Source organism: Cricetulus griseus, chromosome X (assembly GCF_003668045.3).
Source record: "Cricetulus griseus strain 17A/GY chromosome X, alternate assembly CriGri-PICRH-1.0, whole genome shotgun sequence".
Taxonomy (NCBI): Eukaryota; Metazoa; Chordata; class Mammalia; order Rodentia; family Cricetidae; genus Cricetulus; species Cricetulus griseus.
The window spans coordinates 11,475,248-11,619,426 of NC_048604.1; positions in this window are offsets into that span (position 1 = coordinate 11,475,248).

A 144,179-nucleotide genomic window follows, 5' to 3' on the forward strand; every position below is an offset into this window, starting at 1 on the left:
TACCTAGAGAACTTCTATCAGCACAATAATAGACTAACGTCCTGAAATGGGTAAGTTCTTATTGAGAAAAGAACTTTAGGATCTAGACCTAATATGGTATATAAGTCTACTCCCCTTTGGAATAAACAGCATTCTCCTTGCAAAAAAAGAAAAAAGAAAAGAAAAGTAACTATCTGGAAATTTGCAAAACATTACCTAATGATCCTCAGGATTTCAGTGTATTTTCTTCTAAAACTCCCCTTTTTATCTCCAACTTTACTAACGAGCTTTTCTATCCTCCTTTTGGTGAGTTTGTCTATACAGTTTGTCAATCTTTATCTTTAAAGAAAACAATAATTTTGTTTGATTGATTTTTCTATACTGGTCTTTTATTTTCTTTTAGTTAATTTCTACTGATATATTTTTGTCTCTTGCCATATACAAATTCATATTGATTTAGTTCTTGTTTTCTTGGAAGACTTATATTTATTCCTTTTTAATTATGTGTGCATGTGTGTGTGGGCATGTGAATGCAACTGCAGGTGAAAGAAAAGTGGCTGGTCCAGTCTGTACCATAACGAGAGCAGTATCTTCTTTTGATTTCTAGGAAACTAATACAAACAGCCTTATAAGCTGCCTTATGAGTCACTCGGGCTTTTCAATCATTTTTCCATTTGAGAAAATGAAGATAATAATGTTATTTGCGACCACTTCAAATTTTAAATCAATTTTCCAAATTAGCAACCCATCTGTTATGATGAATTGCATCCACTATTCATTAGTAAAGGTTCACATAACCTATTTTTTCTAACATCTTATTTGTTCAAAATATCGAATTTCTATGATTGCATGTTCACAGTTGATGCTTCTATCCTGAAAAATATCTTATTTTGCAAATTAATTCAAATTCAGATTTGCAACAAAGTTCGCAGTTCAATTTATTAAAAATTATTCAGTCAATAAGATGCTTGTTAATTTTCTTTGTTTTTCCTTTGTATTAATCTATTCTTTCCCAGTTTCATGCATGTACATAATACATACTGGTTCCAAACATCCTCTACTTGCTCTTACGCCCTCCTGCCTTCATCACCTCCACCGCAACACCCTTTTTCCTCACAAGTCCCCATCTCACTATCATGTCTTTCTGTTTATTTGTGTGTGTATATGCCCCACTGAAGTTAACCAAGGTTGCCCACCTGAGCATAACAGAGGAATTATCCACTAGAGAATGAGGAATTCACCACCAACTATCCTACTGAAGACAGTGACTCTTCCCTAACAGCTTTCAACTGAGCAGGAGTGTGCCCATCTGAGCTTCTCCTCCACAAACAAGATATTTGTATTCTAATCTACTGACAGTGGTGTCAAGAACAACTGACTAAAATAGTAACTTGGGAACCACTGGAGGAAATTGAAATGTATGTGAAATGGATGGCAGAAGGTACTTGACTTACTACTATATCTACCTTCTACCCGAAACAGAAGAGGGGTCTTAAACAACTACTGCTCATACAAGTTAAAGCAAAGTCAGGAGAAAACCTCAGGATTGGCAGACGTGGAAGATGGGAGGATGGGATGATGGGAGCAGGTCAATGAAATGGAAAGGTGACTGTCACCTAATCCCATCTACTGACACATTTACTTACTAATCACATGACCCTGATATTCAGCTATACAAAAATATCTCCTTTAATTTAAAGATCTAGAGCCTATCAAATCCTGAAAGAAGCCCAGATCTAAGCTTAATCTTTCCAATGATGTTTATCATATCTTATTCTGAAACAGGACTAGACAAAGTGAAGCAGAATAATTTGGAAAACATCATCATTGTTCTAAGCAAAGGATACAGATGCACAAAGTGAAGGTAAGAGCAGATGAGCCAGAAACAACCCTAATAATTACTTTCCAAACAAGGGAACCCTTCTTGGAAGTGAGACCTTATACATAGCAGCATGCTGCAGATAGGCCAGAGAAGGTCCAAATGAAGTCTGGAACTTACAAAGAAGTAAGACAAATGGAAGACGAGTATTTTAGTAAAGTACATGAGGACACCACCAATCATTCCTGAACATTTTCTGGGTCTTGTCAATATTTTCCTTGGCTGCTGTACTGACTGGTTTTGTGTGTCAACTTGACACAAATTAGAGAAATCATAGAAAGGAGCCTCAGTTGAGGCCATGCCTCTATGAGATTGTTTAGTGATCAATGAGGGTGGGCAGGCCACGATGCGTGGTGCTATACCTTGGCTGGTGGTCCTGAGTTCTATAGAAAAGCAGGTTGGATCAGGGTTAGGGTTAGGGATAGGTAAGGTATTAGTTGAGGGGGGCAGGGAAGGAGGGGAGGGAGAGGGAACTGGGATTGACATGTAAAATAATCTTGTTTCTAATTTAAATAAAAATGGAGAGAAAGAAAAAAAGCAGGTTGAGCAAGCCAGGGAAAGTAAGCCAGTAATAAGCTCCCCTCCATGGCCTAGCATCAGCTCCTGCCACCTCATTCCTGCCATGTTTTCAGTGATGAACAGAAATGTGGAGGTATAAGCCAAATAAACCCTTTCCTCCCAACTTGCTTTTACTTATGGTGTTTCATCACAGCAATGGGAATCCTAACTAAAACAGTTGCCTTTCAGAATAATCTCTCCTCTCTTAGACAAAGAATTCCCATAACAAGCCAGTTACAACACCATACTCCGTGTCTCAGCTTGCCTTACAGCTGGTGTGATTAACTTTTACACCATACCATGCAAGGGAACACTGTAAAAATATACTTGATGTTTCCTTGAAGGCAGTTAGTCAATAGGCTGCAACAAAATAGAAATATTGCTATAGCATCTTGGGTCATAAGATTGAACATGGAAGCCTTGAACATGGAAACATAATGTAAGAGAATCACAGCTTGTTAATAGAATCAACCCTTCCATTTTTAACACATACACACCATATACAGGAAAAATGAATTTTATCTGCCTGTAGTAAAGCAGGCCTATAATCTCAGTTAATATGGAAAACGAAATAAAAGCGTAAGTTCAAGGCCTGCCTCAACTCTAAAATGAGTTCACAGCCAGCCTATCAAGATCCTGTCTCAAAATAAATACATTTTAATGTCTAAGGATCTATCATAATGGTAGAGCACTTAATTAGTGTGTGGAGGCACTGGGTTCAATTACTAACACAGTAAACATCAAAGCTATTGAAAGACTACTTATCCCAAACAACAAATATAATAATAGAAGCAAATAAAGACAAATGACAAGGGTTTCTACTGTAGCAGCAATATAAAGGACAGATTTCAGTTTGATCTAACATGGCTGCTGGTTCACTATAGGGAGAAGAAAAGGAGGAACCAAGGATGTGCGTGAGATTCAGCTTAAAGGAGTAAGACCAGTAGGTAAGAGTAGCCCTATACAAACTTTCCAAAAGATATGGTTTGTGCTGTGTAGGAGGGAATGAATTTAATGTAGAACAGGCTTGGTTTCAGTTACTTGTATGATACCCATGTAGGCAGACTTTTCTGTACCACCAGCTACCTCCCAAATAACTACACAGAGACTTACTATTAATTGCAAATTCTCGGTCAATAGCTTGGGCTTGTTCCTTGTTCTTTGTGCTGATGATACGAATATATAAAATCTGCCCTGCTCTTTGCTTGGGGGATAAATGAACTTGGGTAGCCTCCATATGGTAGTTGCTCAGTAAATTGGCTCCTCCTTCCTCTGATGAGAAGAAAACTGTTGAGCTGTTACCTATATTTAATTAAGATTAGGGAACAACGGCAAAGTGCTGAGTCTTGAAGTTTTTCATGTAACACAAATTGGCTTCCTCTCCAAGTAATGAAATGTTGCCTCTTAAACCTTTCTATAAACAAGTGTGCATCGTCTCCTTCATGTTTATTGCACACAATGTACATCCTTACTTTCAAGGGCCTTTTAAATTCCTGTGGCACCTTACCCTTCCCAGTATTTCTACTGGCATTAGGTGAAGGGCAACATGAGGGAGAGCCTAGGGAAGGATCCCATTTACTCTGCCCTCTAAGTCCTGCCATATGGACAACCCTAAGAGATGAATTTAAACAACATGATGAAAGTGTGAGGAGGCTTACTTTCTACTGATCTATTATCTCAGCAACTTTCTTTTTCCCTTGAGTTCATCAGAGGTCATGTTGAGGGTAGCAGTGAAAAAATAGGTATCTTTACTGTCATCTGTTTTTTATAACATCTTTATAATTGTCTATTACCTTCCCTTCTTACTAGGTACTCAGAAGGAAAACACAAAGGTAATAGATTAGCATAGCAACCTCTATGCCAAGCATAGAAAATAATAATGGTTCTAGGAAGGTAATAATTAATAATAATAACAATAATAATAATAATAATAATAATAGTGCAGTAGTAACAATGGTTGACAGTCTTTGAGCTTTTCCACTGTGTCAGGCAGTGTTCTAAGGTCATTACATATGTTAATACAGTGAGCCCTCGGGCTCACACTATTGAATAGTCATTAATATTTTTCACATTTTGCAAAAAAAGAAAAATGTCTCTTATTGACACAGAACCCCCATGAAGTAGCTCTAGAGTACCTACTAGTTTTTAGCCTCATATATTTTGATGTTCCATTGGTAATTACGTACAACCTAAAGATAATGTCTCAGTCTGTTCAGGCTGCTATAAATAAAATCCCCAAAAATGGGTTATTCAGAAACAGCAATTTATTTTTCCTAGCTATAAAAAGAGGCTGAAAATGGCAAATCTATTGTTTCCTAAGTACCTTGCATCCTTATTAGCTAATTTCTGTCTTTCAACTATGTCCTCACATGGTGGGAAGAGAAAGAGTCTTGGTTATAAGGACACAGATCCCATTCATGCAGGCGTAGCCCTCTTGATCAGGCCACCACTTTATAGAATCATACCATTTGTTATTATATAATATCCTCATTTATCCTTAAAATGTTCCTTTGTTTAGAAAGTCAGTTCTATGTAAAATTAGGAGTGATGCTCCCACTACCTTGTGATGCTTGGTATTAGAAAACCTTATTTGTAACATATAAGTCAAAAATTTTCAAGTCACTTCCCACATCAGCTGCATCATGATCTACATTTTAATGAGATTCCCAGGGGATTAATTGGCACATTATAATTTGAAAAGCTCTAATACAGCAAAAGTTTTAGGAAACAGAATTTTTATTCAAACTCCCATTTGTCTGAAGCAAAATTCTGTTAATTACAAATTCTGTGATCTTTGGGCAGATTCCTCAATTGACTGACACTCCTTCCTCAGCTATAAAATACAACAATAACAACACCTCTCTTAAAGGGCTGTTGAAAACACTGACTGACACTCAGGAGGCTTTTGATAAATAAATGATAACTGCTAAACTGTTACCATTCTCCTCCGAGTTTCCTGCAAGGCTGAGCCAGACAAAGTCGATGTTGAACCACCAAGTCAGCATAGAAGAATGAATTGAGTCTGGATGCTCTCAGCCTAGGCAAGTTATTCAACAACACAAGGAAAGCTCAGATCACAAAGCAAACCCAACAGGGCAGAATTGAAGAGCACAGCAAAGATAGGATGACAAGAATGAAATGAAAGAAGGAGGCCGGAAAAAGGAATTCAGTTGAGAGGAGCATGTGATTCCCTGTGCAACGGGGTTCTCAGGTCCAGCCCAGAGTCGGAGTGACGGAAGGACGGCATATGCTACAGTAGTATTGCCATGCCATTCTCACAGGGCCAGCTCAGGGGCTGCCCCTTAAAGGCAGAATGTATGATTGAACCACACCACTCGCAAATGGCCCCCACTTTCAGAGACATAGAACTATCTCATCTATTGCATACCTTTTCAGTACCGATCCTGTTTACAAAAAATATAGTAGTGTGGTGGGTGCAAACGGAAGAGTTTTTCGCCAGTTAAGGCACATTGACTCTTTTATTTCTACTTACAATGCACCAGGCTTGGGCATCATTAAACAGAAATCCTTTCCTGGGTGCTCAGTCCAAGATGATAGTGGCCCCCAGCCTGGTGGCCTCCAAAGGATTTATCCTTCCTAAAGGATGGGAGGGTCGCCTCATTGGCTTGTCTTTTTGCAGTAACATTATTCCCTGTGGGTTACTATGTGCTATCAATATGACAAAAAGAAAGAAAAGCCTTTAAATAGAAGCTTGTGCTTCTTTTTGATTTGTCTCCTGCAGAAGCTGATTTACTGTGTGTTTCTTCCATCTGGCAGGAAGCTAATCTGAATATGAATCAACCCTTGCAAAAATAACCCCAGGAAATCTTAGACATTCATAACTTCCCAGAGTTTCTTTTTTCCTTCTTCTTCAACAATAGCATTTTTGTCATTCTTTCAAATGTGCAAAGTTTTTCCATTGAAATGAAGTTTGACTATGTAAGGGGCGGTGCCACCTCATCCTGAATGCTTCCTTCACAGTTACGGTTTCACAGGGCTTATCTTCTACATAGTTGCACCTTAATGAGTAAATGTTGTTATCCCCAAAAACTTTAATCAGATTAATGTGATGTTCACAACTTGATAAGCAAAGTGACAAAAAGATCATTCTCAAAGATGTGAATCTTCTTTCCTTGAGCATATTTTATGTTTTATAATAATTCCATTTTCCTCTTACACTAGCTGTACCAACTAATGTTTCTGGTGGTGTGGAAGAAAATGCGAAAGAAAATAGCTCTATGTTATAAATCATGATTGGAATTTTTAACGAGAAGCCCCTGGGTAATTTCAAACTTGTCCAATGTGTTTCTTGTAACATGACACACCTAAAAAGATGATATTTGTTCAGTATATGAGGATAATTGGACAAGGTCACTCGAACTGCAGGTTGTAGTCTCAGGGACTTCAGCTTGCTCAGACCCCATCAATCCACACAAAGATAGAGGGAATAAATATAGTTATATCTATGACCTCTGTTTAACATATACAAGATCTGGAAATTGGGAAATCAAGCATGCACAGTGGAAAAATAGAAGCTGTATCACTCAGGCTGATATATGAGTAATTTGGGGAAATTTATAGGTAAGAATTATGTAATCAAGTCACTCCATTTCATCTTTACCTAACAAGTATGACTGGCTAAGCCCATTTTTCCATACTATACTCCACATAAGACAATACCACCAGCCATATTAGCATATACTACAACAATTTTCTTCTATGGGATTAGCCATTTTTAAAATCTAAGGATTTTAAGTATATTAAGTTACTACACAAATCTCTGAAATCTAACACCTACTAATGTGACTTTTAAATATCAAATAAGAGCGAGAGCTAATTAGTAAGATAACATTGTGCAGACTGTCTACCATACAACTCTAGAGGTAACGATGCACATTCTATGCATCTAAATAACAATAACATTGAAGCAATTTAAAACCTATACATCATGTAATAGTATATACCAAAGGGTTTCTGCTATGCATTTGACCATGGTATCTTGTTTCTCCAAAATATTTGTTAAATATCTAGTGGAACTATTGTGTGATACTTTTATTACATTGTGACACTCCTGAAACTGACAATAAATTCTATTTTGATTCATTGGGCGGAGCTAGCTACTACCTGATCAAAATTAATCATAGAGCTTTTTAGAGGACTAAGCACAGAGCTGAGAGAGACTCGGCCCTTTTGGATGGAGTAATGAGAGAAATAGGAAATCACTGGTCTCTCCTCCCTGCTTCTCTGATCATTCAGGTTCTTACCCCAATATCTGACTCCTGAGTTTTTAATTGGTAAATAATAATTAGATAAACATATCACCTGGTTCCCCATGTTGGGTGCCATTTGTAGGTGGCCTTTTCTGTCCCACCTGCTAGCTCCCAAATATCCACACTGAGACATCTTATTAATTATGAAATCTCAGCTGATAGCTTATGCTTGTCCCTAACTAGTTCTTATAATTTAAATTATCACATATCTTTAAATCTACATTCTTTTTTTCCAACATTTTTTATTTGAATTAGGAACAGGATTGTTTTACATGACAATCCCATTTCCCTTCTCCCACCCGTCCTCCCCTACGACCCCCCCTAAATCTACATTCTTTTAAGTGACTTACTTATCTTTATTCTATACTCCCCATCCTGCTTCTTATCCATCTGGCTGGCAACTCTGCCTTTCGTCTTCCCAGCGTCCTCTATGTCTGGCTGTCTTGCCTATTCATCCTACCTAGCTAATGGCTGTTTAGCTTTTTATTAAACCAATCAGAAGGTGCCTTGGCAAAGACACGTCCTCACAGTGTACAAAAAGATTATTCCATATTATCTTTGGCTGGCTTATATACAACACACACCCTATTCTTGTGTTAATGCAGATATGTATGTTACCTTTAATGTTTGTGTGTTTTCAGAGCAATGGGACAGACACCAATGAAAATGGGTGGCCCAGATGATCCAGCCTCTCAGAATGCCTCTGTTACAGTTTCCTTAGAGTTCTGCATTCAGAACAACTTCATGGCTGCTGGCTGAGATGGCCCAGCCTTACGGACCACTCCATCCAGAACTTCAGATAAACCTTACATTTTCCTATTGCACAGAGAGTGGGAAATAAATGATACAGCTACCTCTCCTAGAACTTAACCATTTTCCCAGCATCTCCTAAGGATTCCAGCACCCACAGACAACAGGAAGTAGACTAAAGAACATTACACCCACATTCCTAAGAAGTGGGGTGGATGGCTTTTGGTCATTGGATGAGTTACAGATGTTTGTCATCATTGGGAGGGGTTGGTTACAATTGTTGTTCATGGTCAGGAAAAATCTAAAAAAAGGAGTTATATTCTATGATCTCTTTCTGAGGGAAAAGGGGGGATATAGTATAAAAATGAACTACAAGTATAGATTATTGAGTCTACTTTTAAACAACCGCTAGTCTCAAATATTTCACATTGGTATGGATTTTTGTATATTGATACAAATTTAAGGTTATTTTGTTAGAACATACTGTGCATACATTGCTACTCTTATTTAAGGTATTGTATCTACACAGTTTGCAATGCAATATAAATTTCTAGTCCTTGAAAGTTATTATTGCAAGCTATTTATGATAATAAACAAATGCAGGTTAGTAGTCACTTACAATAATCAAGCTTGTAGTCACATTAGGTATGTTTTCAAGATATATATTTTAGATAGACAGGTGGTCTTCAAATACTTCAGAGATCTACAGAATATGGCCTTTAAAATGTTTTAATAGTATAATGACTTTTATGACAATGAGACATGTCTGCTTCTGCCAGCAACAATCTACTTCAGAGAAGATGATAGTCATTGAAGAAACCCCATATGAAATTAGCTTTCTTTGGGCAAAAGTTGGCCACTGGGCAAGAAACTGTCCTTGCCTCAACTGCTGAGACTATGCTGTTCAAATTGGACTAGCAGGACACAAAAGAAAGAAAGGACTTTGCCAAGACAAAGTTGGATAGTCCTTCAAAATTCCTCCTTCACAGAAAAGTCATCAGATATTCTAGGCCTGTAGACCAAAGATGAATGTACCAACATTACAGAGAAATCTACAGTTTTGGAAGTTGTTTGCTCTGCACTTCCTATTCTCAGGTAGTATCACATCCTTCTCAGGTCTCAGATGGGGTTGAAGACTAGATGGTTATAGTTATAGTTTTCCTTGTCACCAAAATCAGAAAAGAAACAAGACATGTAAAGTGTATGAGGTTGGGAGACATAAAAGTTTATATTATTTATCTGAGAAAGTGTTTTGAGGTCTAAAAATATATAGTTTGGAGTTGATAATACAAGCTAGGGTAGAAAGTAAATTTTGTACAAAACTTTGGGCTCACAAAAATATGATAGATAATGGAGTATTTTGTCTGAATTTCCCAAATGCAAATGAACACTGGATTTTGTGAGTATAATTCTTACCTGATAATTGTTCTGATTATATATAGTTTTACTGTGTTAAAGTTAAATCTTTTCCCTTTTTAAGATAAAAATCAGGAAATGTTATGGAATAATCTTTTTGTACTCTGTGAAGATGTGTCTTTGCCAAGGCACCTTCTGGTTGGTTTAATAAAAAGCTAAACAACCATTAGCTAGGCAGAAAGTATAGGTGGAACAGCCAGGCACAGAGGATGCTGGGAAGAAGAAAGGTGGAATCACCAGCCAGATGGAGAAGAAGCAGGATGGGCAGTACAGAATAAAGTTAGCCAAGCCATGATAAAGAATATAGATGAAAAGATATGGGTGAATTTAAACTATAAGAACTAGATAGGAACAAGCCTAAGCTATCAGCTGAGATTTCATAATTAGTAAGAAGTCTCGGTGTGGTTATTTGGGAGCTAGCATGTGGGACAGAAAAATCCACCTGCATAGAATGCATTTGATTCTGTAAGATCTCCACTGGCCATTCTTTGTAACTGCATTTCCACTATCATATATCCTATAACTCCACTGCTTTTAAACAGACTGTTACTGCTTTTTCTTGACAGTGTGAGGAAAGCACACAGACTTTGCTGTCAGAACAATTTGGATTAAACACCACCTCATAATTATTACTCACTCTGGGCTTCATTGTTATCAGAAAATGGAAATAGTTCCACACACATTATAATTTGGTTATGAAGATTAAGTAAGCAAACAAATATAAAGTCCCAGTACAAAATATGAGGCATAATATTACACAACAAAACTTTACCTTCTTCCTAAATGCTTTGGCTGGCATCACCACTGATTCAAATATCCTCCTATACTTAGTCTCCCCTTAAGTGTACACTGTTTATAAAACCTTCTTAGATAGAAAAGTCTCCCCTCTTCAAACTGAAAACTCCCTCAAGGTCCAGAGCACTTTGTTTATACTTCTTTGAGAGGTACATTCTTGTATAATATGTCTGATGTTGAATAATTGTGACCAATTATCCTCCTTGCTTGCTTGTGGAAACTTGAAGGCAGGTAGCATTGTCATGCCTGACTTTGATCTTTCCCAGAATGAGAACTATTTTAGGAACTCAATAGATGTTTATAGATTCTAATGAAATCAAAATAGCAAAGCAGCCAGCAGATTGGCATCATGCACACACACCCCACAAGACGAAAAGCTCCTCAGAGCCGATTGGATGCTTATGGCAGTACATGCAGTAGCCTGTCTAGTGATATGCAAAGAAAGTCCTAGCAAGACCCATGGATATATTTTGCACAGCCCAAATAAAATATTGAGGTTTAAATTGTACAAATTGGTTAAGCAACAAATGTCTTTTATAAACTGAAGATCTTTAAAGACTAAGTTGGTGGTGGATAATATAATCAACTGTAAATTGTAATTTCAAACATAAAACAAATATCATAGAACAGTCTTAGACTCAAATATCAATATTCATAAAGTCCCCATTCCTTAACTTCCCATTGATTTCAAATCTATACTAAATGTTAAGCTAAGCTACTGAAAATGTTTATCATGATGATGTATTTGCTAAGCATGTTTATGTATACTTGGATATCCTGGGTTCTGTATTAATAAAATATGCATGATCCTATCCAGCAGTACATTTTATTTGGATTCTTACATTGAAATCTTATAAAATAAGATATGTATGAGTCAAATAAAATTATGACCTCTTTCAACTAAAAACTTTATTTTTAAAATTCAAGATATATGCAAGCAACCTTGTAAAATGACGTGTTATTCATCAATAGGAATGAGAAACTTTGAGAAGAAAACACACACACTAAAAAGAATCTTTTCAAATAATGTTGAGACAAAAGGAGATTTTTATACAGGCCCACTCTTTAGAGGGTTCTTTGGCCCTTATGCTATTATACAATTGATTTATCAATAGAAAGCACAAAATCACTATTGTTAAAAGGATGGGGAAAAGCCCATGGAGCCTCAACCCCACACAAAAACTATGGCAACAGAGAAAAGCAAGGAGTGGGAAAGGTGCTCTTCCTCAGGGAAGAGCTCACCAACTTGCTGTTCAGTGCCAAACAGTCAATGCTGAAAGCATACATACAATCAGTATTACATAGATTGAACAGGTTATACTTAGGGAATATACATATACGAACGCAACAACATTTAGTGAAAAAAGAGGCCACAAATTTGATGGAATACAGGGAGGGATAAATGAAAGTTTGGATGTAGGAAAGGAGGAAATTTTGTAATTGTTTTATAATCTCAAAAAAGTTAATCATATTGTTTCCCTACAGTGGGATACCTTGCTCAGCCTTGACACATGGAGAAAGGGCTTGGTCCAGCCTCAACTTTGTATGCCAGATTTTGTTGACTTCCCAAGGGAGGCCTTACCATTCTGAGGAGTGGATAGGGGGATGGGGTCAGGTGAGGGAACAGGAGAAGATGGAATGGGACTGGGATTGGTATGTAAAATGAAAAAAATTAAAAAGAAAAATAGTTTAACAAGACTTCATAACAATTGATTACTTTCTATACACAGACAAGTAGGAAATCAAAGAAAATGGAGTGAAATGATGTTTCAGATGATAGGTCAAAAAACAGAATCAGAGCCGGGTGTTGGTGGCCCACGACTTTAATCCCAGCACTCGGGAGGCAGAGGCAGGCGGATCTCTGTGAGTTCAAGGCCAGCCTGGTCTCCAGAGCGAGTGCCAGGATAGGCTCCAAAGCTACACAGAGAAACCCTGTCTTGAAAACAAAAAAAAAAAAAAAAAAAAAAAAAAAAAAAAAAACCCAGATAATACTCTAGCTAGTTAATGGGAGATGGTACTATGTTGTAGCCCTAGGTTGGACATACAACTTTGAAAGTCCAGAAACATTTCATTGTAGTAAGCAAACATTCTCTGCAGTAAAATCAATTCTAATCACAAAGCAATTAGAAACCAAACACAGCAAAACCAAACGTTTACAGAGGTGCTTCATTCAGGACAGAGAGAGACATTGAAAAGAGAATGCTTAAAGCCATCTGTGACATAATGAGTAGTATTTGCTTTAGGAATGAATGGACACTTCCCTCCACTCATTGAAATAGACTGAAAATGGAGAAAGGGCACAGAAATATATAAATATGCAAAAAACAAAAGCTTAGCACAGTGTCCACTAGCCCAACATAATTGACAAGCTTAGATTCCCCTTTCACTGCACAGTCGGAGGAGAATAGGGAATTTCAGGGAAACAGTAAATGAATTTTAGAGGAACTCAGTAGTTCCCACAGAACAGACAACTGAGTGTGAATGATTCTCTATGGGAATGAAAGGAAGGACAATGGAATGTGAGGAAAGTTGGTCTAGTTGATTTATCAGTCTCCAGTTTCATCCTGTGGTATATATGGGTATAGATGTATGTAGTTAGTAAAATTCAGAAAGACTGAAGGCAGCTGCGCCTCCTTTTGGTGAAACAAATTAGCATAAGAAAGGTTTTAAGGAAGTTCTGAATAGGGAGAAATAAAAGAAAGTCACAGGGACTGTGACCAAATTGCTCTGCACACCTCAAAAATGCTTTACTTGGAAGATAGTGTTCACTGATCTCCATCTATACAATGGCCAAAGAGGTTTGTTTTGTTTTGTCCATTTTATTTTTAATGCAGTGTGTTTTTGAACAGTAAGGACCTGAGACTGGCTAGTGCCAGGAAACTTTAGGCCTCCATATAACCAGACCTACAGCTACAGGATAAAAATGCAAGAAGCCTCACACCCAGTTGATGTTAATGACCAACTAGCGTTGTTGTTTTTTTTTTTTTCTTCAGTAAAACAAAGGGTGGATTCACCATGTTCTACTAGAAGCTGCTTGGAGGGAAGCAATAATGAATATGAGGAAATTAGGTAGCTATTATAAGTGTTTCAGGTAAAATGCTATACAGATATAAATGATATGATTCAGGACTAAGACCCTCCTTAGAACACTGTTTTTCTAAGAAAATATGTCCTGAATTGAAACTCACTAACTTGATTAAGTATAATTGGTATTTCTTGTCCACTATTCAATACCCTAGAAAGTTGACACTAGCACATATTTTTAAACAAATGTGGAACAATTATTACGACTATATTCAATCATGTTTAATGTAAGTCAAAATCAAGATGAAAATGAATTTTCCAATATAAATGACCAAAATGATTTTTATAAACTTGAATTTTAAAGCACAGGTCATATTCACTTGATAAAAATGTAAAAGTCTTATATTTTGAGAAATCAAGAATACATACTGGACTGCCCCTTGCATTCTCCAATTATCTCACTTCTCTAAGCACTTTAACCCCTATATTTTTAAAAATCAATTGAGGGGTCACTAATTCCCAATCATTTACAGAAGAAAAGTAGGTAAAAATAATTTCCCAATTTTACTAAAACTACTTGGCAAATAAATATAGAGCATGCATCATATTTATTAAAATTTAGAAACCAACATTATCAAATACTTTCTAACATAAAAATTAAAATTAATACCCAAAGTTTAAACCTTAGAATATTTTTATAATATTATAAACATAATTATTTTAAGTATGAAATAAAGGGTTAAACAGGATAAACAACTCAAGAGAGTAGAAAGAAAACATCCATTTTTTTTTTTGCTTAAGACACTGCCAACACACAAAACTAAAGTAAAAGTATACAAATTGGATTCCATACAAATAAAAAACCTTGATCAAACAAAACAAACTAATATAGAGTGGAGCACAAACAGCTATGAACAATTCCAAAATTCAATATCTATAGTACAAATAACCCAATTAAAGTATTCAATATATCCCAGCACTAGAGATAAAGAGGTGAGCAGATCTCTGTGAGTCCAAAGCCAACCTGGTCTACATAGTAATTTTGAAGCCAGCCAAAGATATAAAGGGAGATCCTGTCACAACGTGTCATGGGGTGTAATAGACCTAGGCATTTCTCAAAAGAAAGCATAAAAAGTACTGTGAAAAATGGTCTATAAACTTATCACCATAAAAATTAATGCTAAAGCACAGTAAGAACAGCCATTGCCAAAAGACTAATATCAATGATGCTGAAAGGAGGGAACTTTACTCACTAAGCTTGACTGTCTATGCAATTGCTTTGAGAAGCAAGTAGAACATCCAGAAGTGCAATATCAAATGTGCCTCTAAGAGCATTTCAAGACAAGATTATCCCATCATGAATGTAGACAGCATTATCCCTGTGTCCAGTAGGGTATTCATTCTGCCCTGTTTGCTATTTGACAGTGTATGAGTTCTTCCATTCTAGCTCCCTGCAATAGTGGACTGAAACCTCTGAAACTATGAGCAAAATAAATCTTTCTTCTCTTTACTCATTTTTGCCATGAATCTGGCCCAGAAAAAAGAAAAATAACTAATGCACAATGTAAATGAGCACCATTACTGTGAAAAAGTATAGAGATTCATCAAAAACTTAAAAACATAATTACCATACAACTGATCAGTCCCAACCCTGGAAGCATACCCAAAGGAAATGAAATCAGTGCATTGAAAAGACAATTTACCATTGTACTCTTTATAATAGCCACGAAATTGAAACAACCTTAGTGCCTATTAACTGACAAATGAAAAAAGAAATTATGGGGATATGAATACTATCCAGCCATAAAAAAGAACAAAATCTTGCCATTTGCAATAATGTGGATGGAACTGAAGATCACTGGACTATATAAATGAAGCCAGGTATAGAAATATAAGTACTACATAATCTCATTCCTATGGAGAATTTAAAATACTGATTCATATGAGTACAGACTGGAAGCTCATAGAGGCTGAGGAGAGCTGGAAGAAGTAAGAAGCAGAGAAACTGACAAATGAGTATGAAGTTATTGGTAGATGGGAATAGAGACAGTCTGCATGCTGTTACATAGTGGGCTACTTATAGACAAAAATAACAAATGACTTCAAGCATCCTAAAGAAATATTTTCAAATGCTCTCACCATAAAGAAATCATAAAAGTTTGATATTGGCAGCCCTGCCAATTCCTTATGGTTTGGGGATGCACTGTAGGCAAAATAAAAGTTGTTCTTGCCAATTTGTTCATTGGCCATATGTGAACTAAACCCAACAAAACAATTGCTTGATCCAGGTCACTAATGGGAAATCAGTAATGTGTACTTATAATGCATAAACAACCACAGAAGACCAGTAAAGGACAGTTTTAGAACCAAAATATGCATTGGCTTCGCTTCTAAAGATTTACAGACTTCCAAAAGACTGAGGCTTCCTGGAATTTTAAATATCATTCAGAATCACTTAGCAAAAATATCCATACCAAGCTGTTGCACATTCCCAGTTGAAAATGAGTAAATTGTAATATCTACCTCCTAGGATAAGACTGTAGTGTTTAAGCTACAGAAGGCCACTTTATAAGTGTATCTATTTGGATGTTCTGGCAGACCCCAGGGTAGAAATGCAAAACAATATTCACAGTGGCTTTATTTGCAGCTGGCAGATCCTCAAAGTTGCCCAGGGTTCATTAATAGTAGAATGGGTTTCTTCCCCTGCCCCCTTCAGTCATTCCTCATAGGCTATCTCCATTTCTTTGTGACTCCATGCCAACTCCATAAACCACCAGTGAACCCACAGCCTTCACACTTGGCTGAGTCCCAGGTCATCTGGCTGTGTGCTCCTTTCCCTCCTTTGTACTGAACTGTCCAGAGTACTGTTAGATTGCTGCCAGCCTGTGCTGTTGCTAGTAGCCCACCTCTATCCCTTTCAGACTTGCTGTCATTGTTGGCTAAATTCAGAGTGCCCATAGCTCTATCTGCTTTTGTCACACTTTGTAGTACAGACCCAAGGACTTGCTCAAGAGAAACTAAGAGTCAGCCCTCCATACCCTCCCAACTAGCCTATCAATCACCTAATCTGCTTAGGTCTGAACCCACTGTGTTAACCATAACTTCAGGTCTAGAATAAGTCAGAATTGCTACCATAAAATCCAGAGTGACATTAAGACTGGAAACCCAGTATCATTCTTCTGGTCTACAAAATCAGAAGAACACAAGGTTGTCCATAATCTCCATGCCTATTAAATGCAATACCTGAAGTCTTAGATAAAACAGCGAGACAACTGAAGAAGACCAGGGGGAAAATGCAAATAGGAAATCAGGAACTCAATGTATCTTTCTTTATAGATGATACAATTTTATATCCAAAATATCCTAAATACTCCACCAGGAAACTGCAGCTGATACCACTTTCAGCAAAGTAGCAGGATACAACATTAACATGAAAAAATTAGTAGCCTTACTATGTACAAGACAAACATATTCAAAAGAGAAATCAGGGAAACAATGCCTTTCACAATAGCTACAAAAAATAAAAAAGTAAAAGACTTGTATGATAAAAACTTTAAGACATTGAAGAAGGAAATTGAAGATTATTTTAAAAGATAGAAAGTGCTCCTATGCTCATGAATAGGTAGAATTAATATAGTGAAAATGCAATCATACCAAAAACAATCTACAGATTTGATGTAATCCCAATCAAAATTCCAACACCAACCTTCCCAAAAAATGAAAAAATAATCTTCAACTTCGTAGGGAAACACACACACAAACAGGATACTTAAAGCAATCTTGAACAACAACAACAACAAAACACTGCTGGAGATATACAGGCATTCCAGATTTTAAGTTGTACTATAGAGCTATAATAATAAAAATAGCAAGCTATTGGTATAAAAACAGATATGGTGATTGATGAACTAGAACTGAAGACCCATGTATAATTCCCAAGCCCTAAGAACACCTGGTTTTTGTAATTATAATATAATTACAACATGTCTCCTTTACCTTTACTCTCCCATAACCATCCATGTACCCCTATTTGCTCTCCTTCAAATTTATGACCTTTATTCACTAATTGTTATTTCATACATATATACATATGTTTTCCTATATATAACCTGATCGGCCCACATAATATTATTTGTATGTATGTTTTCAGGTTTCAATCTAGTGAACTTTTCCCCATTCGCTTTGGCATATCCATTTGTATCATCCTCGTTTAATTCATGTTTGGGCAGTCATGTCAGTGAGAATTAACAAAGAAGTTAAAAGTAGACACTGGGGAAAAGACAGAATCTTCAACAATTGATAGTTGACAAATTGGATAGCTGCATATAGAATGATGAAACAGATCCATCTTTCATGCTGCAAAAAAAAAAAAATCTAAATGGATCCAGGACTTCACCATAAGACCAGATAGATACCCTGAATCTTATAGAAGACCTCAATAAAGCAGGCATTAAGGTCATCAATTAATAAATGGGACCTCATGGTGCTAAAAGGATTCTGCATGGTAAAGAGCAAAGAGGAAGCCTACATAATGGGGAAAAGCCTTTGTCAATCCTAAACCTGACAGGATTATCATCTAGAATATAAAAAGAACTTAAAAGAACTGAGCATCAAGAAAACAAATAACCCAACTAACATGGGGCATAGAAGTAAAGAGAGGATTCTCAAAAGATGAAACACAAATGGTTGAGAATAAACTTTAAAATGTTCAACACCCCTAGTCATCATGTAATTTCAAATTGAAACTACTTTGAGATTTCATTATACCCCAGTCAGATTGTTCAAGATTAATAAAACAAATGAGAGCAGATGCTACCAAAGATCCAGGAAAAGGGGAACATTTATTCATTGCTGGTGGGACTGCAAACTAGTACATATTTTTTTTCTTCAAAAAACTAGAACATATCTATCACAAGATCTAGCTATGATACTCATGGCATATACCCAAAGGACCCTACATTTACTACAGAGATACCTGCTCATTTTCATTGTTTCTCCATTCATAAGAGCCAGAAACTGAAACCAGTCCAGATGCCCATCAACTGATGAAAGGATGGGGAAAATGTGGTACATTTCTATGATGGCATATTATTCTGTTGTTAAAAAAAATGAAATTTCCAGGTAAATGGATGACCTAGAAACAATTATCCTGAGGGAGGTAACCCAGCCCTAGAAAGATAGAAATTGCATGTTTTCTTTTACATGTAGACGTTAGTTTTTAATCTTTAGATAGATAAGTGCATGTTTCAAGCCAAGTAACAACAGAGATTAGATAGCCAGCATGGATCCAGGGCAAAATATGGGTTCTTCCAAGGAAGGGGAAATAGAATATATTGTTATCATGGGGTTATGGGGAAACAAGAATAAGAGGATTAAATGGGGAGGGCAATGATAAGGAATAGTAAAGGAGGAGGACCAAAACACTCTAAAAGCTGTTTAAAATCCGTGTGGAAAAATGCTACTGATGAAGGTTCCAAAATTATATACATTGCTAGTTAGAATTATGTTGACTTGACATAGGCTAGAGTCATTTAAGAAGAGGGAATCTCAATTGAGAAAATGCCCGCAACCAGATCAGCCTGTGAACAAACCTGTGGTTCGTTTTCTTCATTGATGTTTGGTGTGGGAAGGTTCATCCCATTGGAGGTGGGGCCACTCTTGGGCAGTTGGTCCTTAGATGCTATAAGAAAGCAGGCTGAACAAGACATGGAAAGGAAGCCAATAAGGAGCACTTCTCCATGTCCTCAGCATCAGTTCTTATTTCCAGGCTCCTGCCTTAAGTTCCCAGCATGACTTCTCTGGATAATAGACTATGAACTGTAAACTGAAGCACACCATTCCCAAGTTGCTTTTGCTCATGGTGTTTTATCACAGCTAAGACAACACATATGAAAAGAATTTAAAGGAGTCACTATATAAGCAAGGTGACAATACTCCAAACTAGACATCTTATGCTACCAAGTAAAACCCCCAATATCAGGAATAGGTTGTATTTCATTCAGTTGTTGATAAAAAGAGGTTCAATAGGCACCCCCCCAGAAAGTCTATTGCTAATGCTGTTGGTTACCCTCCACAACCTGACTCTATTACTGAAAAAGTACTTATTTATATCATCAAACCCACAGAAACTAGAAACCCAACTAGAAGCTTCATTTCTACTGACTATCTTACATAATGCTGTAAGGTACCCTGCAGGCTATCAGAGGAGGGAATTCATCATCAGTCTCATCCAGCTAGAATCCCTGTGACCCATAAGAGCCACTGCAAGATATACTGATGCAATAGTGCCACAAATGTTATCTGCTATTCTCTCTGTGGAGTTCCATTAAAGACAAAGCTAATTTGTAATAGATAGAAGACAGATAAATAGATAGATAGATAGATAGATAGATAGATAGATAGATAGATAGATAGATTCCAGAACAAGATGATCCTTGGAAGGTGAAAGGGGGGTATTAACGGGGGGGAAAGACATGAAGTAACCTTCTCAAGATACTGGATATTTTCTATTTACACCGAGGTATATCTTTTTGAAAATTCAATGAAATAGTAGATTTAGCTATGGACAAACGCTATACAGGAATGAAAAAATCCAATAGGAAATTCTTACCAATGTTATCTGTGTGTGCCAAGGTATCTTACATCATGAACAAAACAACTTGTGGAGGAAAGGCTTTATTTAAGCTTACAGTTCCACATCACAGTTCATCACTGAGGCAGGAATTCAAACGGGGCAAGAACCTAGAGGCAGGAGCTAATGCAAAGGCCATGGAGGAGTGCTTCTTACTGGCTTGCTCATTGTGTTTGCTGAGTCTGCTTTCTTATAGAACTCAGGATCGGCTACCCAGAGATGGTACTACCCACAGTGTGCTGGGCTATCTCAAATCAATCACAAATCCAGAAAACACCACAGGCTTGCCCACAGGACAATCTGGTGAGAGAATTTTTCTTAGGAAAGGTTCCTCTTCTAAAATGACTCTAGCTTGTGTCAAGTAGACACAGAACTTGACTAGCACAAGAGTTCTTTAGAGAAATGTTAGAGATACTGCAGTGTACTAGAGTTGATGCATGGATCCCAATATAGATGTTTAATAATACAAATAGAAGAAGATGGTCATGGTAGATCTAGAAAAAATGTGTCCCAGCAACATGTTGTATTGTTTCATAGCTCTAACCTTACGTACCTTGGCCTAGTTTTGTAGAGTAGTATGGTGAATACCATAATGGCAGATTATTCTTACCCACTAGCAATATTCTTCCTCTCCATTGTGACAGGCTAGCTTGTGGTCCTAGAGGATCTTCTTGACTCATAACAGCCAAAGCAAACCTTCTTTCACAGTTGCAATTCAAATTCAGTTCTAGTTCTTTATTGATTGTTGCTTCAGTTATTGGGTGGCAGCCTTATTCTAGAATTGCTACTCCTACAATACTTCACATATCATTTTACTCTTGTTAATCCATAAGATTTTACGTTCTAATTAATTAGGATATACTACAGTTTAGTCAAATAAAACAAGCTCATAAAAAACAGTATTAATTTCAGCTGTAGGGGTATAATTTCTGTAACTAAATGAAATGTACACTTGGCCAGTATCTCTCCCCTCAACAAATAAGAGACACATTATGATTAGTAACAATGCACATTGCCTCTTTCACAATCCTCCAGTGACCAGTCACTGTTCATACTACACTTCTCACAAAGCAATAATCAAAGAGTACTAAATATGAAATATGCTCTTTTCTTTCTCTTACCCATTTGTAACAGGTAGTAAATTTTAATATGTTGACATAAAGTTTACATGATAACAAAAATAATAACTCCCTCCATTTATTAAGACTGTTTTTGTCATACCTTCAATTTATTAGCATTTTATGTGCCCACATTAACATGAAAAGGGTTCATGGCAAACCATCTGCTATTTTATTAACAATCCTTTTGTTAAATTTCCTTGTTTCGGATTTCTTATATGCTTTCCTTGTACTTACTAGATAATTACAATCAAGAGTATATTAGAATACTCATTGTTAGGCTAGAGAAAGAGTTCATCTGGTACAGTGCTTGCCTGGCACACTCAAGGTTTACATTGCATCCATAGCACCACAAAAAGGGGCATGTTCATGGAAAATTCTTCCATCTTGGCTATAAATTTGAAAATTTTGAAAACAAATTATAGAAGAAACATGAAGGTCATTATTATGTTTAACTCCCATAAAAATTGGAAGAATAAAAATTGGTTTCTGCAGCAGACCTGAACAAAGGGAGCTCTTGGCCCGCAGACTGATAGCTGGGAAACCAGCATGGGACTGATCCAGACCCCCTGCATGAGGATGTCAGTTTGGAGGCCTCAGAAATCTATAGTGCCCCTTGTAGTAGATCAGTACTTACCCTAGCATAGGAATAGACTTTAGGAGCCCATTCCACATACAGGGATATTCCCTGAGCCTAGACACATGGGGGAGGGCATAGGCCCTATCCCAAAGGATATGACAGACTCTTAAGACGCCCCATGGAAGGCCTCACACTCCTTGGGAAGCACAAAGGGTAAGGGATAGATAGGTAGGGTGTTAGTGGGGGGGCAGCAGAGGAATGGAGGGAGAGGAAACTGGAATTGACATGTAAAACAATATTGTTTCTAGAGAATTCTCAACAGAGGAAGCTGAAATGGCTGAAAGACACTTAAGAAAGTGTTCAAAATCCTTGTCCATCAGAGAAATGCAACTCAAAACAACTCTTACACTGGCCAGAATGCCTAAAATTAAAAACACTAATGACAATCTATGCTGGAGAGGATGTGGAGAAAAAGGAACACTCCTCCATTGTTGGTGGGAATGCAAACTTGTAAGACCACTTGGGAAATCAGTATGGCTGTTGCTCAGACAAATGGGAATCAGTCTACCTCAAGATCCAGCAATTCCTCTCTTGGGATTTTAACCAAATAATGCACGTTCATACAAGGACATATGTTCAACCATGTTCATAGCAGCATTGTTTGTAATAGCCAGAACCTGGAAGCAACCTAGATGCCCCTCACCTGAAGAATGGATAGAGAAAATGTGGTACATTTATACAATGGAGTACTCCTCAGCAGAAAAAAGCAATGGAATCTTGAAATTCGAAGGCAAATGGATGGAACTAGAAGAAACCATTCTGAGTGAGGTAACCCAGTCACAAAAGGACAAACATGGTATGTACTCACTCATATATGAATTTTAGACACAGATCAAAGGATTACCACCCTACAATCCTCTTCACCAAAGAAACTAGGAAACAAGAAGGACTCTAAGAGAAAAATGCATGAACCCCAGAGAATGGGAAGGGCCAGGATCCCCTGACTTAATTGGAAGCATGAGGGTAGGGGAGAGGGAGCTGTCAGAATGAGAAGAGGAGAAGAGGAGGGGAGAGAAGGAAATGGAAGAGCAGAAATGTTGAGTGGGGGGGAGAATAGAGGAGAGCAGGATGAGAGATATCGTAACAGAGGGAACCATTATAGGTCCAAGGAGAGATCTGGCACTAGGGAGATTTCCAGAGATCTACAAGGATGACACGAACTGACAATCTAGGCAATGGTGGAGAGGATACCCTAAATGCCCTTCCCCTAAAATGAGACTGATGACTACTTTTTATGCCATCCTAGAGCCCTCATCCAGTGGCTGATGGAAGGAGAGGCAAACATCCACAGATATACACTGAACTGAACTCTGGAACCTAGATGCAGATAGGGAGGAATGAAGATCAAAGGGCTAGGTAGCATGCTGGTGAAACCCAAAGAAATAGCTGGCCTGAACAAGGGGAGCACATGGACCCCATATGCTGTCTGGGAGGCCAGCACAGAACTGACCCAGACCCCTGAACATGGATGTCAATGAGGAGGCCTCTGCACTCTAGGGGTCCCCTGGTAGTGGATCAGTATTTTTTTCTGGTGTAAGCAGGGACTTTGAGAGCCCATCCCACATGAAGGGATGCTCTCTCAGCCTGGACACATGGGGGAGGGCCCAGGCCAGGCACAGGATGATGTGGTAGACTTTGGGGAGCCCCCAGGGAGGGTCTACCCTCCCTGGGGAGTGGAGGAGGGTTGGGGCTGGGGGGAAGATGGGAGCTTGGGGGAAGGGAGAGGGGATTGACATGTGATGCAAGCTTGTTCTTAGTTTGAACTAATAAAAAAATTTAAAACAGTAATGAAATAAAAAGATTGGGTTCTGAAATTTAAAAAATTTTAAAATGATAAAAGAAAGAAGGCTAAAATGTTTTCCTTTTGAGACAGGATGTAGCTCTGTAACCCAAGCTGTCAGAACAATCTAGAGCTCAATTTATGGTCCAGAATGCCACCTATTCCATGGAAACACTCCCTCAACCTCCAAAATACTAGGATTACAGGTATAAGGCCCTAAACCCAGGTAAGGCTGACAATTTTGCCAACATTAAACTAAGAGAGGGATATAACCCCATGCCAACCAGCTCCAAAAATTATGGCCAATGGAACAAAAAAGGATCCTGATATTCTAGAGATGACTTAGAAAGGAATTTGAGCTTCTATAACACTACACAATTGGTACTAAGGGAAAGTGCATTATTAGAAGCCCAAACATTCTTTCCACTTCCCATTATCTGGTAATAAATAGCCCAGAGAGAAGTCAAGACAGATGTCTTGAGAGTGCAGCCATTAACTACTGCTTTCAAGAATTCTTCAGTCATCCAAATAATTAAGAAAAGACAATTACAAAGAAAGAAGTATATACATGCATACACACAAACATAAATACACACACACACACACAAACACACACACACACACACACACACACACACACACACACACACACACACACACACATATATATATATATATATATATATATATATATATATATAACTCACCTCGGATTTCTCCAAAAAAATCATTCAAAAATTGATCTTTATAATAGAAAACACATACATAAATGACTTGATGAAATCTAGCCAGACAAAAGATGGATAAAGAAGTCATGGTTTAAAAAAGTGTAACAATACAAGAAGACAGAACTATGTGTGCAGTCCCAGGGCATGGAGAGTAGAATCATGACATACAGTTTCATAGATATTACCCAAGTTGTTCTTTACGTGTAAAGGAAAACAAATTCATTATATATATATATATATTATATATATATATATATATATATATATATATATAAATGGCCACCATTCAGGGGATTCTGCAAGTATTTCTGAAAAAATTACTTAGCAATATCACTAGCTAACTAGGAGAATAATCAAAATATTGAACTTGGAGTTGAAGTTTTGACCAGGTAACTTGTGGCAAGTGTGGATGCTTTTAGAGAATTTAAACCAAGCAATTGTGAGGACCAGGACATGCAGAGTCAATTTAAATATTAATAGGTTTGACAAAATCAAAGTAATTAACAAGAACTATCTAAGGTTCCCTGTGGTGCTGAAAACAAAGAAAATGATAATTTCCCAAGAGAGGTATAGCTGGATCATCCGGTAGGTCTATTTATAGCTTTCTGAAGAACCTCCACACTGATTTCCATGTGACTGTACTAGTTTGCATTCCCACTGTCAACAAATAAGTGTTAACATTCCTCATATCAACAGGAGCATTTGTTGCCATTTCTTTTTAATCTTAGCCAATTTGACTGGAGTAAGATACTACAGAGACACATAATTGCTCATCCATGTGCACTGCTGCCTATTCACAATATTCTGGAAATGGAAACTTCTTGTTGTCCATCAGCATATGAAAGGATAAGATGTGTGATCTATTAACACAATGAAATATTATTCAACTATTATGAAAATTGAAGGTTCACAGGTAAATGGATGGATCTAGAAACATCTGAATGAGGTCACAGACCAAAGAAAAGGCAAATTTCATGTTTTCTCTCAGTTATAGATGCTAACTCTGACTCTTTAAATATGTGTATTTCGTTTAGAATATCCACAGAGCTGGGCACACACCTTTAATCCCAGCACTCGGGAGGCAGAGGCAGGCGGATCTCTGTGAGTTCGAGGCCAGCCTGGTCTCCAGAGCAAGTGCCATGATAGGCTCCAAAGCTACACAGAGAAACCCTGCTCTAAAAAACAAATAAAAAAGAATATCCACAGAGGTAAAGAAATTAATAAGAGACCTGTGATGGGGTGCTTTCTTTTTTTTAATTGTTTGAGTTTTTTCAGATTTTTTAATTTGAATTAGAAACAAGATTGAATTACATGACAATCCCAGTTCCCTTCTCCCTCCCTTCCTCCCCTACCACCCCCCAACTAAACCCTACCTATTCCATATCCTTTCTTCTATTCTTCACCTGACTCAACCTTTCTGTTCCCTCATGACCTCTGCATTCCTCCTCTTCTCCCCTTCTCATTCTTTCCCCTTCTCCAGGGGACCAAGTATGTCTCTCTAAGGGTCCTCCTTGTTTACTAGCTTCTGTGGCACTGTGGATTGTAGGCTGCTAATCCTTTATGTCTAAAATATTCATATGAGTGAGTACATATCATATTTGTCTTTTTGTGACTGGGTTACCTCACTCAGAATGGTTTTCTCTAGTTCCATCCATTTGCTTGCAAATTTCAAGATTCCATTGTTTTATCCCACTGAGTAGTATTCCACTGTGTAAATGTACCACATTTTCTCTATCGTGATGGGGTGCTTTCAAGGAAAGAAGGAATATAATAATATGATGGAAACAGAATAATAAAACAGCGGGAAGTGTTAAAAAGTGGGAGATGGGAGGGTAGGGTATAGGAGGAGATACAGGGAGAACAGCAAACACTAAGGGCCTTCTGAAAAAAATCCTAGAAAACTATTACTAAAGCATTTTCAAATATAAGAATATAATATATAAAGAGTTTAAATTGAGCTATAATATAATGGAGCAACCATTCCCCAACTAGATACCACAGGCAAACAAATAAAAAGCCCAGTCTAAGGAGGCCAAGGACATCACATAAACCACATGCAGAACACAGAAAACTCAGGCTGGCTCTGACCTACAAGCTTCATCCTTAGTGGCTAACTTTAATAATGCTGGATGGAGCAAAGAACACTACCAAAGGAGAAAAATCATTCATCAAACGTATTTACGAATCTTGTAAGGTACAATAACAACCAGCCTGGCAAGATATACCCACTGGAGCAAGCAATAGTATAGTACAAATATCACAAGAGTAACAGACAACTTTCTGATTGGATTTAAATTCACTCCACAAGATGGAACCTATACCCAGAATCATTGCTGGGGTCAAGAACTTGTGGCTAGACAGATCAATGTCCCAATAGCAGAACCTCATTCTATTATTCTGCTAAAGGGACATAGCATTGAGGCCACCCCAAATGGCTTGTTAAATCTAAAATGATGCATCAGTCAACCTCCATCAGAAAATTCTTTGTGCAGTAGATGGTGAATAACAAGAGGCCTACAACCAGACAAGAGGCAAAGAGTAAAAGACCATGGAGTGCTCAGCCCTAAAATAAGCATCATTGTCACAGGCTCTCCTCCCAAAATTCATGGATCATTGAGCGAGCAGTGCAAAGAAGGTAGATGAATATAAAGAGACAGATGCTGAGTGTTGTTAATTGATAGCTATCAGGAAAATGAGAGTTATTTTTCCTTAAGAAAGTAATCTCTAGTGGGAGGAAGACACTCCAGTGGATGTTCACACACCCATAGGATAGAGCTAGCACTAATTGGAGTGGAGAGGTTTTAAAGAAATGAGGACACAAACTTGAAAGGGTGAGTATGGAATGGTAGGTAAATCTCTGAGGATTTGGGAAAACAGGGTATGACTATGATCTAAATAAAATGTATAAAATTCTCAAATAATTAATAAAAGTAAGTGCAAAAGTAAATAATTGTGCAATCATTTTGCTGAACTATGATGTTTTCCTACTGAATCCAAGCCAATTTCTGTGCATCATTTTAAATTTATAATGGTGCAGTAAATCTCATTTCTGTCAAAATACATAGAGCCACTACCCAGCCATCCAGTTACTGGTATATTTTCAGAAAGGCATACATGAAAAAGTATTTACCAGAATTAATTGTTGTTTCTGGGTGAAGGGCATTGAAGTGACCTCCTTAACTTTGCTTCTGTATAGCTTGACACTTACTTTACAGTAACAAACTACCACTTAGTGCAAAAACTGAAGATATCTCATATAAAGAAGCATAAGACAAAGGAACAAAACTGCTAAAGCAATAACTTAATAAGATATAAATATGAAGAATTATGCTTGAATTTGCATGTCAGCTAAATGTCATTCTCAATAATCCATAGGAAATGATGGATTCTAGAACTAAGGCATTAGTTATTTGGCCTATCTAGCCACAATGCATGTAAGGAATAAAAGAAACTTGATTTCTTTAACATTCCTTTATAGAATGAACATCTAACAAATTTGGGACAGCTTTCCCCCATCCAAATTGGGGGAAATTGATTTTTTATTGTCATATATGTTAAGTAGATCAAGATAGTTGATCAGCATTTTAAATGTATATGTTTATTCATCTATAAGTCAAAATATCAAATGGATTGCAAAATCCAAGACACCTTCTTTCCCTTTAAAATAGTGTCCTGAATCCCAGTAAGCAAATGGACTTCAGTCTCCACACTACACGTTTCTGGAGACCAAGCAAAGATTTTTGCCTATGTATTTTTATTCATTCATCTGCTAAATAATTTCTGTGGAGTCATCTAACTATGAGCAAATCTCGAGAATTCAGCTCAAGGCACAATTATGCCCAATTTCATTAAATTACTTCTGGCAAATGGTGCTGGAGTTTTACAATAGTTTTCAAACATCTAATAAGTAATTGCGTGTAATTGTGCCATTGTCTGATAGTGAAATGAAAGAACAGGCTCTGTGGTGCAGTGAACCCTCCATTTATGTTGTACTGCAAAGCTTTCTGGCCAAGCAATCCTTCCCAACTGTCATGCTGAGGAAATTGCAGGGTTTACTGTGGTGTAGGCTTTTAACTTATGAAGATGGACCAAGAGGCAAAAAAAGAACAGAATTCTCCATGTAAGCCCTGGCAGCCAAATTCTATGTCTCTTTTTATGTGACAGAATAATGCCTGGCCAACAAGGAAAGATCTACCATCTTCTTTAGAACACTAATTACTTAGCATTCTTAATTTGAATTTCCTAAATTGGTACACTGTACAAAGACTTGCTCACTATTTGATGTGACTGGTAGACCTCAATATCACTTTGCCTTATTGCTGCTTCTGAGGAAATGGGAGTGAAAGAAACTGTAAGTCAACCTGCTACTTTAAGTTATGTACAAGCCCATTTGGTTTGTTTTCCTTTTCATTCATTGGCGGGTTCACCTTCTATGTGCCAGGCCATCGTCTCTGTGGAGATCACAACTGATAAGATAGACTGGTGATACAGTGATAGGACAAATAGGTTCCTGGAACACAACTCTTAGAATCTGTAAAATGATGAGCGTCTTCTGTATGGTAATGAGGTGTTTAGTGACCAGAGAGGTCTAGATAGCTTCAGGAACAAGAGAGACTACAGCACAGTTGGAAGTCTAGGACCTTCTGCTGTCCTTGCAGGCTCCAGGCCATGAAAGGTGGCTGAAGGTTTAGTTGATCATCAGTTAGCCTCATAAAACTCCAAAACATAGTTTGGGTAGATTCCAGATTGTCACATGCATACAGATCCCTCAAGGGTGGCACATTGGGAGAAGGCATAGAGGCTAAATGCTCTTCACTTATATCTTGTCTTATGCATCTCTTCAAGTGGCTGTTAATATATGTCCTTCATTAACATAATAAACTAGCAAATGTATTTTCCTGAGTTCAATAGCCCATCTGAACACATTAATCAAACACAATGAACAGGTAATAGGAACTGCCACCTTATAGATTTTGATCAGGCATACTGACAAAACAAATCTACTACCTGCAATTGGCCTCTGAAATAATGACAGAGTTATGGGACTGAGCCATTCACAATAACCATCTAGTGCTATCTCATGGTAGACTGCATCAAAATTGAATTACCTTATAGAAAACCCAGCCTGCTGTCCCATGGAGAACTGCCTGGTATACAAGGAAAATTTCCTTACATAAATCAAAGCTCAAAGATCAAATACTCTGTATTAAGTGTTAACTGGCTCTGTGGCAGAGAAGGGGAAAATGGTTTGCCCACAGAAAGCTACTTTCATACAGATTACACTTTATTAAAGGTAAATAAAAAATAATTTTTTCAGGAGGCAGAGGCGGGGGTTTTCTGTGAGTTCGAGGCCAGCCTGGTCTACAAAGCCAGTGCCAGGATAGGCTCCAAAGCTACACAGGCAAACCCTGATTCGAAAAAAAAACATAATAATAATAATAATAATAATAATAATAATAATAATTTTTGATATAATGGTGAGTTCTTTGTAGTAGCGTAAAAAACACGGCAGGGTAAGGTGGCTCTAGAAGGACTGCGCTTGAAATAGAAGTATTCAGAGTTATTAACCATGGAATAGACATAAAAGTAACCGATTTCAATCTCTTTTAAAACAAGCAAGCTTTATATTAAAATGCATCCTCTATGGTATACAACTGGAGCTTCCAAATATATGCCTTTCATATTCTGCTTATTCAAAGAGATCCTGTCTTCAAAACAGCATTGCATTTTTTTACTAAATAACTTTTCTGGTACTGCACAGAAAAAAGTTTTGTGACCAGTCAGTCTCTTAAGAATCAGTTTGACAATTACGATTATCTCTTCCTCAACTTGGTATGTGCTATAAATTGAACTGTATATTTCTCAGAAATATATGATCATTCAAACCCCTTGCTTGAGAATATGACTTTATTGGGAAACAGAGTCTTTATGGGTGTAATCAAGTTAAAATGGGGTCATTAAAAAGACCACATACCATTATGACTGGCATGAATATATGAAAGAAAGATTAGGATGCGAAGACCTGCACATGGGGAGAAGAACCTGTGAAAACAAGATTGGAGTGATCTGTCCATAGGCCGAGCAGTAAGCCACTCAGTCCGTGATACCTTGTCATGGCACTCCTGACACATTAATCTGCCATCATTGTAAGAGTTTAGCATGAACAGTGAGTATGTGCAGAATACATAAATGAAATGCCTTATAAATAAACTTGTCTCTTTTAAAAATAAAAACTCACTAATAAATATATTTGACTTCCATATGTAGCAAGCATTTGATTGGCCTTAAAGGCTTACATTATACTGCAATAAATACATAGTATGTACCCATTATACATCTCAACAACATCCCTTTATTTTAGCCCATCAGAAGATGTATATAAATCCTTTGACTTATTGGGAGAGAAGACCTGGAAATCAAGGAGAAATTAATTATTCTTCAATGATGTCACAAGTCAGACCAGAAAGGGAATAAAGTCTCTGATGCTGTGGTGATTTGAATGAAAATGGCCCCCAAAGGGAGTGGCACTATTAGGAGGTGTGTCCTTTTTTGGAGTAGGCGTGGCCTTATGGGAGGAAGCGTGTTACTGTGGGGCTGGGCATTGAGGTTTCCTATGCTCAAGATACTGCCTGGTCTCAGTTTACTTCCTGTTGCCTTTAAATCAAGATGTAGTACTTGCAGCTCCTTCCCCAGCACCATGTCTGCCTGCACACTGCCATGTGCCTCCAGGATGATAATGGACTACAAACCCTGAAACTGTAAGTTTGCTACCTCAATTAAGAGGTTTTCTTTATTAGAATTGTTCTGATCATAATGTCTCTTCACAGTACCTGAAACCCTAACTAAAACAGATGCCATTTGAAAATGAAATACAAATAAAGTTAGTTTTTAGCTAGGAATTGTTGGGTTGCCATCAGGACAAAATCCCTTTCCAGTCCAGCAACTTTAGCAATATATATGGATGGATATGGCTATATCTATGTATTGAGATTGACTGCTTCCTCATGAGTTAACTCTACCTTGAACATTAGCCAATAACAAATGTCTTAGGGAAAGCTCTATTCTTCAGTTGATCTTGTCAACTTCAAAAATGTCAAACAATTCATTTTGTCATAGGACCAATCAGATCTTTCTACGAATCAAAATTAGCAATCAAATATAAGTCCATCACACTCTTAGGAACCAGTGGGATACAATACAGAAATCATGGGTTTTGGAGACAAACAGAGGTGAATTTAAATCTAGCCTCTCTCTACAAATTACCAGTTGGATGACTTTAGGCAAGTAACTGAACTTTGCTATGCTTCTGTTTTATCTTGAATAGTGAAAAATATTACAAGGCGTAGCAAAGACTCAGTAATAGTCAGCAGTTGTGATAGCTACTATCTTGAGAAACTCTTTTTCTAGTTCATTATTAAAGATTTTTGAGACAGGGTCTCCCATAGCTCAGGTCCTTCTCAGAATCTCTGCATAGCCAAGGATGACATGGAACTCCTGACCTTCCTGCTGTTTCCATCAAGTTCTCAGATTGAAGGTGTGTGCCACCATGCACAGCTTAGAAAAGTCTTATACACAGCTTTGGCAGGGTGCACCTGAAGTACCTGTCTGGGAAAGGAAGTTTGATGATTTGACTGTGAGTCTTAGCCTTTAAGGGCTGAGCTATCTCTCCAGCCCTAAAATTTCTCTCTGAACCTTTGCTTTATATCCATCACGGTAATGATTGCCAGCCCTTCTGAAAACAAAACCATGAACTTTCATTAGCATAATGTAATCATTATTTCTTGTTCACTTCATGTCTGGATGTGGGTGAAAGGGTATCCAGGACTGCTCTCCTACAAATGATTACTCTTAATACCCTGTGATGCTATTTTAAATATTGGACTTTGAAATCCAGGGAAAGGGAAAGAAGCTATGATTTATTATAAAAGAATTTTATTACCACTTCTAGAATTAGTGTGCTGGCATTTTGTACACATTCCATTACCCAGATCCAGTTACATAATTCCAAGATTGGGACATGTAATTCTCTTAAATATAAGAGGAAATGCTATATATTGACATATAAACACTTTCTGCAAAAATATTCTTTCATGTGTGGGCATTAGGCAATTTTGTATGCTTAGATCCTATCCCTGTCAATTTTACTTGTAATTCACAAGTATATGTGGTTTCAGGAAAATATTTTTGATGTGTGTGCACACATACACATGTGTGCATATATGTGTATTTAAGAGGACATCTGTGCATAGTTTTGTAGAGTATGTTTTTGTGTCATTATATATGTACATATGCATGCAGGTATATGTTCATGTATGCACATGTGAATGGAGGCAAGAACTAGACACTGGGTGTTTGCTACTATGACTTTCCACCTTATCTTTTTCAGATAGGGTCTCTTACTGAACCCAACACACTTGAGTGGCTAGAGTGACTAGTAAGTGCGTTCAGGAGATCTGCCTGTATTTGCTCCCCTAGCACTAAACTTATGGACACACACACAATTACATCCAGATTTTCCATAGGTGCTGGGCTTCCAGACTCAGGTTTTCGTAATAGTGTGATGGACACTGCACACTGAGACACCTCTCCAGTCCCCAATATTTTTATACTTTTACATAACTCATTTCCCAGACAAACACTTCTTAAATAGTCATCAAGACCAGTGGTTCTCAACCCATAGGTCTCAACCCCATTGCTTTAAGACAATTATTTTGTTACCTCTATGTACTACTGGCTGGTTTTGTGTGTCAACTTGACACAGGCTAGAATCATCAGAGGAAGGAGCCTCAATTGAGGAAATGCCTCCATGAGATCAAGCTGTAATGTATGCTCTCATTTAGTGATCAATAATGGAAGGCCCAGACCATGGTGGGTGGTTCTATCCCTGGACTGGTGGACTTGGGTTCTATAAGAAAGCAGGCTGAGCAAACCAGTAAGCAGCAAACACCCATGGCCTCTGCATCAGCTCCTGCCTCCAGCTTCCTGCTCTGCTTGAGTTTCTGTGCTGACTTCCTTCAATAATGACCAGCAATATGGAAGTATAAGCCAAATCAACCCTTCCTCCCCAACTTACTTTATGGTCATAGTGTTTGTCATAGCAATATAAACCCTAACTAACACCTTAGGATTCTAATTTCAGAAAAGACTGGTCAAATATTCAGTGGCAACATAAACTGCCTTTAATGGGCCAAGTGCAGTGGAATAGAACTGAGCTAGACACAATTGAGGTTCATATCACTCCAGTCCAAGAAACAGAGTCTCCATACCCACAACTGTTCCGTAAGTGAGTACATAGCATCCAGGAATGTATTATATCAGTACATAGTGAATGCGATTTTTAAAAAGTCATAACACAGTTAAATAGGGAAGATCTTTAAAAATTGAAGATAAGATTTGATACAGCACATGCCTCACAGTATTTTTTAGGAAGTGCTACTATACACAGCTTTCTTCATTGCCAGCTTATAGCTTAATAAAGAAGAATGCTGCTTGTTGTTCAAATAATAGAAAAGTATTTCTTCCTTCACTTTAATGTGTCATACAATCTGAAGAGGCAGATTAGCATATGACAAGATTCGGGATGTAGAATGCTCAGTTTTCAATAAAAGGAACCTGAAAACGTATGAGCTACCATGAATACCAGAGATACAATTCTGTAGCAAGTAGCAATGCAGGCACTTTACATTTAGACAGCAGTGTTGTGATTAGACAAGAGAGTCCCCTTAACAATGCAGGGAAAGGCATTCTATATATAAAGGAAACCTTAATATTTCTTTGCATAATGTACTTCCCAAATGTACACATGCACAGAAATAATTTCAATAAATAAGTTTTAATGAATAAATGACTGAGGAAAAATCAGATGATTGAGGTGCCATCGACATGGGAGACAAAAAGAGCACAAACAAGAACAGTGAATGAGAAGAGATAAGTAGCATATATTTTTAAGTGTTGGAAAATGATTTTTTAATTTACACATACTGGCTGTGGAACTTGAAAACCTCTTAAAACTTGCTCAGTGTTCATATAGTAATGACAATCCACACACCTTTTTCACTCAAGTTCTCCATGAGTATTAAAGTCATGCTTTATCTCTAAGGTCAATTTTATTAGGCTAGATTAAAAGAAGTTTGAATAAACAAAGCCAGAGAGCAAACTTCCACACAACATCAGTCAAACCCTGCTGTCAAGAAAGACTGATTAACCTGTTTTCTCTGTTTTCAATATACCAAAATTGGAGCTATTCATCTATCCTAAGAAAGCCTATTTTCAGGATATGGTCAGCTACATAACAAATAGATTACAATTTACTGGATGTTCTTTTTTTAAAATCACATGTCCCAAATTGTACATTAAAGTACACTTAGAGCAAGAGATCATGCTTCTAGGAAAGCCACGTTGGCAAAAGAAGAAAGGCTATGTTCAAGGCTATTCACACAGCATTATTTATAAAAGAAGAAGATTGGTTGGTCACATTGAAAACATTCACAAGCAAGCTACTGCTTGAATTAATTAAAACATGTATATGAAATGAAGAAATGTGTATAGAATAATAGTGTCTATCTAATAAAAGAAACATTTTATTATACAAGAAGTCAAGGAAGATGTCTGGTGACAGAGGTTTATATCCAAGCACTCAGGCATTAACTTTAAGAAGCTTCTTTTGACCAAAGATAGAAAAATTAGCAGGTAAGTGAGAATTGGTTAAAATGCAAGAAATATGCTCAGACCTATGGATTCATAGTGGAAGTTTAAAAATAGTCACCCTTCATCATTGGAAAGCTGTAGGAAAGTAACATCAGCTAATTTATATATTTGAAGTTCAAGGAAAATTCAGAGACAAATATCAAACAAAGTCTAAGTCAATCTCAAGACTTTTCTATAGCTTCAACAAAACACCATGACCACAGCAAATTATAAAACAAAGCATTTAATTTGAGAGCTTATGGTTCTAGTGGGTTACGGTCCACAACCATCAATGGCAGCATGGTGAGCAGGGATGTTGCTGGAACAGAAACTTAGAGCTGACATCTTGAGACAATAACTACTAAGCAGAGAGAGAGCTAACTGGGAATGGCCTGGGCTTTTGAACCCTCAAAACCCACCTGCAGTGACATACCACATAATCCTTCCCAAACAAATGCTTCCACAAACTGAAGACCAAACAATCAAATTATATGAGCCTGTGGAGACCATTCTTACTCAAACTACCACAAAGGAAGCAAGCAATGAGAGGGATGAAACAGAAACAAAAAACTCTGTTTTAATAAAACTTGACTTACAGCTTTTACTTTGCATAATTAGTATACATAATTTTAAAAAGTTACATCCAAGTAAGCCAGTCTCTTACTTGTTGAAAGTTGAATGAAGCATTCACTATGGTTCTTATCATATTTAACATTTTTTTTTAGTTTAGGTTGACCTGGATAATTATATTTATGAAAACGGTATATTGTGACATTTCAACACATGCATAAAGTAATATTAATCAAATCAAAACAGTTATCTTCTAACTCCCTTAGTGTTTATGCTTAGAACCCTCAACCTTTCATTTCCTTATATACAGTGAGTTATTGTGAACTACAGCCATCCTACAGGATGATATTATTACTGAGGTTGTATTCTCAATTTCAATTGTCCAAAGATAGAAATATTGGGGCATCAATTATAATGATTTTAATGACTTAAAATACATGAAATATGTGAAAAATTCTCATAATAAAAGCTAGAAACATCCAAAAATTAACAAAAATGGGGAATATTGAGGTGCATAAAATATATATGGATTAATTATAGTCTTTTATCATTTATTACCATAAAACAAGTACAAATAAAGCACAAAATTTGAACATTATTAAAATGCATGCACACAAACAAACATAATCCATACATGTTGCTACATATAATTCAAATGAGTGTAAAAATGTATAAAGAGATAGATAGCATTAAATCACAATTTCATAAATTAACTATAGTATATAATATACTATTGCAATAGCTTCATACCCACTTCCTATTCATATTGAAGTGAACTGACATGTTTCTGTTCTCTGCTTAAAATGCTTTGTGTCATTGTTTCTGTGTGAGCAGTTCATCTTTCTATCACAGGAAAACAGAGATCTTGCATCATTCCCATAGTTTTTTTCCATAAATAATACATATAACATAGAAAGTTTTTAAAAAGTCTCTTAGTTGATCATGCTATTGACAAGGCTTCTGGGAAGCAGGAGGCTGTTTTTGTTAAACTGATAGTTATATGCAGAGATCAATCAGAAGATGCAAAGAATGCCCCCCAGAGAACTCTAAACAGCCTCACTGTGCTCATAGCTGAACTATTTGCCACTAGCCCTCCCCAGCCACCAGGAGCACAACCACAAGCGTCAAGTAGGACACCTAGCTGCTACAGTACCAACAGTGTTGAAGATGCCAAGTGCAGGCCTCACCTTTGTAGTACCTGTTGAGAAGGACATAGTTAACACCGAGAAACATACTAGGAAAAATAAATTGGTTCACTATAAGAAACAGACATACTTTTGTCAATAAACATGGAAGTATGTAAGATTTAGTTGTGCATTGCTTTTCCATAAAAGAAGAATGGCCATAAGAAATACTTTGCAGTGTGCGAGTGGACAGTATAGAGTTAAGTGCAGTTTCAGAGAAAAAGATACGGAGGTAGTAAATGTCATAGACCCTGGTGGATTTTCAATTCAAGACAGTAAAATTGCAACAGATAACAACCATTATAAATTCCATCCACCTCCTAGTTGTCCTCCAGGCAATTATCAGCAGAATTACCAGAACAGTGAGAGTGAAAAAGGAATGGGGGCTGCATAGCATACCAAAGGCCAGGCCCAAAAGTTCTGTGCCTCTCAAGGATGAAGGTCCCCTGCCTTGCTACATTAGAGGCCCTCTGGGCATCCATCACAGTATCCCAATGCTCCTCTTTAAGGAGAAGTGATGGAGAATACTGATATGTGGCATACAAAAATATGAGGCAGCTAAGTTAGACAGGATATGCATTTATATTACAGATGCCTGTTCTTTGGGAGCCCTTCTGGCACCTCATAGACAGCTGGAAAGTCAAGAAATGAAAAATATGAGGAAAATAAAAGATATGAGATCCAAGCTTTGCAGCGACCTTAAACACTGATACTATTGAAACTTCAATTACCAATACAGATACCTAGGAATCCTCAAACCATAAAATGGTCAAGGGACAAATGCAGCACAATCAACACACACACACACACACACACACACACACACACACACACACACACACACACACACACACAGAGAGAGAGAGAGAGAGACAGAGAGAGAGAGAGACAGAGACAGAGACAGAGACAGAGACAGAGACAGACAGAGACAGAGACAGACAGAGACAGAGAGAGAGAGAGAGAAAGAGACTGAGCAGGACAAAGTAAGCAAGCATCAGCCATCATCTAGTCAAAACAAGAAAAAGTTTCCATACATGGAAAGAAAAAAGAGACAGAAGGTATTATACATATTTACAAACTATCTGGAAAATAAAAGAAATAGATGGGTGGTGGTGTGGCACACACCTTTAATACCCAGAACTTGGGAGGCAGAGGCAGGCAGATCTCTGTGAATTTGAGGCCATCCTAGTCTACAGAGTGAGTTCCAGGACAGCCTCCAAAAATACAGAGAAACCCTATCTCAAAAAAGCAAAAGAAAAAAAAAGAAAGAAATATAGTAAAAAATTGAATAAGGAACACATAATTAAATGATTTATGAAGTTTCATAGAAAATAAATTTGTTCAATACTGAGGTATTCCCAAAGAGATGCATTAATACAACATCTGTGAAATTCCTTTGTAACCAGTACTGTGCTTCATGAGAGGAAAGTAAAAAACACAATCCCTGCCGTACAGTGTGAGAATCAAACAATGGTCAGGTAAATAGCACCCAAAACATGAAACTACTCACTGTGCAAATTCATGTATATACCAAACAATGACAACTCAAGGGGCTCTTGTCTTTCCCAGTCCCAGCAGGAATTATTGTCATGAGTAGACTCACCATCATACAGAACAATAATCTGAAACACATCTATGCTAGCAAGCAACGATCACTAGAATAACTCCTATGTGGATCAAAGAGCAATCAAATGCAGGCTGCTTGACTACAGATCCTACGATAGCTTGAGAAGGAAAACACGAAAATTATCAGGAGGATGGTGGAGATGTCAGCATTTCTGCTACGAATGGCATTTCTGAGCTCCTGACATGTATGCTTAGCAATATGGAATTAGAAAGAGCTAATTCCATTCGTGCTTGTAACAAGTGACCTTCCAGAGAGTAGATAAGGTTAGAAAGCATGTAGACAAAAGGAGAATAGTAAAGAGGAGTGTTACCTAAGCAATAGGCCAGATACCAAGAAGATGATTGAAATTCATTTCCAAAGTCGGTCCAGAAAATGCTCACTAATCAGTCTTCCAGGAGGACTGTGCCAATTGGCATGAATGTCAGAAAAGCCTGCCCACATCAATACAATCAGTGTTTGACAAGAGACATCAGATTTTGCCAGTGCCTAAGCAAACAAGCTGCAGAATTAACAAACATCATCTTAGGAAAATGCCAGCTGATTGTTTCAGTGATGATAATTTTTGAGATCACGGAGAATTTGCAAAGAATCAATAATGATCTGTTATTATTCTCATAAGAAAATAGATTTTTTTTAAAGTTACATTGACCTTAGAGGAAAATGTCCTTTTACTTTAAAAATCTCATTCAAAAGTAATATCATCAAGTGTTTTTGAAGTATGTTTTCCAAAGAATATAAATTCAGCAAGAGCTTTCTTCCTGATAAGACTCTAGACATAACCTGAAGAACTAGAGAGATAAGAAAATATATTTGATCAACCTGAGAGCAAACCCTAAACTATCTCTGTCAGTACAGAGCATACAGCTTTTAAAGAGAAACTCCTACACCTACAGGGGTAAGAATAAAAGCTGCCAAAGGAGGCTGGAGAGTGCATGTTAAGAAGAGCTTACAGCACCAACTTCCAACTCTCCCAGGAAACTGCAAGCTGAATTGAGAGCTAGGGTGTGGGGGACACACACTGAAATCTGCAAGCATCCTCCTTAAAATGCCTAGACTATTTTTCTGTGCTGCCGTTAAGTGAATGGGTCCTAAAAATGATGAAATACCTCTAATTAGCACTATCTACTTGACAACTCCTAGCATATATAGACATATAGATGTACATATATGTGTGTATATATAATTAAAATGCAGCATAGGCTGAAATTTTGTCGAGGGGCTATTCTTGACCAGATGCTACCCATTGCTCACACCTGAAAAGGACTTTAATGGCCTTTTCTTTTGCACTATTACTATTCTTAGCAGAATTCCCCTGGCCTTGCTGGGAAAGGAATAAAAAGGCTGGGACCTAGAAGCCAGTGATTTCTCACCAGGAATAGACGGTAGGGTTAGAGAGAACAGGGTAATTATCTTTAGCAATGAAATTCTGTTTTGATAAGGCCATGGGGGAGGAGGCACTGTGACAGGGTAAATGGGTCAATTCATTTATTTCAGTTTCCCTTATTCAGCAGCCTTTGGGCTCTTCTAACCCAGGAGAATAGAAGCCCTGACAACGCATGGGTCAGCAGAGCATATGCTGTTTAAACAGAACCTATCAATGCTTTGCAATATGGCCAGTCTTCAAAAACAGAACAACACACAAAGAAAGCACCTTGCCTACAAAGATAGCAACAGTTCAGTCCCCAGCCTCAGCTGCTCCAGGTGCTCTGTCTCAGCGTCTGCCTTTCACCAGCTAACCACTTCTATTTCAGAGCTGCTCTGCAGATCCTGTAATCCCTCAGAAAATTTCACATTTCCCTGAGCTCCAAACATTTTTCCTAGCACCTGACAAAGTTGGTGGATGAAGACTTTCAAAACTGCAAGTTTCCTGTTGAAGTAGAGCAATTGTCTGCACTGTTACAAAGTTCGATATACTCAGGAAGAGTTGAGTCCGTCTCCCACAAGCTAATTAATTAATGTGCCCAGGAAGGCAGACTGGCAGCTGTTCCCTGCTCACTAATTGACTTTCTACCTGTCTCAGATGACGACATTTCTGGTTACCTATCCCTAGTCTTATATCAAGAGGGAGGACTGGATTATCTGCAACCTGGAGTTCCCTATCAGGGAAACATTCACAGCCTATTCTCAAACTCCTCCTTTGCAAATCTACTCATAGTGTCTGAATCCTAAAACCAGAAGTAATAAAACCACAAGTTCTATTGTGTATCCGATCTACTACAGGGAGGAGCTATGCTTGTATTGCTCATCTATGAAAGTATAATGTAAGGGGTTAAGTACTAATAAAATAAAATGGCAGATGAGGAAGGAGATAAAATAAAAGTTAATGTTTCTGTAAGAGAGCTTTAGAAAGGAGAACATCCTTAAATTGTGTATCGGTTCATTTGGGCTGCTATAACAAAAATCCTTTAGACTATATTTTATATGCTGTGCAAACTTACTGCTAATAGTTCTGGACAGCCCAGATCAAGGTTCCAACACATTTGATATTTAGAGAAGGTCTGTTCCTCTTAAAGAGCCTATTTTCTCTGTCCTCATTGCAAAGTGGATTACTGGGCTTTCTCATTAGGGCACTAATCCCATTCACAAAGGTTCTACCATCATGATCTAAATATATCCCCAAGTCTCTACCTGTTCTGCATCTCCTTCTAGGTCACAATCCGTCAGTGAGGAGTGTCAGGGCAGGAGCTCAGGCAGGAAGTGAAGCAGAAACCATGGATAAATGCTGTTTACAGGCTGGCTCCCAGGCGCAAGTCCACCTACCTTTCTTATACAGCCCAGGACCACCAGCTCGGGGACAGCACCACTCACAGTGGGCTGGGCCCTCCTATATTAATTTGTAACCACACAAATGCTCCACATAATTCCCAAGGGCAATCTGATTTAAGCAACCCTTCAAATGAGACTCCCTCAGATAACCCTGGGCTGTGTCATGTTGACAGCTGAGGCTAAGTAGAACCCAGTCATACCATCATGTTGGAGGTTAGGTTTCAACATAATGAAATTTGGAGGGATACAATCTTTAAGTCACAGCACACTACCACTGCCTCTCCCACAGCCATGTTCTTCACTCCTGAGAAATATTTTACAGGAGTGCCATTGGCTTTAGCTATTTTCTATCCTGTGATGGATCCCCTGTCTCCAGATATTACATTGACATAGTGAGTAGCCTCTAGTGGCAGCTTGAGGGAAGATGGCCCATACCTTTTCGTTTGTTTTTAGGGTACCCACTTCCTGATTTCCAAAAAGTCTCAATGGGCTATGGACTGTTGCATGGAAAACTCCCAGGGTGTTCTGATTCCTGTTGAACTGTGTTATAAATAGCCTTCCACATCTCTTTTCCCTACAGTTGCTCAACAAGCACCTGCGACGTTTTTCTGTTGGATCATCTACAAAGTGAAGCCTCTGAATATGGGCCAAATGTCAGTACAGATTGTCACAGGCCAAGGTCATGCATTATTACTATCTATGCTGCCCTTCACGCAACCCAGTGGCTACTTTTTCCTTTTTCCTTCTCCAGTCACATGATGTCTTTGTTGGTTTGGATTGGTACAACTACCCACTCCTGTGTGATGCTCCTGTTCATACCATCTGTGTACCAGGTATCTATAGGGATGGGTTGTGTTCTTCGGAAAACTTTGTCTGTTTTAGTTGTTGGCACAATTATTGGAGTAATCTCATTGGCTTGAAAGAACCTTGGCCCCAGGACTGCTTGCATAGCATTGATGATGACAGGACTTGCTGACACCACTCCATGTTGCTGAAAATGCATGTCACCTTTGGAGGGTTTGATTCTGCACCGCCCCAGAAAAAGAACTTATTAAATGGCCTTTAATTCAATCCTTAATTGGATTAGCTGATTTTACTCTTACTGAGGTGGGGCAAATGACAACTTGTCATAATAATTTTTATACCACTGACAATTGTTATTCTAGGGCTAGGAACTGACTTTCTGGCCCTATCTATAATTGAAGCCTAAACCATAGGAAAAATTTACTTGGGCTGTTTTCCCCAGTCTCTAGCCTTTTAAACTTCTAGTAACTTCAGTTTCATTTCTCCACTGTCTTGGTGAATAATATTATGTTTGGGCCAGTCCACACTAATCTTACCTTGGTGTTTTCTATGGAATGGACTTTTTTATATTCTTTGCCACATTCTTAGGTTGGGAATTTTCCTGGTCTTCAAATTCTGAATCCCTTCTAGTCATAGATTCTGCTTTTAATTCATTTTTCCTTCTTGTAGGCAAAAAGAAGCCATGTCAAGACTTCACATTTTGCCTAGATATTTTTTGACCAAATATTCTATTACATCATTCACAATCTCTAAGCAATAGCACAATTTTTCGAAGTTCTGTGTGATGTTATACTATAGTTTTTATTCCTATTTCCAATAACATGGTCCTGATTTCACAAACGATATCACAACAGTGACTTTTACCATCCACATTTCTAATGATATGATGATCATGAACACTCATGTATTCTCTACAAAGACAGAGGCTTTCTTTACAACCGTCACCAGAACCACCTTGTCTAGTCTTATCATGACAATGTGGTTTAGTTCTTGCCTGCTTTTTTAGTCTCCTCTGACTATTATACCATTTCAAAGCAACATCTCAGTATCAGCTATTTGTTACAGTAGTACCCCAGTGTCCCGCGCGTGCTGTATTTTCTCGGCCGGCAAGAAATACACGCAGGACATTCGGATCCTTCTGCAGACAAGCTTTAATGCATAAGCTTACCAGAGCGGAGACACTGAACCAAGAAAACCATCCCTTATAAAGGCTGACCAGCCGCCTGGGACGTGTTACCCTATGAATGGCTTCAGCTCCTCAGGCCAAATGAGCCACGGGATAGGCAGAGATCAAAGGAATGGAGATTACCCAGCGCCTGTGAAGTAATTTACATCTTGGTGTCTTTAGGCACCATTATTGTAATGGAGCAATGCAGGAAACGGCCCCCTACACCCCAGTCCTTGGTAAGAGTGACTACCATTATCAGTTCAGATCTTAATAACAAGGTACCTTAAGTTCAGTTATTTATAAGTTACAGAAACTTATTTCATATAGTAGTATTAGAAGCTGGAAAATCCAAGATAAAGATGGCAGAATATTTGGTCATTTTTAGTGACTATATGATACAAAAGATGAGAAAAAGCAACCTTATATTACATAACATTGGAGGTTGTATTACAACTGATACAACTTAATAGTTGAGTACTTACTTATCAAGTCCTAGATTCAATCCCCACTAATGCCCGTAAACATCAGCATAGACAGTATAGAAATTTCTCTAACAACCTAAGTTCTGGTCATTGCTAATTGAATTTCTCAAATCAAAAATTCATTCTGAATGTTATTTTGGTTTGCATTTCAAGGATTCCATTTCAGAAGCCCTCATTTCAAAATGAGCTATACACCTCCAGATTAAGTGATCTAATTCTATTCGAGAGGGTTATCCAGATAGGGTCGTGATATATGTCTTAAATATTTCCCACAGGCTTGTAGCACTGGAGACTGTGGAGCCTTTAAGAAGTATATACTGGCTGGAAAGAGATCACTGTTTCTGTCTAGTTCTTTCTCCTGGTCTATACCATGGGAGTAAGTTACTACAATGTGTCCCCACAGGCACAGAACTCTTCTGCCATGCCTTCCCCACTACAATGAACTGGAATTCCTCCAAACTCATGAGTCAAAATGATCCTTTCTTACTGTAAATTGTTTTCATTGGTGATTTTGTCATGGTGCTGAGAAAAATGACAAACCTGTGTTGGTTACATTGCTCTCCTCCAACCGAATCCCCCAGAGGGACCTGGAGGCAGAACAAAGCATCCAGCCTTGCCACCATTCCTGTCTTGCTCCTCCACCCTCCTAGAGAGAGGTGAAGGCCAGGGGATCTTCCAGCCCACCATTTCCCCTTCCAGTCCCCTGACCTGCAGCCTGCCAGACACTTCCTGCCACAGAATCCCCCAGAGGGACCTGGAGGCAAAACAAAGCATCCAGCATCTTCAACATCCCTGTCTTGCCCCTCTACCCTCCAGGAAAGAGGAGAGAGAGAGACCCCGCCTGTTCCAACTGGAGGAAGAGATAGGAAGACGACAGTATAAGAACACATCTAACAACAGAAAGACTTATATGGCACCACCAGAGCCTAGGGATTCTACACCAGCAAGACCTGAACGTCCCAACAGAGATGAAGCAGAAGAGAATGACCTTAAAAACAACTTTATGAAAATGATAGAGGCCCTCAAAGAGTAAATGAGAAAATCCCTTAATGAAATGGAAGAAAAAAAACAAACAAAAAATTAGAAGTAGAGGAAAAGACAAACCAAAAAATGCAAGAAATCAACAAATCTCTTAAAGAAACCAAGGAAAACCAAGAATAAAACAAACAGATGAGGGAAACAATTCAAATATTTCAAGACCTGAAAACTGAAATAGAGAGAATAAAGAAAAAACAAACTGAGGGAATGCTAGAAATAGAAAATTTGGGTAAATGAACAGAAACTAAAGATGTAAGCATTACCAACAGAATAAAAGAGATGGAAGAGAGAATCGCAGGTTTTGAAGATAAACTAGAGGAAACAGATTCATCAACCAAAGAAAATCTTAAGTCTAACAAATCCTTAACACAAAATAACCAGGAAATATGGGACACCGTGAAAAGACCAAACCTATGAATAATAGTTATAGAAGAAGGTGAAGAAGCCCAGCTCAAATGTGCAGAAAACATATTCAACGAAATCATAGAAGAAAACTTTTCCAACCTGAAGAATGAAACTACAAGAAGCTTACCAAACACCAAATAGACTGGACCAAAAAAAAAAGTTCCCTTACCACATAATAATCTAAACAACAAACATACAGAATAAAGAAAGAATATTAAGAGCAGTGAAGGATAAAGGCCAAATAACATATAAAGGCAAACCTATAAGAATTACGCCCAACTTCTCAAAGGAAACTCTGAAACCCAGAAGGTCCTGGATAGATGTTCTACAAACAATAAGAGACCACGGATGCCAGCTCAGGCTACTATACCAAGCAAAACTCTCAATCACTATAGATAGACAAAACAAGATATTCCATGACAAAACCATATTTATACAACACATATCCACAAATCCAGCCCTACAGAAGTACTGAAAGGAAAACTCCAACTCAAGGAAGTTAACTACAATCACAAAAACATAGACAATAGATAATCCCACTTTACTAAAAGCCAGAAAAGGGGGGGAATTCACAGACAATTCCACCACCAAAAACAAATCCAAAACAAACAAGAATCAACAATCAGTGGTCATTAATATCCCTCAATATCAATGGTCTTAACTCACCTATAAAAAGACACAGGGAACAAAATGAATACAAAGACAGAATCCATCCTTCTGCTGTATACAAGAAACACACCTCAACTTCAAGGATAGACATTACCTCAGAGGAAAGGGTTGGGAAAGATTTTCCAATAAAATGGCCCTAAGAAGCAAGCTGATATAGGTATCCTAGTATCTAACAAATTAGACTTCAAACTAAAATTAATCAAATAGATGAAGAAGGTCATTTCATATTCATCACAGGAAAAAGGTATCAACATGAAGTCTCAATTCTGAACATCTAGGCCCCAAATACAAAGGCACCCTCATTCCTAGTAGAAAAAATGCTAAAACTCAAATCATACATTAAAGCCCACACACTTAAAATGGGAGACTAAAACACCCCACTCTCACCACTGGACATGACCACAGAAAGAAACTTAACAACAAAAAAAAATTAACAGAAGTTATGACAACATTGGTTTTAACAGATATTTATAGAACATTATAGCCAAACACAAAAGAATATGCCTTCTTCTCAGCACTGCATGGAAAATTCTCTAAAACTGACCACATACTCAGCAATAAAACAAACCTCAACAGATACAAAAAAAATTGGAATAACCCCCTGTCTCTTATTGGATCACCATGGCTAAAAATTAGAATTCAGCAACAACACAAATTGCAGAAACCCTACTAACTCATGAAAATGAAACAATGCTCAACTGCATCACTCCTGGGTAAAGGAAGAAATAAAGAAAGAAATCAAAGATTTCCTAGAATTCAATGAAAATGAAGACACAACATACCCAAACCTATGGGACACACTGAAAGCAGTGCTACGAGGAATATTCATAGCACTAAGTGCCCACATGAAGAAACTGGAGAACAGTCACACTAGAGAATTAACAGCACAACTGAATGCTCTAGAACAAAAGGAGCTAACTCACCCTGGAGGAGTAGATGCCAGGAAATAATCAAATTGAGGGTTGAAAGCAATAAAGTAGAAACAGAGAAAATAACACAAAGAATCAATGAAACAAAGAGTTGGTTCTCTGAGAACTTCAATAAGATAGACAAACCTTTATCCAAACTAACCAAAAGGCAGAGAGAGAGCATGCGAATTAACAAAATCAGAAATGAAAAGGGGGATATAACAACAGACACTGAGGAAATCCAGAGAATCATCAGGTCATACTTTGAAAACCTGTACAGCACAAATCTGGAAAATGTAAAAGAAATGGACAATTTTCTGGATAAATATCACTTACCATAATTAAACCAACAACAGATAAGCAATTTAAATCAACCTATAACCCCTACTAAGACTGAAGAAAACATCAAAAGTTCCCCAAGCAGAAAAAAGCTAAGGGCCAGATGGTTTCATTGCAGAATTCTACCAGAAATTCAAAGAAGAGCTAATACCAATACTCCTCAAATTGTTACACATAATAGAAGCAGAAGGATCATTGCCAAACTCTTTATACAGGCAACAATTACCTTGGTACCCAAACCACAAAAAGATACAAATAAGATAGGGAACTACAGACCAATCTCCCTCATGAACATTGATGCAAAAATACTCAACAAAATACAGGCAAATTGAATCCAAGAACACATCAGAAAATAATCATCCACCATGATCAAGTATGCTTCATCCCAGTGATGCAAGGATGGTTCAACATATGAAAATCCATCAAAGTAATCCACCATATAAACAGACTGAAAAAGAAGTACCACATGATCATCTCACTAGATGCTGAAAAAGCCTATGTCAAAATTCAACACCCCTTCATGATTAAGGTCTTGGAGAGAACAAGGACAAAAGGAACATAACTAAACATAATAAAGACAATATGCACTAAATCAACAGCCGACATCAAACTAAATGGAGAGAAACTCAATGTGATTGCTCTAAAATCAGAAACAAGACAAGGTTGTCCACTCTTTCCATATCTCTTCAATATTGTACTTGAAGTCCTTGCTAGAGCAATAAGACAACAAAAGGAGATCAAGGGGATACAAATTGGAAAGGAAAAAGTCAAATATTCACTATTTACAGATAATAAGTTAGTGTACATAAGTGACCCAAAAAACTCTACCAGGGAACTCCTATAGCTGATAAACACCTTCAGTGAAGTGGCAGGATACAAGACTAACTAAAAAAAATCAGAAGCCCTACTATATATAGACAAAAAAGGGGGGCTGAGAAAGAAATCAGAGAAACATCACCCTTTACAATAACCACAAACAACATAAAATATTTTGGGGTAACACCAACGAAACAAGTGAAAGACCTGTATGACAAGAACTTTGAGTCTTTAAAGAAAGAAATTAAAGAAGATACCAAAAAATGGAAAGATCTCCCATGCTCTTGGATAGGTAGGATCAACATAGTAAAAATGACAATCTTCCCAAAAGCAATCTACACATTCAATGAAATCCCCATCAAAAATCTAGGTACAATTCTTCACAGACCTTGAAAGAACAATACCCAACTTTATATAGATAAAACAAAAAGCCCAGGATAGCCAAAACAACCCTGTACAATAAAGGAACTTCCGGAGGCATCACCATCCCTGCCTTCAAGCTCTACTATAGAGCTATAGTCCTAAAAACAGCTTGGTATTGGCACAAAACCAGACAGGTAGACCAATGGAATTGAATCGAAGACCCTGATATTAACCCACACACCTATGAACACCTAATTTTTGACAAAGAAGCCAAAAACTATATAATGGAAAAAAGAAAATATCTTCAACAAATAGTGCTGGCATAACTGGATGTAGACATGTAGAAGATTGCAGATAGTTTCATATCTATCGCCATGCACAAAACTTAAGTCCAAATGGATGCAACACCTCAACATAAATCCAGCCACATTGAACGTCTTAGAAGAGAAAGTGGGAGGTACAGTTGAATGAATTGGCACAGGAGACCACTTCCTGAATTTAACACCAGTAGCAAACACACTGAGATCGACAATTAAGAAATGGGACCTCCTGAAACTGAGCAGCTTCTGGAAGCCAAAGGACACTGTCAACAAGACAAAATGGCAGCCTACAGCATGGGAAAAGATCTTCATCAACCCACATCTGACAGAGGGCTGATCTTCAAAATATACAAAGAACTCAAGAAGCTAGTCACCAAAACACCAAATAATTCAATTAAAAAGTGGGGTACAAAACTAAACAGAGAATTTTCAATAGAGGAATCTAAAATGGCTGACACTGAAGAAATTGTTCAACATCCTTAGCCATCAAGGAAATGCAAATCAAAACAACTCTGAAATACCATCTTATACCTGTCAGAATGGCTAAAATCAAAAACACCAAGGACAGTTTATACTGGAGAGGATGTTGGAGAAAGGGAAACACTCCTCCACTGATGATGGGAGTGCCAACTTGTACAGCCACTTTGGAAGTCAGTATGAATGTTTCTCCAGAAATTGGGAATCAGTCTACCTCAAGATCCAGCAATTCCACTCTTAGGCATATACCCAAAGGATGCACATTCATACAACAAGGCCATCTGTTCAACTATGTTCATGGCAGCATTATTTGTAATAGCCAGAACCTGGAAGCAACTTAGATGTCCCTCAACTGAAGAATGGATAAAGAAAATGTGGTACATTTACATAATGGAGTACTACTTAGCAGGGGAAAAAACAATGAAATCTTGAAATTTGCAGGCATATGGATGGAACTAGAAGAATCTATCCTAAGTGAGGTAACCCAGTGGCATTAGGGAATTGCACAGAGATCCACAAGGATGACCCCAAATAGGATTCTAAGCAATAGTGGAGAGGCTTCCTTAAATGTCCTTCCCCTATAATAAGAATGATGACTACCTTAAATGCCATCCTAGAGCCTTCATCCAGTAACTGATGGAAGCAGAAGCGGAGACCCACAGCTAAACACTGAGCTGAACTCCTGGAATCCAGGCATAGAGAGGGAGGAGTGAGGAACAAAGGAATCAAGACCACGCTGGGAAATCCAACAAAAATGGCTGATTTGAGCAAGTGGGAACTCATGGACCTCAGACTGAAAGCTGGAAAACCAACATAGGACCAAACCGGGCCCCCTGTATGTGGGTGTCAACTTGGAGAACTGGGCAGTCTATGAGGCCTCTGGCAGTGGAATCAGGATGTAACCCTAGTGCAGGAACAGACTTTGGGAGCCTATTCCCCATAGACGGATCCTTTCTTAGCCTAGATATATGGGGGAGGGCCTAGGCCCTGACCCAAATGACTTGACAGATTTTGGTTATCCCTCAATGAAGGTCTCAAACACCTTGGGGAGTGGATGAGGGATAGAATGGGGTGTTGGTGGGGAGCATTGCAGGAGGAGAGGGAGAGGGAACTGGAATTGACATGTAAAATAAGAATGTTTCTAGTTTAAAATAAATTTATTTAAAAATAATAATAATGCTCTCCTCCAGGCTTTCCTGAAGGGTATTGGACAATTTTGAAATATGAAAGGCTTTACACATGGCAAATAGTACCAAAATGTTTTTTTTAATTGCACTTCTGAATCCATATGCTATCTCTAAATGTAGAATTCTGTCACCTGAGCTTACAAACATGGTAACTATGCCCTCCCAGTCTTAAAGTTGTTGTCTCATAGAAATCCATTCAAGTGAAGTGCTTTGCCAAAGTGCATAGAGGCTCTAAAGAGATGGAAAGTAAGACCCACATAAACAAATAGGTTGCACAGTTATGTTTCAGCCTACTTGCTAATAGATGTTAGTGCATTGCCATGGTGTGACCGTAAAGCATAATCAGGGTTGTATGAGGAGACATAGTAGTGCTCTTATGCACCTGTAATATTTGGAAGCCACTGACAACTGCCCCTAAGCACCTGACAATTGCTTGGCCAATCAATTAATTCATATCAGGTTCATGGATACATTTATTTGTTCTTCCAGAGCATTTTATGCAAATTTTTGTATACAATGCCATTGTGGGTTCCAAAGACACAGAAGATATGGACTCATCCTCCAGGAAATTGCAGTTTGCTATCATATGAGAAAAGGAAATATAATGGCTGCATTTTAATATTTCCAAGGCTTGCTATTTTCAAATTGACTCTGCATTGGCTATTCACCTCTATTTATGAAGCAGCTATGAGCCACATTCATATACATGCATTTCATCAATCTCATTTTACAGCTGAAGAAACCAGAAAATGAAAAGTTATGAACACAGCTCAACAAAAATCTGATATTTCCCTAAAGCCTTCAGGTGTTTATCAGTTAAAAAAATGATTGAAAGGTAGGTGGGAGGGCACACCGAGGACTACAGGCAGCATACAGTAGTTGAATGGCAGAACAGAGAAGTAATTCAAAGAGCAACATTCTTACCCAAATCAAACTTCAAATCCCTACTACATAACCAATCACAAACAACAAAGCGACAACAAAAAACTTGTTCAAATGCACTGAGTCAATTCTCCGTAAAGGAAATCCACTCAAGTACAGAGTGCCAGGTGTAAACAGTTGAGCTGCCACAATAAATCAGTCTCCCAAGATCTTTGCGCGAGCATACACATCTGGCTTTCTTGTGGCTCATACTGAAACCAGAAATGGACGAATGAATAATTATGTTTGTAATTATGCTCATGAAATTGAATATTGTAATTCAAAGAGGTTTTATTTCTGAGGATAGCCATGCATTTTAATAGGATCTGATTAATATAAAAGGAATACAGTGGTCTTCAATGGTGAAGTCACAGGCAAAAATACTGTAGTTTACAAAAAAAAAGCAAACAATGATATCTGGTGTTTATATTTTTCTGTTATATTATCCATGATATTGAGCACATGCTCATTGGGAAGTATTCCTGAACCCTTTCTGCCACCATTTCAAATAACGATAGGAGAGACTGTGGTATCCATGATGCACGGACAGTGGTGCTGTAATTCTGCAGAGCTATTGGATTTGTGAGGCAGGAGCAGTTGCCTGCTTCTGACACAGCCCTTCCTATCTTAATGAAAATCAACACTAAGCAGCTCTGCCACAGTGGCCTCTGTGCTCAGAAAAGTCTCATGATAATTCACTCAAACTCTTGTCATGTCTCAAAAAAAAATGTTAGTTCCCCAACTACACACACACACACACACACACACACACACACACACACACACACACACACACACACACTTCAGTTTCTGACTCCTAATTTTCAGTTACATAACTTGTGATGCATGCAGTAAACAATTTCCCATAGTACTAGTTGCACAGAAGTTTTGTGGCTTGCAGGACAGTAGCACGTCTTAAAGGTTTTCACAGTATCCTAACTTCCAAGAATCCCTAGCACTTAGAGAGCAGCTATTGCCACATCCTTCCCTGACTCCACTCTGCAGAACTGAAAAGGAAGATGACCAAGTGTTGATAAAGAGTCAGACCCAAATGATAGCAGACACATTCAGCTTTACCCTGCATTCAGATATCCCTCCAGCATCTGTAGACCCAAGTAAAGAGTTCGTGATCTTTAGGAAACACAGCCATTAAGCCTCCATTATACACTGACATGTTCAATACATTTTAGAAGATAACTGCCTATTGAAAATCTTCAAATAACATAAAATTGAAGTTTTTGACATACGACTTTTATTAACAGTGAACAGCAAGGCTGGAGTCAGAGGTAAGGAAATTGGACTGGAACATTATAAATGGCACATTGACACTTTCTCAAAGAATCAAATAGACACCCTCTCCACTACTGCTAGGAATCTTAGCTGGATTCCTGAGAATTTCTCTACCACTAGATTTGTCCCTAAGCCCATAATGGCTCCCTCTATCAAGATAGGTCTTTCAATGCTCTCCCACTCCATCCCTTAATGGGCCTTCCCCTTTAATCAGACTAGTGACTACCCTAATTGTCATCACAGAACCTACATCCAGTAACTGATGGAAGCAGATGCACTGACCCACAGCCAAGCACTGGGCTGAGCTCCTGGACTTCAGCTGAAGGGAGGGGGGAGGGATCATAGGAACAAGGGGGTCAAGAGCATGATGGGGAAAACCAGAGACTGATGACCCAAGCTGGTGGGGGCTCATGGACTATGGACTGACAGTTGGGGAACCTGCATGGGAATAAACTAAACCCTCTGAATGTGACAGTTGTGTGACTTGATCTGTTGAGGGAAAGCCCTGATAGTGGCACCAGGACCTACCTATCCCTGGTGCAGGAACTAGATTTTTGGAGCCCATTCCCTATTTAGGGATACCTTGCTCAGTCTTGATACAGGGGAAGGGTCTTGATCCTCCCTCAACTTGGTATGCCAGGTTGGCCTTACCCCTCTGAAGAGTGGATACGAGATGGAAAAGGGGTTAGCAGGGGTGGGAGGGGGGACTTGGATTGGTATGTAAAATAAAAATATTTTTAATTAGATAAAAGAATCAGACTGAAGAAGCCAGAGACAGAGCTGCAAGACAAAGTCAGAAAAATGTGAGAATCAAAAGCAAGAAACAGCATGTATTGAACTGGTAGCCTAGTCAAGAAGCAGAGGGGAAGTTCCATTCTCAAATGATGCAATCAGAGATCCATATCAGGGAGCTAGCCTTCAAACTCATATTTCTGTCAACTGGAGGAAAAACCTCCATGTGGGACTTCTGTACTCACTGACTGGTGAACTGAATTAATATTTTTCATTCTGAGATTTTGTTTTACAGATAAGCAGCATGAAGTAGAATGAATATAGTCTCATAATGAAGTCCTGGTTCCCACGGAGAAGAAATTTTCAGCCTTATTGCACACTCTCGTCAACTAAGAGGTGTTAAAGACAGATGCCTAAGACTCACCACTAGCTATTCTGATTCACTGAGTGGTGCCTAGGCATTTAAGTACTTTCATAAACTGTCTGAGCTTGAGCCCTGAGATGCTGAACATGACTATAATAAGGGAAGCAGGATTATAAATCCCAGGCCAGCCTGGGCTACATAATGATCCCCCAAGAGATTCTAATGATAATTCATTTGAATAGTTCCGTCCTAGAATGATCTGAAAGTGTGATCCCTCTTCCAATTGTATCAGTACCACCAGGAAAATGATTAGAAATGAAAATGATCTAACACCACTCCAGATTTCTGATTAAGAAACTGACAACCAGCAAACTTGTTTCTTTGTTTGTTTGTTTGTTTGAATTAGAAACAAGATTGTTTTACATGTCAATACCAGTTCTCACTCCCTCCTCCCCTACCACCTGCCCCCAACTAATACCCTACTTATCACATATCCTTTCTTCTCCCCAGGGAGGGTGAGGACTTCCATAGTGAGTCATCAGAGTCTGTCATATCCTTTGGGATAGGGCCTAGGCCCACCCCCATGTGTCTTAGCTCAGGGAGTATCCCTGTATGTGGATTGGGTTCCCAAAGTCCACACCTATGCTAGGGATAAGTACTGAACTACTACAGGAGGTCCCGTAGATTTCTGAGGTCTCCTCACTGAAAGCCACATTCCTAGGGTCTGTATCAGTCCCATGCTGGTTTCCCAGCTATCAGTCTTGGGAACAAAAGTTCCCGGATGTTCAGGTCAGCTGTTTCTGTGGGTTTCACCAACCTGGTCTGGACCCCTTTGCCCATCACTCATTCTTCTCTACATCTGGATTCCAGTTCAGTTCAGTGATTAGCTGTGGGTGTCTGCTTCTACTTCCACCAGCTGCTGGATGAAGGCTATAGGATGGCATATAAGTCAGTCATCAATCTTATTTCAGGGGAGGACATTTAAGGTAGCCTCTCCTCTGTTGCTTAGATTGTTAGTTGATGTCATCTTTGTAGATCTTCAGACATTTCCCCAATGCCTGATTTTTCTGTAAACCTAAAATGTCTCCCTCTATTATGGTATCTCCTTTCTTGTTTTCTTCTATTCTTCACCTGACTCAATTTTCTGCTCCCTCATGTCCTCCTCACCCCTCCTTTTCTCCTCTTCTCATTCTCCTAGCTCCCCCTCCTCCACCCTTGCTCCCAATTTGTTCAGGAGATCTTGTCCCTTTCCCCTTCTCCAGGGTCTTCCTTGTTCACTAGCTTCTCTGGCAGTGTGGATTGTACTAGACGGTTCTGATGCACAGTAAAGCCACAATGATATAATAATGATTTTGAGGCTTCAGGTTGCACAAGAATAACCTTGAAATCTTATTAGCATGCAAATGTGATCTAGTAATTCTGAGGTGAAGCCTAGAGCAAATGCAGGTAAATTCTCTAGGCAAGATACCACTGGGAATCAAAGAAAAACAATGCTTGGGACTCAGCTACCACAACTGCACAGGGCAAGAAGGCTTATAGTACCCATTTCATCGTGAAATGGCCCTTAAAATGGAAGTACAGAACTTCCTTGAATTCCCTTCTGCAATAACCTATGCTTAGAGTCCATCATCTCATCCAGACCAAACATCTCAGGAAGGTGGGCCATCATAATTGCACAGATACAAGACTCCTGTTGAATGCATGAGCACATGCACATATATACACATGCACGCTCCAGTTTTCTGTGCTGGTTACTTTGAGGGTGTTTTATTGACACATACATGAGGGATACTTTCATAAGCTTACATTTTGCACAACATGATTAGACAGGCTTTAATCCCAGCAATGGAGAATCAGATCTCTATGTATTTGAGGTCAGCCTGGTCTATATAGCTAGTTCCAGGCTAGTCAGGGCTACATGCTAAGACCTTGTCTCAAAAAGAAAGGATTGAGGGGAGGAGAGGAAGGGATGGGAGGGAGGAGAAGGGAAAGGTGGGGAGGGGAGAGGAAGAAAGAAGAGGGGAGGGGAAAGAAAGGAGGGGGAGTGAAGGGAAGGAAAGAGGGGGAGGAATGGGAGGGGAGGAAGAAGAGGGGGAGGGAAGGAGGGAGAGAAAGAGGGAAGGAGGGAAGAAGGAAGGAAAGAAGGAAGGAAGGAAGGAAGGAAGGAAGGAAGGAAGGAAGGAAAGAAGAAAAACACTCAGCCATAATCACTATAAAATATTAACTTCACAAGCTAATGACTCAATATGGAGATTACTCAAAATATGACAAATTTTTGTAACAATTACTTTTTCATTCACTGGAAAAATAACTCCCAAGCAAATCTGTGGCCCTACTGGGCCCAATGTAAATGAGATTTTGACCAGGTGGGTGTTTACTGCCTGCCCTCATGTGTCTCCTTTTTCTAAGGAGTCCCTGATGATATAATGAAAGCATGTATCTCGGTACTCTGAACAGTCTGTACCATAATTAAAAATAAAAGGAAGCAGAATACTCATGCGCTCTTATTTGGAGAAGAGGAGGAGTGAGGAATGGGAGAAAACAAGCACACAAAGGAAGAACTAGTGGCCTATTTTTCATTCAATAACAAGGGGAGTGTTTTCATGCTGCTCTTAACTTTCATTAAGTGCTTTAGCAATACATATGTGTATGACTTTCCTCTAACTTATACCATAAGGAAGAGTTAAAATATACTATGGACAGGATTAACTAGCCCAAGTCCATGAGTAGAAATGCAACAAACTGAGATCCCTGTATAATGAACACATTTGTCTAAAGTCACTAATGCAATTACTAATGGAGCCAAGCCACATTTTTTGTGTGCACACGCTTAGTGCTTTGTGCTGTATTACATAAATGCCTGACAAAGTTTCATTTTAGCAAATCATACAGGTACCCAGAAGCCTGAAGAAATGGTAAACCATCAGTAAATGTCCCTAGCCAGCAATTTTATGCTCTGCCTTTGAAGTTAAACACAAATTGGCCTTTGAGTCAGCTTTTAGGAAGTAGGAACACAACCTGTATTAAGAAGCTGGGGTAGGAATGGGGCTTGGAGGTAGAGCAGAGCGTTTTTGCTGTCATGCACAAAGCCGAGGGTTCCATTCACACCACTGTGAGAATAACAACTAAAGAGTGCTGTTATCCATTCTTTCATCATTACAGCATCCTATTATCCATGAGTATAATTGACTTCCAGACATATCAGTGATACTGCCAAGTATTCATAGTGCAAATCTTGAAAATAACAAAGCAGTCACTAAGAAGTATAGATAATTTAAGAATTCCTTATGTAAAACAGACTGGATCCAGCCCAGCAGCGTTCTGCGCAACTGGTCCAGCTCTGCTGTTTCCCATTTGCTGCGATACCTAAATCTAAGCTGTGTTTCCGCTTGTTTTGTCAAGGTATCTAATGGTTTTCAGGGGCTGAAGCAACTTTTGCAAATAAGGTCAGCACATTTAATCATATACTTGCCCCAAAATGCAAATTGAAATATTTTCCTGTGCAGCAATCCTCCCTCAACGGCAAATTGTTTTTATTTCTGGCATTGTAGCAATAACTTAAATGGTGTTTTACAAAGTGAACAGGATTATTTAGGTCAAACAGGCTTCATTCTCACAAAGATAACTCCAATTAATATCTGAGTAGTTATTATTGGATAAGCAGAAAATCACTCCCATTCCTCTTTCTCCTTAGGTCTCTTTCTCCTGTGGGAGAAACTGAACCTGACTGGCAAGTAACAGTGGGAATTGTCTTAAGACAACCAGACCAGGATGCCAGTGACTTCTAACCCTGCAGATGTTCTAGAATGGTAAGCTATATAACTGCAACTAGCAAATCTAAGAATAATAAATTACTCCCAAGTCACTCTTAGACTTCCCACCTTTAAACTGTTCTCTTGTACACAAATAAATTAGGAACCTTCACTAACTTTTACTCAAGGTGTTCATGTTTTTCCTTTCAGAACTTGGGATTGAACCCAGGGCCTTGCACAGTCTGGGGAAGGGCTCTACCACTTAGCTGCACATCTAACATTTTTGTTTTAACTTTCCATTTTAAAATGAGACCTCACTAAGTCACCAGCCACACTATCCATGAAATGGAAACCTCTGCATCAGACTCTTGGGGAGCTGTGATGGGTTACCAGGCCCAGTTTATGACTTATAATAAAGCTGTTTTTATTATAAGTCAAAAGTAATTTCAGACTATGATCCATACACATACCCAGTTGAGGAATGGTGTCTCTGAGGAAATGTAATATGTAATCAAAGAGAAAACATTTTCTTAGAAATGTTTGTGTTCAGTGCACAATGTTCTTTTCTCAAACACATGCCTACGCTCTTTTCCCAAGGACATAGCTGCTTTGAAAAAAGAAGAAAATATCAACATGTACGCCTAGCCAGAACATTCATACAAGTGCTGCTGTTTCCAAAATAATAAGACAGAATAATTTGGCAAGGTAATAAACTCTGCTTTCTGCAATGTTTTAAATCTATAAACTTTTTTCTGTTTTTTTTTTTTCCCAGAGAGTGTTACCAACAGATAAAATAACCATTCAGTTCAGTTGGGTTCAAGGAACTGCCTACCTGTCTCTAACCCACCAACTTCTACAGTTCCTTGCATGACAGTACATAGGGAAAGGAGAGTACAAGGTTGAATTCAGGATAGTCAATTAGGGTAGAAGACCACAAATAAAGGATTATATAATATGCATCTTCAGCCACAGCCCCTCTCATAAAATTTCCTTCTTGATGAAATGAAGGCTGGAACTCCTTGGGAATAGAAATAAGCAGATGAGTTTTTTAGGACTATCTTATCTGAGTGTTTTGAGTAAGTGAATCTCTTGACTTTGGTTATGATAAATAAGCATAACTCAGGACTTCTATAAAGTCAGAAGTTACCTGGCACTCACTGTTTTCCTGTAAGACATTCAGTTTTGCAGGCGCTAGGATACATATCAAGCAGCAGAATCACTGGGCAGCAGAAATAAAGTGGATGATGTGAAGATTTGAAGACACTTCTGGAGAAATGATGACTGCCAGCTCTGACTCCCACTAATCTCTTGAACCTTGAACTTCACCTTCTTCAGCTCTGAAATCCGGCCTCTCTATATAGACCTCAGGCCAACTATGAGCGCAAATGAGATGACCTGTGTAAACAGACTCTTCATAAAGTTCTTTGTGAACTTTAAAGGGCCAGGAATATATATTATCATAATTGCTGTATTAAAATTACTGCATTTGTTCTTTCTAAGATGTCGGGAATTCCCATATAAATGATAACAATGCTTTACAAAAGCTGGATGACAAACTTCCAAACTTTGGACTTATTGTAATATAAATTATATGCATATATGACAAATTTTATATATTAATATGCATGCAATATAATTTTATATCGCTTATTTATTTCATTTTAACTTGAAAGAGCTATTCTAATAATAACTTTGACTTTCTGCCACACTTACAGAATGACCTTTAAGGTTAAGATGGAGCCCAGTTAAGAGAGAGTCAGTACTAAAGACATGCTGCCTCACAAAAAACTGAATGATTCTCAAATGATGGGTCCTACTTGAGAGCATTATAAGGTTAAAAAGTTTGTATATTCAACTGCACATTTAAACCACCATTATCCCACTCAGATAGAATCTTTCAACTTGTTGATGGTGAAAATTACTCATAATATTGCTTCCAGGTTCTGGATATTACAAATAATGCTGCTATGAACATAGTTGAACAGATGGCTTTGTTGTATGAATGTGAATCTTTTGGGTATATGTCTAAGAGTGGAATTGCTGGATCTTGTGGCAGACTGATTCCCATTTTTCTGAGGAACCACCATACTGATTTCCAAAGTGGCTGTACATGTTCGCACTCTCATCATCAGTGGAGGAGTGTTCCCCATTCTCCACATCTTCTCCAGCATAAACTGTTGGGAGCCAAATCTCAGGGCTTGGCATGAGATCCTAGGCCAGCTTGACAGGCCTCATAGTTAGCCTTTACATAGCAGCTCCTTAGAACCTCAGGTCAAGAAAAGAAACAACTTGACTCAGTCCTCCACCCACAGGCTCAGTCACCTAGGCAACCCCTTCCTGGACCTCTTACTCATGAACTCTTTATCATGCCAAACATTCTCTTTGTGGCTCCCTGATATCCTGCCTACACTAACACCTGGCTCACAAACATCCCATTTTACCCCTCCCCATATCCTGCTCTGCCAACTATATAAGCTAGCCTGAGAAAAAAGTAAAGTTTGCCCCTTGATCAGAATCCTGTCTTGTGGGCATTCTGTCTGCGTCTCTTGTCCCCATTCCCTATCCCTGACTCTCTTGTCCCAGGTTGATGTCCTGCAGGTCAGGACAAACTGTCACTGGTGTTTTTTTTATTATTTTAGCCATTCTGACAGGTGTAAGATGGTATTTCAGAGTTGTTTTGATTTGCATTTCTCTGATGGCTAATGATTTTGAGCACTTTCTTATGTGTCTTTCAGCCATTTTAGATTCCTCTATTGAGAATTTTCTATTTAGTTCTGTACCCCACTTTTTAATGGGATTGTTTGGTGTTTTGGAGACTAGCTTCTTGAGTTCTTTGTATATTTTGAAGATCAGCCCTCTGTCAGATGTGGGGTTGGTGAATATCTTTTCCCAGTCTGTTGGCTGCCATTTTGTCTTGTTGACGTGTCCTTTGGCTTCCAGAAGCTGCTCAGTTTCAGGAGGTCCCATTTCTTAATTGTCGATCTCAGTGTGTTTGCTACTGGTGTTAAATTCAGGAAGTGGTCTCCTGTGCCAATTCATTCAACTGTACTTCCCACTTTCTCTTCTAAGAGGTTCAATGTGGCTGGATTTATGTTGAGGTGTTGCATCCATTTGGACTTAAGTTTTGTGCATGGCAATAGATATGAATCTATCTGCAATCTTCTACATGTCTACATCCAGTTATGCCAGCACTATTTGTTGAAGATATTTTCTTTTTTCCATTATATAGTTTTTGGCTTCTTTGTCAAATATTAGGTGTTCATAGGTGTGTGGGTTAATAGCAGGGTCTTCAATTCAATTCCATTGGTCTACCTGTCTGGTTTTGTGTCAATACCAAGCTGTTTTTAGGACTATAGTTCTATAGTAGAGCTTGAAGGCAGGGATGGTGATGCCTCCGGAAGTTCCTTTATTGTACAGGGTTGTTTTGGCTATCCTGGGCTTTTTGTTTTATCTATATAAAGTTGGGTATTGTTCTTTCAAGGTCTGTGAAGAATTGTACCTAGATTTTTGATGGGGATTTCATTGAATGTGTAGATTGCTTTTGGGAAGATTGTCATTTTTACTATGTTGATCCTACCTATCCAAGAGCATGGGAGATCTTTCCATTTTCTGGTATCTTCTTTAATTTCTTTCTTTAAAGACTCAAAGTTCTTGTTATATAAGTCTTTCACCTATTTGGTTAGAGTTACCCCAAGATATTGTACTTTGTTTGTAGCTATTATAAAGGGTGATGTTTCTCTGATTTCTTTCTCAGCCCATTTATTGTCTGTATATAGGAAGGCTACTGTTTTTTTTTAGTTAATCTTGTATCCTGCCACTTCACTGAAGATGTTTATCAGCTTTAGGAGTTCCTGGGTAGAATTTTTTGGGTCAGTTATATAAATTGTCATATCATCTGCAAATAGTGAAAGTTTGACTTCTTCCTTTCCAATTTGCATCCCCTTGATCTCCTTTTGCTTTCTTATTGTTCTAGCTAGAACTTCAAGTACAAAATTGAAGAGATGTAGAGAGAGTGGATAAACTTGGCTTGTTCCTTATTTTAGAGTATAGCACTGATACCCCTCAACCAAATAATGGATGAAGAAAATGTGGTACATTTACACAATGGAGTACTACTCAATGGAAATAAAAACAATGGAATCTTGAAATTTGCAGGCAAATGAATGGAACTAGAAGAAACCATCCTGAGTGAGGTAACCCAGAAACAGAAAGAAAAACACTGTCTGTACTCACTCATAAGTGGATATTACACATAGAGCAAAGAATTATCAGCCTACAATCCACATCCCCAGAGAAGTTAGGTAAGAAGGAGGACCTTAAGAGAGACATACATGGAACCCTCTAGAAGGGGAAAGAGAGAAGATCTCCCAAGTCAATTGGGAGCATGTGGGAGGGGGGAAGGGTGGTAGAAGAAAGAGGAAGGGAGAAAGGGAGGAGGGAGGAGAACATGAGGAATCCGGAAGGTCAAAGTGGGGGAAGAACAGAGGGTAGAAAGGAAAGAGATACCTTGACAGAGGGAGCCACTGTAGGTTTAAAGAGAAATCTGGCACTAGGGAATATCCAGAGATCTACAAGGTTGACCCCAACTAAGAATCTAAGCAATAGTGGAGAGGCTACCTTAAATGCCCTTCCCCTATAATAAGATTGATGATTTCTTTAATTGCCATTATAGAGCTTTCATCTAGTAGCTCATGGAAGCAGAAGCAGAGATTCACAGTTAAGCACTGAGCCCAACTCCTGGAATCCAGTTCTAGATCTGGAGGAGTGATGAGAAAAGGGGTCAAGACCATGCTGTGGAAACCCACAGAAATAGCTGACCTGAGCAAGTGGGAGCTCATGGACCCCAGTCTGACAGCTGGGGAACCAGCATTAGACTGAACCAGGCATCCTGAATGTGGATATCAGTTGGGGGTCTGGGCAGTCTGGGGGGGGGGCCTCTGACAGTGGAACCAGTATTCATCTCAATGCACAAATGGGCTTTGGGAGCCCATTACCTATGGGGGGATACATGGGAGGCCCCATCCTCCCTGAGGAGTGCATGGGGGAGTGGAATGGGGGTTGGTGGGGACATAGGAAGACTGGAGCGAGAGGGAACTGGGATTGGTATGTAAAATAAGATTTTTTAATTTAAATAAAAATTAATTTTAAAAGTATTATTCACAATGTATGTTTAGTAAATCTGAAGATTGTCATTTCCTTTCCTAGAAAATCTGATCCATTAAATTTGAGTAACAGCCCAGGGATTTACACTTTCACAGGCATCCTAAGTGATGGCTGTTGAGGACAAACCCCTTTAGCTCACACTTTAAAAAACACTGGGATAGCAGCAATATTCATTCTAAAAGTAGGGGAACTTTGGGACCCTTTTCAATATCATACTTTATAAAATTGAATCAGTACATGGATTTATCATTATTATATGCATGGTTTAAAAGGAAATCCTTTTCAGTGAAATGCTACTTGACAAAAACACTGTCTAATTAACAAAAGCTAAGATGGCTGCTATTGACTTCTGATACTATCTTCCTTGACACAAGGGGATTTATCCCAATGCTGGTTTATCCCCATCATGAACCTGAGAAAAGCCACACTTTAAAACTTAAATGAGAACAAAACAGTTGGTTTGAACAATTCAGGTATGAAAAGGGTCAGGAGATGAGAACTTCTAAGTGCAGCAAGCTGGGTAATAGAACAATTTATAAAAGAAGTTCAATTGCTTCCTACAGAGGAGGTGGAAGTGTTCAAGGGACCTGTAACACTGAATCAGAGACTGGCTAAATATAATTTTGTTACAGAAGAAGGAAGTGTCTTTCTGAATGTTATGAAAAGACAGTTAACAATCAGTTATTTAAAAGAGGACTCTATGCTGTAGGTGTATGGCAGCAACAACTATTTGAAGGCAAAGAAAAGAAAAGCATTCCAGAGAAGTCAAGAGTTGTGTCTTACAGATAACCTTTCAAAAGTCCACATCCTCTTCCATGTTTCCTGCTCTTGGCAAACTCTCTCATACCTGGCAAGATCACTGAGTTCTCCTTAGCCACGTGACTAATGGAGGTTTTCTAAGATAGAAAGACTCTATATCGGGGATGCAGCCAAATCAGATAGGAAAAGTCACAGCCCGCAGAAAAATTGTTAAGTTTCGGTTGACACTAAGGGTCTTATTCTTATCTCTAGAGATCGCACTGATTTCCAAAGAATTGGAGGTTGTAAATGGGTCATCTGACAGATAACAGCTGATAGGCCAGTTACTGCAAAGCAGCAAATCCTGGCACAACCTAACATTTTAACTTGCTGACAACTCTTTATGTCTGCTGTGTGTGTGTGTGTGTGTGTGTGTGTGTGTGTGTGTGTGTGTGTGTGTGTGTGTGTGTGTGTACTGTTTTCCCATAGTAAAAGCAACATATAAGCCTTGAATTAAAAATATAAAAAAACACTCTAAGACTTCATTAAAAAAGTTTACCATAAGCAACTGGGGTTGAAGTGTCATAAGAAAGATCCACCATATCTCAGGGACTGAAGGAAGGAGGTAAGAGACGAGGTTGAGAGGCATCCTCTTGGGGCCCCTTTCCTCTTACTGGATTTCCTGGCCCAACCTTGATAGGAAGGTTTACCCCTAGTCTTTTTGCAATTTGTTATGCAGTGTTTGGTTGATATCCCTGGGAAGCCTGCTCTTTTCTGAAGGGAAAGGCTGGATCAGTATATGGGGGTGCTGGCAAGAGTGGAGGCTGTCGTTGGGATGTATTCTATGAGAGAGAACAAAGAAAAAGAAAAAAGTGTCATTTGACACTGTTCCATTCAGTCTCCTAACCCATCAAACTTTCCGGCCCCCAAATATTTGCACCGATTTACAAGCCTTAGCTTAGGTTCAGAAAATTCCTCTGTACTCCCTGCCATTACTTCATTAGCAGTAATAAATATTTAAAACTACTGTTGAGTCTGCGAAACTGCAAATTATGAAGTATTAGACCTGGGGTAGAGCTTGCAATTCTGTGTCTCTAACTAGTTGCCTACTGATGAGTGGGACAAATATTGAGAAAGTTTTATACCACTTGTCAACACCTTAACTTAAGCTAACTATTCACTAAAGAGCCTCATACCCATAAGCTCATTCCTATAATGAATTTATACACCCACCCAAAACTTCAATGGCATCTTCAGGTAATCTTTCCATCTACTTGTCTTCTGAGAAAAATTGAATTCAACCTATCACTGTCATATACTCTAGTTACATCAATTTCTCCTCCTTTTTATTGCAATCTTTCACTAAGTTCTCATTCATTGAAGATTTTATTCCCTCAAGTGATATGTGGTAGGGGAAGAGATGAGTCATTTTAAAAGTGTTAGTAGAGAAATTTACCAAACATGAGTGCCTGGTATGTATCATTATAACTTCTCAACTATTGAGCAAGAAATAAATATCTGTTGAAAAACATTTGTTCTGATCTTCACAGTACAGAACTGGAGAAAATACTCAAAAGCCTGACAACATTAATTGCGGGCAATGATAGAAAATAAGAGGAAACAGTCTAAGACTGGAAAATGTAAGAAGCCGAACATAATATGACATTATTTTGTGAATCTAAATGTTCACGTGGACCGTGATCTAGTAAGTCACTTTCTAAGTATATGCCTATAAAACTCTTAAGCTTGTCAAACAAGACCCTTTTCTAAGAAAGCTCAAAGTTTTGGCAAACGGGAAATAAATCAAATGTCCATCAACCACAAAATGCATGAATTCTTATATACAAAATAGTTTTCTATAGCAGTGAAAATGTATTTGTGCAGCTTAAGCAATATAGATCCTTCCTATGAATACAATATTGGATTATGTAAAAATACTGTTGTATAAAGGTTGCACACACAGTATGATGCTATTTGAATGATCCTTACAAACAAAATTGGATATTATTTAAAGATTATACACAGAGTTGTAGCATTACCATAAAAATGATAATAAAAAGACCAGAATACTAATGTGGAAAAGGGAAATTAAGAGTGAAACGAAGACACTGATTGGCTGATTAAAATGTCAGTAGTGTGGAAATGTTGGAATGTTGGAGGTTCTGGGTGGAATTATTTGGACTCATTCTAGCCCTCCAGAATAGACATCACTTGCTTACTCCTGTGTCAGAATTAACATTGTGTGACTAATAGATAAAAGGCTCTATTAACTAAGCAGTCCAAACTTCAACCAATTGAAAAGCTAAGAATGTCATCAGATATCATCCTAGGCCTATAGAAAGACTTCTCCCACCTCACTGATGTGCTCACCAATGTCTTTTAAACTTACCTTGATTTATGACTGCTTTGTTCTGTAGAACTATAAAATGTCATATAACTGTTTCAACATTGAAACTTGGAATTTGGGGTAACCTAAATCTGGATTTCCAGGTCATCACTCAAAATGGCTCAAGAATAAACTTAAGATGCATGCTGTGGTTTTTACGTCAAGAGGACTCTGTTCTCTAGTTCCTAAATTAGAGAACTGATTCAGATCTTTTCATTAGTATTTTAATTTCCTATAATTGAAATGCAAGTTTGACACAATTTTATATATAATACATGAACTAAATTTGAACTAAAATATGTGTACTTTTGTATATATTTGGATCATATCATTCCTTCACTTGAACGTTTTCTGTTCCATTCCTGATTTTCTCTGATTCCTACATGCTCTCACTGTGTGATGTCTGTTTCCCATGATAGGATGGAGCAAAAAGAGCTCTCTAAGACAGGGGAATTGTTTGTTCTGTTCTAAAGTTAAATAGCTTCTGAAATGAGATGGTACTTCTAGAAATGCTTTCCTCTTGGACAAGCAGCTTCAAGGAAATTTCAACTACAAATATTTTCCAATACTCCCCTTTCAATACAATATATAAAAACACGGCCTCAGGAGAAAAAAATAGCTGCAGAGAAATATCAAAATGCACAAATGTAGGGGATGATAGAACATCATATCTTTCAAAGTAAAATCTTCCCAGTTTGTGTGTATGTGTGTCATGGTGTGTGTGTTTGTGTGTGTGCCCATATGTATATGCATATGCATCCATGTGTTCATGTGGACATGCATGCGTGCATGCATGCATTACACATGTGTGCATATATATGTGTATATGATAGGGTTATGCCATATAAGAAGTATGTGATCTTCTCACCTCTGCCTCTCCGAAAAGTGTTTTTCCAATCTTTAAGGAAACAGCAAAGTCTTCACTTAACGAAGACAATGGTAAACCATGTATGCTTGCTCCTGCTCCAAGCAGTCATTTCCCTCCACACTGAGCAAGCAAATAACCCATATGGCAGCTTCAGAAAAGCTTAATGAGCTCAACTCCAACACCTATTTGGGGTCAAGGGTTGGTATGCTACTCCCTGGGCATGGTCGTCTTTCATAATTATCATCCCTTTCTGACTCAGCTGTCAGGAGCATCACTGTTTATTCCCAATGCAGCCCTGGCCTCAACAGAAGTTTGCAACTTTTATATTTCACCTTCTGTTTTCTGTAATTAAGGACTATTATACTATTATTGTACATGACAAATATAACCCAGCAGGTATCATGACACCACTTGGAGAAGAACATTTTTGAAGGATTTATGTCATAAGAAAATACACTAATAAGTACAGCTGAACAGATGGGTCCCGATCACAGATTCTGAAAGGTTGAACATAGCAAGTAGTGAAGATTGATACCTACCTACAAAGCAGCAATCTGGGCTCAGAGAACAGCAGGCCACCATAGATAGCTGGCATATTTATTGAAGCATTAAGAGTTTTGCAGTCCTCATAATTATTACATGATCCTCTGGTTACACAGACTAGTCTACAGTGAATTTTCCAATTCATTTAACTCTTAAATTGCATAAACTTTGAAGCAATACCTATGTTCATGTAGACGCAATAAATTTACTGCCATGCCATTAAACACTGTTTGCACTTTAGAAATGTCAGTGATATTTGCAGTTCTAAACACAGTGCTTCATGCCATTTCAAAGGTGCACTTGGTAGAGCCAAAAATATTCATGTTTTAAAAGTGTTTCTCATAGAAATGGCTCAGGGTCAAAAGGCAGGAACAAAACCTCTGTTTCATCTTTAGTCTCTTCCAATGCATTATTTAAAGCAATGTCAAAAAGAAAACAAGTCTAGGAAAATGTGTCTGCCTTGCAAATCAAAAGAAAGATTTAGATTCATTTCAGTTCCCATTTATAGTTTATTAAAGTCTTTCTTTATTAACAATTTTGAGCGCATCACTAAGAAATAACCTCAATTTACTGTATTTTGCTAAACACCAAACATAACATTGAAGTTTTGCTTGGTAGCAATAGTAAACTCACCTGCCCACTTGGAAATTAAACATGCCATATTCTGTGTATGTAGGATGCATCCTGGCTTTTTAAATCCTTGCCTTCCTCTTAAATCCCTAGAATGTTAAAAAGAAAAAGATCAAAATAACTATGTGAATCTGATATGCAACAGGTTGAGAAACACTGGTCTACAGTATAAGCTCCCTCTCAAACTGTTCTAGCAGTTAAATCAAAGCTTGCTTAGAAGAGATGATACCAAAAGTTCGTGTTTCCCCAGGTAAGATACTTTGAATATGCCCATATGCCTTCCTCCATTTCTTCTGTGCGAATCGAAGCAATACTAAAAAATTACCCCAAAAAGCTAGTTCTCATATTCTACAGTGAAAGAAGTCAAAATACTCTGCCTGAGCTGAGGATGTTGCTCATTAGGCAGACTGCTTGCCTAGCACAGAAAAGGGTCTGAGTTTGATACCCAGTACTGCATAAACTGAACATGGCGGACCACTCAACTAAGCTCAGTGCTGGAGAAGTGAAGCCAGGAAGATTGGGAGTTCAAGGTCATTGTTTTCTACAGAAAAAGTTTGAAGACAGCCTGGGCTAATTGAGACCCTGTCACAAACCACACACACACACACACAGACACACACACACACACACACACACACACAAACACATACGTAACAAACACGTACATAAACACACACATACATACACAGACACACACAAACACACTTTGCTTATAAATTCAAAAGACAGGAGCTCAAGTACAAGAATGTAGGATTCAGCAGCATACTGAATCAATTCTTTCTCCTTGCTCCTCCACAATCAAAGAAAAGTTCTAAATTCACAAGAATTAAAGGACAGCACAGAGAAGAAAGGCAAAGATTTACCATTGTTCCTCTTCAGTGAGTGGGGATTAAGGAAAGATGGTGAAGCACATTTTAGAGCCAAGTGCCATGCCAGTATAAAAGGGTACAAATAACGATGACAGGCAAATAAAGGATTTTTTTTGAAGCTTCAAGGTTTCCATGGATACCCAACAGAACTTAAAAGTTAATAGGTCCTATGGATATTATGAAATGATAAGCAATAAAAGACACAGTGACAAGGACACCACTACCAACCCCACCACCGCAAACTCCTTCACTGAAATAATGTCATTTAATAGTGAAAAGGTGCTAAAGTACAAATTGTCACTCATGATTACGATCATAGGAACAGCTTGAAAAGTGGACACAGAACCCAATCAGATGGTATTACTTTATGTAAAAGCATGGTAGCTCAAACGAGGAAGCAAAGATTACTGTTCAATTCATTGCAGTGGTAGGAATCAGTCCAAGGAAGTTAGTGACAGTGCTGATGGGTGGCTTGAAGACCTTCATGTAATTCAATTAGGTAGTGAAGACAGAAGAATGGTATAAGACTGTAACTTAGACAAAACCATTCCCAGGTGAAGGATACAAACTTCTTGGTTCTTGTTGCCATAGTGATCCCAAATGCCCAGCTTAAACAGCTGCACACAAACAGAATCTCCCTGGATTACTGTTGCTTCTGTTTCTGCATCTTCCTCTCAAATCTCTGGCTCAGGAGTGATTTCAGTTCACCTGTACAAACAGTTGTGCCTGGCATGAGATGATACCCTATTCCCTTTGTAACTAAGTGTCTTTAGGGAGGTTTGTAACAAAACATAGAGATAATTGAAAGGAATAAATCCCGTGGTATCAAAACCAATATGTGGAGTTGAGAAAAATCTGTGTGCATTTGGAATTCAATATGCTTGTTAGGTTTAAGACAGAAATACATATTTGAGAAAGACAGATAAGCACAAGTAATGGACTTCCAATTTAAGACATTTTATTAACTTATAATTGTTCATTGAATTTTGCAACATATTTTTGTTTCTGGCACTGAAGGCTGGGAAGGTCCGAAGGATAAAGAGAGACAGATGGAGATACCTTCCATTTATATTTTAAATTTTACTTTTATACTTACTGCGTGTGTGTGTGTGTGTGTGTGTGTGTGTGTGTGTGTGTGTGTGTGTGTGTGTGCGCGCGCGCGCGCGCCACTGCATGTACAGAGGTCAGAGGACAACTGTGGAAATCTCTTCTCTCCTTCCATTATGTGGGTTCCAGGGGTTAGACTCAGGTCATCAGGCTTGGCAACAAGTACCTTTACCCACTGAGTCATGTCAGTTTCCAGATTTTAGAGCCCAATGGAGAAAGAATTCAAACAAAGTAGATATCTGAGAGGATGCTTTCATTACAAAGCAAGTGTATGCAGTCAAAGGTGCATGTGCAGAGTGAGTTTTTAGGAGTTTGTATAGCACATCTGAACAGCCGACAAATTGATGAAAGAAGGATTGATGATTCATGGGCTAGATCTGAGAATTCAGGGAAGGTGGGAAGGTGTGGGGTTTTTTTTCCCAAGTAAAGTACAGTTCTTTTCTGTTCTTAGGTGGGATTTGGGAGTCTGTCATGATATTGGATACATAATGTTTACAGCCAAAACCTAATGGGAATTACATGGAAATGCCAGTATAAAGAAGCAAAGAACAATAAGCAATCCTCTGGTGGTAATTTTAACCAAGAAAATGTAGGCAATGTCATGTTTTTTGTTTTTTGTTTTGTTTTGTTTTATTTTCACTCTTTGAACAGTAAGGCAAGTCTGCTGTAGCACTGGCCCTTAGGGGCACTACACCTCTTCCACTATGCTATGTGGCCTGCCCCATTTTGACTCCATTTCTTTAAGAAGTATCTTAGCTACTTTCCTATGCTGTGAAAAGACATCACAACAAAGGCAAGAAAGAAGTTATTGCTGAGTGGCTGACTGTTTCAAAGAGTGAGTCCGTGTCCAGAATGGAGAGGAGCATAGCAGCAGGAAGGCATGCCACTGGAACAGAGAGGAAAATGGCACTGAGAAAGATGCAGGCTTTTAAAACCTCAAAGTCCACCCCAGTGACACCATTCCTGCATCAAGGCCATACCTCCTAATCCTTCTGGGGTGGTTCCATCAAGTTTGGATCAAGTATTCAAATACATGAGCCTATTGGAGGGCATTCTCATTTGTACCACTACAGCAAGTTACTGCAGTATTTAAAACAACATGGGGTTCTTTATATTTACATCTTGACGTTGTTAAACTTATAAGGTTGTCCAAGAAATTAATGAGGTTTCCGCTAGGCAGCAGCTAAGTTTGCCTGATCAGGTACTTGGGATGCTTAAAGTGAAAATCAAATAGATTTTAACATGAACTTTGAAAGGCTAAAGAGGACTGAAGGATCTAAGTTTACAAATGGGAATTCACTTAATTAGACAAAATTCAGTCTGTTCAGCTTGATTGATCTAAAATAAATCAAAGGTTGCCTTACAAGGGAATGACAAAATATAGTAGATTTATGTAATAGACTTAAATATTTAAGTTGAATTTAAACACCAGAAGAAAACTCCCTTTAACTTGTAATTAAAACCAGGCCAATATGAATAGCCTCCTCTACACACAAACAAGAGTCCTCAGCCATCAAATAAGTTTGTATTCTGAAGGAGCATGCCAGTTCCAATTTCAGGGAGTATATGGTATATCTCAAGTTTCCAAGAATCAGACTAGAAGTGGCAGAAACTGGAGGCTTACTATTCAACATGCTGTTCTTAATTCTGTGCCCCCTGCACAACCCTTAATGTAAAGAGGAAACAATCTGAAAGATCGCTCTTTGCTTACTAACAATAACTGGGGGCCTGTGACTCCCTTCTGGCCAAGGGGACCCAAATGGAAGTTGTTGAGGTCCTATTGCTTTCTTTATGAAATAGATACACACAAGAGGAGAGCTTAGACAGTAATTCTGCAGTCTTGATTCCACCTTAGAAAACATATTGTGTTGGGTGAGGAGCAGGCATTTGTGTTCAAGAGATAAGAAACACAAAACCAAGCTTGGAGGGGGTGAGGGGTGACAGAGCAGAAAGCAAATGTTTGAGCCATGCAATTCCCATATCAACCACAAGACCATTCATGTCTCATCTTTCTATTTATTTATTTTATATCCCAATCACAGCCTCCCCTCCACCCCCTCCTCCCCTCCTCCCCTCAATCCTCCCCCAATCTACCCCTCTTCCTCGTCCATAATGGCTCAGAAAGGGGCAGGCCTCCCATGGGCTTCAGCAAAGGTTGGCGTATAAGGCCGCCATAAGACTAAGTGTCTCCCCCTGTAATCAAGCTGGGCAAGACTATCCAGCATGAGGAGTAGGTTCCCAAGAACCAGGCAAAGCACCAGGGACAGCCCTGCTCCCATTTCTGGGAGTCTCACATATAGACCATATAAAACTGTCACATATATGCAGAGGGCCAAGTTCGGTCCCATGCAGGATCCCTGGTTGTTGGTAGAGACTCTGTGAGTTCCTGTGAGTTGGGCTGATGGTTTGTGTGGGTTTTCCTGCGATATGTCTGACCCCGCTTCTTCCATTCCCATATCAACAGCAGCACTGTTCCATTCCCTCCTCCCAGTCCTCAGCAGCACTGCTGACCTTCTTCCAGCCTCTGGCCTTGGGTCTCGGAATCGCCTACATTAGTCACCCACCAAAGGCTGCCTGATGACAGTGATGACAGCCAGGGCATTCACCAATCCAATCACAGGGGATGGCCACTTCAGGCTATGCATCCACTGCTGCTAGGAGTCTTAGCTGGGGCCATCCATGTAGCCTCGTGAAAACCTTGCTTGCATGGGGTTTCTAACTTACTCCATAAGGCCCCCCTTCCCAGTCACCTCTCTCAGCACTGTCCCTCTCTGCCGACCCCCTAACCTGATTCCTCAAGTTCCCATGCTAACCTGCCCCCAATCCAACCAGGAGACATCCTCTATTTCCCTGTCCCCAGGAGATTCGTGGGCCCTGCCTTGGGCCTAGCCTCTCTGGGTCTATGGAATGTAGCATAGTTATCCTTTACTTTACAGTTAATATCCACTTATAAGTGAGTACATACCATTTTTGTCTTTGGGGGCCTGAGTTACCTCACTCAGGATGATTTTTTTCTAGCTCCATCCATTTGCCTCCAAATTTTCTGATGTCATTGTTTTAAACAGATGAGTAACACTCCATTGTGTAAATTACCACATTTTCTTTACCATTCTTCACTTGAGGGGCTTGTAGACCGTTTCCAGATCCAGGCTATTACAAATAAAGCTGTTACGAACATTGTTGAGCAAGTGCCCTTGTTTTATGACTGAGTATCTTTTTGTTATGTGTCCAGGAGTGGTATCACTCCTTGAGGTATATTGATTCCCAATTTTATGAGAAACCACTATATTGACTTCCAAAGTGGCTGTACAAATTGCACTCCCACCAGCAATGGGGGTGTGTTCCCCTTGTTCTACATCCTCTCCAGCATAAGCAGTCACTTGTGGTTTTGATCTTAGCCATGCTGACAGGTATAGTATGGAATCTCAGAGATGTTTTGATTTGCATTTTCCTGATGGCTAAGGATGATGAAACACTTTAAGTGTTTCTCTGCCACCTGAGATTCTTTGATGGTAGATGTCCTTCTGTATATATGCTTCTCTTATTGATGGATGAATAAACTACTGGTCAGTAGTCAAGCAAGAAATATAAGTTGGGCTATGAGATGAGGAGAATTCTGGGGAAAGGACACAGAGAGAGGTCTTCTGGAAGATGCCATGTAGCTGCCAAAGGAGTAACATGCCAGATTATGGGTAAGCCACAACCTGGCGACAATACATAGTTTAATAGAAATAGGTTAATAATTAAGAGAGTGCTAGCCAGTAAGAAGCCTAAGCCACTGGCAAAACAGTTCATAATTAATATAAGTCTCTGTGTATTTATTTGGGGCAAAGCAGCTGTGGGACCAGGCGGGACAGAAACTCCACCAACAATTCTTCTGTTGTAAATTCTCTGTTTAGGTCAGTAAATTCTCTGTTTAAGTCAGTACCCCATTTTTCAATTGGATTATTTGGTTTTTTGATGTCTGGTTTCTTGAGTTCTTTATATATTCATATCTTTTGGAGATCAGCCCTCTGTCAGATGTGGGGTTATAGAAGACCTTTTCCCATTCTGTAGGCTGTAATTTGTCTTATTGACAGTGCCTTTTTCCTTGCAGAAGCTTCTCAGTTTAAGGAGGTTCCATTTATTAATTGTCAATCTTAGTATCTATGCTACTGGTGTTCTATTCAGGAAGTTGCCAATGAGTTCAAGGCTGTTCTGCACTTTCTCTTCTATCAGGTTCTGTGTATCCAGTATTATGTTGAGGTCATTGATCCACTAGGACTTGAGTTTTGTGTAGGGTGACAGATAAGGATATATTTGCATTCTTCCACATGCTGACATCCAGTTAAACAGTCACAATTTGTTGAAGATGCTTTCTCATTTTCATTGTATAATTTTGACTTCTTTGTCGAAATTATATTTCAAATCATGTCTCCATTGGTGTGTGGATCTATATCAGGTTTTAAATTCCATCAATCTACTTGTCAGTTTTTATGCTAATACCTTGCTCATTTTATTACCATAGCTCTGAAGTAGAGCTCAAGATCAGGGATAGTGATACCTCTGGAAGTTCTTTTATTGTACAAGATGTTTTAGCTATCCTGGTTTTTATGTTTTTCCAAATGAAGTTGAGTATTGTTCATTCAAGGTCTGTAAAATTGTTTTAGAATTTTGATTGGTTTTCTTATTACTAAACAATAAACATCCTTGTATTTTAAGGCACTGATAATTTGTTTTTTGTTGTTTTCAGGCAAAAGTTCTCCCTATTGGATTCATCAGAGATCAACTGGAATAGCAGAATCAAAACAGATAACAAGAAATTCCACTCCTAGGCATATACCCAAAAGAAGCACATTCATACAAGGACATCTGTTCATCAATGCTCATAGCAGCATTATTTGTAATAGCCAGAACCTGGAAGCAACATAGATGCCCCTCAACTGAAGAATGGATAGAGAAAATGTGGTACATTTACACAACAGAGTACTACTCAGTGGGAAAAAAATGGAATCTTGAAATTCGCAGGCAAATGGATGGAACTAGAAGAAACCATTCTGAGAGAGGTAACCCAGTCACAAAAAGACAAACATGGTATGTACTCATTCATAAATGGATTTTAGACATAGAGTAAAGGATTGCCAGCCTACAATCCCACACTGCCAGAGAATCTAGGAAACAAGGAGGACTCTAAGAGAAGGGGAAAGGGACAAGATCTCCTGAGCAAATTGGGAGCATGGGAGGAGGGGTGAGGGAGCTAGGAGAATGAAAAGGGGAGAAGAGGAGGGGTGAGGAGGACATGAGCAAGCAGGAAGGTTGTGTTACGGGAAGAATAGAGGAGAGAAAGAAAAGAGATACCATAATGGAGCCATTATAGGTTTAATGAGAAATAAGGTACTAGAGAAATGTCTGGAGAAATTTGAACTAGATGGAGGTCAGTTTTCCAAGACTATCACAAATCTAGAAGTTCAAACCATGCTCGAAAAATGCAGATCACAATGGTATTCTTTCCAATCTTTTACATCACTCAATTTACAAAGCTTTTACCTTTCTATGTGTTAGTCTTTGCTATGATTGCTAGATACCCAAAGATAAGATTAAAGCATAGCCTTATCTTGTGATGAAACTGAACCCATTTAACTTCCCTGCATATAATCTGTGGTACATCCTTGAGGCAAGAAAAAGGCACGAGGAATAGAAAATATATTTCAGGTGGGGTGGAATGCATGGAAACCCAACCTAATTAAGTTCAGTTTACCAATATAGAGAAGTTGGATGCCTGTGAACTGAGTCCAGTAAGGCTTTATTGTTTTAAAGTTTGGATAATGCCCAAACCCCTGGCTTAATCATCTTCACTGATATCATCAGCAGAGAAAGTGTATTGATTTTGTTTTGGCTTTATAAGTAAATTGCACAGTCCTTTTTATCTAAAACTACTGAGTAAGCATAATGGAATGGAAACTGTTTTACATTTGGATTCTCTTCATTTGTTAAGTTTGATGAGAAGACATTTGCATTTTGGATTCTGCTAGAATTCATTGAAAAACAAGTCAATAATAAAGCTGATGAAGTAATGAATAGATGCATAGCATCAAACAAATGCAGGAATTGTTATTTCCAATGGTTTCCAAGTGCTTTGCATAATCTGAGAGGGATTATGTCACATTTTAATCACCATTTTAACTCCCACTGAATGTGTGTTTCTATCCCAACATCAGTTCTGTCCTCTGCTGCCTGTTCTTTGCAGGGCTTCCTTCTTCTCCATCTATTCCTATCTTCTCAATTAGCCAATGATGTGCTTTCTCTTTAACATGAAAGAGGTTGCTTTGCCTTCAACTGCTCAGCCTCATAAGTGTGCCGTGCTAATTTTAAGCTAAGTAAACAACTTTGAGGTGACTGCCAGTATCTTTGTGTGCTCAGAAGGAACATGTGCCCTCTGAGAAAAGAGAAAGCTTTATCATAAACAGCCTCTTTCAACTGTCTTGTAATGATTTTCTGTATAATGTCTTTATCTTTCAAATCAGTTCTCAGCATTTTAAGTATATATAAAAATACAGAGTAATTTTATCTTTTACTTAATCACTGGTAAACAGAAGTATGTAGATCTATCTCATGTATATTTTAAACCCCTACAAAGATACTGAAATATCAACTAAGTTTATATTTATATGACTTATGTCTTATATGTTTCTTATCTATAACTAGTTCATTCATTTGCTCAAAATGTTGGTTAATAAGCTACTGTGTTCTGGGTACTGTTATTGTTAATGAGAGAAACAAGTTGCCAACAAAACCCCAAGATCTTTATTTTGTGAAATCTAGCAAGGAAATTTTTAATTAAAAAAATATCATAATAGTGTGCCAGAAATCAGAGGCCTTGAACCAAACCAGTGACTCACTGCAATAAGCATTTGCAAGTGAAGCTGATAGGACAAAAGGGTATACTGTGTGACACATTGTGGCTCCCAATGCCACTAAGATGAATGAAGAGGTGTTGGAGAGGCAGAAATGACAGAAGAATAAGGTACCCCACATCTGACAGAGGGCTGATCTCTAAAATATACAAAGAACTCAAGAAAGTAGACATCAAATTACCAAATAATCCAATTTAAAACTGTGGTACAGATCTAAACAGAGAATTCTTAACATAACAATCTCAAATGGTGGACAGACACCTAAGAAAATACTCAACATCCTTAGTCATCAGGGAAATGCAAATCAAAACCACTGTGAGATTGTCTTACACTGATCAGAATGGATAAGATAAAAAACACCAATGACAGCTTATGCTGGAGAGGATGTAGAGAAAGGAAAACACTCCTCCATTGCTGGTGGGAGGGCAAACTTGTACAGCCACTGTGGAAATTAGTATGGCGATTTCTCAGAAAATTAGGGATCAACTTACCTCAAGAGCCCACAATACCCAAAAGCATATACCCAAAGGAGACATAGTCACACCACAAGGACATTTGCTCAACTATGTTCATAGAAACATTATTTGTAATAGCCAGATCTTGGAAACAACTTAGATGCCCCTCAACTGAAGAATGGATAAAGAAAATGTAGTATATTTACACAATGGAGTACCACTCAGCAGTAAGAAACAATGACATCCTAAAATTCACAAGCAAATGGACATAATTAGAAAAACAACATCCTGGGTGAGGGAACCCAAAACCAGGAAGACAAATATAGGATCTACTCACTCATAAGTGGATACCAGACATAAAGCAAAAGATACCCAGCCTACAATCCACAACCTCAGAGAAGCTAGAACCCTCTCCCAGAAACAGAGGGAAGCAGATATAGAAATCCACAACTAACCAATGAGCCAAGCTCCTGGAGTACAATCAAAGTGAGGAAGGAGCGATAATATGAACAAAGGAGTCAAGACCATGATGGGGAAACTCACAGAATCAGCTGACCTGAGCTAGTGAGAGATCACTGACTCCTGTCTGACAAATGGGGAACCTGCTTAAGACTAAACTAGACTCCCTTAATATACGTGACAATGGTGTGACTGGGACAATGTATGAGGCTGCTGGCAGTGGGTCCAAGATCTAATTCTAATGCACAAACTGACTTAGTGGAGCCCATTCTATATGGAGAGATACCTTGCCCAGACTAGACACAGGGATGTGGGGGTGGATAGATGCCTTGGTCCTGCCTCAAGGAGATGATGGGACAGACTTAGTAGACTTGTAGGGGAGGCCTTACCCTCTCCTCTCCTAGGAGCATCTGGCAGGTGGGGAGAGTTGGGGGAGTGGGAGGAGGAGAGGGAGGGGGAACTTGGACTGGAATGTAAAAAAATAAATTAATAAAAAAGATACTTTAGCATCCCATTAGCCCAGTACTTTCTCTCTGTTAAACAGTACATTTTCAAATATATCAGACTATACAATAAATGAGTTGTCCCCATATCATATTCTGAAGTCTTTCCCAGAAAGCAAAGGTCCAAAGGCCTTTCACTTGGCATTTTGGTTCAGGATATCCACTCAGGATTATTCCACTCTCCCATGTATCAGTTTGAGGCCCAGTGACATGGCCCAGAGGGAAAAGTTCTTTGTGCAGAACTGAAAGCTACCCTCTGACAGCCATAAGTGCTTCTGGCACTCATTGTACCTGGAACACACTGACTCCTACTCTGTCTGGTGAATGGCTACCCTGTTTTCACATCTGAAGCCAAATTATCACTTTCCTAGGAAGACACTGCTATTCTCAGACTAGGTCAATTCCCTCTTGTCGATGCCCTATGAGAAGTGTACTTTTCCATCATAGCTCTTACTGCACTTTGGAATTAGTTAGTTAGTTAGTTAGTTAGTTAGTTAGTTAGTTAGTTAGTTATTAGGGTGATGAATTATTTAAGCTCTGTCTCCATCACTGGAATTCATGCTTTCTTGTTATATGTTTATGCATATAACACCAATACAGGGTAAGTACATAATAAAATTTACTAAATGGATAGAAGTAAAATGTATGCAAGTTCAGGAGGCTCAAAACCTAAACTATCCGCATGTTTATAAGAACCAAGAACTGAGTTTGGACAGAAAGGATCCATTTTCAAGGGAAAAAAGTCAATGGTGAAAATATGAATCTGGGATATGGTTCTCAAGTACACAATCAGGAAAGACTTACTGACTACAAGGCAAAAGTATTCCAGTCACGTAAGGAAGCTATTTCAAAATATTGTTCAATGGACACAACACAGTTTCCTCTGAAATTATTTTTCTCATTGATCCTTTATTTGCCCTTGATAGAATTCAGCATGAGGGTTTGCACTCTCTGTGTACCTTCATATAAACAAGTATGCGGTTCAATGACTCCAACTCTGAAAACTTCCAATTCCATTGTGAAGCTGCAGAGTGAATATAACAACTAACTAGATAGCTCTCTCTCTGCCCACTGCAGGAGGACAGACTTCCCGTAAGAATCAATCCTTGAGTCATGGGTCTTCAGTATGATTCCTTCTACCATTCACTACGAAAGGACATGAAGAACTCCATAGTTCACTTGACATTTATATGTGCAATTGACATTTAAGTATACTTGACATTAAAGATTAGCTTTTAGACCTTGGTAGCAAATTGACTTAAAAATTAGAGAAACGATAGAGAAAAGCTTTTTTTCTAAATAGAGAAAATTACCACAATTAAATTTGATAATCTAGTGTTTCTTTTCTTTAAAAGCAAGAGAACAGAACCTGTTATTTGCTGAAGGCTGCCCTCTAACAGTAGTCAACTTATCCATCTTTTCTTGTTTAGATAATTTTAGGTTCTTTATTAAAGACTTAAAAAGAAACTGAATTATTCATACCAATGCATACAAGTCAATTTGTGCAAAATCATCCTATCTCAATAAAGCTCCTAGAGCCCTAATCTGTGACAGACACTGATTTTATTCCTGTTTCACATGGATTCCTATGACATGGTAGCACAATGAAGAATAGCAAGGAGACAAAATACCTCCAGAACACAAGGATTGTTCAAAACACAGAGGAGAAAATGACTTGGGCAGCTGAGCTCCCACTTTAACAGACAGGGTGACTGACCTTCTTATTGCTCTAATTTTTACCAATTGCTATCAAAATTGAACAGATCAACTGAAAATGGTTTTTTGCCTCTTAGATGAGGAGTCAACACACTGCCCACAGGCCAAATCTGGCCCTCCAGCTGTTTTTGTCAATTAAAGTTATTGAAAAACTGCCAAATATCTATAGCTGCTTTTGTGATAAATAGCAGAGTTAGGTATTAGAAAATGGAGACTATCCAACAAAGTCTAAAGTATTTACTATCTTACCCTTTGCAACTGAAAAAACATGGACACATTAAAACAATAAATTGTATCTATAAATATGCTACAGTAACTCCTTTGTGCTAATATTTCAGGGGAAAAATAGCCCTTGAACTTTGAGCAAAAGATATTTGTTTTAAAAGAGAGTTCTATTGCCATGTTTAATACTTCCTTTAAAATTATATCCATTTATACAATGTGTATTGTTTGTATCCATCGATCACTACACCCCCCCAACTCTAATAGCTACCACATCTGCCTCCAAGATTTGTGCCCTTTTCTCATTTTACTGTTTGATATGTTTTTAATTCCAGTTAGTGTTGCTCATGTGCATATGAGTATGTGGCCATCTTCTGGGGCATGAACAGCCTATCAGCATCCATGTCCTCAAAACAGAGTGACTTGTCGTCCTCTGTCCACAGCCATCAAATGCTAATATCTCCACTGATCAGTGTGGAGCCTAGGAGCACTCCGGGGAGTCTCATTCTCATTGTGTACTTAGACCATAAACTGGTGATCCTCTTGCCTCAGATTCCCAAGGGCTGGTATTACAGGAGTAGCATCATGCCCAAATTAAAAACCTATTTTATTTTTACCTCAAATGTTAATAAAATTTTATAAGATTACCCTCATTCCAACCTAAAATGTACTCAACATTAAGCAGAAATCACCAAGCGTAATTTAATGATGTTGTGAAACAGAATAAGCCCAGTCTTTAGAACCCAATCAGACTGAACAATTTTGTTAATTACATTAATAAATGACCCAGTGGGCATTCAGATAAGAACTTATGAGTTCCAAAAACTGTTGCCTATTTCTTTTTCATATTCCTCTCTTTGGAGCAATTGCTGTGTCCCCAAGAACTTTGCAGTCCTAGGTCCTCCCTGCTAACAGAAAAATTGAGGTCACATCCTCTATTTGGTGGCAATTTGCTCACCTAACCTGCTGACCTTTCTCTGTGTTCTCCAAGCTTGCCAGCAGTGTTTTAATCTCGATCAAACTTCCTAGCTCCTAATAAAAGCCAATCAACATAGAAACAAGAAAGATTTCCCATGCCCTGAGCTATAAGAAGCCAGAAACAGAAGTTGCAGGGGACATTAAAAAGAACTAAATAGTCATTAGACACTGACAGCAGAATTTTTACCAATTTACTTAACCGTCACTGGTAATGACTCTCTTCACAACCACAAAACATCCAGAGTGTGGCTGCTCGCTGTAGGAATTAGAAGGGTTGAGAGATATGCGTCATTGAGCTTTTGCAAACAATGATAAATGAGATTTTTCACATCAGCCACAAAACAGGGATCCTTTCTTCCTCGTTTCCTGAAGCAGTCTGAATTAATAGCAGCTTTATAAAGGCTGGGATTTTCCTCTCCTGCTTAACTTCCTCAGATTAGTTAGAATGGGAGGAAGTAGAGCAAATTGTGCTAAGGGTACATCTCTGCTGATTTGAATATTTAGATGTTTGGTTTTTATACTTTCTATGGGAAACCCATGACATTTAGGATATGCAGATTTCTGTCTTCCTCTTAAAGAACAAGAGACAGAGAGAAAATGTTTCTCTACAGAAAGATATAGACCAACTGTTTCCATAGCTACTGAGGTTATATTCAACACCCAAACACAACAGAGCACTCCCTGCCTCAGGGACTGGACTAGGACCTGTTTGTAAACCCTCATGGCATTCTTCCTCAAGCCAGAAATGCAACCTTCCTGATTACTTCAATGAAACATCCAGGAGTTATGTGGAGTAGGCAATGTCTGAATTTTGAAACCCTGTAAGAAACCATCCTGCCATGACGCGAAAACACAGAACTGAAAACCTAACAATGCAACCAACCTGGAAAGGAGGAAGGTATTCTAAAGAGACACTTGCGACCCTCGGTTTGCTTATTAGAGTAATGACAAAATAGAGCCCAAATAATCGTAATTCTCCCGGAAATCTCATTCTCAAAGAAAAGAAAGCTACAGCCTGAGCCAGTCTGTTCCAGGTTGCTCTCCACAGTTGTGATAAACACCATCACCAAAAGCAACTTTGAGAAGAGAGCGTTTGTTTTGTTTACAAGTTCTGATCAGTCCATCATGAAGGGAAGAAGGTCAGGCCAGGAATTCAAGGCAGGGACTTGGAAGCAGAAACTCAAGCAGAGGCCATGGAGGAAGAAAGCTGCCTACTGGCTCATTTACACAGCTTACTTGGTTGGTTTTTAATACAACCCAGGACAGCCTGCTCAGGGATGGCACTGCACACAATGTGCTGGGTCCTTCCATATCAGTTATTAATCAAGAAAATAGCCCCAGAGACTTGCTTACAAGCCGACCTGAGAGAGGCAGTTTCAAATTTGTGGGTCCCTCCTCCCTGATAATTTTACTTTGTATTAAGTTGGGAAAACAACAACAGCAACCACTAGCCAAAACAGGGGAGAAAAGAAACTTTTCCCCATGAAAGAGATTTACCAGCTGTCAGATTGCTTTTCAGGGGTCAAGAATGGATCAATGAAGGGCACGCTTACCTTTTACCTGGACTATTGAGATATGCATAGCTCTGACCCTCCCGCTTAAACCCTGATCTCTCAGCAGGACTCTGTGTGATGATGGCCTGGGGAAGGAAGGTCACTGAATCTCTTTGTCTCTCCTTCCAATGTGGCTTAGTAAAGAAAATTTCCTTTTTCTGTTTTTCACTCATAATTTGGCTGTTTTAATTGGCTTACTGAGGATGGACAAACAGACTTGGCCTGCTATGACCCAGGCTGTGACCCCAAATCTGGTAGGGACTCTGCCCTCATATGCCACCCAGCAACTCCCACAGATGCCTGGCTGGCTCACATCCCGACACTGGATGATTTATTTACTTATAAAGGAGCCATCATCATGGTGCTGTCCAGAAGTTAACACTGAAAAGACTGACTACACCATTTCTCTTATTGACAATGTGCAATGGCTGTCTTTAGACAACTGGCTTCTAGAATAACACATCCAAATTGCATGACTTGAGGAGGTAATAGTCAAAGTGCTGTCTTTATGAATGCTGTCCCTTTGGAAGGTGGCTATGCACAGTTTGTACAATCACACTCTGGCATGCAAAATAATAACCTCCAAAATGTCCAAAGTCTCATCTTTGGAAATGATCATATTATATTGGCAGGTGGAAATATGGTGGACAATGCACTGACCTCGAGAAGGGTAAATTAATTTAAATTAACCATTATGTTTAATTCTATAGATATCAACCTTGACCATGATGCTCAGCTATCAGGATGATAAAATGGTCTGCATGTTTCTGTAAGGGCATTTTTTTAAATGAGATTAACATTTAAATTAATGGACTGAGTGAAGTAGGCTGCCTTCCCTAATATGAGTGGGCCTCATTGAACTCTTCAAAATGACTAAGACTGACGTCTTCCAAGGAAGAGGGTACTCTCGAGCAGATAGCTTATGAACTTGCACCCCAAATCTCTACACTGAATGTGCACCCTTCCAATTTTGAATTTAACTGCTTCCATAAATCCATGTGAATTAGTTCCATAAATCTCCCTCTCTTTCTCCTCCATCTCTCATTCTTCCCTGTCTGAGCAGCATGGCAGAACACCACACACACACACACATACACACACACACACACACACACACACACACACACACACACGTATTCTTTATAGAAATAACCTTAGAAAAACAATACTGCAAGCAGTAGTCCTTCTCTGAGTTTGAAACTCCTAGATATTGCTAGTCTCTACTACCTACCAATAGGTCTGTGATAATTTGAAATTCTAAATACAAAAAGGCTTTGAAACTTATTTGGCAGGAAAACCTGACTTGACCTGAACAAATATGAAGCTATTTATAGTATTTGTTTATCTCACTAAGTATGAATATTCATATACTTCAGGGCATAAATATTAATAAATTTGACTATAAGCTGTACCACCAACCTTGCTCCCACTGGTTTTCTATAATATATGATATATTTAGCATATTTCATTCCAAAACTCATAAATCTGAATTTTGAAATATACCTACACAACAAGGTTTCAAATAAAATTTTCAGATGATTTCCTGGGTAATTTATCTCACTTCTGGAAGTGTGTTTCCTCATGTGTATGTACTAGGTATCTGACAATTATAATAAAGGTTAGCTATTAACTGCCTTCCTTTTGTCCAACATTTCTTTTTCCTTTTGCCTATATTGCACCCTTCGTCGAAGCAATTCAGTCTACAAATATTTGGCTGCCCACTACATAAGGACCTGGCTCCCTTTTTGCTCCAGGGCTTATACTGAAACAAGGCTCTCATAAACAACTATAAAATCCTAGGCCTAAAGTGTCTGCAAAAGACATTCTCTAAAACCAGAAGACAAATAGAACTGAGGAGCATAGCTGGTCAAGGGACCAGACTGAGGAGGAGGAGGAAATTACTGAGAAAGGTAAGCAACAAGTGTATATTAGAAACCCGGAGTATACATAGTGTGGAGCTGAGAACAAATAACCGCAAAGATGAGGATAATAAGGCTACTGCTGGAAGAAAGCCAAGAAATCACAGCACCCTTAGAATGTTACGAAGAAGAGAAACTCTTCAAAATAGCAGTTGTCTCAAATTATTCAATGACCATTTGCTACTCATCTGGTAAGAATCAGGACCTTCACATACATCATTTTGTTTAATCCCCATATCAATATGCCATGGCATTTATCATGCCTAGGTTTATCTGGTAGGACTCTGAGATTCTGAAAGGAAACCTACTGGCAGAATAGAGATTTGAACCCCGTGTATCCGGCACAGCTCCTGTGTTCTTTACATTGCCTGTAATACGCCACTGCGTAGAGTTTTTAAAATATTGCTTCTTAGAGTTGAAATTCATCTAAAAAGAAACAAAGAATCTACAGGCAAGACTGACCAAAAATTCAAAACACTTACAAATTCTTTTCTGTAGTTTTTTATCAGAGAGTATTCGATATTGCTAAAGCTATATATTCTTTCTCTCAAACTTAAAGTTAAAATGTTTATCTTTCAATTTCTAGAAAAACACTCACTATCCATGGACCAAAATGTAGTTTTAGAAGTCTTTTTTTTTTCTTTTTAACCTTGAACATAACTGTAAAACCTCACAAGTTCCTTTTCTTTGAGGAATTGTTCCCCTCTTTACACATGCAGATCACACTCCTTTGAGATGCTGATCTTTTCCCATGATGCACTCTGCTGACAGAAAGACAACCTCACTGCCCAGAAACGCCAGTTCAGTTGACAAGCAAATTCCATCAGTATGCAGTGTTTACACAGTACAGTTTAGCACCAGAAGCTCACACAGTCTGCGGTCCCTCATCAGAATTCCAATTAAGCCTTAAAGCTTCTCAGTTCAGATTAATTCCTATCCTGAGGTCCTAGACTCCTTGTTGTAGAAATCTGAAGCTTTGTTTGTCTGGAAAGCAAAGAGAATATTTTCTGCTGCCCATGCAGCCCCCACCGCTGTTTGTACACATCCTGGTGCACTGTTTGCAAAGTGAAGGTGATTCTACTTAGTGCATTGGAGCTTTCTCGTCATTTAATGCTAGATCTAGTCAGCGCTAAAGAATGGTGAACACGCTAAATATGTGCATTTTCTGAACCAAAGCTGCCATTTTAAATTTCAAAGAAAACTTAAGCAGCTAAGTGAGTACAATTTGAAGCGCTGAATAAGTGTTGTTTACATTTATAGAACTCAACACTTCTGGTAGGCTTCTTACACGTGTGACAACTTTCCTTAGTTCCCAGTCCTGCTCATCAAGTAATATCGCATATATAAACCGCCATGAAGTTTGTGGATCAGTCAGGCTTCTCTAAAGGAACAGAAGTGATAGAATGAACAAATATTTAAAGGGGGGGGGGTGATTTGATTGGTTTACAGGATGCAGACTGGGTAGTCCAACAATGGCTGTCTCCCACTGGAGAGGCCTCCAACTCACTATTGCTCAGTCCATGAGCCTGGATGTCTCAGCAGTCTTCAACGTGGCACTGAACGCCTAGGAGAGCTGCTGGTCTTTAGTCTCCCTTGCAATGCTGAAGAAGCTGGCTGGAATATTGGTGAAGGAATGCCTCACCAACAGTGTAGATAAACTTCCGAGAGAAAATCATAATCATAACCTCAGGGGCTTTTATCTGAGCTGTCATCAGAAGGTTTGCCAACCCTGGAGGTGGGTCTTCCCAGTGTCCCAGTGGCTTGAGTTTCAATTTATTCCACATGCATTCAAATTGATGACTAAGATTAGCCATCACAGATTGACTTGTGTAAAGAATTAGAGGTTACAATTAATTGTCGAGTTTTGGCCTAAAGAAAACAACACACACAGAAACCCTGGATTATGAAGGCCCCAGTAGGTATGCCATCTTCCTGCCCATTATTCTCTGTACCATTTTTCTGTCTTTATAAAAGCACTTTGGCATCACTGAGTTCCTTAAGATGATGGTCTTTGTGTGAGAGAACACTAATTTTCCATATCTTGTCAGGGTGCTGGAACTGTATTAAGCCTGATTTTCTTCATACCAAATTTTGTCTCCTGAAACAGCTTTTGAACAGTGAGCAGACTGACGTGGCTCTAGTACAGTAATAGCCATTGAGCACAATTTACAACTATCTCTGTACCATACAGCAAAAAACAAAAAAGAAAGAAAGAAAAGAAAAGACCATAGAAAAGGAACTATTAGTAAGTTCAGAGCAAATACTATCTGAATTCAAACATAGTTCCCACCTATTAAAACTTCTGAAGAGACAGAATGAAAGCCAAGTGCCAATCCCATTACTTTGAGGTTTTTATCTCCTCAATCAATTTCACTGATTCTGTCACAAAGGCACAAATGAAGCTTATAAAGTACCAATTACTATAAAGTGGCCCCTTTAACATCAAAGTTTTCCTCTCCCTCAGTTCAGACTATATATAATCAGTGTTATCCCCTAGGATGCTATATTTCACATATAAAAATGGTTGCTGAGATTTATTTATATAATTTTCTGCTGAAGGCAATTATTATCCCTTCATGGACACCTTTCAACTTTCCTTGCATTTGGTCGCCTTCAGTCCCATGTGGATACACATATAAAAATTGAAAATTTAACATCCACATAGGAGAGAAGACAAATGGCTTTTGTGGTTTTGTGCTTGGGTTGACTCAGTACAATGTCTTCTAGTTCCATCAATTTACCTGCAATTTTCATAATAACAAATTTCATAATGTTATTTTTCTTTACAGTTGAATAAATTTCCCATATATAATATATAATATATAATATATAATAACATATATAAATTATATATATTATATATATATATATATATATATATATATATATTCCACATTTTTCTTCTCCATTCTTCACTTGATGGACATCTAAGTTGATCCCATCTTCTGGCTATTGTACATAGAGCAGCAATAGCCATGGATAAGCAAGTAGCTCAGCAGTTAGCTAGAGAACGAGGGATATTCCCAGGAGTGGTGTAGCTGGGTCATATGGAAGCCTTATTTTTAGCTTATTGAGAAATCTCCATACTGATTTCCCCAGTGGCTACACAAGTCTACACTCCCACAAGCAGTGAGATTTTCTTTCCCCTCATACCCTCTAGCATTTATTGTCATTTGTTTTATGGAAAATAGCCATTCTGATAGGGGTTAGATGGAAAGTCAGAGGACTTTATCATTTCCTGATGTCCAAAAAGACAGTAAATGCTTTTTAATATGTTAGCTGAGCATTTATATTTCCTCTCGGGAAAATTCTTTGTTCAGCTCTTCAGCTCATTTATTTGAAAATACTTTTGAGATTACACCATTTATCCTTCCCTTTCCTACCACAAACCCTGTCATCCACCCCTGGTCTTCTCCGGAGCATAGCCTCTTTGGCTTTGTTATTATCTAAATATATGCATATATACACATACATATTCCTGAATACATAAATTCGACCTGTTCAGCCTATATAATCTTGCTTGTATGTATGTGCTTATTACGTTGTTTGCTCCTAAATGGTTACTTTTTAGCCTCTTTATATACTCTAGATAATAACCCTTCATTTGGTATAGAGCTGGCAAAGATTTTCTCTTGTCCAATGAGCAACTGCCTCTTCATTTGACTAACAGTCACCTTTGTTGTGCAGAAGCTGTTTAATTTCTTGAGATTCCCATTTGCTAATAATTAGCCTGAACAACTTAAGTCATACTCCAAAAGCCCTTACTTATGCCTACACCTTTAAGTGTTTTCTCTACTTTTTCCCCTAGAATATTCAGAGTTTCAGATTTTTGCTGAGTTATTGCTCTGCTTGCAGCAGATTTTTATGCATGGTGAGAGGCAAAGATCTAGTTTCATTCTTCTGTATGATTTCTACATTCTTCTACCCAGATTTCCCAGCAGCACCATTTCCTGAGAAGCCCCACCCCCAAGGAGCTTATATTTATTTATTTTCACCTGATGAATTATCCCTGCATCTCTGGAATGTAGCCTATTTGATTGTGATAAATGATTTTTTGATGTTTTCCTGAATGCAGCTTGAGGAATCAGGAGTTTTGATGAGAAAATTGAAGTGATGTGAAGGAGAGACAGTAAAAGCCACCTGGCGCCACTGTAAATCCTGAGTCACATCAGGAAGAAACTACAGAAGGCAGACTATCACCAAATAGAATGACATACAAATAAAAACCATTTTCCCTTCCAAACTGGCAATGATAAAAGTCTGGTGGATCTGAGGTTAGGAGCACTTGTTCTTGCAGAGGACCTGGGTTGGGTGGCTCCCATCATCATTAACATTCATACACAGTAATAAAACTATTTTTAAGTCTAGTAGTTTGCAGTGTTGGGGAGGATTTCAGGAAAACTTCATTTGAAAGTATTTCTTATGTTAAAATGAACACATCCTTTTGCTCAGAAATTTCACCTCTACAAATAATATCATTTGTGGACAAAGAAGGTAGAATATCTTCATTAGTAAAGTTAAATTAACAAAACATCAAAAAGTAATCCAACTTATGGCAATCTAAATGTCAATCAGTAAAAAAAAAAAGCAAAACAACAGGACATGTAATTAATAAATAGCAACTTATAATAATGAAGAAAATCTGTATTTGTTGACATGAAATGATTTCCATTATATGCTAATAATAAAGAAAAGAAGGTAAGAGAATTTTATATTTTTCATATCATTCACATTATTTTTAACATGTACAGAAAATGGTCTAGAACTGAAACCACCACTCAATGTGTATTGTTTACTAAGCTGTAACCATGCTCATGGCATATGATTTTATTAAAACAGCATGTCATAATGAACTATGTATAGTATCATCCAATGTATGTGTTAGAAAACCTGTATGTGCCGGGCGTTGGTGTCGCACGCCTTTAATCCCAGCACTTGGGAGGCAGAAGCAGGTGGATCTCTGTGAGTTCGAGGCCAGCCTGGTGTCCAGAGCGAGTGCCAGTATAGGCTCCAAAGCTACACAGGGAAACCCTGTCTCGAAAAACCAAGAAAGAAAGAAAGAAAGAAAGAAAGAAAGAAAGAAAGAAAGAAAGAAAGAAAGGAAAAGAAAAAAAGAAAAAAAAAGAAAACCTGTGTGTGTGCATTGCTCTATTTATACTTAAATTAAAAGTGATTTGTGAGGTTGGGCATGGTGAGGCAAACCTTTAATCTCAGCACTAGCGAGGTGAATCCCTGAGTTGGAGACCAGCCTGGTCTACATAGTGAATTCCAGGAAAGCCAGAGCTAAGTAAAGAGACCCCCATCTCAAAAGAAAAAGTGGTCCATGGGGACATATATCATGACATTGGGCAGATGCTAGTGGTTAGCTCTGTGCAAGATAGTCAGATGTGGTAAAGATGGGTTTCATGGGGGCTTGATAACAGTGTTATGATATGTGATGAGAGGGACCTTGGAGGATCCCATGGCAGGTGACAGACAAACACACCATGCAGGCAAAACTTACTTGGAAAGATTAATTGGGGTAAGGTAAGGGAGTAGGAAAAGGGGGAGAGAGGAGAGAGACAGAGAGAGACAGAGAGGCAAAGACTTGCCTGCCTCTTCAGAGGCATAGTAAGAAAGAGAAAGCACGAGTGGGCGGAGCTTGTCTTTTAAAGGGACCTTGTTCTGCCTGGGGTGCACCAGGGATGATGCACTCTGCCAAGTCCCCAAGGGGTAGGACCAAGTTGTGCCTGGATGCTAACAAACAGGACACCTTAAGTGATTGTTTTTGCAGTAGTTATATTGGTAATGAGCACACATACTTGTAAACATCTGCTTGTTTTGAAAACTACATAGCAAAAAGAATGGTCTATATTTGGGCTTCAACTTGTGGACATTCTGCAGAAGTCATCTCAAATCCCATCAGCTGACATCATTAAGTCAAGGAGAAGTTGTTTCACCCTCCTCAGGATATAGTCTATCAAGGCAAGCGCAGTTTCTCACATATGCACACTTCAAGAGAGGGTTCGGGTGAATCCAACGATATTTACAAATCAGACATCCTCTTCCCACACCTAAAAACACATGTGCTGCAATAATTTGCTCAGAGCTCTGGAAATTCCTGTGCAAAATCACTATGGCATCCAGCAGCTTCCTTAGCTTCCTAATGCTCTGGATGACTAGATAAACCGCAAAACAGTGTGTTCTCATTTAAGTACATCCCTGGGCAATGCCTTACTACAGTTCACACTGTAGATCAAAATGCACATTGCTTACACAGATAGCTAAAGTACAGAGTTGGGTTTCCTTCCAGCAACTGTTATTTACACCTCTTCTTCCTAAATAAAGAACCTGCATGTTTCCTATAGGCACACAATTCTTTCAAACAGAGCATACTTCTTTTGGAGCTGTCCGTATTTGGGGCAGCCAGTGTCTCCTAGGGATAACTGTGTTCTGTGTGCGGATGGCATCTTTAGCAGCACTGTTGGCTCTGCTTGTTTTATGAAATGGCACACTTTTAAACAATACAATTCTAGGGAATTGCTATAAACAAAGTGAAAGCTACAAATAATGGAGTCTTGACTTCTTAAAAAGGACACCTAAGTGGTTTCCATCAGAATCCTTCCTAGAATTTTGCTTTTGTTCTTTGCTTAAATTATCTTAAGTCACAAAATTAAGCTACTTGTTCCCATTTGATCACCAGACACTTACTCATTCAACTGGTTAGTGCTTTCTTCATTCACTGAGCTTGGGTTTTCTGAGTGTCGTTTATTTAGTCTACTGCAATCCTTGGAACTTTATTAGATATAGAAATGCAGTATTTTCTGCGGCTTACATTTCTGGTGGGAAATGCTGTGTGGTGAATAAAAATCATGTGTCTTTGCTGCCACCAGAGATAATGGCATCTGACTGCCTTAGTGTGATTAACTATTCTACCTTCTCTGTCATACAAGCCTACAACAGAAACTCACGCTGAGACTGACGCACTAGGTTAAGCAAGCAGGATGGAAGTGTAACCAAAATCTCATAGAGAAGACTATTACGGATTAGAAAAACCCACAAGTGTCCCAAACAGCTTAACCAAAGCAGCTGACGCTTCAGTCTCTTTTTTGTGTTGAACTTCCTAAGATTAGTTTGGAGAGTGTGGTTCAGGCACAAGCTCAAGGTTTTTAGGTTTATTTTGGTTGTCATCTAAGTATAAACTTAAAGGGCTTTTCATCAGGCCAAAGGAATCTCTGTCCAATCCATACCTGGCTCTCTGGACAGAAGAAAAATGTACATCCTTCTAGCCCAAATCTGTAGTTATTGCTAGGACTCAAAACTATAAATATGTTCCTGCTGTTTGAACAGATATCCAGATATCTGCTTTTTCTGCACTGTGGGCTTCAGTAAATAAGTTTTAATTTCTGTTCCTAGTTTAAACATGTCTTAAACAGGTTTCTGCTTCTGGCAGACACATCTGAGTATATCAGTTGCTGACTACAGGCTGTTCCTAAGTAGACTGCAAGCCCTGGACTTGCTGTGGATGTGAACCAGTCCAGCTGATGTGGACACCCCATGTCTCTGCAACAGAGTCTTCCAACAGCTCCTGATGGATTCCCCATTGCCTAAATTCCCTTTTTTGCTTTTGTCTAGCATTTCAACCTTTTTGGGTCCCTAACTTCATCCCAAAGTCAGCAGGAAGTAGCATGGGAAGAATACATCGCCCATTTTCCCTGGTTGAAATGCTAAGTCAGAAGGAACTCCCTTGCATGGGGAACGCCAATATCTCTCACTCCCTCATGGGGACGCTAGAGAGACAGCAATTCCATGATTGGAATTTCCCAAAAAAATGGGGGAATGAAGGGACCAGCTCCCCATTTCGGCAGCCATAACAGCTAAACACATGCTTGTCTGACCTTGTCTTAGTCACTAAGAGCTCAGATGCCTGCCTCATGGCAAGGAACTAATCAGAAGTTAGTTGGTGGTGCTATGCTCTATGGCTCTGGGTGTGCTTTATGGACAAGCAATGATGCACAGAGCATAGCAACCACCCTGGGAGGGCCTATGGGCCATAACAACCAGTTGGCCAATCAACACAGGGCAAACCCTCCAAGCCTGGAGCCACACCAATCCTGAGCCTGTGTGTACCCCTAGACTCTCCCCTTATGCTGTCCTATAAGATCTCTATGCAGATGCTTCAAGCTGTCTTTCCTAGCCATCTGCCATGGTGGGTGGATGAAAGACCCGAGCTAACTTGGGGTTAGCTCATTAAACAACTCTAATAAAGCTTCATGCCTGGTGATTGGGGTGACCAAAGTCCTGGGCTGAGCTCCTGGAGGTCTGAGCTTCCGGGGGTCTTACAGAATGAATATGGCCTTCATAGGCCCACAGGGAGGGGCACTATTAGGAAGCATGGCCTTGTTGGAGAAGGTATGGCCTTATTGGAGGAAGTGTGTCACTGTGGGGGTGGACTTTGAGGTTTCCCATGCTCAAGTCAGACCCAGTGTGGCATTCTTTTCCTGCTGTCTGCTGATCCACTGTAGGACTCACAGCTACCTCTCCAGCACCATGTCTTCCTGTGTGCTGCCATGCTTCCAGCCATGGCAATAATGACTAAGCCTCTGAAACTGTAATCTTGCCTCATTAAATGTTTTCCTTTATAAGAGTTGCCATGGTCATGGTGTCCCTTCGCAACAATGGAAACTCTAAAATAAGACAGAACTGAATGGAATTTGATTTTAAAAGTTGGGGAGAAAGCTACCAAGATAACTTCGTGTTATCACATTAGTTATGAATATTCATTCTACTCAAGCTTTACAACTCATGTCTCCAATCTAAGAAAGTGTTTTCTTAAAAGTTATCTCCTAATCTAACTGGCTGGCCTTATTTCCCTTGGCTCTCAAATGCCCTCATTTTATAACATAAGCATTTCCTCTGGATTTTCATCTATCTCTGCATCACAAATGAATTCTCATCACTTAAAAAATAATTTATCTTTTTGGCTCTTTTTCCTACACAAAAAGATTATTTCTCATTCAGTTCATTCTCAGTGATGGAAATAACCTGTAAAACTGATTTATAATAGGAAACATTAAATGCCGCAAACAGAATACCCCAACTTGCACAAACCTGCTTGATGTATTGAATAGAAGTGTCCTTCACTTCTACCTAGCAGGCCTTTTAGGTTATAATAATATTATACTTGTTCCTATCCCTTTTACAAGTATCAGTTGTGATTCTTTACACTACCGTGCTACAGCACAATCTATAAGGAACTTTAAGCTCATTGGCTACCCAAACAACTCGGTGGCTTTTCTGTAGTCTTTGGGAATGATGTCATCCACATTGCCAGTTACATTAGCCAGTGCTTTACTTTTTGTGTTTTGGGACACCTGGTTTATAGTGGTTTCGTCCATATTTGTAAAGTTCTGAATTACTAGTAAACAAAAAGAAATCATTTTTTTTCTATTTTGTAAGACTAAAACCAAGATGTCATGCCGGGCAGTGGTGGTGCATGCCTTTAATCCCAGCACTCCAGAGGCTAAGGCAGGTGTATTTCTGTGAGTTCAAGGACAACCTGCTCTACAGAGTGAGCTCAAGGACAGCCAGAGCTGTTACACACAGAAACCCCGTCTCAAAAATAAACAACAACAAAAAAGGTGAGCGTCACATCTAGGTGTCCACTTACTAGGTTGTCAGGACATGGGATTGAGGCATTTACAGACAAGCCTTAAAGATGTGGATATTAATTAGTTAAACACTATATTTTGGCCAAAAATTCTACATTCTAGTGGTAGTAGATCTATGTTTTCATGATACTACTAAGATATTATGATGCTCCCATGGCCTTTCAATTATTTGATTGTTTCTAAAAAGATTCCCAAATTCACTAAAGAAAGATATAATAGTTGAATGGTTATAGCACTGCTCAAATGCTTTCCATCTACAGAAGCATATTTCACACCTGTCTTGCTGACCATCTATATTTCTTGTCAATTGTGGTTCAACTGACAAGAACACTCCGTGGTTGCAAGATATCATCCAAAGCTACAGTATGCCTAATGATATTATACTAGCATAGCAACAGACATACAGAGCAATGGAACAGTATTGACAGCCCCTCATAATACATCTATGTCCTTATGTTTAAATGATCCAAGATCACACAACTCAAAAAGGGTAGTAGTGTCTTGGATAATTTGAGAAATGGGTGTCTACATGCAAAACTATTGATTTAGACCCATATCTCACACCTTACACAAAAATCAAGCCAAATGCATTTAAAACATGAAGTCAATACCTGAAATTGTAGTATTTGAAAGATGAATGTGGGAAAATAGGAGGAAAGCTTCATGATGACTCCATAACTCAATTCAGCTCTTCCTGAGTAAATTGCCCAAACTACCTAAGTGTAACATGTTGACTACCCAGTAGGTTTCTCTCTGAAAATAACAATGTAAATTATTATTTTTATCCCAAGCACTTTATACACAAATCCATATAATGCTAACAATAGCACTATTATAAGTCTAAAAACATTTATGAGAACACTAAGGCACAGAGAGATTATGTAAACTGCCTACAGTCCCATAGCAAAAAAAAATGTGGCTAAGAAATCCATTGAGGCCAACTGAGGCAGCCCTGAAGTGCCAGCTTTATCCCACAGAGTGAGCTGCATGTTTCTGAGGAGTCAAGCCAGTTTGCTTAGTTAAGTAGCATTAAATGAACATCTTCCTCAGTGAAAACTGGGAGTGGCAGAAGAATTGCCGCCGATGTGACAACTGATATGACTGCTTCTGAAGGGAACACACTATAAAACTGCTATCTAATTAAATGTAAGACAATTACTTGTGAAAATTCATTAAAATTTGGGCTTCTGTATCACGACATCTTTGCAAATACACTAACTTAGTTTTTTGTTTCAGTTTAGTGAAACTGACATGGCAAATAATAAGAAAACATTATGAATGTGGTTATGTAAGAAAAGAGAGTGAAAATCTATTCAACTAATACATTAAAAAAAAAACAGGTCTTAGCCCTTTCTTACAGGATAAGCAAGGGTCCAAGAGTGGTGACAGCAACCTTTAATTCCAACACGTAAGAGACAGAAGCAGGACCAGGCATCTCTCTGAGTTTGAGGGCAGTCTGGTCTATACAGTAAGTATAGTAAATTCCAGGCCAGCCAGGAACAAAACAAACAACAAAACATATAAAAGTCAATCAACTTGGTATTGATTTGACAAATGCCCCAAGTTATAGTGCTAAGTGGAAAACAGTAAGCAGCCTGGGAAGATGGTTCAGTGTCAGGGCCGAATATAATATTTCAGAAATATTGAGCCTCAGCTCAATTCCAGGAGCTCAGATCTCCTATAGTCTTTTAGATGTCTGTTGGTTACCTCTGGATGGCTTGGCCACGGTGGAAAATGGCTCCTAGTTTGTGTAACAAAAGACCTAGGCCCTGGGTGAACCCACACCCATCCTGAGGGCTAGTGAGACATGCCTGTGACTAGTGGGGTTTGCTGGAAGGCTGGTGACACTTGTGGTTATGGAATGTCTGAGGGCTTGAGTTCTAGGACTGTCTCTGGAATTAAAGGAAATGTTTCTTAGTCAGCCCTATATACATGTTAATAGATGGCTTCTGCCGTTACTCTGCTTTTGAAGAGCTATATAAAAGGACATTTCAATAAACCATGGCAGCTCAGTATCCACTGAGAGCCCTCCTGAGATGATCAGATGTCTCTGCCTCGTCCTTAACATCGCTGGGTATCTAGGACTTCCCTCACCCACACTCCCTCACTCAGGGTTGGACCCGGGGCTGTTCGGCTGGTTCTGATCACAGCCCCAAAACATTAATCCAGAATAGATGGCCCTTGCCGCACAGGACTGATACAGGCCCGACCCCACGAGTTCAGTCAGTGAACTTCTTGCTTCGCAAGTATGAGGACCTGATTTGGATTCTTGGCACTAACTTTAAAGCTGAGCATAGTGGTACACACCTGCACAGTCCAAGGGTTGAGTGGTTTGGAGAAGGGTAGAAATAAGTACAATTCCTTGGGTTCAGTACATAGCCTGTCTAGCCTATTTGATGCATTCCAAGCCAGTGAGAGATACTGTCTAAATAAAAAGGAGGACAGTTTCTGAGGAAGGGCACTTGAGGCTGAACTGTGGTCTCTATATGCCCATATATGTGCACCACCACAGACACACACACACACACACACACACACACACACACACACAGAGAGAGAGAGAGAGAGAGAGAGAGAGAGAGAGAGAGAGAAGCTAAAAGCATACTAAAAGTATAGCTAAAGGACAATCTCATTGCTTTAAAAACAAAAGCAAGGAAAAATATCAATATAAGGCTACATAAACAAAACAAAAACAAAAACTTCTAAAAGAATATCAAACTGCTAAAAAATGATTGTTGGAGTGTCTGAGGGTATAGTTAAAATTTAAAGAGATGGAGGTATGTGCAAGAGGTTTGCTAGCAAAAAGTTTCATAGCATGAAAAGCAAACAAACAACACAAAAGAAGAAGAAAATCCATAGTAATCAGCTTGGGTCAATGTGCTGTGAGAATTCGAAGGCTGGAAGCAAAACCAAGCAAAGCCTTAGATCAGGAGTGTCAAAGCCAGAGCAAGCAGATGCTTCTTCCTGTCAAACAGACGAATCTGGACGTTTATCACCACTGCACTTGGACAAGCCTTCAGACACTTTCTCAAGTTCATGCTCCAGGCAGCCGCCAGAGACAGACAATTGACCAGAGATGGAAACTGTTGGGCACTGGAATCCCAAACTAGACTGAGAAGAGTCTATAAGGAAAAGTGTGTTTGAACGGCCATTACTGAGCCTCAAGGGAGAATTAAATGATGGATTCAAATGAAAGATCCTTAAAGTAAAGACAGTAGCAGCCCAGGACTGAAAGATTAGCGTCCGAGTATCTGTAAGTCTGTTATTCTACAGAAACTAATATAGTTGCAGCCTCAGTTTTTCCTATCTGAAATTAAGATCTCCACAGGAAGAGCCATTATAATGAACATATTCACTTGGCAAACCTGGCATTTCCGCAACACTCTTATGAAGCACACACTTTCCCATCAATCATGACAGGTAGTTTGGCTTGGCTTTGCCCTAACCGCCCCAAAAGCAGGATCATGCAAGTATTGTTAGACTCTATTGCGTTATTAAACAGTTCTTGTTGCTAAGCAATTGCTGATCTTTCCTAGGATCACATAACAGACCAGTGGTGAAATTGTACAAAGATCCTGGGCTCCCAATAGTCAACCTCGCTCTCTTTTCTTGAATCTTAATTCAATTGTATACACACTGACTGGTAAACTGAATCTGGCCAGACAGAGAATACAAACACAGCTTATTACAGTGTGCATGGCCTCTTTTGTGGACTGAGACTGATGGGATGTGGGAATCATTTAGGAGTGTTAGTGTTTGGACACCAACTATGAGTCACACAATACTGAGCACTTTGCCTTTAGAACAGTGGTTCTCACCCTTCCTAATTCTGTGACCCTTTAATACAGTTCCTCATGTTGATGGTCTAGACAGTGTTCTCACCCTTCCTAATACTGTGACTCTTTAATACAGTTCCTCATGTTGATGGTCTAGACAGTGGTTCTCACCCTTCCTAATGCTGTGACCCTTTAATACAGTTCCTCATGATGATGGTCTAGACAGTGGTTCTCACCCTTCCTAATGCTGTGACCTTTTAATACAGTTCCTCATGTTATAATTACTTTTGTTACTCCTTCATAACTGTAATTTTGCTACTGCTATGAATCATAGTCAAAATGTAAATTTCTGTGTTTTTTGATGGTCTTGGGCAACCCTTGTGCAAGGGTCATTTGACCCCCCAAAGGGGTCATGACACACAGGTTCAGAACTGCTGCACTGGAGTCCTTTAGTTTATCTTCTTTTTCACACATGTCTAGTGTGCACAAAATCCTGTCCGCTCTCTGCCTTAAGAACACACCCAGAATAAGCCTACTTTTTACCTGCTTCAATCCACTTTCTCACCTGTATAACTGTAATCACTTCTTCACCAGACACCTTCCTTCCACTCCATTATAACCTCAGGGTATTTGTGGTACACAGGCCAAAATGACCCATTGAAAAATCAAAATTGAACATGTCAATCACTACCTGGACCTCTTTTGCTGTTTTATTCGGAGCAAAAAACAAAGAATTTCTAGTAACCACCATGCAATACTTGGTGTGAATGCCTCCTTCCTCCCTGTGACTGCATCCACTAGACAGACTCTCTTTCTGGAATGTTCTTCAGCAAGACTCTGAGAGTCCCTTCCCCTCCTCCAGGTCTCTGCCTTAGTACTACATCAGAGATGGCTTTTCTCATCATCCTGTTTAAAATGGGATTCAATACTTCCTGAGATTTCGAGCTGTGTTTTCATAACACTGAGCACCCAGAGAGACACTCATTTCATTTTATTTGATTTTTTGATTTTTTGAGACAGGGTTTTTCTTTGTAGCTTTGTAGACCAGGCTGGCATAAAACTCATAGAGACCCTCATGCCTCTGTCTCCCAAGTGATGGGATTAAAGGTGTGTACCACCACACTCTGGCATCTATGGCTAACTAGTGTGGCTTCTGTAATTCAAGGCATGTGCCACCATTGCCTGACCTCTATGTCTATGGCTAGCTATGCACTCTGATCTTCAAGCACACTTTATTTGTTATAACATAAACAAAATGTCACCACACACATATACTTACATTTTTTCTCTTAGTGTCATATGGTCAATTTTCTCTAAAAACTAGCAAAGGACCAAGTGGAATAAGCTCCATCAGAGAAAGGAAAATAAAAGGAGTTCAGGCCAAAACAATGATGCTGGGGAAAAAATTCTGACACAATGAAAAAGAACCCAAGAGATCGGATAGGGAGGAACAATCTGATTCATCTAGTTGTGGCAGGCTGTCTTATTGATACATTATTGTGAGCTTGGTTTCTGTTCTACAAAGAAATCCGAAAGAATGAACGGTAGTTTTTCTCAAGCTCCTGTTCCCACAAGAGGCCTACTCTTCATTTAATATCCTACCGCCATTGTCTTAAAAGTTCTTAATAATTTTATATTGGAACTTGTGATTACCAAGTAAGGTCTCCTGAGACCATGAAACATTTATGTGACAACAGGAGATGAGCTAAATTGTAGCATGGAAGTCTCCCTTAATTGTGCACAGCTGAGGGGTATCTCAGAGCACATTGGGTGTCTGAAAGGATGACCATGGCCAGGATGTGGGCCAAGACTGGTCAAGTCAGCAGTGGTATAAACAGAAGAAACAGGAAAGGGTAGATGTGGCCAAAATGACTGAAACCATGACAGAAGGTACTTCATATGATGGCAGTGCTGGGACCAACAGTGGGGACTCACTTGCCTGATTTTCCCAAATCCATTCCTAACTGAGACATCTACACAGAAAGCAACTCTTTCACTCAAATACTAGGACTAGCCATGTAAAAATGACAATCTCTGTCTGGGAATTCTTAGAAAATAAGTATAAAGTAGACATCATGTTGCTATGAATATATTATACATAATTAGCACTCTTTAGGACATGTATGCATTGTGTATAGGCATACATGCATATGTAATAAAATTTGTGTGAAGAGGACAGCTTGGTAGAGTTGATTCTCTCTATCCACTTATTTGTCCTAAAGTTCAAAGTCAAGCCCTCTGGATTGTCAGGATGTACACATTGAGTCAGCTCACAAACTCCTATTAAGACTCTTGAAAGATTTTCTTGAATTGATATGTGCTTCAGCCTTTCAAATCAAACGAATATCTACCCACTTGGAAGAAATAATTTTAAAGATCATCCCATTCACCAGAAAAATAGTAATATTTTCAAGTAAAACATCAGGAGAACCAACTATTTAGTTCAAAAATAAGGAAGGTGGAGAGAAGGCTCCGTGGTTAAGAGCATTTTCTGCTCTTTTAGAGGACCCAGATTTGATTCAGGCTCACATTCTATGGGCTGATAATAAACATATTCTACAGCCCTACGTGTGTTTTTAATGGGAATCTACACTGATACCTCTCAAGGGAATTGTTTCATTCTTGTCTAGCACAGCAAGTGACATAGAATGTGATACATGCCAGCTAAAACAGTGCATAGTAGAAGACTTTTGGACTTCCTACCAGGTTGCCAGTGTTACTAGTCTAAATCAGTGGCACCTTTGTGTTCCTTTGACAGTGACTTTCAAATGATGATGTATAAGTCAAAGTAGAATTATTACTATTTATGTGACCATGAACTTAACATTTCATTTCCCACAATAAGCATATGGGGCATATGAATATTCCTGTCCTGCTCTGACCCCAAATTGGAAATCTTGATTGTCTGGACCTAACTGTAAAGATGAAAGCCTAGGGTGCAACATGGCTTGGGATCCTAGACCAAGAACACTTTAGTGACAATACAAAATGGTCTTCCTTTTAACAAAACACAAAGACATTTCTGAGTTGCAGAGTAGAGGGTTCTGGAGTGTGTCACAGATGACAAACTTGATCCTACTATAAACCCCTGGTCTCTTTGTCTTTCACATTTTATCTTCCCAGAAAGCGTCTCTCATCATACCTCTTACTATAACTGACATTCCAAAATTTGACTAAACCCAGCCTATGCTTCCCCCAGAATCCATTTAGTGGAGCTAGGCAGGGTGACATTTACCCAAGACTTTTGCTAAATGCCATGAGAATATAAAATTTAAATTGACATAAAATACACATTGAAAAATAAATAGGACAATATAAGCTATCTAAAGTACAGATTTCCAATTCTAGGAATGTCAATAAATGAATCAGTTGACACAGTCTCAAATCAGCTGATGAGAATGTATCATCTGCCATGAACCTCTTTCTCTCCCAGCACCACTGACCTTTTAGCTTTATGCACACATTCCTTAGCCCAAGACCTTCATCCCAACTTCCATCATCAAAACATTCCCAACAACCAGGCAGGTCCTCAGTCCTGTCTAGCAACAGGAAAAAACTTGATTATTTACTTGGATACGAAACACTACTACTTTGCAAATTCCTGAAAGACTGGGTGTTGGCCCTGATTTTAAAATTCAATTTCCTACATAGAAACAATTGATTTTGCTAAAGCCCACTACCTTTTTGCAGTATTCCAAAGCAGTATTTCAGCATGAAACAAATGAAGGATCAAAATTCAATTAGCACAAATATTAGAGTGGGGTAGGCAGGGATGGCCAAAGTAAAATTATTCAGATTGTGATTTAGTGAGCACCAAAGTAATATGAAATACATCCCTTATGGGAGTCACTTTTGATGCCTATGGACAGAGATTTAGGCTGTTAAATTCCATGCTTTGTGCTTTGGTGCTTCTCTCATAGAAGCCAGCATTTAATAGGTTTTCTCTAACACTAGAGCACTCAATAATGACCTACCAAGTGACTGACTGACTGGCTGTCCTTGAACAGAGGCATCAACATTTTTTTGTGATGAGCATTGTATTTTATGATTCTAACCCGACACATTAGATCATTGTTCTTCAAATATTTTGAAGAAACAATCTGAAGGATATTCTTTATGATCATTTTGTTAATAAATTTATTTTTAAAAAATACCTTTTTGTGTTTTGCATATATTCTCTTTATATTGTAAATAAATATTATATGATGAAGGAAGCATTTTTAGATTTACAAGTAAAGAGTCAAAAGAAATATCTGGAAAGAAATAATAGCCCAATAAGGTATTTTCCCTTCAAGTTTGATAAATAGATCTTTTAACAACAGCTTATACAGTGAAATTGCTGCGTGAATGAGCATTTTATGTCACATTCCAGCCAGTAGCTGACAACACTTTCAATGTGATGTTAACGATCTGAAAGATATTGGAATAATTTTACAAATTAATACTGTAGCCATGAAATACCCAGCCCTGTAACTGTTCTCCTCTAGAAACCTCCTTTTCCATCTTATTTCCTAAGAACTCCATATGATATGCTGCTCCTGTTAAGCAAACTACTTTACAGGGCAATAAACGGATTTATTAAGTAATTGGCATGCAGATAGAAGAAAACTACCATTTCTTGCAGAAGAACTAAAATTGTTACTGGGAGCAGAGCAACGTTCATAATTTTAAACTCTATCACAAATTGCAGATGCCAAGCACATTCACAATAGTGGTACAGTTCCATCATGGATTAGATATGGACATGGTTTTAGCATTTTAGTGCGGGAATAATTTTGGCAATATAAATGTGAGCTAACCTGTAAGGATTTAAAAGTACCAGGTGAGGCATTAAATACATCCTTCCTATAGCAGGGTAAAAAAAATCATTTTAGGAAAAGGATATAGAGGGTTGATAATTCATGACCTAAGAGAAGACATGGGAACACACCAAAGGCACTTCCTAATAAAAATGAAGATGCTGATACACACATTTATTAAATGCCCAGAGGGTAGCAAGCATGATGGTAGCTCCATAAAAAAGGCCAAGTGCTTCTCTTTCATAATGAAAAAAAAAGAAATATCAGAATGTCCCTAAAGATGGTTAAAAAATAAGGCAGTGAGTTTGGTTTTAATAAAAGATATGGTTGACAGACAGTAGAAATTAATAACAAAATAAGTTACTGACCAAATTGCCTTCCACACTATTCCCAAAGACAGATCTATCTCTGTCAGAGAAAATGGGCAAAGCCTCAAGCAAGCAAACAAAGAGAAAATCGTGGGGGTTTGGGGATGACAACCAAATTATTTTCTGCTTATGCATTCCTTCAGAAAGCAAGCTGATCTTAGAGATCAAAAGAAGTAATCTCAAGCTGTAACTCAGCCCTACATGAAAAAGCTATGACTGGAATACAACCGTGTGATTTCCAAAGCCCTTGCAAGTCTCTGTTGTTGCTGAGTGTCCTCGCATAGCTGTATTCTTTTACTCTTACTCATTCCCAGGTGAAACAGAGATTCCAAGAACATTAGTGATGTTTATGCTCAGGCAAAACAGTATGGGGGAAGAATTGGGAGATAGTCTCCGGTGCCTTCAATACTGGCCAGATCCTTAGGTGTTGAAAAGTTTTGTGTAGTTCTTGGTAAGTCTATGCTCTCAAGGAGATCCCCATAGTTCTGAGGGGAAGCCACCTGTGTCTCTGTTCTATCCATAGTGTATGTCCTTGCTCCGAGAGCCATTTTATCATCTTCTTATCACTAAAAACTCTTCCTCATTTCGTTAATTTTTTGGATTATATTCCAAATAATTGAGATCATATTCATTCTTTTCCTCAGAAAACAATTACCTAATAATATTGATTAAACTTCTAGCTTGACAATCCAGCACTGTTTCAGCCAATGGCACAAATACAAACTAGTTGATTTATCAGAAAATGTGTAACTTCCAGTGTTTCTACTTTTGAGGATTCAGAGTTGCTCAAGATAGAACAAAGGCAAATTTTGAAATGCCTCAAAAAAGAGGTATATGATGTTATTAAGCACATGTCATGTTAAGTAGATCTGTGCATTTAATGTCTACTAATCAGATCATTCCTTTGGTAATTTGCACGCATCTAATTCTCCTGCTTAAAATTTTCCATGGTTTAGGATGGTTCAACATATGAAAATCCATCAGTGCAATGGATTGTTTATCCACCATATAAACAAACTGCAAAAGAAAAACCACATGATCATCTCACTAGATGATGAAAAAGCCTTTAACAAAATCCAACATCCCTTCATGAAAAAGATCTTGGAGAGAACAGGAATAACAGGAACATATCCAAACATGATAAAAGCAATATACACCAAACCAACAGCCAACATCAAACTACATGGAAAGAAACTCAAAGAGATTCCTCTAAAAAATCAGGAACAAGACAAAGCTGTCCTCTCTCTCCATATCTCTTCAAAATTGAACTTGAAGTTCTAGGTAGAGCAATAAGACAACAAAAAGAGATCAAAGGGATACAAATTGAAAAGGAGGAAGTCAAACTTTCACTATTTTCAGATGATATGATCGTCTACATAAGTGGCCCAAAAAACTCTACCAGGGAACTCCTACAGCTGATAAACACCTTCAGCAAAGTAGCAGAATACAAAATTAACTGAAAAAATCAGCAGCCCCACTATATACACATGATAAATGCAATGAGAAAGAAATCAGAGAAACATCTCCCTTCACAATGTCCACAAGCAACATAAAATATCTTGGGGTAATACTAACCAAAAAAGTGAAAGACCTGTACAGTAAGAACTTTGAGTCTTTAAAGGAAGAAATTAAAGAAGATACCAAAAAATGGAAATATGTCCCATGCTTTTGAATAGGAAGAATCAACATAGTAAAAATGGCAATCTTAATAACTGTAATATTCTGGTGAAATTTTTTACCCAATTCATGCTAGAACCTAGAGATTCCTTACTGTAAAGTAATACTATGAAGGGGAAATGCCCACTATGGAGTAAATTTAATAATTCTTTCCTGCATGCAAACATTAATAAACATGAACAGTTGAGGAAACTTGGCAACATGAATAAAAACAAGAGTAAATAGGAAGTGTCTAAAGAAAACGGCTGAAATTTTTGTCATGAATTCTGAGAATAAATGTTTTTATAAAAAGCTATTTAAAAAAGGCAATCTTGCCAAAAATAATCTACAGATTCAACACAATCCCCATCAAAATCCCAACACAGTTCTTCACAGACCATGAAAGAACAATACTCAACTTTATATGGAAAAAAAAAAAACAGGATAGCCAAAACGGTTCTGTACAATAAAGGATCTTCTGGTGGCATAAACATCCCTGACTTCAAGCTCTATTATAAAGCCACAGTTCTGGAAACAGCTTGGTATTGGCACAAAAATAGACAGATAGACCAATGGAATCAAATTGGAAACCCTGATATTAACCTGCACACCTACAAACACCTTATTTTTGACAAAAATGCTAAATCTATACAATGGAAAAAAGATAGCATCTTCACCAAATGGTGCTGGCACAACTGGATTCAGACATGCAGAAGTTTGCAGATAGATCCATATCTGTCACCATGCACAAAACTTAGATCTCACAAAACAAAGATCTCAACATAAATCCAGCCACACTGAATCTTCTAGAAGAGAAAGTGGGAGATACTCTTGAACAAATTGGCACAGGAGACCGCTTCCTGAACATTACACCAGTAGCACAGACTTTGAGATCTGCAATTAATAAATGGGACCTCCTGAAACTGAGAAGCTTCTGCAAGGCAAAGGAAACAGTCAGTAAACAAAATGACAGCCCACAGAATGGGGAAAGATCTTCACCAACCCCACATCTGACAGGGGGCTGATTTCCAAAATATACAATGAACTCAAGAAGCTAGCCACCAAAACACCAAACAATGAAATTAAAAACTGGGGTACAGAACTAAATAGAGAATTCTCAACAGGGGAATCTGAAATGGCTGAAAGACACTTAAGAAAGTGCTCAAAATCCTTGGCCATCAGAGAAATGCAACTCAATACAACTCTGAGATACCATCTTACACCAGCCAGAATGGCTAAAATCAAAAACACCAAAGACAATCTATGCTGGAGAGGATGTGGAGAAAAAGGAACACTCCTCCATTGCTGGTGGGAGTGCAAACTTGTAAGACCACTTGGGAAATCAGCATGGTGGTTGATCAGAAAAATGGGAATCAGTCTACCTCAAGATCCAGCCATTCCTCTCTTGGGCATATACCCAAATAATGCACATTCATACAACAAGGACATAACCATGTTCATAGCAGCATTGTTTGTAATAGCCAGAACCTGGAAGCAACCTAGATGCCCCTCAACTGAAGAATGGATAGAGAAAATGTGGTACATTTATACAATGGAGTACTACTCAGCAGAAAAAAAGCAAGGGAATCTTGAAATTCACAGGCAAATGGATGGAACTACAAGAAACAATCCTGAGTGAGGTAACCCAGTCACAAAAAGACAAATATGGTATGCACTCACTCTTTCATGAATTTTAGACATAGAGCAAAGGATTACCAGCCTATAATCCTCTTCACCAAATAAACTAGAAACAAGAAGGACTCTAAGGGAAAAATGCATGGACCCCAGAGAATGGGAAGGGGCAGGATCTCCTGAGCTAATTGGGAGCATGAGGGGAGAGGGAGAGGAAGCTGTGAGAATGAGAGGAGGAGAAGAGGAGGGGAGAGGAGGAAATGGAGGACCAGAAATGTTGGGGGAAGAATAGAGGAGAGCAGGATGAGAGATACCATATCAGAGGGAGCCATTATAGGTCTGAGGAGAGATCTGGCACTAGGGAGATTTCCAGATATCTACAAGGATGACATGAACTGACAATCTAGGCAATAGTGGAGAGGATACCCTAAATGCCCTTCCCCTAAAATGAGACTGATGACTACTTTTTAGGCCATCCTAGAGCTCTCATCCAGTGGCTGATGGAAGGAGAGGCAAACATCCACAGATATACACTGAACTGAACTCTGGAACCTAGATGCAGAAAGGGAGGAATGAAGATCAAAGGGGTAGGTAGCATGCTGGTGAAACCCAAAGAAATAGCTGGCCTGAACAAGGGGAGCACATGGACCCCATACTGCTCTCTGGGAGGCCAGCACAGGACTGATCCAGACCCCTGAACATGGATGTCAATGAAAAGGCCTCTGTGCTCTAGGGGCCCTGGTAGTGGATCAGTATTTTTCCCTGGTGTAAGAAGGGACTTTGAGAACTCATCCCATGTGAAGGGATGCACTCTCGGCCTGGACACATGGGGAAGGGCCTAGGCCTGGCCCAGGATGATGTGGTGGGCTTTGGGAAGCCCCTGTCGAGGGCCCTACCCTGCCTGGGGAGTGGATGGTGGATGGGGTGGGGGGAGGGGAGAGAGAAGGGATTAACATGTGAAGCAAACTTTTTCCTAATGTAAACTAAAAAAAAATTAAAAAGGAAAAAAAAACAAAAATTATGTAATTAAAACACTTATAAACTTTGGGTAGTTGCCAATCACTGGGTCAAATTAAGGGTAAAATACAATTCAGGGCTCAGGAGCTTATCAGAGCACTTGATCCACTTTCAACCCTAAGGACATTTGTAGAGCTATGCTTTGGAAAGTTTCTAGGTACCAAGGTTACCTAGCGAGTCAGATATTCCAGGCTACAGACGTTTTTAGGATGCATACAGTAATGAACTTGAACTATTCATATATTGGGGTTTGAGGAAGGTGGAAAGAGAAGGAGCAGGAAAGGGAGTGGGAGCGGGGATTGGCACGTAAAATGAGAAAAGATTGCTTTAAAATTTAAAAAATGATTAAAAATAAAGTTATCCACCCCCAAAACAATTGCTATGTTTTGATTTTCCAGTTGCCGCATATCCACATCCAACTTAGTATGAAACGTTTGCTATATGTAAGTAGTAAAACCAGGAAAGTATTATTTCAAGGCTTTGTGGTATACCATTAACGTTTGGAAATCTGGATGACTAACACAAAAATATCCTCCTAGTAACTGAAAAAAAAAACACCTTTCCTTGCCTTTTTGAAAAATAATAGGCAGCAAAATTTCAAGGTTTTCAACAGACTGGTCTTGACATTCAAAAACAGCATGGACACGATCATGATAAACAGAGAGGGAGCATACTTTCTTCTCTTACGTAAAAAAAGATGAACTTCTTTACAGTCATAACTACATGTTACTAAACCAAATGTTGACAATTCCATTTCTGAATTTGGAATGCTGTTCCTCTTTGTTGCTCATATGAAACGACCTCATGAAAGAGGACACAAATCCAGGTTTGGTAGCACACATGTATAATCCCAGAACACAGGAGGCAAAGACAAGTGTATCTCTGTGAACTGAAGGCCAGACTGCTCTACAAAGTGAGTCTACTCTATGGACAAGCAAATAACCCATTCATCTAAAAGCAAAACTAGGTGCCATGAGGTGCCAGATTGAAACTTTAATAGACTACCATGATAATATGCATTGTCATAAAGTGATTACAAAATAGAGTTCATTTTTAAAGACAAAATTTGTCAGGTCCTGTTCAGTCAGGTGCATACAGTGATAAAGAAAGCAGACACCCACCCATGTACTTCTAGAACACATTATGGTAGAAAAACATAGATAAGTCGAATAAAGTATATACTATTTTGTCAATCAACCTCCATGATTAATTATAGAAAGGAAACCAAAATAGCTAGGATAAGAGGAAGATGAAAATATTGGAATCAAGAAGAAATCATTCACAGAAAATACTTAAACCCTTTAAAGGAATAAGAGCATGAGCCATTATTATTCTTTCTAGAGGAAGATAATTCCATGCAGAGGGAACACAGAATGAAAACAGCGGAGATTGCAATTGCCTGGCGTTTTTGAGAAGTCGAAGAGTGATCAAGAGGGAGAGCAGTAAAAATGATAACAGATAAAAGATGGTATTCTTATATATGAGGAGGAAATGAAAGGAAGACACGCATCATGGGTGGATGCGAGAAGGACCAGGACTTTGAAACTTATTGAAGCCTTTCTTTTCTCGATCCAGGAGAGTGGCAAATGTTGAGCCCACATGTAATTTGTATATCCAGTAACACAAAAAGAATCATTATTCCCACAAGTATAGTATGCACACGTGTCCAGCCTTTTGACAATGCAACATGGCATTTTCATCTACAAAGTTTATACTCAAGAACCATACAACAGAGTTACAAATATACATCACATAAAGTTTTAAGTAAGTTTATGAATCTGACCTCATTCAAAACTACCTTCAGCCATATGCAGCTGCACATGGTTCAAATAACAGGATGGACGCATCTAGACCCTATTTGACAAGGAAAACAACTTGAAGCTAGCTAATATATCATTTTCTAAAGGCTGTAAGAACCTGGATAATTCTTAAATGACTACAAATCAAAGGCCAGAATTTATCCATTTTATCACAACATTGTATGATAAATTCATCTGATTTTTATTGATTCCTTTCAAATTAACAAAGAATATTGCCTTAGGTTTGGTATTGAAGTGACGCAAATGTTCCAACTGGGAAGTCTTACTTTCCATAAAAAGATTCCTACTTAGGAAGTATAATTTAACGTTATTGTGGCTGAGAACACTGAAAATGAAACAAAAGAGTAGTACAGTCAACACAAGAACTTCCTGACTCATCCACTTATTGAATGTCACCGGATTTCCTCCCCATCCTCTGATGTGCTGGCAGACCTTTAATTTCCCATGAATTGATAGTTTTCTGGAGATAATGGGAAGGGAAAAGAGCTTTTTCTGGCCCATATTAAACTAGGCTAAAATATAAGCTCTAAGAAACTTGTTCGCATATTGACTTCTCCAAAAACTCCAAATCACACAGAGGATCCACTGCACCAACAGTCAAGATGAGGTCATTTTGCACAATGTGAGGTCTTATTAAACAAAGATAGCCTACTGAACAAAGTAGGCTTTATGTAAATGTATAATTACTGGTGGCTTTATATAAAAGTAGAATTAGTGGTAGCATAAAATGACAGGAAACTGGTAAGATAGGCTGAAAAATTAAGAACAAGAAAGAGGAACTGGTGAGATTTTCAACCACATTATAATCTTGAAGACTGTCAAGTTTTCAAATCCCAACACTATTTTCATTTCCTCACCTCTTCACCCAATTTTCACAGAATTATCCAACATTGTAGTTACTCATTTTCTCATATTCTGGCTCTCCTAATTGTTCTCATCAAAGAGTGAAACCCCAGACTTATTGGAACATAAATATATAGTTTTGCCACATGTAAATCAAAGTGTCAGAATATTGTTTCTCTAAACCCTGGGTAAGTATATCCTCATTGTCTCCATATAATGCAGTTCAAAAGGTCTAAGTGCCTGAACCTCTACTCTCGCTCATTTCTGAGCCATTCAAAACTCAATAAATGATACTATCATTCCCCCAATTGCTCAGTATACTAAGTTCACTATGACATCTTTAATCCTCCCTCCTCTCTAATAATTGTATGTAATCCATGAACAATTTTTAAGGCTACCATCAAAATTTATCCTCATGCCATGAGGATAGTCCTTTCTGCTATGAGGATAATCAGAGTTACCATCATCTGTCAGCAACTTCCTACTGGTATTTTGGCTTTGGCTCAAACTTTGGACTCAGGAAGCCAACAATAACCAAAATGCAGTTAATTCTAAATCATAAATCAGATCATACCATGCTTCTGCTTAAACTCAATCAATATCTGTATCAGGGTAAAACACAAAGGTTCCTTATGAAGTTCATAATCTTGTAGGATCTGGCCCTTGCCCATTTTTCAATCCCATCTTAAGCCTCTCTTCTTTCATCCCAACCACACTGGTCTCCTTTCTGTTCCTAACTGATGTAAAGAGCTCTCTCTCACCTCAGTATCTTTGTGTTCACTAATTTCTCTGCCTAAAGTATTCTTTTCTCATTTAGCTGTTGTTATTTTTTATTCTGATCATTCAAATCTCATGATAAATTTTAGATCTTCACTTAGGTCCTTTCCAAAGCACCCCTCTTCTGCCTAATGAAACTATGAACATATCACCTTGTTAATATGTTTCATATCCCTCCATCTGTGATTCTGGGAGTCTGTTTCTTATTTTGTTATTTCCGTATTATTTGTGTAGACTACAGGCCTTCTAAAGGCAGAAACTCTGTCTTCTAAACTGGGGAAAGAAAGTATATTTTGGATTATCTAGTGATCTATGAGGAGTATGCCACCACAAAAGACAGCTCAACTGCAGAAACAAGGACAACTACAACTGCATATCTTCAAAGGTTGCCCACATCATAGATAAGACGTGTCCAGCATCCCACTCTCATCCCACCCTCTTCCTTTCTAATTACAAAACAAGTCTAATAATGAAAATAACAAAATGAGATTCTTTACTATACATATAGAAACAAGCAGACAATAGCCTCTTTAATCCCATTAAACAAATATTTATTCAATGCCCAATTGGGTTCTAAGCTTTGTTCTCGACATTGACAGTAGAATTATCAATAATGAGATAGAGAAATTGTCCTTTGGTAGCACACAGCCTAATAAGGGTGAGCTCAGTAGAAGTCATAAAACATAAGTACTGTGGTTATAAATCAGTAAGCAGGGCTATCATAACGTTACAAAAGACATTCATAACACAAAAGAGGCGGCACTTTTGAACGCTTTTGTTAAAAAGAGACACTTGGACTAGAATCCAATATCACTGGAGCAAAGACATCAGTCACACACAAACTAACCCAGAGGGCACCTAGCATTTTCCTGACTGGAACTGGTACACACTAACTGGGGAATTTTCTATGCCTGTTAGAAAGATCAAGTCCAACCCTGGGGTCTGTGGAATCTGTTTGAAAGCTTCATGCATCAGAAACATTTCTGTGCCCCTGAACTTTCTGTGCAGTCAGAAGCATGGGGTGCCAGGGCACAGAAATAACTCAGTAGAAATCATTTCTCTGCTGAGCTACCAAAGAACTGGCTACTCTCAGTGTCATGTTTAAAGGGGCAAAACGTCAGTGAAGTACAAGTCTCAGGCATGCAGTTGATTACATAAAAGCAAGCCTACAGCTTGCCAGAAACTTAAACTGCAACCATTGCCTCCCAATAGGACAATGCAAAAAACTACCATGTAAAATGGACCAGTCACAGCACTTCTGGAAGAGACCCACCCATGTTTTCTTGACTCATGAATCAGCATCTCTAATTAAAAATTAGTAAGTAGACTTTTGAACAGTAAATTTTAGTCAAACATTGTTTTATGAGTTCCAGTTTCCTACATATCAAGGAGTTACTAACAGCAACTTTTCTAGGTTATTCCTGGCAGTAGATGGGATAGTGATGCTCTCCAAGATCAACTCCAAGATGAACTCAGAAATGCAACATTACTTTCCTACTAGATGACTCGCTCAAAGCTTTGTCAGTATTCTCTCTTCAATTCAGGGTAGACTTTACTGTCAATGTCTGCTTCACCTGGAGAACATCTATGTATTTCCCATGATCCCATCACCTGCAATACAAATTCCTTCAAGCAATGTTGGCCTCTCTTTGAATAACCAATCACATCACTCAGTAAGTAAATTCTTGAAACTTTATCAAAGACCCAAAGTCAACATTTTTGCTTAAAAAAAAAGTAATACATAGTTCAACAAAGTAAAAAAAAACATTGACAAAAAATGCATCAGAAAATGAAGAAATAAAACTATCTCCAGTCAGAGATGTCATGATTTTATAAATAGGAAATCCAAGGGTTAGGTGGAGGGAAGGTAGGGGGGAGCGAGAGGAGGGGAGAGAGAGTGAACAATGGTTGGTATGTAAAATGAGAAATAAAGAAAACCCGACACACATAAAATTCCTAGAACTGACATGTAAATTTAGCAGAATTGCAGGATTTAAGGAGGTAGAATGAGAACATACAAAATCAATTACATTCCTATATTCAAACAATTAATCTGAGCATTAATATTTGAAATTAGAGTATCAGTTGTAATAGCATCAATATGTAAAGGATCTGTGTATTGACTATTGTATTACTTTCCTGTTGATGTGATAAAAATATCTCAAATAAAGAAAATTAGAGAATAAAGGGTTTCCAAAGGTAGAGAGTCTTCTGTAAGGGAAGACATGGCCTAAGTCTTGAAAGGCGTGATAGCAGGAGAAGGAAGTTGACTGATCACATCGTCTTCCATGTACAGGAAACAAAGGAAGAGAACTATAAGCAGGTAAAGCTATAAAACTTCAAAGTCCACCCCCAGTGAATTACCTCCAGCAAGGATCTGCCTCCTAATCATTCCATAGCCTCCTAAAAAGTGCTACCAACTGGTGACAAATTATTCTAAATATATAAGCCTATGAGGAACATTTCTCACTCAAACAACTTCATAAATAAATCTTTCAAAACTATATACAAGAGCTGTGTGCAGAAATCTATTAAACACTGAAGAAATAAAACTTAGAAACAACCTAGATGCTCTTCCACTAAAAAATAGATAAAATGTGGTACATTTACAAAATGGAATACTAATCAGTGATTAAAAAAATAACATCTTGAAATTTGCAGGCAAATGGATAGAACTAGAAAAAAACCATCCTGAGTGAGGTAACCCAGGCACAGAAATACAAACATGGTATGTACTCACTCATACATAAGTGGATAGTAGCATAAAGCAAAGGATAACCAGCCTAAAGTTCACAACCCCAGAGAAACCAAGAAACAAGGAGGACCCTAAGAGAGATATACAAATGGACCCTGGGAAGGGGAAAGGGCAAGAGCTCCTGAGTAAATTGGGAGCATGGGGGAGAGGGGAGCATAGTAGGGGAGTGAGGAGGGGAGAAGGGGAGTGGTTAGGAAAATGTGAAGGATCAGGAAAGTTGAGTTGGGGGAAGGACAGAGAGGGAGAGCAAGGAAAGAGATATCTTAGTAGAGGGAGCACTTATAGGGTTAGCAAGAAACCTGGCACAATGGAAATTCCCAGGAATCCACAAGGATGACCCCAGCTAAGAATCTAAGCAATAGTAGAGAGGATACCTTAACTGCCCTTCCCCTATAATTAGATTGATGCCTACCTTAATGGTCATCATAGAAACTTCATCCAGTAACTTACTGATGGAAGCAGAAGCAGAGATTCACAGCTAAGCACTGAGCCTAACTCCTGGAATCCAGTTGTAGAGAGACAGGAGTGATGAGCAAAGGGGTCTAGACCATGTTGGGGAAACCCAGAGAAACAGCTGACCTGAGCAAGTGGAAGCTCAATGACTCCAGACTGACAGCCGGGGGAACCTACATAAAACTTAACTAGGTACTCTGAATGTGGGTGACAGTTGTGTGGCTTGGGCAGTTTGTGGGGTCAATAGCAGTGGGACCAGTATTTATCCCTAGAGTATGAACTGACTTTTTGGAGCCCATTCCCTATGGAGGGATACATTGCTCAGCCTAGATAAGGGGCGGGGGGGGGGGGGGCTTGGTCCTGCCTCAAGGGATGTGACAGACTTTTTTGATTCCCCATGGGAAGCCTCACCCTCTCTGAGGAGTGAATGGGGGAGGAGAGAAAGTAGGGAAGAGGACCAGAAGGAGAGGAACTGGAATTGGAATATAAAATAAGATTGCTTTAAAAATAAAAAACCACAAGGATAAAAACAATTCTCTTGAGAAAAAAAGAAGTATTAAAATACAAAGATATTCTGTGTTCATTGATCAAAACAGTCAATATTAGTAAGTGGTTATTTCTTCCATGATTCAACTATAGATCTGAGGCAAAGGCCTATTCAACAAAGTGTAGCTAGTACAAGCTAACAATAAAATCCATATGAAAATACAGAAGATTTGGCTTGCCCAAAAATCTTTTAATAGTTTTAATAAAAAAATAAAGTTGTAAGATACTATCAGATAACAAGGTTTATTATAAAATTATATGAAGCAATACATAATGGTATTGGCATATAGCTAGTCAAATTGATCAGTCAAATAAAATATATGGCTTAGAAATAAACATACATATAGGGACAGCTGAAGATATTTAACAAAGAAAAAGGGCAATGCTATTAGGATGATCTTTTCAACAATTGGTACAGTACCAACTATACACACATATGCATAACACTAAAAAATAAAGAAAAAAGAACCTCAGAAAATATTCACAAATTAACTCTAAAGCAGTTACAGACCTAAATGCAAACCTTAGAACCATGAAACTAAGTATAGAAGAAAAATAATTGTGAGCTTAAATCAGATAACAACTTCCTGGGTGTGGTATTAATCCCCTATTCACTTCTAAAAGCAATTGATGGATTAGACTATGGCAAAATGGATTAAATTTTTTTTAAAGATTTCGAGAAGACAAAGAAAACAATAAGTTGAAGCCTGAGAGAAAACATTTGAAAACCACATAGAGAGTCAAAGCTTTGCATGCATTATATCTGATTAATTTTCAAAACTCATCAAAAATAAAATAAAAAGAAAGTACAATATGAAAGTTACCAATAGTAAAATGAAGAGATGTCCAATATAGTCATCTGGAAATGCACATCAAAGTCCCAGTGATGGTTACATATACTAAAGCACTAAAGGAAAAAATTTGTATCTATTCAAAGTATTAGTCAACAAATATAGTCTTGAGCTCTTCCATTCTGACTACTAGTATGGTTCAGATGGTTAGGAACTCTGATCTTTAGTAGTAATACAGTTAGTTCTCTGGCAGCTCTCTCCATTTTCACTCCTATCATCTCACTGATCTCACTACACTCAAAGCCTTTCTTATGAAATAGGGATGAGATTTGTAGCACTCTCCTGTTTTGTGTGCATCCTTTACCCCCATTGCTTTCACCATGAAAGTACTTGGTGTGCTTTTTCTAGACCTTGCCTGAGACACTCTCTATTAGTGTGCTCTATTCCTATGATTACTTTGAATATAGTTCCTCTTTTTTCTTATGTATCTTATGCCACCCATTGGGAAAACAAATCTCACTATATTTTTTGGAACACATTAGTTCATTTCAAGCCTCTGTGCCATTTGCAAAATTCTCTCTCTCATCCATTTTCCTTGGTCAACATTAAGCCATATGACAACAGGTGTTCAGAAAACACATCAATGCTTCTGTGACTCAGTCTTCTAGCCATCACCTCTCCTGTGTCGAGATAACATTTTTAATTTCTTCAGAGTTTGTTACAAGTGCCAATTTCCACGTTGGCCTCTTCTGCTATGGCGTGGGCCCCTTAAATTGTGACTCTCTGAATTTCATACCTAACATAGTACCTTATTCCTTGTAGGAACTCAATAAATACTTGGAAAAAATAAAATGTTCTTTAACACAATTCAATTTACACATTCCCTTAGGCATTCTTTCTTTATCAGGTCTAGATTTTCTGTAGTGTAGAAGTGATACATGAAACATAAGATAATAGTAAAGGCTTATTATTTGTATGGCCCAAAGACAGGGGAAGACCTTCAAGTGTCATTTGGAGACTTGCACATTCCGGGAATCTTCACATTAAGCAAGACCACCCTTTTCAAAAATGGCTAATTACATAAAAAAGATATCTCTCAAATCCTCATGTAAATAAATCATATGTGGATTTACATGAGTTAAAAAAAAAAGAGGGTGAAGTTTTCTGTTTCCTGAGGCTTCGTATAGTTCTAGTTTATATCAAATGCTTCAACCATTCACAAAATGTCTGAGCATTAATGTTGAGGAACTTAATAAGAAGGGAGGTTGGGTGCTAGAAAGCCAAGCCATTTCTTTAGACACAGGACAATATGATGAAATATTTATAGCTTCACTGTAGCCCTGAACTGATGATTGCTTTCTCCAGGAGACTTGTGGGTTTTTGTCATAGTCATATATTACCTTCCAATAACTACCTTAATAGTCCTCCAAGGAGACCCACCTCACTCTCCTGACCATGTTTGCAGAGATGTTTACAGCTGGGTGATTTGTTTTGTTAACATAAATCTGGCACCTGAAGCATTGTGATTCAAAGTTTCTTGCATGATGGATGGCAAACCCTGAAGTTCCTATTATTAACTTAATTGCTCCAGATGCTCCTCCCAGCCCCACTGCGGGCTTCATAGGCAAGAATTCTGTGGCCCATACCCACAGTTGCTGTTGCTTGCATGTCATTCTGGACCTCTTAAAATTTTCCTTTGAAACAGACATGAGAGTTGAAGTTAAGATATGTCAAGAGCTCTAGGAAGAAAAAGGTCAGTTTGTTCCCAGCAGTCCTGATGTGGGTAGAAAACCTGGCAGTGCAGGGCAGAATTCAAAGTGAAACATTTGATTGAGTACCAGCATACGCTTTCCAATAGTCAAGTGGACAGAGGTCTCATACTTAGAAATAAAGAGAGCACCACAATTTTCATTAGGGAAGTTTTAGGGGTGCCATTCCAATCTCAAGTGGAAGACTGACTGACTGGGCTGAAAATCCACATTTGCACGTAAGTGGATATTGAATTTCCTTTGCATGTATAATCAGAAGTGAAATTACTAGATTGTTACTGATTTTATACCAAAAAAGTTAAAGGAAATCCATACTGTTTTCCATAATATCTGTATTGATCTCAATTACATCTGCAAAGCATCTTCTGTGCATATGGGAGTAATATTCTATCGCATTCACAGACTTGTATACATTGCTTATCAGCACCTAGCAGAGACTCTCAGGTCGTATCTCCAATTTTACCCATATACTTATTGGAAGCCAAACCCAGACATAATATCACCTAATTAATATTTATGTGTATATTTCTAAAATAGAAAGAATACATTTTAAGCATAATCTAAGTCATCACCATACTTCAAAATATTTCATTACAATAAGACAGTAAGCACTCAATACTTCTCACTATTTTTGGTTTGTTCATATTATGATCATAATCAACTGTTAAAGTCACCTTGTGGGTTTCTTAAATCTATAGGTTTCTCTTTGCACTTTTCTTAAGGAATGAGAACATAAAAATATTCCAAGGCTATTTACTATTTAACTATCACATTTTTTACTTTAAGATAATTATATATTCCCCTGAGGTTATAAGAAATAATAGAGACACCATGTACTTTTTACCTCATTTTTTTCCAACAGGAAGCAATGCATTATAAAAATTACTGTAAAATCCACAGATGAGACATAGAAAAATTTGCTTCACCCAAAGAATTCCTAGCAACTTTCCTCCTGCAACTAAACCTCTTTAACTTTATCAGTTATTAAACTGTTCCCATTTCATTGTGGTATCATTTTAAGAATGCTACATGAGTGGAATCATTTAGTAGTTAACCAGTAAAAACTGTTTCAATTCAACAAAACTCTGACCCAAGTTGCTGTGTTCATTAACAGCTCATTCATTTGTGCTACTAAATAATGCTTGGTTATATGGATATGCCAGTGTTGGTTTAGCCAAGAGGAATTGAACAGTACCTAGACTGTTTCTTATTTGGGACTCTTAGGGTGTGTGTGTGTGTGTGTGTGTGTGTGTGTGTGTGTGTGTGTGTGTGTGTGTGTGTGTTTAAATTAACACAAAGTTCCATTTCTATGGGATAAATGCACAAGTATATAATTTCTAAATCATGTGATTAGCATGAATTGAAATATCTTTTTAGAAACTGTCTAATTGTTTCCTAGACAGATTGTACCATTTTTCCACCTACTTGGACAAAGAGCTGGTTGTCCATAATGCTCTTTCCACTGGGTTTTCTGTTTGGTCTGGATACATTTTGATTTCCCAGCTGCTGACTTCTTGAGTTCCAATTGTGGAGTATAAAGTATACTGTGTCCTATGGGTTCCTAAGCCAGTCCAGTTCATTCTGCTCTGTATCTTGCAGAGTCTTCCTAATTTTGTTGTAAATGATACCTAAGCATGTTGACTATTCTTACTAAGCATAATAGAAGAAATGTACCTCTACTGCACATTCCCAGGAGCAGAAGGCTCTGGACTGGATGATTCTATCTGCAGAGTCTATTTTCTCTCTGCTTTCCAGATCAGTAAATTTCATTGATTTATTCTCATTAACCGTTTTCTCTTTCTGTAATTCACACTCTGACATCCAGCACAACCCACAAGATTTTTGTGTCAGCTATCATGTTTTTCGATTTGGTTTCCATTTGTTTCCTTTAAATGACTTTTGCCTCTTTTCGGAGATTTTCTAAGTTTTGTTTATTAAGACTATGTACTGCTTTCTTCAACCAGTTTCATGAGGACTGCTTTAAAATCTTTATGAGAAAATTCTACCTTTTTCTTCACCTTAATTTCAGTGTTTGCTGTTTGTCTTTTGTAAATTTGAGAATTATTATTATTATTATTATTATTATTATTATTATTATTATTATTATATCCATATAATGAAAGGGATTTCTTGTATCCTTGATGTTTTGACACTGTATTATGAACTCTGTATCTTATTTCACCTTCTTTTTAGCAAGGAATCCCTTTGCTGAAGTGCATGTACAGTGCCCAGTGGATATCAATTGTTAGCTACCTTCGGAGCCCCACCATTGTCTGTCTCCCCAGCAAAAACAAGATACTGACTCACACAACTTTATTACAGAGAGCTGGAATGTGTAGTTTCCTCTTTCTCTGAGTAACATCTTTCCAATGGATATGGAAAACTGACTCTCATCCTTTCATCATTTCCCCTCCTACTGAACATCATGGCCACCAGAAGGGGTACAGCAGATGGATAACTCACATTATCTTGTAGTCACACTGTAGACTGGAAGCTCCTCTCATTATTTGCAAATGACAGTAGGAAAAAGAAGGAAAACATGGGGAGATACAGTGGTGTGACTAGTTCTGCTTCAAGAGGATTGCTCGGGATCATTATTCACTGAGAGGTTGGTTCACATTACAGTACCAAGAAAAGCAGAGCACCCCCTATTCCTACCAGCTGGAAGATGTAAGGCCACTTCTCTCTTCAATACATTTATACTAACCTATGGAAGAAACAGTATTTCTTATTCTTTCAGAGAATAGAAGTTACAGAAGCTACATGCATATTAAATACTGCTAAATTCTGCCAATGTTACCCTAGCATCAGCAACTTCACCTTGGTTGCAAATGGACAACCACACTTTGTCAACATCAGTTAATAAAATCCAGATGCTATTCCATTATGAATATTACTAGTAATTGCTATAGATTTCTTATTAAATAGCCTCCCCAATTCTCTGTGTTATTTTGTTTTGTTTTGATTTTTTAGACAGTCTCACTATATAGCTCTGGCTGGCCTAGAATTCTCTATGTAGACCAGACTGGCCTTGAACACAACAGAGATCTGCCCTCCTTTGCTTGCTAAGAGTTGGGATTAAAGACATGAGGCACCATGCCTAGCTGTTTAAAGTTAAGAAGTGATAGAACCTTTAAGAGGTACAGACTAGGAGGTCTAGCCACCAAGAGGATGTCATTAAAGTAGATAATAAGACCCCAATTCCTTTTCCTTTTATATCCCACACATGAAATGAGCAACTGTATTCTGTAACATGCTCCCAGCAATGATTTGTGCTTCACCAAAAGCCTCAAAGAAATGGAGCGACAAACAAGGACAAAAATTTTCAAAACTGTAAAAGGAAAATAAAACGTCCTACAAATTATCTCAAGTATTCACTTACAGTAGTGGGAGAGTGGGTAAACACAAAACGCTGGGAGCATTTGAACAGGTTCTTTGGGAGCCATGTGTCTTGATTCATTTCTCTGTATAATAGGGCTGATGCTACCAAGTCAAATATTATTATGCTAACCTGTTTGAAGAAGTGTCAAATCTGTTTTCCAGAATGGCTACACCACTTTACATTCCCACAACACTATGCAATGTCCCAACATGCAGGACATCAACCTGGGGCAAGAGAGTCAGGGATAGGGAATGGGGACAAGAGACGCAGAAAGAACGACCACAAGACAGGATTCTGATCAAGTGGCAAACTTTACTTTTTTCTCAGGCTAGCTTATATAGTCGGCAGAGCAGGATATGGGGAGGGGTAGTATAGGTTGTTTGTGAGCCAGGTGTTAGTGTAGGCAGGATATTAGAGAATGTTTGGCATGATAAAGAGTTCATGAGCAAGAGGTCCAGGAAGGGTTGCCTAGGTGACTGAGCCTGTGGGTGGAGGACTGGGTCAAGTTGTTTCTTTTCTTGAACTGGGGTTCTAAGGAGCTGCTATGTAAAGGTTAACTATGTGGCCTGCCAAGCATGGCCTAGGATCTCATGCTTAGCCCTGAGATTTGGCTCCCAACAATGTAAGACTTCACATTTTTCCACTCTTTCCAATGCTGGTATATCATTTTGATTACAGTGATGTTGGAAGATATGAACTTAGATCCATTTATGCTTGCTTGCATGCTTGCTTGTGACAAGCTCATATGTGACCCAGGTTGGTCATGTGAATGTGACCTCTCAGGCCTCAGCCTCCCAAGTGCTAAGGTTGTACATATGAGCTACCACATCTTGTTCATTATGGTTTTGAACTGAATTCCCCAACATTAATGATATTGGGTATATTTTCCTCTTCCTGTCCAGTTGCATAGCCTCTTGGAAAAATAGTAGTAAAAATATGTTCTCCTTTTTGTTACTTGGGATTTTAATTATTTATGTCCACAAATTTTAAGTGTTCCTAATATCTAATGGCTGCATTCAAGTCCCTTCTCAGATATATGATTGTCAAACTTTTCTCCAGTCTGTGGGTTAGTTTTCTGTTATACTAGTGTTGTTATTTAAAGTAATTATTTTTAAAATATTGGTGAAGTGTAATTTGTAAGCTTAGCTTGTGTTTTTGAAGTAATATTCAAGAAACCATTGTCTGTTTGACTCTCTTAGGCTTACAAGGGTTTTTAAACCTGGGCTCTTAAAGTCAGTGTATAATTTCTGTTAATTTTTATATGTAGTATAAGGCAGAGGTATAATTTTTTACTTATTTGTTTGTTTTTACATGTGATTATTCATTTGTCTTAGTAGTTTACTTTAAAAACTATTCTTTCCTCATTTTGTTTCTTGGGGGGAAAGATTCAGTTGTTCATTATTAATTAAGACATTAGTTAGAGTACTTCACATAAGCCATTTATCATTTTGATGAATGTTTTAGCTTGGACTCTCATAACAAAATACTATAAATTAGGTTGCTTGAGCAACAGAAGTTTATTTCTCACTCTTCTTTCATATGGCAGTCTGAAACCAAGAAGTTAACACAATTCCTTTCTGAAAACTCTCTTCCAGGCTTAAAAATGGCTGCCACTGGACTAACATGCCATCATTTTCTCAGCAGGAGCATTAATCCTATTGCATTAGTTCCATCCTTATTACCTTACTTTTCCTCTATTCTCTGCATGGGCCTTTTCTCCAAACATAATTGTAGTAACAGGTAGCGTTTCAACATATAAAATAATCAACGTGTTGATACTAAAATAGCTGAAATTGTCTTGATTTCATTTTTCCACTGGTTATTAATAGTTTAAAGTAATGTAAGATATTTTGTATATTCAACTCTAACTATACAAACTTATTTAACATTTTTATCAATTCTAACAGAAGGGTTCTAGAGGAACCCTTCCTGACACACAAAGTTACTTCATTTATGAAAAAAGTTTTCCTTCATTTTTCCACTGGGCCTCCTTTCATTTTAAAACTTCATATGTGAAAAAGGTCTATAGAATTTTAAATTAATTCTTTGACTATCTTTAGAATTAAAATAAAACTGGACCTTTAGGAGGAGTTACAAGTTATTCCACTTTTTTCTACATTTTGTTAGATATTTGTGAAGAATAAATGACAGTTCATCTTTAAACTTTAGATAGATATACCATACAAGCAATCTGGGCCTAGGTTATCATCTTAGGATTTTTAATTACTAATTTGGTTGTATATACAAATGACTATTTTATATGTAAGTATATGTAAGTTATTACTTAATATCATATAAATAATGTGTCATGTTAGAATTCAAACTGATTGAGATCACTGATAATGTAATATTCTACATTTTTATCTATTTGGTAATTAAAAGATTGTACTCACTTAGAAAATACACCAAATTAAACACTTCGAAAATATTCTATTTTCAATATGCTTACTATACATAATTAGTGCATTTTATAAAATTTCAGAAAATATTAACAGAGGTTTGCTGCACAAGGAATTTCCACAAACTACTGTTAAAAACAAAATTTCCAGATCACTTTTTAAAAAGAGTGTAGGATTATCTACTAAATGTGAAATATATATAACTATGTATAAGCAACAATATCTCTCTGGAAACAATACGTACTTATTTGTTAGAATTTGTTAAATAGACATGTGTGTGTTACAATATATATGTATGTTAGCATTATGTATTGTACCATCAAGTCAGAAATCAGTATACATAGTCATCAATAATGAGGTATGTCACATAATAAAATAGTATAGGCTAATCAAAATAATATAGATAATTAACAATTAAGATGAATCTCACAAATGTAGTGTTCAATCAAAGCAGGCAGTCCCTTCAAATGCATACTTAAAATTTATTTTAGTAGTTCTTGAAAATTTTGTGCAATGTGATTTGATCATATCTACCCCTCTTAGCTATCTGTCTAACTCTCTGTCCTAATTTGTGTTTATAAACATTAATTCCAACTTGTATTGACAATATATTCTCGGGTGTATGGTTTTCCATGCCAATAGTTCTTCAGCCAGAGGTGAGACTTAACACCACCTCTCCTCTCCATGTTGGGATTTGGTCTGGCTTGAGCTTCCACCAGTTTTGTGCATGCTGTCACAACCACTGTGAGCTCTTATGTGTAGCTGCTCTGTTGTGTCCAGAAGAGACTATGTTTCCGCCTCTTTGGCTCTTTCTGCCCCCTTTTCCAAAATAAGCCTTGGGAGGAAGAGATGTGATACAGTTGTTCCACTTAGGACTGAGTGTTCTGCAGTGTTGAACTCTCTGCATCTTGACCATTTGTGGGTGTCTGCTAATTACCATCTTACTTCAGAAGCTTTCTGACGAGGATGGAGAGAAGCTTCTATGGGTATAACAATAAGTCACTAAAGTTGGCTTAAAACTGTGTTCAATATAATAATTATAGGTTCTCCCCTAGGGCATATGACCTGTCAGGTCACAGGATCATAACTTGACAATGGTGCCAGGTCTGAGTTTCATCCTGTGGAGCAGGCTCTGAATTCAGAAAGTGTGATGTTTGTGCATGCCTTGCCAGGCCAGTCGCTACCATATGCAGCAGGATTCAGAGCTAGCCTCCACAAATGAGAGAAGAAATATGACATTTCTCTTTCTGGATATGGGTTACCTCACTCAGAAGGTTTATTTCCAGCTCCATTCATTTATCTATGCATTTCATAAATTTGCTTTTCTTAATGGTGAAATAGTACTCCATTTTTAAAGTGTACCACATCTTTATTATCCAGTCATCAGTTGATGGACATCTATGCTGTTTCCATTTACTGCCTAATATAACAAGAATGAACATGGATGAGAAGGACTCTATAGTAGGAGGCAGAGTCCTTTAGATATATGCCCAAGAGTGGTATAGCTGGATCAAGTGTTAAATTTATTTCCAGCCTTTTGAGCAACCTACACACTGATTTGCATATTGTTTTCAACAGCCAAAAGTACACACTTGAGAAAAAGACAGGTCATTCAACAAATGGTGCTGGTCAAACTCATTGTAAAAGAATGAAACTGGATCTGTATTTCATACCTTGTATTAAATCCAATTCCAAATGAATCAAGGAAATTAACATAAGACCCAAAACTGTGATTCTGGAAGAAAAGAAAGTGGGAATTATACCTGATTGTCCATGGAAACTCTGAAATCCAGAAGGTCCTGGATTGATATTCTACCTACAGTAAGAGACCACAGATGCCAGCCCAGACTACTATACCCAGCAAAGCTTTCAATCAATATACATGGAGAAAACAAGATATTCCATGACAAAATCAGATTCAAACAATACATATCCACCAATATAGCCCTACAGAAAGTATGAGAAGGAAAACTGCAACCAAAGGAAGTGAACTACAACCATAAAAATATAGGCAATAGATAATCCCACTTTACCAATACCCAAAAGAAAAAGGGATGGACACCCACACATAATTTCACCACCGCCACCAAATCCAAAACAAACAAGAATGAACAATCAATGGTCATTAATATCCCTCAATATTAATGGTCTTAACTGGCCCATAAAAAGACACAGGTAGCAGAATAGATAAGAAGACAGAATGCATCCTTCTGCTGCATGCAAGAAACACACCTCAACTTCAAAGACAGGCAGTACCCAAGAATTAAAGGTTGGGAAAAGATTTTCCAATCAAATGGACAAAAAAAAAAAAACAAGTGGGGGTAGCAATCCTAATATCCAACAAATTGGACTTTAAACTAAAATCAATCAAAAGAGATGAAGGAGGTCACTTCCTACTCATCACAGGAGAAATCCATCAGAATGAAGTCTCACGTCTGAACATTTATGCCCCAAATACAAAGGCATCCACGTTCGTAAAAGAAACATTACTAAAACTCAAATCACACATAAAACCACACACACTTATAGTGGGAGACTTCAACACCCCACTCTCACCACTGGACAGGAACACCAGACAGAAACTTAACAAAGAAACAAAGGAACTAGTAGAAATTATGGCCCAATTGGGCTTAACAGATATCTATAGAACATTCCACCCAAATACACAACAATATACCTTCTTCTCAGCACCACACGGAAACTTCTCTAAAATCGACCACATACTTGGCAATATAGCAAACCTCAACAAGTAAAAAAATTAAAATAACCCCCTGTATCTTATCAGACCACCATGCTTTAAATTTAGAATTCAACAACAATACGAATTGCAGAAAACCTACGAACTCATGGAAATTAAGTAACACCCAATTGCACAATTCCTGGGTCGAGGAAGAAATTAAAAGTTTCCTAGAATTCAATGAGAATGCAGACACAATATACCCAAACTTATGGGACACTTTGAAAGCAGTGCTAAGAGGAAAGTTCATAGCCCTAAGTACCCACATGAAGAAACAGGAGAATAATCACCCTAGAGAACCAACAGCACAACTGAAAGCTCTAGAACACAAAGAAGCCAAGAAACCCCAGAGGAGTAGACGCCAGGAAATAATCAAATTAAGAGCTGAAATCAAAAAAGTGGAAACTAGGAAAACAATACAAAGAATCAATGTAACAAAGAGTGGGTTCTTTGAGAAGATCAACAAGATAGACAAACCTTTATTCAAACATACCAATGTCAGAGAGTGAACACACAAAATAAAAAAAAAAATCAGGAATGAAATGGGGACATAACAACAGACACAGAGGAAATCCAGAGAATCATCAGGTCATACTTCAAAAACCTGTATTGCTCAAAGTTCGAAAATCTAAAGGAAATTGACAGATTTCACTTACCAAATTTTCTGGACAGATTTCACTTACCAAAATTAAATCAAGAACAGATAAGCAACTTACATAGACCTATAACCCCTAATGAAATAGAAGCAGTCATCAAAAATCTACCAACCAAAAAAAGCCCAGGACCAGATGGCTTCAGTGCAGAATACTAACAGAAATTCAAGGAAAAGCTAACACCAATTCTCCTCAAAGTATTCCACACAATAGAAGCAGAAGGGTCATTGCCAAACTGTTTTTACAAAGCTTCAATAACCTTGATACCCAAGCCACACAACTAAGAAAGAGAACTACAAACCAGTACCCCTCATGAACATTGATGCAAAAATACTCAATAAAATACTGGCAAATCGAATCCAAGAACACATCAGAGAAATCATCCACCATGATCAAGTAGGCTTCATCACAGCGATGCAAGGATGGTTCAACATACGAAAATCCATCAATGTAATCCACCATATAAACAGACTGAGGAAAAAAAACGCATGATCATCTCATTAGATTCAGAAGAAGCCTTTGAGAAAATCCAACACCCCTTCAGGATAAAGGTCTTGGAGAGATCAGGGATAACAGGAACATACCTTAACATAATAAAAGCAATATACAGCAATCCAACAGCCAACATCAAATTAAATGAAGAGAAACTCAATGCAATTTCTCTAAAATCGGGGACAAGACAAGGCTGTCCACTCTCTCCATACCTCTTCAATATTGTCCTTGAAGTTCTATCTAGAGAAATAAGACAACAAAAGGAGATCAAGGGGTTACAAATCAGAAAGGAAGAAGTCAAACTTTCACTATTTGCAGATGATATGATAGTCTACATAAGTGACCCGGAAAACTCTACCAGGGAACTCCTACAGCTGATAAACACCTTCAGCAAAGCGGCAGGATATGAGACTAACTCAAAAAAATCTGTAGCCGTACTATATACAGATGATACATTCGTGGAGAAGAAAATCAGAGAAACATCACCCTTTACAATTGCCACAAACAACATAAAATGCCTTGGGATAATACTAACCAAAAAAATAAAAGACCTGTACTGTAAGAATTTTGAGTCCTTAAAGAAAGAAATTAAAGAAGATACCAGAAAATGGATCTTCCATGTTCTTGGATAGGTAGGATCAACATAGTAAAAATGGCAATCTTGCCAAAAGCAATCTACAAATTCAATGCAATCCCCATCAAAATCCCAACACTGACCTTGAAAAAACAATTCTTCACTGACCTTGAAAAAACAATTCTCAACTTTATATGGAAAAACAAAAGACCCAGGATAGCCAAAACAACCCTGTACAATAAAAGAACTTCAGGATACATCACTATCCCTGACTTCAAGCTCTATTACAGAGCTATAGTCCTGAAAACAGCTTGGTATTGGCACAAAAACAGACAGATAGACCAATGGAATAGAGTTGAAAACTGTGATATTAACCCACACACCTACAAACACTTGATTTTTGACAAAGAAGCTAAATTTATACTATGGAATGAAGAAGGCATCTTCAACAAATGGTGCTGGCATAACTGGATGCTGGCATGGAGAAGATTGCAGATACAGAGAAGCTAGGAAACAAGGAGGACCCTAAGAGAGACACACATGGTCCCCTGAGAAGGGGAAAGGGTCAGGATCTCCTGAGCAAATTGGGAGCAAGGGAGGTGCAGGAGGGAGCTAGGGGAATGACAAGGGGAGAAGAGGAAAGGCGAGGAGGACATGAGGAAGCAGAAAGTTTGAGTCGGGGGAAGAATAGAAGAAAACAAGAAAGGAGATACCATAATAGAGGGAGACATTTTAGGTTTACAGAGAAATCAGGCACTAGGGAAATGTCTGGAGATCTACAAAGATGACACCAACTAACAATCTAAGCAACAGAGGAAAGGCTACCTTAAATGCCCTCCCCTGATAATGAAATTGATGACTGACGTATATGCCATCCTATAGCCTTCATCCAGCAGCTGGTGGAAGTAGAAGCAGACACCCACAACTAATCACTGAACTGAACTGGAATCCAGTTGCAGAGAAGAACAAGTGATGGGCAAAGGGGTCCAGACCAGGCTGGTGAAACCCACAGAAACAGCTGACCTGAACAAGGGGGAGCTCTTGGTCCCCAGACTGATAGCTGGGAAACCAGCATGAGACTGATCCAGACCCCAGGAATGTGGGTTTCAGTGAGGAGACCTCGGAAATCTACAGGGCCTCCTGTAGTAGATCAGTACTTACTTATTCCTAGCATAGCTGTGGACTTTAGGAGCCCATTTCACATAGAGGAATACTCCTTGAGCCAAGACACACGGGGGTGGGCCCAGGCCCTATCCCAAAGGATATGAGAGACTCTGATGACCCCCCCCTATGGAAGGCCTCACTCTCCCTAGGGAGCAGAAAGGATATGTGATAGGTAGGGTTTTAGTTGGGGGGGGGGTGTCAGGGGAGGAAGGGAGGTATTGGGATCTGGGATTTACATGTCAAACAATCTTGTTTCTAATTCAAATAAAAAATGAATAAAGATTTCTCCATATTCCCAAGTTGATAGTTAATTCTATTCACAAATTATTTTTAGATCTGAGATTTCTGTGTATATTTACTGCCTTTCATGTGAAAAAAAGAAAAGAAAGTGGGGAATATACTTGAACTCATTGTAATAGGAATGGACTTTCTGAACTGGAGCCCAAAAGCACAGGTACCTAGGCCAAGAATTAATAGACAGGAACTCATGAAATTAGTTTCTGTACAGTAAGGCACTATGTTGCAAGAAAAGAGGCAGTCTGCATAATGTAATAACATCTGCACCAGCTATACATCTTACAGAAGGTTAGTATCTAGCATATACAATGAGCTAAAACACTCAAACAAAAAAAATGGTACTAAACGGAGAGTTCTCAAAAGATGAAAGCCAAAGAGATGAGAAACATTTTTAAAAAATGTTCAACATGCTTATCCATCAAGAAATTGCTACTTACAATTACTCTGAGATTTAATCTTACCCCAGCCAGAATGGTTGAGATGAGAAAAAACAAAACAAAAAGACAAAACAAAACTAGCAGCAAAAAAATGCCTAGGGATGCTGGCTTGGATGCTGCAAACAGGAACACTTACTCCCTGTTTGTGGGAGTGTAAACCAGTGCAGCTAATGTAGAACTCACTGTGGCTATTGCTCAAAAAGCTACAAGTAGACATGCTCTTTCTTTAAGGTTTGATTTTCATTCATGTGTATGTGCAGGTGTGAGTGTGAGTTTGAATGTGTGTCACCCAGATGCTGTAAGAGTCACATCACCTGTAGCTGGAATTACAGGCAGTTGTGAGCTGCCCAATGTAGGTACTGGGAACTGAACTCTTATCCACAAAACTACTTCTTAGCCCCTCAAATGCATACGCTTAATTTATTAATTTGTTTATTGTAGAGGTTACACACCTAACATAACTGTGAAAAATCAGAGAAGAAACCATGTGAGTCACCTTTCACCAGGTGGGCTCTAAGGGACTGAACTTGGATCATCAGCCTTGGGGGCAGGTACCCTCACCCACTGAGCCGTCCTGTGAAGACCCATAATCTTAAGGCATCATATCCAACCTAGCAATGAGAAGGTATCTATTTTATAAAATCATAGAGCCATTCTGAAAATTAACATTACAAAAATAAATAAATAAATAAATAAATAAATAAATAAATAAATAAAACAATGAAATTCCAAGCATGTTATTCAACGAAAGACATGTGAAGTTTTACCTTCAAGAGAACAGACAAGTAATAGCCAACCTAGAAATAAGTTGTGACACAATTAGCTACTTTCTTAGTGAATTCTTGGAAGGCTGAGTACTGACGAAAGAGCATCATACACAACAGTCTTCACACTCACACATGAATTTTCTCTGGAGGACCTCAATGAATATTAATGAGGAAGAGTAGGCAGGTTGTAGGACAATGAGAGAGTGGCCTCTAAGCAGTGCATGCTATAAAATCCAGGGTCTTTCGAACAGGGACCAAAGGAATACCTGTCAGGCACTGGGCGAAAGGGAGAAAAACATTTTCCACCTTCAAGAACTGGGTGAGGACCCTGATTTCTTGGGGAAGCGTAAAAGCAAAGTTCATCTGTCCTTCAAACAGGGACAGAAAAATATTTTGGGTTCCGTAGTCTGCATTAGCACAAAGTGAAAGTCTGCCATCTATGGGAGAGACAGGAAAGTTCCACCTATGGCCTGCCACAGAGAAAAGGCAGAGTCTTGCTGCTGAAGCAGGAGGGATAGAAGAGCTGCCGAATTCATCCGTCTCTGAGACCCAGATAGAGGTTCTGAATGCAACTAAAGTAAGAACAAAGGAGCCAGACTGCTACCACAAGCTTAGCTCCAGACAGAGAACTGGAGCAGTCCATCACTGTGAAGAGCATGACTGCCGAGATAGGTAAAATCTGCAGGAAGTTCAGGAACACTGAGAATGACTCTCAAGCAGCGTGGTTACTGAATCTGGCAGCAATAACAAATCTCAAAGGAATCTAAAGCTCTGACTAAATGGGCAACACCCCCACATTAAGAGTTCAGCCAAAGAAGAAACATACCAATTTCAAAAGACTTCTTAACTGAAGTCTTTACACTTCTTCTATAAAAGCTATCTCTCATTGAATTTATAAACTTAGAAAATGCAATAAGCACATAGCCAGGAAGAAAAGCAAAGAAACCAAATTGACTTAGAGAAGACCTAGATTCTGTTATATTTGAAACTTTTAAACAGTTATGACTGAGACTTTGAATAGCCAAGAGGAAACGAGAATTGTGTACACATTGAGATGATTTATCTTAGAAAAGAGATAAACAATAGGAAGGAAAAAAGTATTGGGATTTAAAAAATCTACTATGTGAATAAAGTTCATGACAATCAGTACAACAAAACATTGGAGACAGTAGAAGAAAACTGAATGAAGCAGAGATAAATCAATAGAATTTACTTTAAATGAAATATTAATATAAGTAAGACATGCAAAGCAGAGCAACCAAACTGAAGAGAAAACTGGAATCTGGGTCAGTCAGTAAAGTAATGGCCACATAAGCCTGAATTTTTTGATATCATGCACACACAGCATACACATCAACAAACATGAATATGTACACACATATATACCATATACATACTGAAAATAAATAAAACAACTAGAAAGAAAACATTTTTTCAGTTAGTGGTATTGGAGCTCAAAAAGAGGTTATGCAAATATATGTATATAAATATATAAATATCTACGAGACGGAAAGATACAATTGAAGAAATAATGAAAAAGAATTTTTACAAAATTAATGGAAAATAAAAAGCAGGAAAAAATAACAACATTGACATAACTAGTCAGGGAAAACTAAATCGTATAAACAGGAAACAAACCCAGAAATAAGTCCACACACATATGCATACCTGATTTTTTTTTAAATAAAGAAACCAAAATATACAGTGGAAAAAAGACAGCGTCTTCAACAAATGGTGCTGGTAAAAGAATGCATATAGATTCATACATATCATCCTACATAAAATTCAACTCTAAGTGCGTCAAAGATCTCAACATAAGGCCAGATACACTGAACCTGATTAAAGAGAACGAGGGGAAGAGATTTGAACTCATTGGCACAGAAAAAGACTTTCTGAACAGAACACTGATAGCACAAGCAATATGAACAGCAATTAATAAATGAGGCCTCATGAAACTGAAAAGCTTCTGTGTATCAAAGAAAACCATCATTTAGACAAAGCAGCAGCATACAGAATAGTCAAAGAATTTTAATAACTACATATCCGGTAGAGGGCTAATATTCAAATATATAAAGAACTAAAAAGAACTGAACATTGACAAAATAAATAACTCAAAAATTGGGGTACAAAGGATTTGCAAAAGAGGAAACACAATGGCTAATAAACACAAAGAAATGTTCAACATCCATAATCATCAGAGAAATGCAAATTAAAACTCCTTTGAGATTCTATCTCGCACCTGTCAGAATGCCTCAGATCAAAACCACAAATGACAGCTCATGCCGGTGAGGATGTAAAACAAGGGGAGCAAGCCTTCACTGTTGGCGAGAATGCAATCTTGGAAATCTGTGTAACAGTTTCCCATGAAGAGGGGAATTGATTTACCTCAAAGCCCAGTTATATCACTCTGGGCCACATATGCAAAGGACACTTAATCCTACCACAGAGACACTTTCTCAACCATGTTAACTGCTGCTGTATTCGTAATAGCCAGAAACTTGAAACAACCTAGATGTCCATCAATGGATGAATAGATTAAAAAATGAGGCACATTTACACAACAGAATATTACTCAGCCATTGAAAATGAAATGCGTAGGTAAGTGGATGGAACTAGAAAAAAAAATCATCCTCCATGAGTTAACCCAGACCAAGAAAGAAAAATATGGTATGCATTTGCTTATATGTATATGTTAGCTGTTGAGTTGTTGATAAGCAGGGTACAAACCATAGGACCACAGAGGTTAGGTAGAGAGTAAGAGACTACAGAGGAAGGAGGGGTCTCCCTAGGATGTGAATACATAGTTATTATAGATGTGGGAGGGCAGACTGGTCAAATGGGGAAGGGAAGGGAAGAGGGGGTGAGGGAGGGAATATAGGGAGAGACAACAAAGACTAAGGGCCATTTGAGGGGTCATACAGAGGTCTAATACAGTAGATGCTTCCTAAAATATATACATATGTGAAGGCAATTTAAATTAAATCACCAAATAACAAGGGAGAGAGAATCTCAACTGGACATCTCTCATCTCCAAATGAAGCTTCCAATACTGGTTACATCTAATTAATGTCCCATGGGAACACCCAAACAACCAAGGCTATTACCAAGGCTATGGATGGCTCTCCATAAACTGATGCTGAGGTCCTACTGATGAAGACAATACCGACACAATTCATTAAACACAGTGAAGTCAAGCTGTTGTCTTCCTAGAGCCTTCTTCACTACTACTGAGTAGTATTCATGATACTAAAAGGTATTCTGCACACTACCAAAGGAGAAAGGTAAACGCCAACACAGCTACAAACCCTTGGCCTACAAGAGTGACCTGTCTGCAAGATATGCTGGTGAATGGTACCGAAAAGCTTGTAGGATTAACCAACCAACATCTGATTTGAGTTAAGGCCCACTCCACGAGATGGACCCCATACCCAACAAACACTGCTTGTGTGACTGAGAACCTGAGACTAGATAGGCCAGAGGCCTAGGGGAAAATGAAATATGACTGTTCTGCTAAAGGAATGTAGCCATAAAATGACTCCTAATGACATTCTGCTCTACTCATAGATCAGTGTCTTCCTCGGACATCATCAGAGAAGCTCCTTCCTGCAGGAGATGGGAATAAACACAGAGGCCCACAGCCAGACAATATTCAGAGTGAGAGACATTGGATCACTCATACATAAAAGGGATGTCTCCATCAAATTCTTCCCCATGGGACTCAGGGAACTCTGCAGAAGAAAAGGCTGAAAGAGTGTGAGTGAGATAGGATGGAAGACAGACACCAAGGAATCAAGGTTTTCTAGACACAACAGGGACGGCACAAAAATGAACACGCAGAGACTGTGGCAGCAGGCACAGGACCTGCACAAGTCTGCACCAGATCGGGTCATAGAACACATACCACCCATCCCTAACCCAGAAGATATCTCCAAGATATCTCCAAGATATCTACAAGATATATTTAGTCACTTGTAAATGAAAAATTAGTTTTCTTCAAGGCAGTTTCACCGGGGAAACAAACCGCCCATTTACTTTGACCCTGCAGCCCTGGCTGTACTGGAACTCACTGCATAGACCAGGCTGGCCTTACACTCTCGGATATCTGCCTACATCTGCCTCTCAAGTGCTGGGATTAAAGGTGTGTGCCACCACTGCCCAGCTGAAATAAAACAGGAGTAGACAGCTTGTCCAGAAGTAGATGACCAGCACAAAACAATCTCAATGAAATCTTTGGAGGTTCTCTGTCTTACAATGTTAAGTCAGGGCATATGGTTTTAAAACTTTACATGTCCTTTGATATGTTTGTTTTCTAATGAGAGAGAGTGTGTGGATATAGATGGGAGGGGAGGTATGGAGGAAATAAAAGGAGTAAGAGGAGGGGAAACTGTAATCAGAATTATTGTATGAAAATCTATTTTCAATTAAAAATGAACAAATATAAAGAGACCAGATCTAACATTATACAGACTGTGCAGATTATATTTATATATTTAGGAGTGTGTGTGTGTGTGTGTGTGTGTGTGTGACAAAAATTAAAGAAAAAGAGCCATGAATTTGAGAGATAGGAAAGGGGTACACAGGAGGAGCTAGAGGGCGAAAGAAGTGGAAAAAATGGTGTCATGATATTTTAACTTCAAAATATAAGAAATTATCATTAAAAGCAGGAAATGGTGGTAACAGTAAGAAAAGAAAATATTACATCGAAGCCAAAGCAAGTAACTCTTAACAAAAACCATAAAAACCAGAAAATAAGAGATACATCTTCAAAATGTTGATGAGAGGCAGAGAAGAATTCACAGGCTGATAAAAGCTCTTGCCAGCAGGCCTGCACTAGGACATTTAGCATGCAGATGGAATATGATAACAGGTGGAAATGTGGATCTCCATAAAGAAATGAAGAGCAACAGAAATGGTAAGATGAGAGTAAACAGAAAAGGCATTTTCTATTTGTAAAAGGACAACTTAAAAGATGGTAGAATATCTAACGCATGGATTGGCTAACTCCTGCCTGCAAGCAAAATCCAGCCTGGGACATGTTTATGTATGCTTGTGAGCTAAGATATTTTTTTAAAGAATTGGAAATAATACAGGAGATACCGTACTGCAAAGTCTGAAATACTCACTCTGTGGTCTTTTATGGAAAGATCTTGAGTGTGCAGCAAAATTGCAAACAATGTACTAAGAAATTTATAACATATGCAGAAGTCAAATTTGTGTGACTCAAAAAGGGGAAGGGGAAGTAGCTTATTATTCTTGTGACGATCTCACATTATACCTAAAATGACACATTATTCAATATAAAATATGGCCCATAAGAGTTGATACCATAAAAATTAAACTGTCAGTGAAAACTACATAAGGTATATAACTGACAGTGTGGCTAAGACAGAATCATAATAATCACAGTTTAACAGAAATATGGCTGGAAATCACTGTACACAGATGGAGCAAACAGAAAACAACTAGAACTGTTGTGTTTGAAGCCATACTAATAATTCTGTTTAACAGATATAGTCCAGGGTTAAGATGTAAGTCAAATCTACTCTCTCCAAACCAAAAGCAATGATAAACCCTGTGGGATAAAGCATGGAGCAGCTGAGGATTCCAGAAACTAGACGTGGTATTCACACCTATATATTCTGCTAAATTACCTGAGATGTTCTAGAAGAAACGATACCTCAGTAGCACTAATCACACCCGACATATCATTCTTCATTTAAAAGGATTCAAGGATCCTTTGGAAAATGTCTTATTCTAGAAATGGATCACAAAACGCATGAGTGCTCCAGGACAACCTCCCCAGAGAATACATTCTCAAAAACAAACAAGGGACTTGTAGGTATAATGGTACATTTGGAAGCTGCCTCTACTTGTAGGAGTGACCAACCAATGTTTGGTTTAACTTGAGATGCACACCACAACAGGGAGCCCATGCCCTATACTGCCTGGATGGCCAGGGTCCTGCAGAAACTGGATAGCCCTGAGACCTAGGGTAGAACCAATCACAACTGGAAAGAAATGAAATTATTCCTAATGATATTCTGTTATACTCATAGATTGGTGCCTGGTCCAGTCATCATCAGAGAGTCTTCCTCTGGCAGCAGATGGAAACAGATGCTGAGACCCACAGCCAGATATTATACGGAAAGAGAGTCTAAATTGGAGGTCTCCATTCCTCCCCTCAGAGATCAGGGAACACCACCCCAAAAAAAGAGGGTGAGGAAAGAGTAGGAGTCAGCGTGGATGGAGGACATGAGGAGAGCATGGCCCACTGAATCAAATAAGCAGGGCTCATATGGGCTCACCGAGACTTAAGCAGCAAGCACAGGGCCTACATGGGTCCGCACCAGGTCCTTTGTGAATATGTTATGGCTGTTAGCTTGGTGTTTGGTGGGAATCCTAACAGTGGGAATGGGTATCACTCTGACTCTTTTGCCTACTGTTGGGACTCTTTTCCTCCTATTGGGTTGCCTTGTCCAGCCTTGATGAGGGCTTTTGCTTTGTCTTATTGTATCTGGATATGTCCTGTTTGGCTGTTGTCTCTTGGAGGCCTGTTCTTTTCTGAAGAGGAAATGGAAGGGAGTGTGGATGTCAGGGGGCCAGGGTGCTAGAAGGAGTGGAAGGAGGGGAAACCATGGTTGGGATGTATTCTATGAGAGAAGAACCTATTTTCAATAAAATGATACTAGGGAAGCTGCAACCTGGTAATAAGCAATATACCCTATTACTAAGAGAAAGGGCTGGAGAAATAAGAAATACAGGGCAATGGAGATAGTGCAGTAGTTAAAAGTGCTGGGTTTTGACCTGGGTTCACTTCCCAGCACCCATATGATGGCAGGATCCAATACCACCTCTGGCCTCCACGGGTACCAAGCATGCAAGTGGAGCACATACACACATACAGGCAAAACACTCCACACATAGAATAAAGCAAATCTGATATGGGGTGCATTGGGAGCTCAATGGTAGAAGTTTCCCTTCATATATAAGAGAGTTAAATTCAATTCCTGGCCAATGGAGTATCTCTATCACCAACAAAACAGCCAACAACAAATGCTGGAAAAGATGTGGGGGAAGGGATCACTCATTCATTATTGGTGAGATGGCAAACTAGTCTAACCACTTTGGAAATTAATGTGGAGAATGCTCAAAAATTTAAAAATAAATCTACCATATAGCTCAGCTATAATACTCCTCAGTGTATGCCCAGAGGACTCTCAGCATCTTACTCTAAGATCCTTGCCCAGCCAGGTTCACCTTACTCAATTCACAATAGCTAGGAGAGGGAAACAACCTAATACCCTTCATGCAAAGACTACAAAAAGGAAAAGGTGGTATGTACACCCTATGGAACACTATTCAGCTTCAAAGAAAGGTGAAATCATGGACTTCGCAAATAAATGGATAGGACAAGGACAGATCATATTGAAGTAACCCAAGCCCCAAAAGAAAAACGCCCCCTGTTCACTCTGAGCTGAGGTTCTGAGTTTCAAGTCTTCAGTTATGACTACATAAGCTAGGGTAACTGCAGAAATCACAACAGTAAAAGGGAAACGTAGTGGGGAGGCAGGCAATAAAGAGGAGAATAGCACGGTAGAAATCATTTGGAGGGTGAAATGGAAAGGGGAAATGAATTAGGGGGATAAACACAAAAAGAAGGGCAGAAGGTAAAATAACAAGAAGGGTGTTTGAAAAGCCATAAGGAATCATAATAGCTATCTACTTAAAATCCCCATAATACAAGCAATTCTAGGTATACTTACACATACAGAGTTTCTTTAGAAGTTTCCCATTTAGGATGACAATGTTCTCCCTAAAAGCCATAGACTAACAAAAACCCAAACGCCAAGCATGAGAAGCTCCCTTGGAGTTGTTGGCGAGGGTTGTCCAGGAACCCCCAACATTAAAGGCCTTTACTGTTGACTTCACTTGCTTCCCAGAGGCGGAAGTTAAGTTCTTATTTCAGAAAACACCATGCACTTGGGGCACATGTTCCAGCGGGCCTGAGTTAGTTGTGATCTGGAAGTTTCCTCCCTGAGGACTACTTTTCATGGTGTCAGAAGGCACCATGCTAGTTTCCAAGGGGCAGAAACAATCAATATTCCTACACAACTACGATGCCTGTGAACTTCAACAATGAGCAGCATGGCACAATCTACCTAAGGGTGTCACTGTGTCACACATACCTTGGCTATAATCAACAACTCTGTAATTGTACTTGAGACATGCTTAACAAGAGGGAAATGAGTTCTGAAAACATATACATGTAAGTAATATTATATAGACTAAGATCATATGTTGTATTTACACACACACACACACACACACACACACACACACACATACCACATGTAAGGACAACTAAAGAAAATTGTCCATTAATTCTTATGCTTCTAATTCATACGTTTACCCCCCCTTTCATATTTTATTCTATAATTCCCATAGTCCTATTTCCTACTTATTTCTCTGCAAGTATATCCTTCACTCTATAAAACTATAAACTGGATTTTTTCCAATCATTAGCACAATTTCTGAACCTTGTGCAATTCAGGTTAACACAAGGAATGTTGGCTTCCTCCATATATTAGTGGAGAATATAGTATCAAGACAAGGCACCTGGAAAACATACATAAAACGGGAAAAAAAGGCAGAGGTGAAAATAAAACCTGGGGACACATATACCCCAACAGATGGACAAACTCCAATAAAGAAGCAAACAAACAAAAATGCCACTATGGTTCCCTTTGGTCTCTGTCTAGATGAGGTGTTTCCAGATGGCATGCTTCTGTGAAGAACTGAAGTGCAGACAAATAACAGAGCTTTTCATTCAGAATCAAAGCCCAAGTATCGGCCACATATGCTGTAAGTGCCCAGGGCCTACTTGAGCTGCAATGCTTAAAAGTCGGAGGTTACTGTTTGGAACCTCTTATGGAATCCAGGGGGGGCGGTTACTTGCTAAGGGGCAGGGCGGGAGGTTTCTTATTGTGATTGATAGAAGCTTTTATTCACTGTGCACATCTTTCCTATGACACATTTACCTTTAATCAGATACACACATAATCATGTGTAGACACAGGAGGGGCGCTTCCTCAGCAGTTCTTTCTGAGGAGACAAAACTGCCTTTGTGCAAGTACATCTAAAACCAGTTGAGGCTGGCTCAGCCCACTTTGCCTTAATTTTAAGGATGACTCGGGATGTATTGCTCACTGAAGGCAAGTTACCAAGGGGTTTTTCGGGAGGAATGGTCCAATGATTTGAAATAAAAATACACACAGCTCAATGCACGTAAATGTCCAAGATGACCAGGCGCTTTTTTTTTTTTATTTAAAAAGATACTTTTTTCATTTTACATACCAACCCTAGCTCCCCTTCCCTTCCGGCCCCCCATCCTCAGAGGGGGTAAGGCCTCCCTTGGGGTGTCAACAAAGTCTGGTACACCAAGTTGAGTCAGGACCAAGCTCCTCCCCCCTGTAACATGGCTGAGCAAGGAAGGTATCCCGCCATAGGGAATGGGCTCCAAAATGCTATTTCATGCACTTGGGATAGGTCCTCATCCCACTGCCACACCCCCCAACAGATCAAGTCACAGAATGTCATCCACATGCAGAGGGGCTAGTTCGGTCCCATGCAGGTTCCCCAGCTGTCAGTCCATGGTCCGTGAGCTCCCTCTAGCTCAGGTCAGCTGTCTCTGTCTCACATTTGTATCAGAAACCAGAGACAATGAAAGAACTGGAATCCCAGGAAGAAGTCAGAGTCCGACATGTAAAAGGAAGTGTTCAGGTGAGGGTGGAAATGAAGAAATCAATCAAGACCCTGGAGAATAAAAGTAACAAAGTGGATGAAACTGAAAGAAACTCAAACACATGGAGGAAGTGGCGCAGGGAAAGTGACGTTGGAAAAATAAAACAAAAATGCTGGAAATGAGTGAATCAAACAAACAAAAACCCCACACGTTGGGAATCAAGGCTGAAGAGATGGATCGGCCATTAAGAGCACTGACTGGCCTCTCTTCCCCGGGTTCAGTTCCCATCATCTGCACAGTGGTTCACAACCATCTGTAACTCCAGATTCAGAAGATCCAGTGCCCTCTTCTAACCTCTGTGGGTACCAGGCACATATACAGTGCACACATATACTTGCAGGCACAACATTCATACACATAAAGGAAATAAATTTTTAAAAAAGTAGAAAGCATGCATTAACCAACAAGACCAAGCATAACAGCAAGTTTCAGGGATGGAAGACAAGACTGAAGAGCACATTCAGACGTATATAGCAAGATTAATGTGCATGACCAAAACTTCTAAGAACACTGGGTTAGTTTCAAAAGACCAAACTTAAGAATGCAGAGTGCAGGATGGCCAAGCCCTGTGTGCTACCAGAGGAAGCATTTTACATTCATGAACTCAGAGAAGCTGGGGCAACCTCTACAAAATCTGCAGATCAATTCAGCCAAAATAGTGGCAAAGGTGGAGTTCATGATCTCCAGGCCCCACCCCTTCCTGAAAGCAGAGCTATTAGCAGTAGATAGAGGGAGCCATTCTTTCCAGAAGATGTGACCACTGAAAGGGTTCCCATGCTCCAGTGGATGGCCACACACTCATGCACAGATGAGCAGCACTAAGTGTTCTAACTTTACTTAATGGGTTATAAACAAGCAAACAAGCAAACAAACAAACCAAAGAACAAACATGTAGTTGAGAGGACGCCATGCTAGGGGGACATGAGAGGAATTGGCAGGAAGAAATAAAAGTGAATGTATGTTTCATTGTATGACATACAAGATTCTCAAAAATGAAGAACGTTGTTTTTAAAATAATGCAGAGTGGAAAGAATTAATATACAGTGAGAGCTTCTATAAAGTGTAAAGTCATAGACATCTTATCCAATGAAATTCGAGTAGGCCGAACCATAAACACAACAGTCAGGGAAGAACTCTCCATAATTTATCACAGTAAAGATATCAAAAATAGAAAGCTAAGCTGGGCATTGGTGGCGCACGCCTTTAACCCCAGCACTCAGGAGGCAGAGGCAGGTGGATCTCTGTGAGTTCAAGGCCAGCCGGGTCTATAAAGTGAGTTCCAGGGCAGAGAAACCCTGTCTTGAGAAACAAAACAAAAAAGCGAACAAGTAAATAAAAAGCAAGGAAACAATATTAAAAGCCAACTCACAAGCAAAAGTAAACGTATGAGAAGAAGCTCACATCTCTCATTCACTGCCCTAAAGCCACTAGAGCATGAGATTGTTTTCACAGCCTTCAAATAATCGCAGATTACACCTAGCAAAAAGCTCTGAAAATTGATGGAGAAAATGAGAACATTGCAAGGCAAGCAAAAACAAAAGGTATGTGCCACAGCTACGCCAGTGCTATAGAAAATACCTAAATTCTACACATGAAGGACAAAGAAAGTCAGCATCATTCATGAAAGTGAGAAAACACATTTCCTCAGAGGAACAGTGGGAAAAAGGAGATCCAGGAAGCCTACCAGTATCCAGTACGGAGTTCTACACCCACAGTAGTGTGAAAAGTCCTGGTTTACCTCACTGGCTCACAAAATAAAACAAAAGTCAGCAACATGGGGAGGAGACTTTCAGGGAGCAGAGAGGTTGCTAGGGGTGAGAAGGAGACAAGAATGGTTGGGTAGCTGAAGTTTTATTAGTGAAAAAATATATGCCAGTGTCCATGGAAAGAAGCACAGAAATCGACTTACATTAATAAAACATTCAACTGATTAAAACGGGTCTAGAAACACAATTGATGGAGTCAAGTGAAAACAATGAAACAGCTATTCTAACTGTGTTCCATATGCTCAAAACTGGGCTGTAGCTCACTGTTGGAATACTTGGTCAGCACAGGTGAGGTCTGGGCTAGAGCATTAGCAACATAAAAGAAAACTACGCAGGGCAGTTTAAACCTGCCAGATGTAGTCATTAAAGATACCACAAAGAACCCCACGTGACCTCTCTGAGAACTGTAAGGTCTGAGTTTTCAAAACCTACAGCTGTAATTAAAAACAAAAAATATTAATGAGTTTTAATATACAGCAATAGAATCTTTCAGTAATTAATCCTAGAGAAAAAGAAGCTATTAAATAGACTACAACAACTATAAGCATATATTTGGAAATCCCCCCAAAGAAAAGGAAAGTAAAAGGAGAGATGGAGAAAAATTACTTAAAGAAATGGGCAAAGGTTAAGCTGGGCTAGGAACGCATGCATGTAATCTCAGCTAAAATAGGAGGATTGCCATGAGTTCAAGTCCAGATCAAGTTGGGCTAATGAATGACAAATGAAAAAGAGATAGATGGGAAATGTGAGGATAAGTATAGTCTCATAGTGTCCAGAAGTTTTGAAAAGTCTTTAGGATTCTTGACAATTCCAAGAATAAGAAACCCAAAGTTTATACAAGGTACACAGGAATCATATCGCTTAAAATTACAGAAAACAATCTTAAAATTAGACAGCATTCCCCTTCATATACTGGTGAATAAGATATGAAGACAGCAAAGAAATTCTGTCAAAACAATGAAAACAGAAACCAAACATTGTGTGATTCAATTTCCATGTCAACTTGGAAACAGGTCAGATCAAACACGAATATGCCAGGCAGCTCTTCAGTTACAAGAACCATTTTGTGGAAAGGACAAAATAAAAACCCAAGCCATACTGAATATGCCCACAAGTTCTTATACAGGATGAAGCCCTTTACTATTGTCATACAACCTCCTTGTCATCTGGGACATTTGGGAATGGACACTAAAGCACCAGTGATGTACCTCAGAGAGTACTTTCCTAGTGTACACTAGGCCCTGGGTTCAGTCCCTCGCAATGCATAAGCCAGAGGGTTGGCACACATCTGAAACTCCATTGCTTCGGAGTTGGAGGCAGGAAGCCAGGCAACTCAAACGTCATCCTCAGTTACGTGCGAATTTTGAGAATAGCCAGTGATACAAAAGGCTGAATCTTTAAAAAGAAACTAATAGAATGCCAGCTGGAGGCGTGAGAACAATGTGGACTAAAGATGAACTCCTGGCCAGCCTTGTCACTTACCAGCTGTGTGATTTCATGATCTTGGGGTAACTCCCAAGCACTGTGAAACTGGCTCTCTGTGGAGCTGACTTCAACAATAATGTCATGTAGGACCATTGTAATATATAGGCTAAGAATCGCCTGGCAGTGTGTGTACATAATTGTGTATATAATGAATGTCAGTTGAGTGTGAATAGTAATTTGACCCCACACATACTCATTCAGGGGAAACATGCTCAACAGTAGAGTAAATAGCAAATCAGCCCCAAATGCAGCTTTCCAAAGAAGTCATGATGTTTTCTCTCTAAAATATAAACTATTTTGGATGGGAGTCATTCTTCCCTCCCCTCCCAGCTGCCCATGCTCTGGATACACTTTCTAAACTAATTTTATTACCACCAGATCCTTGATCTTGGTTAGAATTGACCAAACAACAATCCCTTGGCTCTGGCTTGCCCTGGCAAAGAAAAGAGTGGCAGTCTGGGTCTCTAGCCAGCAATTGGAAGGATTCTCAGTCTCTTTGTAAGAAGACCCTTATGTAAATCTGTTTGGCTTTGTGGGTCAGAGTGAACAGCTGTATTACACCGGTGCATACCTGTAATCTCAGCACTTTGGAAATGGAGGCAGGAAGATCAGTTCAAGGCCATCTTGGTCTAAAGAGATCCTATCTCAGAATCTAAGACAAACAAACCAAGATTACGGTGGTGCAGAGAATGGATCAAGGCAGAACCCCATAATGCCTTCCTGCACAAGTGTGCTGGCCAGGGATTTCTCACTGGGTCAGCTGGAATCCCATGGGAACATCTTAATTTGATCCTGGGATTTTGCTCTGTCCTCAAAGACTGAGAGTCAGGTCTCTAGCACTGGCTCAGAGCGTTTGCACTTGGGTGATGACAAATGACCATCACTGCCCAACTTAATTCTTCTTCTGGTTTATTATGTCTTCACAGATATCTCTCTAGACTCTCTCCATCCCTAGGAAGGGAATGTAGCTATTTATCTGCATACCCTCCCCAACAACCATGCACATTCCACAAAAAGAAAAACATCCAACATGGGGCTGGAGATGGCTCAGATATTAAGAGTATTTGCTGCTTTTGCAAAGGACCTAGGCTCAGTTATCAGCACACATATGGTGACTCAGAATCATCTGAAACT